Here is a 144,179-nt window from a genome sequence, read left to right on the forward strand (position 1 = left end):
CTCTCTCTCTCTTTCTCTCTCTCTTTTTCTCTCTCTCTCTCTCTCTCTCTCTCTCTCTCTCTCTCTCTCTCTCTCTCTCTCTCTCTCTCTCTCTTTTTCTGAGGCAATTAGGGTTAAGTGTCTTGCTTAGGGTCACATAGCTAGAAAGTGTTAAGTGTCTGAAGTCAGATTTGAACTCAGTTCTCCTGACTTCAGGGCTAGTGTTCTAACCACTGCACAATCTATCTGCTCTTCTATCAATATTTCTAATAGGAGTTTAACCACTGTAAAGAAATTATTAAAGCAAGCAAGTCAGTAAGTCAAGTTGTTCCATAGTGAGAAGACTGCTTGGAAAGCTGCAAAGCAGCATGGCAAAAATGATATATAAACCAATAACTTACATTATATACCAAGATAAGCTACAGAAAAATACATAATTTGGACATAAAGGATGCAATCATTTAAAATATAGAAAAAAGGTAGAAATTATATTTTCAATTTACAGATTGAGGAGGGGGAACAAGCATTTATTAAGCACCTACTATTGTGCCTACTTTTAACTTAGTTCTTTACAGATATTTCAATGGATCCTCATAAGAACCTGGGAGAGAGAATGCTATTATGATCCCCAGAGAAAAGAAAAGGAACTTTCCCTTTCCCATGTCATCCAACTATTCACTGTTTGAGGTTGGATTCCTTCAGACCCCTCACTGTACCATCTAAGCCGCTGGATGGCACAATAGATGGGATAAAGAAAAAAAAAAAGAATCACATAAGAGAAAAGTAATAAATGGACATAAGGTTTATAAGTTTTGCCCAAATAAAACCAGTAAAATTAGAATTGGAAATGAAATAGAATATTGAAGGAGAAAAATTTTTGCTATAAGTTTCTCTGATAAAATCTGATTTCAGAGCTATAAAAGGTATTGATTCAGATTTATAAGAATTTAGAGCCATTCTCCAGAGAATGTAGGCAAAGTCCAAAGAATGTAAAGAAGCAATTTTCTAAGGAAAAATATATTATCAATAACTAATTTACAGAATGCTCCAAATCAGTAATATTTAGAAAAAAATGCAAATTAAAACACCTCCAAAATTTTACCTCATATTCTTTAGATTTTGGAAGGATGAAAAAAAGGGAAAATACCAAATGCTGGAGAGGCTTTTAAGATACTATTGATGAAACAGCAAATTGGCGCAGCCATTCTGGGAAGCAATTTGATACCAGACCCCCATAGTTACTAAACTACTAGGTTTTATCCAAAAGAGAAAAAAAAAGGAAAAAAAAAGAATCCATATATACAAAAATATTCATAGGAGCTTTTTTGTGATGGTAGAGAACAGAAAACTTATGGAGTATCTATCAGTTGGGAAATGGCTGAACAAATTATTGTAAATTAATATAATGAAATGTTATTTTTCTGTATGAAATGATGAAAGATATGGTTTTAGCGAAACCTAGGAAGATTTGTATGCACTGATGCAGAATGAAGTGAATGGGATGAGAAGAACAATTCATATAATAACAACATTGGAAGACTTATAGCATAGGACTAAAATGAAGCATGCTTCCTACCTCCTGACACATAGGTGATATATTCAAGATGTAGAATGATAATCTATATCTATATCTATAAGTTGAGAGAGAGACAGAGACAGAGAGAGACAGAGAGAGAGATCTTTAAATATAGACAATTCAATAATTAATTTTTCTTTTGCACAATAGGGTAGTGAAAGGAAGGAAATAAAATAAATTTGTGTTAATTGAAAAAAATTAATTTTAATTGATAATTCATAAAATTAAGGTGTTGGGAGAAGTTTCTTTATATGATTTGTAAATAAATAATTTGAGTACGTAATAGTCAAAATTATCAGAATTTTCTCTGATTCCATTTGGGTACCTGATCTGTCCAAATTACTGCCATATCCATTCACAGTACTGGATTACCTTTTCATGTATACAAGCTTTCATTCACATTAGGCAGCCATACTCTTGTAGATGTGTATTCATACTACCAAACTATATACATAAAATAGTAATATCACATCTTTTTATACTCATGAGAATAACTATACACTCTATTAACCTACATGATACCTAAATTGTGATAGAAGTGAAAGAAAACTTTGGGGGCTTACTTGTAGACTAATATGTATAGAATAAATCTTTACAGAAAGATAAATTTTTACCCTTTCTTCTTGTCCCCTGCTCTTCAACCACATGCTTTTTTGTCTTGGGAAAGTTCATTTGTCCACTAAAATTTACTAAATAAGAGTATACAATGGTGCCTTAATAACATTTTCAGAAGTTATTTTTATATAGAGATAGTAAACATTTGTCAAAAACAATTTGATCACTTATTTTGAGTCCTGCCTCATAACAGTTAGCAACAAAAAACAAGTCTCAGATTTGTTTTAAGTCTCCACAGCAATTAGACTATCTTTCTTATCAGGTAAGAGGTTTTAGAGAGCTTTGTTATCAATTAGTTAACCATTAGTGTCAGCAAACACATATTAATAGCAACCCCATTCCATTTAAAGGAAAAGAACCACCTTGATATTCACTTAATGGGACAGTAGCCTATTAAAGGCTAGTGATTATTTATATTGATTGAGTTATCTGGAGAAGGTAAAAAGAATACTTTGAGGCTTTTAAGCCCTAACATTAAGAATTTAGAAATTTAGTTCAGTATATGACTCTTAGTTTGGTAGTATGGTATTTATTCAAACATGGAAGACATGTAGATTTTCAATGTCTTATGTGGGCTGGGGTGGGCAATTGCTTTGAATCATGCTTTTTTCATTGTCAGTATCTGATATTGATGTTTTTAGATTCCTCTTCAAGAGAATTGCCATGCAATTTATAAAAGTTGATGAATTGACTGACACTTTCTCCTTTCCATTATATACAAGTTGGATTCAGTCAATTCATTCCCAGGTTCTTTTATTCCACACTTTCCCCCCACTTACTATTCTTATTCACATAAAAGACTAGAGATTTGAACTATAACACTCACACTATAACAATATTTCATCCCTAAAATGGAGTAACATGGATTTATACAAGATTGCTCCTGAAACATTCAGGTCCTATCAGTTTGAATATTTGAAATTAGTCCCTATAGAAATAATTATAAATATATTTGAATGTGAACATTGAGGTTTTTAAATCAGAATAATAAGTGCATACACACTGTACCTTGTCAGAAACAAAAATTACTTGTAGTGAATTCTGAAATGGAATTTAGTTTATTAAGGCCAGTTTTTCTCCCTATGAGGAAGCATCTCCTGAAATGATGGTGGAAGTTGATGGGAAAATATGATTCAGGGCAGAAGGAAATTCTTTTTATGCAATTGTGTTTGTTTTTAGGGATGCTTATAATGTATAGAAGGAGATCAATCTATATAATCATCACAGCACAGTCTTGTCCTGAAATTGCAATCAAATCCTTTTCTGTTTTGACTAAAAAGTGGCTCAGTTAAGCAAGGGACAATTCCCCTGAGTTCACTGTTATAGCTAACATTATTTTTCTCTCCTAAATGTTCTTTTTTCCCTTCCCCCATTTTAAGACCATTTATGCTAATCGTGTCTATTTATTCCTTTGTGAGTTTATTCCACTTATTGCTCAATTCAGAATGAAGCTTGCTCTAAGGATTCTGGACTTCTGGTTTAATCCTTTGGAAATCAGGGCAAATAACAAAATGTCCTCTTGGGAACTCAACTGGGATAAACCATTTCTAACTCACCACCTGATCTGAGGCAAACTCAGGTCTCTGGGCTTACTTTTCCTCATCTGTAAAATGAGGAGATTGGACAGATTACCTTTTTACCTATAACATCCTGTAATGATGTGATTCTGACATCTTCCCACGAGATTGAAAAGAATTATAAAAAAAAGGAAAGGAGATGAAAAAGAACAAGAATAAGAAAAGCTTTCTTTGGCTCTCAGAGACAAAAGAGAAGATGAATAATAAAGAAACAGTGGTAAGCTTTGTTTTCAATGGACAGTATACACAATGAGCCAGAGCTGGCTGAGTACATGGTTGTGATAGCTTTTTAGAAAAAGAAAACCCTTTTCTCAGGAATAGAACATCTTTCCTTAGTAGAATAAGCACTTGGAACTGGGACCCTCTTTAAAGAAGCTTCAGAGCTCTTTCAATTGGATAATCTTCTTCATGAAATCAACTTTCTCTAAAGTGCATAAAACAAAATATAATTAAGAAATTCTTGAAAGTTATGGACTGGGATGACATGGACAAGAGTTGAGCAGGATGAAAAGGCTTGGAGGAATTGTGATTTATACTCATATACATAGTTCCCTAATTGATGAGATCTCAGATCTATTAGATACTGAGGTATATCTAATTCAGTTAGATCCTGATTAGTTTGAATAATGATTCACATGAAGTGTGTATTCAAATTTGCACTATTCAAAGTTATAATTATAAAAATATCCACTGAAAACTTGAATAATGCTATCACTTTATAGGATTCATTATTCAAACTAATCTGGATGTAGTTCTATATGATCTAGGGTCTGGCAGGAGAAAAACATGATTTTTAAAATTAATAAATACAAACATACTCTAGACTCATCCCTGGAAGACATCAGAGTAGTCCCTAGCCTTAGAAATGTAGGAACAAATCCTTCCCTCCCTCTACATTTCATATAGCCATAAGAAGATTAGATTACAAAGATAATAAGGGATTAACAAAGTGTTAATACCTAGTGATCCCTTTAATAAATATAGACATCTTTTTCTAGTGAATCATAAAGAACAATATGATTTGATGAACAAAAAACCAAAATAAAATAAAACACCTAGCCACCTGGTTTTTTGTCAAGTCACTGTATTATTTGCCAAAGTTTCTGGGTTTATAATACTTGTCCTGGAGTTGGGGGAGAGAAGCAAACAGATACTTCTCTAATGTTGTTTTTTTTAAAAAAAAAAAAAGGAAAAAAAAACCTGAGGCTCAATAAAAACCCTCATAGGTTTATAGATTTTGTTCTGTCAAGAACTTTAGAGATTGATTATAAACCTTATGACAAGACAGTGATGATAATATAGGTTGGCCTCTTTCTAATCTAAATCTACAGATATGGAAACTGAGCTTTAATGAGGTTAAGTGAATTTTCCAGGGTTACAAAGGCTTTGAGCCCAAGTCATCCATCTAACTCCAAATACAGTACTCTTTCCATTATCTCTTTTCTTTATCCTTTTCTTCTATATTTTATCAAGAGAGGTTCGTACTTTGCCCTTATACACATTTATTTTTTAGGTTTCATGTTGTCCTTTTGGCATTATATTCTCCCTCTAAGGCTTCCATCAAATATTTGATTTAACTTGATTTCCTTTGGGTAAACATAACAGGAATTTACCTTTAGCTGAAGAAAGTTTCTCATTGTACTTTGCTCTAAAAAGAAAGGATGTGCTCTGATATAACATGATGCAGGATTGATTCTGGTTCTCTAGATTGATGGAGGGTTTGACTTCTGCTTTTCTTCCTCATTTAATCAATTTCTTCAGTCTTAAATGATCTAGCCTTTATTGGTCTTATGCCTGGAAATCCTCAGAGATACTCTGTGCTTAGTTTAGGGTCATCAAGTACTCCACAGCTATTGCAAGAACTTGAATGAACTCAGAAGTATTTGTGTGCTTCAGAATACCTCGCAGAGTGTTGAACACAGAATAGATTATTTATCATTTCAATGATCAATGTAAGATAGGAATGGCTCCACATTGTGGGCAATAAAATATCTGTATGATTTGTAAAGCCAAAACACCAATTTCCACGAAATATTGTACTAAAGAAGACTGATACTAAAAATCTAAAAGAGCTGGGTCTGAATCCCACCTGATAAATTCTAGACAAGTCACAAGTTCTCTTCGTCTGTACAATGAAGGGGATGAATTAAATTACCTCATATCCCTTCTATGATCTAAAAACAAATCTAGAAACTTCTATGATCCTGTGAGCTTCTTCACAGCTTGACTTGATACATAAAACTACCAGCATGAAAGATATTCCTTTTCTAAGACAGAGTCTCTTGAAGGGAAACTTTAAATGCCATCTAACTTATTAATATTTACCTATTTGTTACAGTCTCATTGTATTAGTTTAACTGGCTAGCAGTCAAAATCACAGCATATAGCTTGGAACATCATAGGCATTAAATGTTTGTTATATTGATTTAAATGAAAAGAACTTCCTACATAAGAGTTGCTCAAAAAATAGAAAGAGAAAGAGAATGAGATGGGTTGGGCAATGCTGGTCAGAGGTGGCAAAATTCAAATGGAAAATTGATAACCCAGAGTGAGACTACAAAAAAAAAAGTCAGAAAAGATCAAGACAAACTTTCTGCCCATTTCACAATTTTGTTGCAATCTTGATGGATTGTGGAATTTTGGGAAGTAAAGGGGAAGGGGAAGACTCAGGTACTGGTGTGACAAATTATATAGGGAAAAGAAGCAATGAATGTTTACCATCCTCTGATTCTTGTTAAAATTCAGTTTTAGCCTCAATTCATTATGACTTTGGCAGATCCTTGGAATTTCTTTTTGGAATAGTCCAGTTGCAAAGGGAAGGATAATTGATGATGTTTACTCAGTTTTTCACAGGGTTATGGTTCAACTTCCTTTGAGAGCATCTGATTAGCCTTCTGAGCTCTTTGATTAAAAAGGACATTATCAACTCTGGCAGACCTGGGGTTACTTATGCTAATCCTGGTGCATTCCAATAGGAGCAAAACATCTTAAGTGATTTTATAAAAACTATCAGTGTGATCAGCAATTTATCATGCCTCATTATCAGTTAGGGACTTTATTATGTCCCCTCTGTTCCAAAATAATAATATACCAGAGGATATGTAATAAACCCAGAGAATAGAGTAATAGTTTTTTATCATCATCCTTCTTTCCCACGCCTCCATTTTCTTTCTCTCCACCCCCAAATAAATCCTCAACTCTAACTTCTGTCCTAAGAAGATATTAAGAAAGACATATAGTTCATTTAGTAATATTTTCAGGAATTTTGATAAATGATAGTAGTTTTGTGAAAACTTACACATATAGTCAACATTAAACTATTAATTAGGAGGTAATAAATCTTCAGTTAATGCAAAAAATCCTTTCTAGAAAATCTGACTTTCCTCACATATTTCTGAATTAATAATCATCTGGACATGAAGATGCCATGTCTTTAGTTGAGGGACAGTGGGGTTTGTGGAATGGGAGTGTTATGGGAGTGTTGAGTGCAAACAACAACAATAGAGAGAACCCCATAACAACAAAACATCTATTAAGAATGATTCCTGCAGAAGGGAAGTGATTTATCAAATCTAGTTGTTTGTACTAAATTTCAGTTTGAATTCTGCCTCAGATATTATTTAATATTCCAGTTTTAGGCAAGTCACTTGATTTCTCTAAGCCTAAATTTCCTTATCTATAAAATTAGGGGAAGGGGAACATTGGATTGAATGAGCTCTAACATCCGTTCCATATTTAAACTCTATGATACCATAATCTATGATCCCAATTATCAGGCAAGTTTTGAATTCATTTTCCTGACCCTATGTTCAGGGCTCTCCTACTTTGGGGTACTCAAAATATTAATTCTCACTCCAGCAGTGGATCTTAAGGATTCTTTCAGGCACTCAAATATCTCAGCAGTTGGAAGGGTGTTGATTCTGTTTTCAACAAAGATTGGATCATTTTGGGAGTTAAGACAGAATGCCACTCTGGAGTAGCACAGATTTGTCTTCCCTGAGAAATGTTTCCCAAGAGCCTTAATCCATATATTCACGTATGTTTTTCCCACCTCCTCCCAATATGCCCAGATAATCTTCAGGAAAAATCATCCTAACTAAAGGAGAAAAATAGTAATAAGAGTAGTTAAGATTTTTGCAATATTTGACTGTGATTTGTAAAGCCCTTTCCTCAGAACACTGCTATAACAGTTCTATTATTCCATTTTATAAATGGAGAAATTGAGGATCAAAGAGGTGAACTTGATTCCTCTTGCTTATACAGTGATGTAACCAACCTCTTAAGGGTAGAAATTTTATACCAGGTCTTCTACTACAAATTCAGAAAAAAAAATCATGATTTTCAGAAATCAATAAAACTGGGTACTCCTTTTTGTATGAGATACATTATGATAGAAAGAATATTGGGCAGAAGATCAGAAGATAGAGGTTCAAGTCTCAGCTCTATTATTAACTAGTTATCTAGTCTTTGTCAAGAAATTTAACATATCTGGACATCAGTTTCCTCATCTATAAAATATAAGTGAAGTGATAAGTGACTTCTAAGTTCCAATTTAGAACTAAAATTTTATGATTAAATCCTAAATTCTGTTGAATCAATCCGTAACATTACAGAGTATCCCTTTAAGAATGCCCAAGGAGAGAGCAATGCTAGATAAAACATGTTATTTCATTCAAATTAGTTGAAGTTAATTTTTAAAAATTTCTATTTGTTCTGGTTTATCATTATCTGTACTTTTTCATGATAGGTCATATATCTGCTTTTAAATCAGGTCAAGGGTTTTAAAATATAAGCATAATGAAATTTTCTGAATTTCTAGGGCAGATTTTTGGGGTTAGGGAGATTTTCCTCTGCTTACTGCCCTCTGCTAACTTACACCTGCAATACTGAATTTTTGATATCTATTTCTAGTAGCTCAGGTCTATGTCAGGTGAACAGAACAGGGACTCTTAACTTTTCCTTGCCTGAAGAAAAAGCAGTAGAAAATGGAAAGTTATTAGAAACAAGGGAAAAAGAAAATTATGGAATTAAGGGAGGGAAAGAAGGAAAATTGATACTAATTCTAAGAGGTAGTATGCACTACAGTAGAAGGAGCTCTAACTTAGAAGAGTCAGATCATGGATTTTAATGACTGCTCTTACTACTTTCCATTTGTATGAATCTAAATATCCTTGCCAGATTTCAGTGTTTATTTATAATTTTACTGGTGGGTTTAAATAATCTTTTTTTTTTCAGTGTAAGACTTTAAGTAATTAATCATGACATAAACCACTTCTAAATCAAATCAGGTTTACAAATAGTATAAACTATAAGTGCTCCTGATTTTTAGAGGTGGAAAGAGAGAAATGTGATTTGATGTCTCAAGAAGCTTTGGAGAAAGAGAATTTAAAAAAAAAAGCATTTATTAAACATATACTATGTGCCAAACACTATCTCAAACTCTGGAGATAAAAATAAAAATAGTAAAGACAATCCTTCAAAGAGCTTACATTATAAAAGGGGAGAATAACACATATGGGAAGTGATAACTAGGAAGGGGTATTTTTATGTTGGAAAAGGTATAGGAATGGTGAGTGGGGCCAAAAGGAAGAATATTGAAACACTTTTCCCAATAGCAATGATTGTCAATGATTTGGTTATGGTCTTAGAATGGAAAAAGGAGCATAGAGACAGTTGAGTGTATATATGTTGGCAAGGCTTGGGAATAAAGTGAAATGCTGTTCAGAGATATTCTTTAAGGTCATTTGTAGGTACTTAGTCTTTTGCTGTGAGCTCTTTACAATCTCTCTGATACACTAAATTATGGTACCATACAAATGTTCTTTTTATTCATACAGAAGTTATATGAGACTGGACCTTGTAATGAATGACCTTGGGAACTATTGGAAGTTCCTTGCTTTAATCCATTTCTTCACAAAGCTGTATGTTTGAATTAATTTGCTACAGTTGGTTTCTTCCCCTAGCCATGAGAAATATTTGTTTTGAGACTGAAATTCAAAGAGAAAAATATATTAATTTGCTTTCTTTTCAGAGCCCCCAGTTTTGTAAAATTATCTTTTCTTATACACATGGATAGTTGAAGTTTTTGGGGAAACCAATAAATATTTATATTTATATACTACTAATATATGTAGTTAAATTATATGCATAGTTTACATTTAAAAATTTTATTATTTTTTTTAAATTGCCTTAATATGCATTTATCTATATTTATCTAACTGTAATTCTCTGTAGCTACATCCTACTCAATCAGTGAGGCAATAGACTAATCAATGAAGGTAAACTTAGCTTTACTTTGTATGTTTGTGACCTCCACATCATCAAACTCAGAAGTTCCATGCTTTTATCTGAGTAGGACACATACTTATAGCATCTTTATAGAAAATCATTATAGCAAATGATAAAAAAGAAAGAGAAAAATATTTCAGCAAAACCCATCAATCAAGTTTAACAGTATACAAATTGTCTCACATCAACAGTCCTCTATCCCCATAAAGAAAGGAATGAATGAACATTTTTCTATCTCTTCTTCAGATCCAAATTACGTCTTTATAATTACACAGCATTCATTCTTTTTTATTTTTTGATTTACATTGTAGGCAACTTGCTTTTCTCTTTGTGCTTACAATTCACTCTGCATCAGCTGATATATTTTCCTATGCTTCTATGAATTCTTTACACTTCTGTCACATTCATTCATCATGACATATTTAGCTCTTTCCTGTAATGATGGGCATCTAATTAATTTCAAGTTCTTTGCTACCAAAGAGTAGTGTCATTAACATATATATATATATATATATATATATATATATATATATATATGAATGAGATGAATGAGACCTTTCTATTTATGACCTTGTTGTAGAATAAGTCTAGCAATGGTATCTCTAAGTCAAAGGATTTGGATATTTGAATCAGTTTTTAGAATAAGTCTAATTGCTTTCCAGAATTTTTGGACCTATTCACAGCTCCAGCAATAGCATAACAATATGCCTGTATTTCCATAGCCCATCCAATATTTATTATTCTCATCTTTAAACAATTGTCAAAAGGAAAAATACACTTTCATCGAAATATGATAACCACACCACTTATAGGAAAAGTGTTTATTAAAATAATTATGTAATTTCATCTTTAAGTAATAAAATTAGCAAAAACAATAAAAGATAGAAATGAACAATGGAGAGACTGTGAGAACATGAATAAACAATTATATTGGTGGCTATGGTCCAGTAATTATAGAAAGATTTCAGGATTATGCAAGAAAAGTCACTACACTGTTTATAACCTGTGATCCCTCTCCATGAAGATGGTTTGTTGTTGAGGTGTTTTAGTCATATCTGATTCTCCATAAACCCATTTAGGCTTTTCTTGGCAAAGATACTAGAGTGGTTTTGTCATTTCCTTCTTCAGCTCACTTTACAGATGAGGAACAGAAACAAAACAATATTAAGTAACTTGGTCAGAGTCACACAGCTTATAAGTATTTGAAGTTAGAGCCGAATTCAGGTCCTCTTGACTCTAGGGTTGGCTCATTATTTACTGTGCTACCTAACTTCCCTCACTTATGAATGTAGATGGGATTAAATATCTATTTCTATACCAACATAATATTATATGCATGTGTATACATTTATACATTCAGAACAGCATTTTTAGAAGCAAAAAAATGGGGACAAGTCTTTTTTGCTTTTGAAAAAAGGATTAGGTGCCCATCAATTGGATATGGTCCAACAAATTGTGGTACGTGAATATGATGAAATATTGTTGCCAGGAAAGAAAGTATGGATATGAGCAATTGCAAGGAATATGTCAAAATAAGATCTGATAGCAAGCAAAGAAATTAGAGCCAAGAGAACTATGTACATAATGACTGCAACAACAAAAATGAAAACAACATTAATGAGCATACAAATTCAGATTAACTCCAATCACCAATCTTAGTTCCATATAACTTGAGACAGAACATGCTTATTTTATCTTGGGGTAGTAAGCTATTCACTATGTTTGCTTGACAGGTTGACTGTTTTCACTGGAACCTGAGAGGTTCTAGGTGGGAAACAAAGTTTATTTTGAAGTGACAATAGATTTAGAAAAAAAGTTTCAACAAAACAAAAATAAAAGATAATGTGTTCCTAAAGGGTGCTGTTAGTTCACAGCCAGTCATGGTTTCATACCCTGCAAGTAATTTCCAAACTCCATTTCTGCACTGCAGTGAGCTACTTTCATCTCCTTCCTTCCTTTTTCTCTTTGGGGGTGTTCAGACTGACAGCTATGCTTCTGTGAATAAATATCTCATTTTTTATTCTGACTCTGAGGCAGAAAATAGGTATTTGAGTATCCCACAAGGATTTAAGCAATGCTCTTCTAGTGCTTTATTTTTGCAGCTTCTCCATTAATGCTAGTTTCTTTGGACAACATGAAATAAGGTTTTATGAAAATGCCTATGCCTATAAAGCATGTCTGTCTAGCATGATACTCAGATAGAATGAGGATTTATTTATATAGAACTTAATTAATTGTCCCTGTTATATGTTCCTCCAGGAAAAAAAAAACAAATTATTAATTTATCATTAATGCCTAATATAATAATAGCCCAAAGTGTAACTAGGATAGGGAAACTAGAACTTTACTCAAGGTTTCTGAATTTAGAGGGTACTGAATTTAGTAGGCCTTGAGAACAGAATTGAGCTTAATACCTAGTTAACAAGAACAAGTACTTTTTTTTTTCTTGAGGATGGGGTTAAGTGACTTGCCCAGGGTCACACAGCTAGGAAGTATTACGTTCTGAGACCAGATATGAACTCGGGTGCTCCTGAATTGAAGGCTGGTGCTCTATTCACTGCACCATCTAGCTGCCCCAAGAACAAGTACTTGATACAAGAAGCAGATGGATGACAAATTGGAGTGAGCTGTATTTTTCCCTTCTCTACCACTCTTCCTCCAATTCCTTAGCATATGCTTTACCATTTATTGGCTCCAGACACAAAAATTCCTAGCTACTGCTCTGATGATAAGCTGTATTCTGATTATGTAGCTGTACTATTGTCAAATAATATTTCACAGAAGATTATAACTCACAGAATTTGTGATTGAAATAACTTGTTATAATACCCTCATTTTTAAGGTATGGAAACAGACAATCAGAGGGGCAAAAACTTTCTAAAATTGTTCAATTTGTGATTAGGAGAGGTATGACTTAAATTAGGTCTTCTGATTCCAAACATAGTGAAGAAAATTTATGGAATCAAAATATAGAGTTGAGGAAAATATTATAAATTAACTATGAAAATAACTACAAAAAACTTCCCATAACAATTAGCCTTCTTTTGAATTCTTATTTAATTGGTGAACATTTTTATAATCTTCAAAAAAAGTCAGCCTAGTGAGTTTGAGGTATGTTATAATACTATTATAGGAAGTTATTGATATTTATCTGTATATATCTCTATGGGAAGTATATTTCAATATTATCTACAACTAAATCGTAATCTAAAATACTTTAATATAAGAAGAAAAGAAACTCCAATAATTCTGTGCTTCAACTGGCTTAAGAAAACTGCATTCTCAAATAGATGTACTTAATTAGTTGTAACACCTCTTAAAAGATTAAGGCATTCTTTATGTTAAGACTTTGCAACCACAGACTAGCTTTTCAATCCTGCTCCATCCATAGTTAGAATAGTAATATCATAACTAACATTAATATATGTGGCAATTTCTCTACCTTGTACTCATTGTTTAGCCACACCACATGAATAGCCCAATTTATTGTTCCTAAAATATATCTATCATATAAAATTTCCTGTTTAATCCCTAAGTTTGAGAAAGTCAAGGTATCCAGCTATGGAACTGAGTTAGAATCATGACAATCCTTCAAAAAATATCATTGCAGGATAAAATAACCACATATTCTTCCTTATACTCTTTATTGTGATCACATCATTACCCTAATTCTTTAGGGATAGCTTTGATTATAAATGGTCATCCAGAGACCCCAGTGATAATAAACTATATATATATATATAGTTTGTATTTCGTGCTTCAGAGATTAGTCTCTCAAAGTTAATAACATGACACAAATTAATGTGTTTCCCATTCTTTTATTTAATCTTCAGCATTTCAATATCTAGTTAGTGTTCTTGCTTTCTCCATTAATCTCCCATTTTCACTTCCCACTATCCCACTTGACATATGTAAAGAACTGAACATCCTAAAAATAGCCCCAGCTTGATTAATATCTTCTGGGTACATAAAAGGGAAAGCACTGAATCAAATGGTGCCACAGATTAATAAATCTTTGTCCTGACATCAGATCTAATCAATGTCTATCACTGGCAGGTAACTGAAGATGGTACTAGTGTTTTTCTATTAACAGTGAATATTATAAATGATACCATCTTGTGTCCAAACATACATTTGATTTGTAGTAGATTTCTTCCTGAAAATTAATGGTGTTAGATGAAATGATAGGTTGTGAACGGTTTCACTTTTGATTATTTCTTAATGGTTTCTTTGTCAATAAAATGAGAATATTTCCAGCTCTGGAGTCCTATGTTCCTGTCATTATTTAACTATGTTCTTCTGTTGTGCACAGAATTCTGCTAGCCAGAGATGTTGAAAACACTTCAGTCTTTATATTATTTCTTATAAAATTAGCCTTATACATATTATATACTATCCCCATTGTTGCACATTGGTAATACAAAGCTCTTGACCTGTGCAAATAGCTAAGTGGTTTTTTCCAAGCTTGGATGAATTAATTTCTAAAACAAAATATTCAATGTTACATGACATTAATTGTCCTAGAAGTTGGGAGACATAAAGATAAGCAAAACTTGGTTTCTGTGCTCAAGGAACATATAATCTAATAGGAGAGATCATATATGTACATAAATAGATATAACGTCAATGAGGATATAATGAATATATAGTGATTGTAGATCAGCTGAGAGAGGGATCACTATCCTCACTCAGACAGTTTACCTATCTTTTTTGTTAAAGTTTTAAATTTTCAAAACATATGCATAGAGAATTGTCAGCTTTCATTCTTACAAAACCTAGTGTTCCAAAATTTTCCCTTCCTTCTCCCTATCCCCACCCTAGATGTCAAGTAATCCAATATATGTTAAACATAAGCAATTCTTCTACACATATTTCCACAATTATCATGCTGTACAAGAAAAATCAGATCAAAAAGGGAAAAAATGAGAAAGAAAACAAAATGCAAGCAAACAACAAAAATGTTGTGATCACACTCAGTGACCACAGTCCTCTCTCTAGATGCATATGGCTCTCTTTATCACAAGATCATTGGAACTGGTTTAAATGGCCTCATTGTTGAAAAAAGCCTTGTTTATAAGAAATGATCATCACATAATCTTCTTGTTGCTGTGTACAATGTTCTCTTGGTTCTATTACATCACTTAGCATCAGTTCATGTAAGTCTCTCCAGACCTCTCTGAAATCATCCTGCTGATCCATTCTTACAGAACAATAATATTCCATATAATTCATGTACCATAATTTATTCAACCATTCCCCAACTTGTGGGTATTCACCCAGTTTCCAATTTCTTGGCACTACAAAAAGGGCTGCTAAAATTTTTTTTGCACGCATTGGTTCTTTTCCCTTTTTTATGATCTCTTTGGGATAGAGGTCCAGTAGAGACACTGCTAGATCAAAAAGTATGCACAATTTGATAGCCCTTTGGACATAATTCCAAATTGCCTTTCAGAATGGTTGGATCAGTTCACAATTCCACCAACAAGGTATTAGTGTCCCAATTTTCCCCCATCCCCTCCAACATTTAGCATTATCTTTTCCTTTCATTTTAGCCAATCTGAAAAGTGTGTAATGGTATCTGAGTTGTCTTAATTTTCATTTCCTAGATCAGTAATGATTTAGAACATTTTTTTCATATAACTATAAATGGCTTTAATTTCTTCAATTAAAATTATTCATATTCTTTGACCACTTTTCAGTTGGAGGATGGCTTAAACTCTTATAAATTTAAGTCATTTCTTGATATATTTCAGAAATAAAGCCTTTAACCAAACCCTTGAATTCAAATTTTCCCCTCAGTTTATTACTTCCCTTCTAATCTTGTCTGCATTGAGTCTGATTATGCTATATTTTAACTTAATATAATCAAAATTATCCATTTTGCATTCCATAATTTACTCTAGTTATCCTTTGGTCACAAATTCCTTCTTTCTCCACAGATCTGAGAGGTAGACTATCCTTTCTTCTTCTAATTTGCTTATAGTATCACTTTTTATGTTAAAATCATGAATCATGAATTTATCTTGGTATAGAGTGTGTAGGTCAATGCCTAGTTTCTGCTATAGTAATTTCTAATTTCCCCAACATTTTTTGTCACATAATGAGTTCTTATCCCAGAAGCTGGGGTCTTTGGGTTTATCAAACACTAGGTTACTATAATCATTGACTATTGTGTCTGATGAACCTAACCTATTTCATTGATCTACTAGCCAATAACAAATGTTTTTGATGACCACTGGTTTATAATATAGTTTTAGGTCTGAGTATACATAGGTACCCTCATTTGCATTTTTTTTCATTCATTCCCTTGAAATTCTTGACCCTTTGTTCTTCCAGATGAACTTTATTATTATTTTTTCTAGCATTATAAAATAATTTCTTGGGAAATGAATTGGTTTGCCACTGAATAAGTAAAATAATCTAGATAGTATTGTCATTTTTATTATATTAGCTTGGTCTAACCATGAGCACTTGATATTCTTCCAATTAATTAGATTTGACTTTATTTGTGTGGAAAGTATTTTGTAATTGTGATCATATAGTTACTGACTTTACCTTCACAGATATATTCAAAAATATTTTATATTATCTACAATTATTGTAAATGGAATTTCTCTTTGTATGACTTGCTGTTGGACTTTGTTGGTAACATATACAAATGCTGATGATTTATGTGGATTTATTTTGCATTCTGCAACTTTGTTAAAGTTGTGAATTGTTTCTAATAGTTTTTTAGTTGATTCTCTAAGTATATTATCATATCATCTGCAAAGAGTAATAATTTGGTTTCCTCCTTACATATTCTAATTTTCTTAATTTCTTGTTCTTCTCTTGTTAATTTGGTTATTGATATAGTCAAATTATTCTAATAGTTTTCTTAATGCTGAACAGCCTTGTATTTCTGGTATAAATCCTACTTGGTCATAGTGTATTATTCTGGGGATGATTTTCTGTAATCTCTTTGCTAATATTTTATTTAAGATTTTTTCCATCAATATTCATTAGGGAAAATTAATCTATAATTTTCTTTCTCTTTTTTAACTCTACTTGGTTTAGGTATCAGTACCATGTCTGTGTCATAAAAGGAATTTGGTAGAACTACTTATTTCTCTATTTTCCAAAATAGTTTACATAATATTGGAATTAATTGTTCTTTAAGTATTTAGTAGAATTCACATGTAAATCCATCTGGCCCTGGGTATTTTTTGTTAGGGAGTTAATTAATAGCTTGTTCAATTTCTTTTTCTAAAATGAGACTATGGGCAATCTATAGTTTTGTAAGTGTTCATCCATTTCACTTAGATCATCAGATTTACTGGCATATAGTTGAGCAAATAGCTCCTAATCATTGCTCTAATTTTGTTGTCATTGGTGGAGAGTTCACCCTTTTCATTTTTGACACTAATAATTTGATTTTCTTTTTTTCCTTTTTCTAATCAATTTAAAGGTTTATCTATTTTGTTGGTTTTTTTCATAAAGCTAGCTCTTAGTTTTATTAATTCAATAGTTTTCTTACTTTCAATTGTATTAATCCCCCCACTTTTATTTTAAGAATTTCAAACTTGGTATTTAACTGGGGGTTTTTAATTTGTTCTTTTTTCTATTTTTTTAAAGTGCATGCCCAATTCATTGATCTTCTTTTTTCTATTTTATGCAAGTAAGTATGTAGAGTTATAAAATTTCCTCTAAGAACTTCTTTGGCTGCATTCCATAAATTTTGGTATATTGTCTCATTATTGTCATCTCTTGGATGAAATTATTGATTATGTCTATGATTTGTTGTTTCACTCACTCGTTCTTTAACATGAGATTATTCAGTTTCCAATTAATTTTTGATCTATTTTCCCCCTGGCTCTTATTACATGTAATTTTTATTGTTTCATGATCTGAAAATGATATATTCACTATTTCTGCCTTTTTGTGTTTAATTTTGAGGGTTTAACCCCCTGATACATGGTCAGATTTTGTGTAGGTTTCATGTGCCACCAAGAAAAATGTGTATTACTTTATGTCTCCATTCACTATTCTCCAAAGGCCTACCATACCTAATTTTTCTAAAATTCTATTTACTTTCTTAACTTCTTTCTTATTTATGTGGTTTGATTTATCTTGTTCTGAGAGAGCAGGTTGAGATCCCCCACTAGTAGAGTTTTGCTGTGTAATTCTTCTTACAGAGTTCTTAACTTCTCTTCTAGGAATTTGGATACTGTACCATTCATTGCATAAATATTTAGTACTGCTATAACTTCATTATCTATGGCACCTTTTAGCAAAATGCAATTTCCTTCCTTATATCTTTTAATTAGATCTATTGTTGTATCTGCTTGATCTGATATTTGGCTCACTACCCTTGCTTTTATTTATTTATTTAGTTAGTTAGTTATTTTTTACTTCAGTTGAAGCATAATAGATTGTGCTCCAGCTTTTTACCTTCACTCTGCTTTAATTTTTTTTTTTGTTTGTTTTTGTTTTGGTAGAGAATATATATTGTAGGCTTTTAATCCACTCTGCTATCTGCTTGTTTTATGGGAGAATTCATTCCATTCACAATCACAGTTAAAATTACTCTTTGTATTTCCCTTCATTTTATTTTCCCTATATTATACTTTTCTCTTTCCTTTCTCCCTTTACCTCCTCTCCAGTATTTTGCTTCTGACAACCAACTTTCTCAAACCGGCCTCCTCCCCTTTTACAATCCTTCCCCTTTTCTTATCCCTTTCTCCTTCTCCTTCTCTTCTCCTTTCTAATAGCCTGCCTTTTTCCTTTCCCTTTTCCTCTCCTACCTCCTTTTGGGTGAGACAAGTTTCTCTGTGAGCTAAATAGTACTACAGAATTTAAGTCTTAAAATATAGACACAGATTAGAAACATGGACCAAAGCTGAAAATGAAAAAAATGTAAAATAATATATTTGATTCCGAAAAACCCAACTGTACTGGGGGTGGGATGGGGCAGGGGAGTGGAGAATGCCTGATAAGCAAATAGTTCATATGACAAAATAAGGGAGTTTTAACAAATTGGAAGATGAATGTAAATCAAAAATTATGACATGGCAGCCAAAATAGCTAAAATAGTCTCTGTGTTCAATAATATAAGCCCTGTCCAGAATGTAGGGCCTGATAGTGTTCTATAATTAAGCCTGTTCAGACAAAACCCCATATCTAGAATTCTGTGTACACTCCTGAGTGTCATATTTTAAGAAGCAGAACTTGGACAAACCAGTACTCATCTGGAAGAAGGTAATAAACAGTGGCGAGAAGATTCTAAACTGTTCAAAATTATTATAAATTGAAAGAATTTTAGTCTAGAGCAGATATAAGTATGAGTGGACATGATTACTATTTTTGAGTATTTGAATAAAACTTTGAATACTTTCAAGTATTTTGTCTAGGATTTGGAATCCCCCTGAGGGAGGGTGTATTTCCCAGACTCTGTGTATCCCCAATTATTGCATCACTTATAGCCACTACTCTTTTTTGGTTTTCTATCTCCCACTTTTCTTACCCCCTAGCACTTCTATATAGCTCTGGTATGGGAAGATAAAGTTTGTATAGTGACTTGGCAGTTAAGTGGCCAAGTGAATAGAGCAATGGCTCTGGAATCAGAAAGATCTAACTATAAACCCAGTCTCAGACACTAGCTATATGATCCTGGGCAAATCATTTAAGCAATGTTTGCTTCAGTTTGCTCAATGGGTATAGGAACACAACTCTCAGGATTGTAAGGAACAAAATGGTGTATTTGCAAAGCATTTGGTTTAGTGTTATATAGAAGCTTATTTCATTCATCCCACAATTCAACACTCGCTCCAACCCTTTTCTAAAGTTTTCCCCAATACTGTCTTGCTGGTTTTGAAATCATTTCTTCTTGATATCATATCAAATCCTTTCCAAGCCAGTTATATTTTTTGCCAACTTTATTCCTGCCAATAGAAGAGGTGCCTACTTCTTCCCAAGGATTCCAGTGCACTGAAACCTAGCCAACAAAGTTCTCTTTTTTCCTTTTTCTTTCCCTTTGCTTCCTGCCATTGCACTACTCTGGATATTTTGCTTTCCATGTTCACAACGCCTATTTGGTATAACAAGACAATTGAAATTTAAAATTTTAGTAGGTTTCACCACTGGTCACTATTTCTTAAATTCTATTAGTAGTCCTTCTTGGCAATTTAGAGCTAGAGGAACAGGGTGTAACTGGAAAAATAATTTTTAATTCAGAAGAGAAGCCTGGAAAAAGCTCTATATTTTAGGGTAAAGGAGATGATTTGATTAAAAAATAACCCTTTGTAAAATTTATGTTTTAAAATAAAGTTTAGTTGTTGATTAAAAATAGAATTTCATTAAGTTTTAATTTCTTTAGTTTATTTGGGACAGTGGCTAGAGTGCTGGACTTTGAAGACCTTCAGGGGCTATTTGATGCTTGACTGACATCACAATGGGTAACTCAGGCCAAGGAGCTTTGCTCAGCTGAATCAATTCATGTCCTCAATGCCCATCCTTGTGGAATATCCTCCAGCTAGAGCTAAAAAGATCTCTCTTTTGTTAACTGTTGACTGACCTTTGAGTGTTTCATTTTGTTCCTATATCAAACATATCTATCAAAAAACTGGATTGATCCAGGTCCAACGCAGATTATCTTCATTTATGAATGTAGGTAGCATATATCACGGGCAGCTAGATGATTCAGTGGATAATCGAGTGCTGACCCTGAAGTAAGGAAAACTCATCTTCCTGAGTTAAAATCCAGCCTCAGACACGTCTTAGCTCTGTGATCCTGGGCAAATCACTTAACACTGTTTGCCTCAGTTCCTCATGTATAAAATGAGTTGGAGAAGAAAATGACAAACTACTCCAGTATCTGTGCCAAGAAAATCCCAGATGGGGTCACAAAAATTTTGAAATGACTGAACAAAAACAAATAACAGAGCAAATATTATTCTGAGAAGGTATCCATAAGCTACATAAAACTACTGAATAGGTTCATGATAATCTTTCTACACACAAACACGTGAAATATTAAGAATTCTCTATTTGGGACAATTGACTAGACCAACTTACTATTTGTCAAATGATTCAATCTCTGTCATCCTCAGTTTCTTAATTTGTAAAATGAATTTAATTATAAACACATTTTATTTTACACATAAGATTATCCTGAGGATCAATTGAGATAATAGATATAAAAGTATTTTTTACATTGTAAAGTGCTATATACGTATTAGTCATTATCATTTAATGAATAGTTCTTTATGACTTAGTATTTGATAAATATTCATATTTTTCAAGAATGAAAAATAAATTTTCAGGGTTCATATGCTAGTATTGATGTGCTGCATATATCTGTGAAAAAGAAAAAGAAATAGAAGCTTCAGAGTATAATATTAATATTAATAATATTACAACCTAAGGGGAAGTCTCCCCTCCCCACAAACTTTCCAACAATCAGAAAATTCCTAACGGATATGAGCTACATTATCTCAGACCATAATGAGCCCCTTAATCATTGGGGGTCTTCAAATAGAAGTTGAATGGCCACTTGGATGTGTCACAGAAAATATTTTTTTAATTAAACAGCCTGGACAAGTTCACATCTGAATTTTATTTATATTCTAAGTTTATATGATTTTATGATCATGAGAGATTCACAGATTTCCTTTAAGAATTCTTCAAAAGAAGCCCACAGAATACATTTGCTTAAAAAAAAAGCCTGCATAGCATAATAGATTGTGTACCAGCCCTGGTATCAAGAGGGTCTGAGTGCAAATGTGACCTTTTACATGTAGTATATGTATTGATCATGGGCAAGTCACTTAACTCTGGTTGCTTTCCTTCTCCCCCACCTCCAAAACCTACATGTATTAGAAATTATTTTTAATGGTAGGAAGAGGAGTTTGATAATCACTAAAATCACTCAAGATTTTTTTTTCTGGAAATAGAGGATTCATAAAATCACATTTCAGAACTATAAGATGACTTAGATAAAATCTCCATTAGTCCTTTCATTTTACAGAGCTAGAAAATAAGGCTGATAGGAGAAAAATGACTTCCCTATTATCAATGAACTAAGTGTTGGACAAATTAGAACTAGAACTGATATCTCCTTACCCTTTTATTTATGCTCTTTCTGACCCATCAAAAATTAATTTTATCTACTTCTCTTTTAGTCTTGGCTGTTGGGCTTGTGACCTCTGATTAATAGTTAAAATTAGCTTCTTTTCTTATTCATATCTATAGTTCATCTTACAATTGGCTGTGTTGATTAGATTCACTTTAAATTTATATCAAATAATCTGAACTGGGCCTAAACTTTTACTTCCCTAATTGACTCACTAACTTGCCTAGTACAACTTCTTTGACAGAACTTTTTATCCCTGCTCAAACCTCTCACAATTTTCTTTTCCCATCCTCTTGGCTATCAATCTTGCCACATGGTTCACTGAAAAATATGAGACAATTTGTAAGAGTTCCCACTTTTTCTTCTTCCTTCCTTCATATCCCCGCAAATGAAAATCCAGCCAGGACTGTCCATCTATGACACTTTTGTTCATGTCTTCCTCCAACATTGCCAGATCACATTTTACAATGAAGTCTCACTCTACCTATCTACCTCAGTTACCTCAATAGTAAAATGGGAATAATAATAGAGCCCCCCCTGTCAGGGTTGTTCCGAGTATCACATATGATAATATTTGCAAAATGCTTCACACAGTGCCTGGCATGAATTAGGCACTTAATAAATATTTGTTCTCTCCCTTATCTTTATTCCCTTTCCTAAAGTATAGAAAATGCCAGTGTAAAATATGCACTGTCCACCAGCTATCTCTAACTCTCACCACATGATAAATTCATATTTTTGGTCATTGTTTCTTTAATGACATTTCTTATTTTCATTTTTTTTCATAGTTAATGGTTTGTTATATTTCAAGGATGTTCACATATGTTTCTCCATCATCTGTCAGTGACACTAATTTTTAAATCTCAATGATTGAAGTTTTCCATGACTCACATAGAACACATATCATATAACCCATGAAACAAAGAAAAAGAATAAAGTAAGTTACAAAAGTAAAATTATATATATATATATATATATATATATATATATATATATATATATATATATATACCGTGTTTCCCCGATAATAAGACCTATCCTGAAAATAAGACACCCACATACTCTTTAATATTCCGCTAAAATAAGCCCTCCCCCGAAAATAAGCCCCATCGAACTTACTATGAAAACGGTCATCATGGTGATCCCCTGCGCTATATGCTGTGTAGCGGTACCTTCAGTAAGCAGCGCCGCCCTCCCCTCCCGGGTGAAACGCACGTCGCGCTCCGAGCTGCATCCAATCAGAGCTGCAGCAGTGAGCGCGTCATCCTCTTCTTCCCTGGTGATTTGCTTGCTGGCGCTACTGAGAGCAGCGCCGCGGAGTAGAGCTGAGACAGGACCATCTAAAAACTCGGTAAGTTCAGTAAGCGATGGAGAATAAAATAAGCACTCAGGGGGCATGATGGAGGCTAAAAGGGGCATGATGGAGGCTAAAATGGGCATGATGGAGGATAAAAGGGGCATGATGGAGGATAAAATAAGCCCTCCCCTGAAAATAAGCCCTCTGGTGTTTTTTAGTCCCAAAAAAATAATAAGACAGTGTCTTATTATCGGGGAAACACGGTATATATATATATATATATATATATATATATATATATATATATATATATATATATATATATATATATATATATATATATATATATATATATATATATATATATATGTATGTATGTATAAAATTAAGTTAGCATATGAATAGGGGGCAGAGCCAAGATGGTGGAGAATAGACTTTATCTGAGTTCCTCTTGGTATCTCTCAGATCAACATCCAATCAAGCCTCTGAATTTGTTTCAGAGTGACAGAATCCACAAATATTTGGAGAATAACAAATTTCCAGCAGAAGATATTTTGGAAGAACTTCAGAAAAGGTCTTTTTAATTGGGGACCAGAGAAACAGCCAAGTGCAGGCTTAGCCCAGGGACCCACAGGAGTGTGGTGTCCATGCCCTGGAATGGCATGGGGATTTACCAGGAGGCTCTTATCCAAAATATAGCATGTTGGCTACTCCCATGGTTTAGAAGCCAGTGGATCAGCAGATTAGTTGTGAGGCATTCAACAGAAATACAATGGGCAAGTAGTGAGCCTCTGAACACATGACAGCACCAGAAATCAGTCAGCAGCACCAGACCAAATCAACTGCTGTTGCCCATATAGGAAGCTTGTGAGAATCTCCCTTTTGCCCTAAGTGGAAATCTCAACCTTTAAAAATGAGCAAAAAAGCAAAAAGAAGTCTGAAGTATGTCAGAAATTAAGCATTGTCTCACACCTAACATTGTACAACAACATATGGTTGAAATGGATTCAGATTTAGACATAAAGAGTGATACTATAAGCAAATTAGCTTTTATGGAGAAAGAGAAGAACAGACCTCAAACCCTGAGGACACTGAAAGTTAATCATCTCCAAATGAAGTGCCATAAGATGATATGATATTTGGGAAAATAGGGAAAGAAGGAAGGCTACCAAATTCTTTTTATGACATAGACATGGTGCTGATACCTAAACCAGATGGGATTAAAACAGAGAAATAAAACTATAGATCAATTTCCTTAATGAATATTGATGCAAAAATCTTAAATGAAATATTAGGCAAAGATTACAGCAAATTATCTTCAGGATCATATGCCATGACCAATAGGGTTTATACCAGGAATGCAGGGCTGGTTCAATATTAGGAAAATTATTAGAATAATTGAGTATATTAATAACCAATCTAACAAAAATCATGTGATTATTTCAATAGATGCAAAAAAGCATTTGAAAAAAAAAAAACATCCAATACCTATTCCTGTTAAAAACACTAAAAAATATTTATTCCATTAGGAATAAATGGAGTTTTCCTGAAAATGATCAATAGCATCTATTTAAAACCATCAGTAATCATTATATAGAATGAGGATTTTCAATAAGATCAGGAGTGAAACAAGGTTGTTCACTTATCACCATTTCTGTTCAATATTGTTTTTAGATATCTCAGCTTTAGAAAAAGAGAAGAAAAAGTGATTAAAGGAATTGGGGTAGGTAATGAGGAAATCAAATTCTCACTCTTTGCAACTGACATGATGGTATACTTAGAGAATCAGTTTAAAAAACTACTAGAAACAATTCACAACTTTAGCAAAGTTGCGTGATAAAAAATAAATCCACATAAATCATTAGCATTTTTATATATTACCAACAAAGTCCAACAGCAGGAGATACAAAGAGAAATTCCTCATTTACAATAACTGTAGATAATATAAAATATTTGTGAATATATCTGCTAAGGTAAAGTCAGTAACTACATGAACACAATTACAAAATACTTTCTACATAAGCAAAGTCAGATCTAATCCATTGGAAGAATATCAAGTGCTCATAGGTAGGCCAAACTAATATAATAAAAATGATAATACTACCTAATTAATCTACTTATTCAGTGACATATCAATCCATTTCCCAAGAAAATATTTTACAAAGCTAGAAAAAATAATAACAAAGTTTATCTGGAAGAACAAAAAGTCAAGGATTTCAAGGGAATTAATGAAACAAAATGCAAATGAGGGTGACCTAAAACTATATTATAAATCAGTGGTTATCAAAACTATTTGGTACTGGTCAAGAAATAAAATAGTTGATCAGTAGAATAGGTAAGGTTCATAGGAAAAAATAGTCAATGACTATAATAATGTAGTGTTTGACAAACCCAGAGACCTCAATTTTGGGGATAAGAATCCATTATTTGACAAAAACTGATGGTATAATTGAAAATTAGTATGTCAGAAATTAAGCATTGTCTCACACCTAACATTGTACAACAACATATGGTTGAAATGGATTCAGATTTAGACATAAAGAGTGAGACTATAAGCAAATTAGAAGAACAAAGGATACTTTACCTCTTAGAACTGTGAAGGAGGAAGGAATTTGTGGCTAAAGAAGAACTGGAGTACATTATTGAATACAAAATAGATAATTTTGATTATATTAAAATTATATTAAAATATTTTGTGCAAACAAAACCAATGCATACAAGATTAGAATGGAAGCAATAAACTAAGAAAAATGTACATTTAAGGGCTCTGATAAAAGTCTTGTTTCTAAATATATGGAGAATTAACTCAAATTTATAAAAATTCAATTCAATTTTCCAGTTGTTAAATGGTCAAAGAATATGAATAGGCAATTTTCAGATTAAGAAATTAAAAACATTTCTAGTTATATAAAAAGTGCTCTAAATCACTATTGATCAGATAAATGGCAATTAAGGCAATTCTGAGGTACCACTACACAACTCTCATATTGACTAAAATGACAGAAATGATAATAACAAATATTGGAGAGGATGTGGGAAAATTGGGATACTAATACATTGTTGGTGGAGTTCACAAACTGATTCAATTATTTTATAATTATGCCCAAAAGGCTATCAAACTGCACATACACTTTGATTCAGCAGTGTTTCTTTTAGGCTTATATCTCAAATATATCATCAAAGGGATCAATATATACAAAAATGTTTGTGGCAGCCCTTTTTGTAGTGGCAAGAAACTGAAAACTGAGTGGATGTCCATCAGTTGGAGATGGCTGAATAAGTTATGGTATATGAATGTTATGAAATATTATTGTTCTAAAAGAATGATCAGCAAGATGATTTCAGAGAGGCCTGGAGAGACTTACCATGAACTGATGCTAAGTTAAATGAGAAGAAGCAGGTGATGACTGTACATGGCAACAAGAAGATTATAAAATAATCTATTCCCTAGACTTGTTTTTCCCCGACAATGAGATGATTCACAGTTTCTTTATTTTTAACATGCATGTTTTTATTTCATCTTTATGAAAACTAACTTTTCCTTTCTTGTTTTGTTTTGTTTATTTTATGCTGGATCTCTCTATTTTTCCAATCTGGAAGTGCAGAGATTACTTACTGGCTGATTCCATTAATGACTAACACGTTTCTGACCTGACTCAGTTTCATTCTTCCTTAGGCAAACCAGGGGAAGAAGGCAGTGTTCTTCTTTACTTCAAGACTCTCCATATTGATGTTGGACTTATCTTAAACATCAATTGAAATGGGCCAAAGAAGAGCAGAACTGAACTCCAGAGATCCATTTGCCCTCAGCCCCCTCAGTAACTGAAACTACAGAAGTGAGCCACTATTCTCAGCAATTACTTAAGATTTTAAAGGTAGTTATGTTTTTTTCAAATAAGGATTTCTCATCTATCAGGAACATTTTACTAAAGTGTATTCACACATTCTTTGCATTTAATGCTTAATTACAACCCCCTTTTAGTGTTTAGTAGAGGGTTAATTGTTTCAAAATAGAGGTCTGAGGTTTATGCCTCAGGTATATGGTAAAATTAGCTATCAATTGCATTGTGGATTACATAAAATTAAAGTTCAAAGAAACAGGTGGGTTAGAGGGCTTAAGATGAGAAGAGGATGAATTTAAGGGCCCATCAATTCTTTGGTTAAGAGGCAGGATCTTTAATAGACTTTTTGTAGCCATAGCAGAATAAAGGTAGAGAAGCTGAAATAAACAGAATGATAACTGAGAGAGATAGTCTTGTAAGGAAGCAATAAATGTTTCATAGAATGGATATATGAGTAATAATATTCATATTGTGGTTTGTATTAGGAGGGGAAACAAGATGCTGAGTTTACAACCAGAAGTCTAAGGGCATTGCTATTTATTACCTCTGTGATTTTGGTCAAGAGTAATTGTACTCTTCTTAGTTTAAAGAGGCCACACCCAAATTTTCTGTCCCAGATGCTTTCAACCTTCACCTCTCACAACTGACTCATTCTAATGGAATTATTTGCCTCTGCTCTTCTCTCCAATTCCTAAATTTAAAAATAAATAAACACATAACATATCTAGTCTATCTTTAGCACAGTACCTGTAACATAATAGACACTTACTAAATATTTATAAATTGATTGATTAATCCCATTATCTACAAGATGTTACCATTAGTTACTGAATAGTATGACTACCTCCTAACCCAAAACAATGCAATCCATTTTCACCAGAAGTGAATGGTTTCTACTCTGCCCTACTTCATTTAAGAAAAATATGAACTAAGGACTAGGTGAAAAAGCCATGAAGGGCACATGTAGCTAAAATAGTAAAGGGAAAAACACAGAAAAAGCCATCCTGATGCTTTGAGCACAGTAGCATCTCTCCTTACTTCAAAACTTCACTCTCTCTATAGTCATTTAATATGGTTGCTTACATTGTCATGCTAATAAGGGCAAGTATATCTATCATTTCTTGGTGATTGATTTGCTCATTTGAGGCCACCAATTGCCTTCCCTAATATACTGTTAGTAAATGCTTGTAAGAGGAGTATGTGATATGCATCCATGCTGCTAGGAAAAATAATAAGGACAATAACCAGCCCAGTGGAGCAGCTTTGAACACAAATGTTAGTGTTAACATTTTTATGTTTATCAACACTATGTGGACCTGATAAGAGATGCATATACTTGTGGAAATGTTTCAAGCCTTACATTATTTTCATTCATGCTTACATATTTGGAGCCTGTCCTTTGAGGTATGATTATTAACCCAGACGTTGCCTTAGCTCACAAGGGCACATTTCAGAGCAGACCACTTCAGAGGACCTGACATTTTCTATTATTCCAAATTCCATTATAGGCATTCCAGAATTCAAAAAGACAGTAAGGAATAAATTATCTCCTCAAAGTAGGAGAGATTTCAATTTGGTTCAATTTAAAAAGCATTATACAAAAAGCATTATACAGAAGCAAGAGATTAACATATTTTTGTACATTAGGCACTGATGGTGTGGGATGGGGAGGAAAAGTAAATTCCTCTTTGTAGACTGTTGACCCATAATACCACCCCAAAGTTCCATTAACATGCAGAGTTGATCATCCATTCAAATTTTCTGTGGGGTCATTATGAAGGATTGGCCACCCCTATTTGAGGGACCAGTCATCTTCCTCTTCCAGAATGACTCTGCCCATGATTACACTGTCTTTATGTCCTTGCTACTGGTACTTCATATTACCCTATTCCCCAACAACATGCAAAAATTCTTAGATATAGTCCCTTTTATTCAATTTTTGTGTCCTTGTCTTTTTGATTTGTCATTCAGATGAATGATAGCTGCTGGAAAGAGATGATAATTATACTATAGGAGAATCTTATCTTAGTCATGTGCTAGAATCTAAATATGAAGTACATGGAAAGAACAAATGTCACTGAGCAGAGGGTAGTAACTGAAAGGTTGAAAAAGATTAACATTGAAAGTTGAGTGAGAGTTCCACCTGAGCAAACAATTGTGAACTCAAGATCTCTCTGTTCTTTGGGGCCCAATTAGTAAAGTCCAGAGAGTGATATATTGATGCTAGGGAGATTATTGCTATGGGGAGATTAAAAGTCTAACTACTCTTTCTTTTTTTAAAGGCAATTTAGGCATTGAAATGAGATGTTCCGTTTCAGTGGATGTTCAAAAAATGTCATTTACCAACAGGGAAAATTTCAATTCAGCTTCTACTGCTTGTTGCCAAAATATGTTACAGACTTCTAAAGATTCTTAGCATTTCTAAGTTGGATTTCCAGAGAAAACACAAAAAAAAAACATAAAAAAATAGTTCCTTCTTTTTTATTCTCTTTGTTCTTTTTAGAACTTGGGGCAAACCATAGTGAGTTTGTAAGTATTTGTGAAAGATAAAGCAACAAAATTTAATGCTTCAGGAAATACTCCTATGGATGTGAGAGCTTCTGTTAAAAACTTAACAAGATTATTAAACTTTATTATTTACCCATTATAAGAAAGATATAATCTGGTCAACTGAAAGAGAAACAAGCAAGAGTATTTATTAGTGATGTGGTAAAAATTCAGAGATTTCATCACTAATTATAAACCTATTGTTAAATACATTTTGAAAGTTGACATCAAAAATCATAGCTGCCATTTTGAATTATATCCAACTGAGCTTTGGACTGATCAGATCGATTTTGCTGGAAGTCCTTTGACAATGTTTGAAACACATCAAATCAATGGGAAAAGGAGTCTGACATGCTGGGCAAGGTTCTCTTTGGGGGAAAGCATCTTTTCCTGGTCATTTACTATAGAAAGAACATTCAAAGGCTATTTTCAATCATTTGTATAGATAAAGCAAATATCAAAATGCAATAAACAAACCCATTTATATAATGATAATAATAATAGCTAACATTTATGTAATAAATGCCACATATGAAAAAGATATATCTAAATGAATGCTGAATTCCAGAGAGTAACAAGGAGAGATAAGAAGCTTTTTTTAAGTGAACAATTCAAAGAAATAGAAGACAACAAAAGAAGAAGAAAGGTTAGAGATATCTTCAAAAAAATTAGAGATATCAAGAATGTTTCCTGTAAAAATGGGCATGATAAAAGACAAAAATGGTAAGGACTTAATAGAATTTGTAAAGATTAAGAAAAGGCAATACATGTAGAACTATATAAGAAAGATCTTTATATCACCGGTAACTATGATAATGGTGGCTCCTGAGGTAGAGTCAAAAATCTTGGAAAATAAAGTTAAATGGGGCTTAGGAATTATTGCTAGCAATAAGGAGATGAAAATGATAAAATTCTATACTCAGTATACAAGCAAAAATACCAAAAGTATATTGGAAAAGGCCATTTTATGTCACAATCCTAAAGAAGGACAATCCCAAAGAAAGTTCAAGTTACCAGACAATTGCAACTATTTTGCATTCCAGCAAGGTTGTGCCTAAAATTCTGCAAACTAGATTTTAGCAATCTGTGACCTGAAAAATAACAAAGAAGTAAGAGAACTAGAGACCAGATTGCCAACATTTGCTAGATTTTGGTAAAAAGAGAGTTTCAAAAAAACAAAACAAAAAATCTACTTCTGCTTTATTGGCTGCACTTAGTGCCTTTGTTTGGATCACAACAAAATGTACTAAGACATTGTGCTAAGTACTGAGAATACAAATACAGGCAAAAATATAATAGCCCTTTTTCTCAAGAATCTTACATTGTAATAGGGAAAAACAATATGCAAAAAGAAGTTGGGGAGGAAGGGGAGGAAGAAGGTACCTGCTAAGGGGGCATTATGGAAGAGTACAGCTTGCAGCCTGGTCAGATGCAAAAATGACCTATCAGTGTATACATCTTGAATGGAGATTCAGGGAGGAGCTATCCAATCAGAGAGAAGACTACAGGGACTGAGAGCTCTTTTAAGGGATGAATTCCAGGATCTAAGCGAACTTTTGGATGTAATTTTATTGTACCATTTTTCACTTTCTAATGATCTTCCTTCCATTACTCTTCAGTACAATCCTCCCTTGAAGCAAAGAAGTTAAGTTAAGCAAAAGATGTTAATGCGTTGTATATGTCTGACAACATATAACTTATTTCACATCAATAGTTCATATTTCCATTAAGAGAAGGGAAATTTCCTTCACTAATGGTTGACTGAAATCACTGAAATTTTTCAGGGTTTCAAAAGAAAAAAAACTTTTAGGAGAATATAGATCCCCTCAGCAGAAATTGAAACTGGTATCTTTAAGATTATTTCTAAACTGGACAATTGGTAGTGACCAGACTTCTTTCCTACTGTAGTCATGGATTAGGATCCTGATTTGGAGTTAGAGATGGGCTAGCAGGCTATCTAGTCCAATCCTTCATTTTTCAGATGATGAAATAAAACCAGCAAACTTGAGGGCCCTATCTAAGGTTACAGAGGTACCAAAGGACAAAGCTCTTTTGTTTCCCAATCCAGGACACTTTCTACTCAATCTCTAAAAAATCATTAATCATCATCTAATTGGAGGTAAAAGAAATTCTTAGAGGCCATTTCATACATGAGAAAACTGAGGGCCAGAGGTGCTAAGAGACTTGGTTAGGGTTTGAAGCAGAACTCAGATTCAGGGCATTCTAACTATGCCCAAGGCTAACATTTAGCTTTCTAAATATAGTTGGAAGAGAAAAAAAAATGAAGAAGGAAATTCATTTCACTGATCACCTACCTTTTAGAGTTATTGATATGTAAAAGCACTTTGTGAGCCTTGAGATATAACATAAATGCAAACACTATTATTGATGATTAATAATATTTCAGGAGAAGATAGGGAACATGGTGGATAGAGAGCTGGGCTTGAGTCAGGAAGACTTGAGTACAGAATATCCTCATTAGTCGTGAGATCCAAGGCAAGTCCTTTGACCTTGTTTGTCTCAGTTTCTTCATCTATAAAACAGCTGGAAAAGGAAATGGCAAACTACTGCATAATCTCTGCCAAGAAAATCCTGAATAAGGTTACAAACAGTTGGATGTGAATGAAAAGTAACAAAACAATAACAATAATACCATTATTAATTATCACTAACATCTTTAATAATAAAAGTAAACTAATATTTGTGAGAAAACAGGGGCTACTCACAATAAATTTCACTTATTTGAGGTTTTCTCTCAAAATTTTTCTTTGTATGAAGATTTTTATAAACCAGGTGAAAGAGGAAAACTAATATAATTACATATCCAAACATCAACTTTATCTTTGTTATATATTTTTGTTTTTTCTGTTGTCACACTAAGTCATTCAAGTCAAATTGTCACAAAGTACTTTTTCATTATACAAGCAATTCTGTTCTCACAAAAATTGTAGGGACAAAATAGCCATTTGCCCTTTTGCAGGGGGTTAAAGATACAATTAGTCAGACCTCCCCATAATTAGCTGGGTGCAATCATACCCTGTGCCATGGCAGGTGCAAAAACAAAAATATAGCGCCTAATGAAGAGTCTTTGAAAATGTTGGCCTCAGTTATTTCACTGGCTTTTAAAAAATCAATTTCTAAAAAACCTGGTTTAAATGAGGAACCTTATGAATAAAAGAACTCTTGGACACTTTCACACAGCAGATGGAGAGAAAACTACTAGTGTTCATAATTAGAAGACCAGAATTACTTGAAGTGAATATAGCTCCCTATTTACCCAAAGCATTGAGCAATGCTGATTTCCAGAAATACCAGTAAAGTTCTTTAATAATTTAAATAATACTTCTCTGGTTTTATTTGTTAGAGAAAATAATTTTCAATTCTCCATCAGGGAACAATATGGCATCAGTAAAAAGGTGGGGCATGTCTGAAGCTAATTTTGGCCCTTTAGCATAATTCATATGAGTAATGAGGAAAGTACCTTGTCATCTCCTATGATGGTTATATTCAAAAAAAATGACCAGGGAAAAAATGATCGGCTTTTCAGGTCCATCAAAAATAAGCCCTCTTTTTCTTAGCCCAGTTCAAATGCTAGACCCTCCATGAAAACATTCTAAATCCTTCCAATTAGGAATTTCTCCTTTTTCTTTCAAACTTAATGAGTTATCTTATTTTGCACACCTATGATATATCTACATTGTATTCATTTGTATTATGATGATTTGTGTATATATTGTCAATCCACAAATATTCATTAAATGCCTTCATCATGCTAGACACTGTGCCAGGCACTTGGGAGACAGAGACAAAAACAAAACTACCCCAGTCTTCAGGAAGCTTACAATTTATCAAAGGCATCTGCATTCTTATGGATATAGTCACAAACACTATAAGAGAATAAGGTTCTTGAGAGCCTGTTTCTTATTCAAAAAATCCAGTGTCTTATAGAACAGCATCTTAAATTGTGTTGAATTGACTTCTATGTCATCAAGTACTTAGCACAATGCTTTGCTCATAGTATCATCAAACTTTATGTTTACTGAATTGCCTTTAAATTATTATAATTTATTGATGTAAAATGGCCACCAAAATAGAGAAACCAAAATAAGCTATTATTTGTTTTATCAAGAAAACATTTGCCATGGCAACTCAGGAGAAATGGTAGCCAAGGGCAATGCTGATGTAAAATACAAACAAAATTTTAAATACTTTTGAAGAAGGCTGATGGAAGATTACAAGGGGGAAAAGAATGAAAAGCACGCAAGGCAAAAATAACTTATGAGAAGTTGGGTGGAAGACTTAACCACAAAATTATTCCAAGAGCATTCAGAGATAATGTTATAGGAAGACAAGAAGATAGAAAATAGAACAGATTTGTCAGTCTTTCTATTATGCTCTATTTTCATCTTCAGTGGACTTTAAAATTTTAGGCCACCATATACTATATGAGAAAAAATGGCATTTCAGCAAATAAAAGCAAGAAGGATAGCAAGACGAAACCAAATACATTCTGAGGAAATATATGTGAAAGATATTGCTTCTTCTTTTTTCCCCTTGAGGCAATTGGGGTTAAGTGACTTGCCCAGGATCAGATAGCTAAGAAGTGTTAAGTGTCTGAGACCACATTTGAACTCAAATCCTCCTGAATTCAAGGCTGGTGCTCTGTCCACTGTGCTACCTAGAATCATATTGTTTTATAGTCATCTCTGATTCTCAGCCAAATGTTTTATCATAGTCTTGTTATTTATTGCAAGATATATATGTATATAGTTTTTGGCAGGGTAGGCAGGGCAACATGTTGTTAATTGATCACAATAAATTGTTTATCTTTACGTATTAACATCTCTAAGTTGTCCTAATCCATATTATGCCCCTGTACCAGATGATTTAGGAGGAAAAAGTGAAGCTGGGAATTTTCTATCAACTTGCCTCACTTAAATCCAATTCATTTGCAAGTCATGAAATCATCTGTCTTATATCAGGGTCCTTTTCTTTTTTTTTAATTTTATTTATACATTTTTTGACAGTATATATGCATGAGTAATTTTTTTTATAACATTATCCCTTGTATTCATTTTTTCCAAATTATCCCCTCCCTCCCTCTACTGCCTCCCCTTGATGACAGGCAATCCCATACATTTTACATGTGTTACAATATAACCTAGATACAATACATGTGTGTAAATACCATTTTCTTGTCGCACATTAAGTATTAGATTCCGAAGGTATAAGTAGCCTGGGTAGATAGACAGTAGTGCTAACAATTTACATTCACTTCCCAGTGTTCCTTCTCTGGGTGTAGTTGTTTCTGTGCATCATTGATCAACTGGAAGTGAGTTGGATCTTCTTTATGTTGAAGATATCCACTTCCATCAGAATACATCTTTATACAACATTGAAGTGTACAGCAATCTTCTGGTTCTATTCATTTCACTAGCATCAGTTGATGTAAGTCTCTCCAAGTCTCTCTATATTCCTCCTGCTGGTCATTTCTTACAGAGCAATAATATTCCATAACCTTCATATACCATAATTTACCCAACCATTCTCCAATTGATGGACATCCATTCATCTTCCAGTTTCTAGCCACTATGAAAAGAGCTGCCACAAACATTTTGGCACATACAGGTCCCTTTCCCCTTCTCAGTATTTCTTTGGGATATAAGCCCAATAGCAGCAATGCTGGATCAAAGGTTATGCACAGTTTGGTAACTTTTTGGGCATAGTTCCAAATTGCTCTCCAGAATGGTTGGATTCTTTCACAACTCCACCAACAATGTATTAGTGTCCCAGTTTTCCCACATCCCCTCCAACATTCATCATTATTTTTTCCTGTCATCTTAGTCAATCTGACAGGTGTTTAGTGGTATCTCAGAGTTGTCTTAATTTACATTTCTCTGATCAATAGTGATTTGGAACACTCTTTTATATGAGTGGATATAATTTCAATTTCATCATCTGAGAATTGTCTGTTCATATCCTTTGACCATTTATCAATTGGAGAATGGTTTGGTTCCTATAAATTAGGGTCAGTTCTCTTTATATTTTGGAAATGAGACCTTTATCAGAACCTTTAAGTTTAAAACTATTTTCCCAGTTTGTTACTGCCCTTCTAATCTTGTTTGCATTAGTATTGTTTGTACAGAAACTTTTTAGTTTGATGTAATCAAAATCTTCTATTTTGTGATCAATAATGATCTCTAGTTCTCCTCTGGTCATAAATTCCTTCCTCCTCCACAGGTTTGAGTGGTAGACTATTCTCTGTTCCTCTAATCTATTTATGATTATAAATCATGGACCCATTTTGATCTTATCTTGGTATATGGTGTTAAGTGTGGATCCATATCTAATTTCTGCCATACTAATTTCCAGTTTTCCCAACAGTTTTTTTCCAAATAATGAATTTTTATCCCTATTGTTGGTATCTTTGGGTTTGTCAAAGACTAGATTGCTATAGATGTATCCTTTTTTGTCCTTTGTACCTAATCTGTTCCACTGATCGACTGGTTTATTTCTTAGCTAATACCAAATGGTTTTGGTGACTGCTGCTATATTAGATCAGGTACACCTAGACCACCTTCATCTGATTTTTTTTTCATTAGTTCCCTTGCAATTCTCGACCTTTTATTCTTCCATATGAATTTTGTTGTTATTTTTTTTCTAGGTCATTAAAATAGTTTCTTGGGAGTCTGATTGGTATAGCACTAAATAAATAAATTAGTTTGGGGAGTATTGTCATCTTTATTATATTCGCTCGGCCTATCCAAGAGCACTGAATGTCTTTCCAATTATTTAAATCTGAGTTTATTGTTGTGGCAAGTGTTTCATAATTTTTCTCATATAATTCCTGACTTTTTTTTGGTAGATGGATTCCCAAATATTTTATACTCTCAACATTTGTTTGGAATGGGATTTCTCTTTGTATCTCTTGCTGTTGCATTTTGTTGGTGATATATAAAAATGCTAAGGATTTATGTGGATTTATTTTGTATACTGCAACTTTGCTAAAATTCTGAATTATTTCTAATAGCTTTTTAGCAGAGTCTTTGGGGTTCTCTAAGTATACCATCATGTCATCTGCAAAGAGTGATAGTTTGATTTCCTCATTTCCTACTCTAATTCCTTGAATCTCTTTCTTGGCTCTTATTGCCGAGGCTAGCATTTCTAGTACTATATTGAATAGTAATGGTGATAGTGGGCAACCTTGTTTCACTCCTGATCTTACTGGGAAAGGTTGCAGTTTATTTCTATTGCATATTATGCTTACTGACAGTCTTAAATATATGCTCCTGATTATTCTAAGAAATAGTCCATTTATTCCTATACTCAAGAGTTTTTAGTAGGAATGGATGTTGGATTTTGTCAAATGCTTTTTCTGCATCTATTGAGATGATCATATGGTTCTTATTAATTTGATTATTAATATGGTCAATTATATTAATAGTTTTCCTAATATTAAACCAGCCCTGTATTCCTGGAATAAATCCTACTTGTTCATAGTGTCAAAACTATTAAATTAATAAATAGAACTAAGAGTTGGTTTTATTTTTTTTTTATTTTTTTTTAATATTTTATTATATATATATATATATATTTTATAATATTATCCCTTGTATTCATTTTTCCAAATTACCCCCCCTCCCTCTATTCCCTCCCCCCGACGACAGGCAATACCATACATGTGTTACAATATAATCTAGGTACAATACATGTGTGCGAATATCATTTTCTTGTTGCACAATAAACATTAGAATCCGAAGGTACATGCAACCTGGGCAGACAGATATTAGTGCTAACAATTTTCATTCCCCTCCCAGTGTTTCTTCTCTGGGTGTAGCTACCTCTGTCCATCATTGATCAACTGGAAGTGAGTTGGTTTTTCTTTATGTTGAAGATTTCCACTTCCATCAGAATACATCCTCATACAGTATTGTTGTTGAAGTGTACAGTGATCTTCTGGTTCTGCTCATTTCACTCAGCATCAGTTGATTTAAGTCTCTCCAGGCCTCTCTATATTCCTCCTGCTGGTCATTTCTTACAGAGCAATAATATTCCATAACCTTCATATACCACAATTTACCCAACCATTCTCCAACTGATGGACATCCATTCATCTTCCAGTTTCTAGCCACTATGAAAAGAGCTGCCACAAACATTTTGGCCCTTTCCCTTCTTTAGTATTTCTTTGGGATATAATCCCAGTAGTAGTGCTGCTGGGTCAAAGGGTATGCACAGTTTGATAACTTTTTGGGCATAATTCCAGATTGCTCTCCAGAATGGCTGGATTCTTTCACAACTCCACCAGCAATGTATTAGTGTCCCAATTTCCCCACATCCCCTCCAACATTTGTCATTATTTGTTCCTGTCATCTTAGCCAATCTGACAGGTGTGTAGTGGTATCTCAGAGTGGTCTTAATTTGCATTTCTAAGAGTTGGTTTTATGAAAAAAAAACTAATAAAATAGATAAGCCTTTGGTAAAATTGATCAGAAAAAAAGAAAGAGGAAAATCAAATTGTTAGTCTTAAAAATGAAAAGGGGGAACTTTCTACCAATGAAGAATAAATTAGAGCAATAATAAGGAATTACTTTGCCCAACTTTATGCCAATAAATTTAATAACCTAAGTGTAATTGATGACTACCTCCAAAAATATAGGCTTCACAGTTTAACAGAGGAGGAAGTAAACTGCTTACATAGTCCATTTCAGAAAAAGAAATAGAACAAGCTATTAATCAACTCCCCAAGAAAAAATCCACAGGACCAGATGGATTTACATGTGAATTCTACCAAACATTTAAAGAATAATTAGCCCCAATGTTATATAAACTATTTCAAAAAATAGGGAATGAAAGAGTCCTACCAAATTCCTTTTATGACACAGACATGGTACTGATACCTAAACCATGTAGGTTGAAAACTGAGAAAGACAACTATAGATCAATCTCCTTAAGGAATATTGATGCTAAAATCTTAAATAAGATATTAGCAAAAAGACTCCAGAAAATCATCACTAGTATAATACACCATGATCAAGTAGGACTTATACCAGGAATGCAGGCCTGGCTTAATATCAGGAAAAAATTTAGTAAAATTGACCATATTAATAATCAAATTAACAAAAACCATATGATCATCTCAATAGATGCAGAAAAAGCATTTGATAAAATCCAACATCCATTCCTCCTAAAAACACTTGAGAGTATAGGAATAAATGGACTATTCCTTAAAATAGTCAGGAGCATATATTTAAAACCATCAGTAAGAATCATATGTAATTGAGATAAATTGGAACCTTTCCCAGTAAGATCAGGAGTGAAATAAGGTTGCCCACTATCACCATTACTATTCAATATTTTATTAGAAACGCTAGCCTTTGCAATAAGAGTCAAGAAAGAGATTAAAGTTATTAGAGTACAAGAATGGTTTGCCATTTCCTTCTCTAGTTCATTTTATAGATGAGGAAACTGAGGCTATCAGGATGAAGGAACTTGCCCAAGGTAATTCAGCTAGTGTTGAGGCAACACATCAAAAAAGTATGACTTTATATGTAATAGAGAGTCCCTACTTCTTTAGGCTTGAAAAAAGAAATCTTCTCATATGTCTTCTTTAGATTGCCCTTTGATGTTAATGTGAAGTGGACATTTCTAATAAATCTAGAGATTTATTAGACTTGAAATCCTTTGTGCTCCATGAAATTAGAAGATGTGAAGTGTTTATTATATAGTTTTACCATATAATCATATTAGCTTCAATAAGACAATTCCTCTTTTCTCTAAGACCATTTATCTTCAAATAAAAAATTTGTGCTCATCTGCTTTGTTTTGTTTTGTTTTGTTTTGTTTTCAAGTGTTTCAGTAGCCAACTTAAGCTTTACTCTAGAATCTACTAATATTGTAGAAGAAAGAATTCTGGTCAGCTCCTTCAAGTGTTTTCTGGTGTTGTAGGGAGAGGTTAAAGAAAGGATTTAACCAATTAGATTAATGATGTAGCATGCCCCTACTCTTGTTATCTTTGGAACAAAGTACTGAATGGTGGGACATAAAAATGATTATTTTTTTAAATGATTACTAGTTTTTGCTAAATCACTCATTTTGGTGTCCTTCAATAGCTCTTCAATTAGCCCATGAACAATGAGTCCTAGATTTGAAGGTGGTATTCATTTAGCTTAGTCATTGTTTATTTTAATCCTCTGTCTTGCTTCTAGAATGGATCTCTATTTGGAGAGTGCTGGGTTTCCTATAATGACAGTTTCTGTTTCCTTATCAAGAAGGTCACTAATCCAGCCACAATAAATAATTTGGGGATGAGTATTTGACCAGCAAAATCTTATGCATGTGCACACACACTTATACATTTATATGATATACATACATATATATGAATGCATGTATATGGATATATGCAGAGATACAAATATATACATAATATAATCTGTAATATATATGAATATCTATAATTATAGGCATGTACATCTAAGTATGTTTTGCATACATATATTTCATAAGTATGTGTGTGTACATATTATGAATATATACACACATATGCACATATACTCCCCAAAATTTTGGTATAATTTTAAGAATTTATAGCTTAAAACTTCACTAAGAGTTTTAGAACACACTGTATAACACAGTTAAGGCTCATTTAATGATTATAAAAAAGTACCCAAGATATCATTTGCACAATTATCATTTATATTCTTTTAAAGCAGTAATAATAGCAAAACAAACAAAAAAAAGTTTTCTTCTATTAGTCTCAGGAATGATATAGGTCATTTCTATTTCATTGAAATTGTTTGCCTAGAGGCATCAGTGGCAGAGTAGAAGGATTGTTGGATAGTATTAAGAGATTTTGGTTCAAATGAGAATTCTAATACTTGCAACTACCATACAAGCTAAGCAAGTTGGTTAACGATAAGGGTCTCACTTTTTTTTTTTTTTTTTTTTTTTTTTTTGTAAAATGAAGATTATTTCTAAGTTCTTTTCTAGTTCCTATGAAATGAAAATTGACAAAATACCAGACCATTAGACCTTGGGTTCCCTCTGTTGAGATAGTCCTCCAGAATAGTATTTTTTATTGATTATTATTATGGCCTGAACTCTTAAAATTATTATTATTAATAATAATATATAGTTATACTGTTACTATTAATATAATTATATATAACTCTCCTAAGACTAGAACTAGAAATATTTCATTTCCTATAAATAATTTAAATATTCAAAAGAGGACCTATTCCTCTAAATAGCTAGAGGAAAACAATTTCAACACCATTGCCACACTTCATTAATTTATATATATACATATGTATATATATATACATATATGTGTGTATATATACATATATATTTATATTTATATATACAAACACACATATTAACCCAATTATACCAAACCCAGAAAGATTATTTTAATCCAAATTATCTTACTTTGCCAGCTGTCAGAGATGTCAGGAATGTTCTGTAAACATCTCTGACATCCTTTTGGCAGACTCCCCATCTGAGAGGTGTCTAAAATTGCATAGTTAGGATGCAAATTAATCCAGTAAGGTGTCAGAGAGGATAATTAATCTTTCCTGTTTTGTGACTATTGTGAAGTTGTGTAAAGGGCTTTTGCCATGGTGGAGGAAAAGCACTAAGAGAATGGGAAAAAAGCCCAAACACCTGTATTTTAGTGGGCTTAAAAATATCCCATTTGGGAAGCTTTAGGGAGATTTATTGTACCCCCTCTATAGGATTATTCAAAAACAAATAAGGGTTGCAATCATATGCCTCCATAGGAAGGCTTTTATGATGAATGACTTTTTAATAGGAAATTTCCCTTGGATAAATTCAGATTTGCTGAAACTACAATTTATACATCATGAGATAGTTAAAGAAAATAAAAACTTTTCCCCTAGAAATGGAAGTTTATTATTTCAGTTTTTAAAAATTGAATGTTCTTGACATAGGCTTCTTTTAAGAAGGATTTCTATATTGGTCAAACATCATTATCATCTTAGCTCTAAAGATATAATCCTACCATTCTATTCTAAAGATAAAATTTTACATTTTTAAAAAATAATTTCCATTTATTTTATATTTGCATAAATTTATTATTTACTTTTATTATTTATTATAATATATATTTTATAAAAACATAATGAGAACTCATTCCTTCCATCAAAGAATACACATTCTGATGAAGAGAGTGGTATTTACATAGAAGAAGAAACTGAAGGAAGCTTCTCCTAAAGCCAATAATAATGATATAATTATTGGTTTGCCCAGTCCACTCCTGAGATCCACAGTTTATTCCAAGTCCATGAGTTATATGTTTCTCTAACCATATTGTTGACACTCTTTTAGAATTCATTCTGAAACCATCTTTTATATCTCCCAAAGAAAGTTTCTGAAGTCATAAATGTGTGAGTTCAGAGTTTCTATGTAAACTGGGTTATTATATTCAAACTTCAAGAGATCCATAATTTTATTGATAGGTTTACCATTACTAATCAATTAATCAACAAAACATTTATAAGTGACTACAACACACCAGCCATTGTATTATATATATGAGCACAAGTGAATTCATTCCTTCCCTCAAGAAGCTTACATTATAAGGGGGCAGGGTAAAACAACTTTTGTATATCTAGGTAATTATAAAATATAGAGAAAATGAAGACAAACTAGTTTTAGGATAAAGGATACTAGCAGCTGAGGGGAATGGAGGCTCCATAAAGATTTTTTTGAGAAGAAAGTACATTCAGTAAGATTGGAAGGAAACTGATTCCAAAAAGAGGTGAGTAAGGAGTAAATTAAAGGGATGAGGAACAGATAGTACAAAGGCTCAGAAAAAAAATACTGCTAGATTTAAAGAGTACATGGAGGTTAATAATGTATAAGGAAAATATTAGAATAAAAATTAAGTCAGGGTATAAAATTCTTTAAATACCTGACAAAATTTTTATATTTGGTCCTAGGGGTAATAGGGATTCACTCTATTCCTAAATACATGATTTTCAAGATTTGATGACAATGAAAAAATTATTACTTAACCAACTTTCTGATGACTAATCATTCCAAATTTAGCTAGGCTTTTTCTTAGACAACTGAAAATACTAGACTCAGTCAATGTTTCTCATTTGGTAGGACCAACAAAGGGCCGCTAGGTAGGGTAGATAGAGTAGTGGGTCTGGAGTCAGGAAGATTTATCTTGATTTCAAATCTTGCCTCAGATACTAACTGCATTATCCTGAGCAAGTCACTTTGTTTGCCTCAGTTTTCTCATTTATAAAATAAGCTGGAGAAAATAATGGCAAATTACTCCAGTATCTCTGCCACATTAACCCCAAAAGGGATCACAAAAAGTTAGATATGACTGAAACCTCTGATGAATAACAATAACAAAAGAGGACTTATAAAGAGTTTGTACTACCTTGGAATAGCCTTTCAGAGCTTGAAGTTTTATTTTATTTTATTTTATTTATGAAAATTGGACTTTTGCAGGAAGTAATTATTTAAATAGAAGAAACAACTAAAATAAAATAAAACAACTAAAAAAAGATTATTGTAATAAATATAAATATTCATATTTTATATTTATTAAATAATAAAATAACTAAACAAGCAGTAGGAAAGAAGTGTTTATACTATATGATGATCAATTCTGATGAAAGTAGCTTCTTCAACAATGAGATGAACCAAATTAGTTCCAATAGAGCAGTAATGAATTGAACCAACTACACCCAGGGAAAGAACTCTGGGAGATGACTATGAACTGCTACATAGAATTCCTAGTCCCTCTATTTTTGTCCGCCTGCATTTCTGATTTGCTTCACAGGCTAATTGTACACTATTTCAAAGTCTGATTCTTTTTAAACAGCAAAATAACTGTATGGACATGTATACATATATTGTATTTAACTATACTTTTGAAATGGACTGACAGGAGATAGACAGCTCGGACCAGATTATTCAATTTAAAGCATCATTTATTAGCTGGCCAGCAATTGACCCCATTAGCAGGCTGGTAGAGATCAGCCCTGAACTTTTAGCAAGGTACACTTTTAAGGGCATTTGCTGTATCCTGGTAGAGCCTTGCATTTATAAATTTCGGGAATCACTGACACAGTTTCTTATTTACAATGGGGAAATATCTGGATGTGAGTGAGCACACAACGGAACCTGTCAACATGTTTTGCAATGTTGTCCTGTCTCTGTTAGGCACACACTTCTCAGAAAGTCTAGGGTCTCATGAACCGTGGGATGGGGCCCAGTCTGAATATAACACTTTTTCTAATTTAGTTTAAGCAACATTTTCCTATAAGCCTGAGGCCCCTTGACCCAAGGATGAGGGAGCCAGTCTTTTGTCCATTTCACTTTAATATATTTAACATGTATTGGTTAACTTGCCATCAGGGGGAAAGAGGAGAAAAGTTGGAACAAAAGGTTTTGCATTTGTCAATGCTGAAAAATTATGCATATACCTTGTTAATAAAAAGCTATAATAAAAAAAGAAAAAAAAAGGAAAGAAAAGTTTGTTATTTGTTTTCTCTTCCAAATCTGTGTTGGGTTCATTGATAAGAGATAGTCAGAGAGAATTTAAAATGTTAAATAATTTGAATTATCCAATGTACTTATTTTGAAGAATTCCAAAATTCTCCTTTACATATTGTGAATGTCATTTCAAATTGTCACTAAGCATTTGTATGCCAGGAACTGTGCTAATCACTGGAGCTTCAAAGAAAGACAAAAACAGTTTCTGCATTCAAGGAGTTCACAACCAAATGGGGAGAGAAACATGAGAAAAATAAAAAAAAAATATGAGATAATCTCAGAGTTAATGCAAAGTGAACTTCTTGTAGAAGAATTTTAGCTACGTCTATCATCTACCATGACCAGAGATAATCACAAAGACTATGAATCAGGCAAGTTATTATCCTTTTGTTTACATTTCTATTTTAAAAGCTAATTTTTGGTTTGTATTTGGTAATTATTTACAGTATACAAGTAGGTTTTTTCATATAAATATTGACTGATCTTGATAAAGCACATTGATAAATGTGCTATAAAATCATACTTATGAAATATATCCACATTTTAATCTGTCAAAGACCACTGACATAAATTAAAGGCATAGTCTTTTGTCTAATTATCCAAATAGCGGGAAAAATGAAAGATAGTATTGTCTAAGTATTTATTCTCTGTTTTTTTTTATTAATTTTATTATTATAATTTTTTGACAGTAAATATTGCATAGGTAATTTTTTTTACAACATTATTCCTTGTATTCACTTTTCCAAATTTTCCCTTCTCTCCCTCTACTCCCTCCCTAGATAACAGGCAATCCTTTATATAATAAATGTGTTACAGTATATCCTAGATACAATATATGTGTGTAAAACCAAATTTCTTGTTGCACAATAAGAATTGGATTCCGAAGGTATAAGTAACCTGGGTAGATAGACAGTAGTGCAAACATTTTACACTCCTTTCCCAGTGTTCCTTCTCTGGGTGTAGCTGTTTCTGTCCATCATTGATCAACTGGAACTGAATTGGATCTTCTCTATGTTGAAGATATCCACTTCAATTAGAATGTATCTTCATACAATATCGTTGAAGTGTATAGTTGAAGTGTATATCTCCTGGTTCTGCTCATTTCATTCAGTACCAGATCATGTAAGTCTCTCCAAGTCTCTCTGTATTCATCCTGCTGGTCATTTCTTACAGAGCAATAATATTCCATAACATCCATATACCATAATTTACCCAACCATTCTCCAATTGATGGGCATCCATTCATTTTCCAGTTTCTAGCCACTACAAAAAGAGCTGCCACAAACATTTTGGCACATACAGGTCCCTTTCCTTTCTTTATTATTTCTTTGGGAGATAAGTCCAGTACTTAGTAGCACTACTGGATCAAAGAGCATGCAAAATTTGATAACTTTTTGGGCATACTTCCAAATTGCCCTCCAGAATGGCTGGATTCTTTCACAACTCCACCAACAATGCATCAGTGTCCCAGTTTTCCCACATCCCCTCCAACATTCATCATTATTTTTTCCTGTCATCTTAGCCAATCTGACAGGTATGTACTGGTATCTCAGAGTTGTCTTAATTTGCATTTCTCTGATCAAAGTGATTTGGAACACTTTCATATGAGTAGAAATAATTTCAATTTCATCATCTGAGAATTGTCTGTTCATATCCTTTGACCATTTATCAATTGGAGAATGGTTTGATTTCTTATAAATTAGAGTCATTTCTCTATATATTTTGGAAATGAAGCCTTTATCAGAAACTTTAACTGTAAAAATATTTTCCCAATTTGTTATTTCCCTTCTAATCTTGTTTGCATTAGTTTTGTTTGTACAAAAGCTTTTTCATTTAATGTAATCAAAATCTTCTATTTTGTGATCAATAATCATCTTTAGTTCTCCTTTAGTCATAAATTCCTTCCTCCTCCACAAAATCTTCTATTTTGTGATCAATAATCATCTTTAGTTCTCCTTTAGTCATAAATTCCTTCCTCCTCCACAAGTCTGAGAGGTAGACTATCCTCTGTTCCTGTAATCTATTTATGATCTCATTCTTTATGTCTAAATCATGGACTCATTTTGATCTTATCTTGATATATGGTGTTAAGTGTGGGTCAGTATTTTGTTTCTGCCATACTAATTTCTAGTTTTCCCAACAGTTTTTTTTTTCAAATAATGAATTCTTTTCCTAAAAATTGGTATCTTTGGGTTTGTCAAACACTAGATTGCTATAGTTGTACCCTATTTTGGCCTGTGTACCTAATCAGTTCCACTGATCAACTATTCTATTTCTTACCCCATACAAAATTTTTTGGTGACTGATGCTCTATAATATAACGTTAGATCAGGTACAGCTAGACCACCTTCATTAATTCCCTTGAAATTCTCGAACTTTTGTTCTTCCATATGAATTTTGTTGTTATTTTTTCTAGGTCATTAAAATAGTTTCTTGGGAGTCTGATTGGTATAGCACTAAATAAATAAATTAGTTTGGGGAGTATTGTCATCTTTATTATATTCACTCGGCCTATCCAAGAGCACTTAATGTCTTTCCAATTATTTAAATCTGACTTTATTTTTGTGGCAAGTGTTTGGTAATTTTGCTCATATAATTCCTGAATTTTCTTTGGTAGATGGATTCCCAAATATTTTATATTCTCAACAGTTGTTTTGAATGGAATTTCTCTTTGTATCTCTTGCTGTTGAATTTTGTTGGTGATGTATAAAAATGCTAAGGGTTTATGTTGATTTATTTTGTATCTAGTAACTTTGCTAAAGTTGTGAATCATTTCTAATAACTTTTTATTAGAGTCTCTGGGGTTCTCTAAGTATACCATCATATCATCTGCAAAGAGTGATAGTTTGATTTCCTTGTTACCTACTCTTATTCCTTTAATCTCTTTCTCAACTCTTATTGCAGAGGCTAGCATTTCTAATACAATATTAAATAGTAATGGTGATAGTGGGCAACCTTGTTTCACTCCTGATCTTACTGGGAAAGCTTCCAGTTTATCTCCATCACATATTATGCTTACCGACAGTCTTAAATATATGCTCCTGACTATTTTAAGGAATAGTCCATTTATTCCTATACTCTCAAGTGTTTTTAGTAGGAATGGATGTTGGATTTTATCAAATGCTTTGTCTGCATCTATTGAGATGATCATATGGTTTTTATTAATTTGATTATTAATATGGTCAATTATACTACTAGTTTTCCCAATATTAAACCAGCCCTGCATTTCTGGTATAAATCCTACTTGATCACAGTGTCTTATCCTTTGGATGATTTTATGTAGTCTTTTTGCTAATGTCTTATTTAAGATTTTAGCATCAATATTCCTTAAGGAGATTGGTCTATAGTTTTCTTTCTCAGTTTTCAATCGACCTGGTTTAGGTATCAGTACCATGTCGGTGTCATAAAAGGAGTTTGGTAGGACTCCTTCATCCCCTATTTTTTCAAATAGTTTATAAAACACTGGGGCTAATTGTTCTTTAAATGTTTGGTAGAATTCACATGTGAATCCTTCTGGTCCTGTGGATTTTTTTCTTGGGCAGTTGATTAATAGCTTGTTCTATTTATTTTTTCTGAAATGGGACTATTTAAGCAGTTTAATTCCTCCTCTGTTAATCTGGGAAGCCTATATTTTTTGAAGGTAGTCATCCATTTAACTTAAATTATCAAATTTATTGGCATAAAATTGGGCAAAGTAATTCCTTATTATTGCTCTAATTTCCTTTTCATTGGTGGAAAGATCCCCCTTTTCATTTTGAAGACTAACAATTTGATTTTCCTCTTTCCTTTTTCTGATCAGATTTACCAAATGTTTATCTATTTTATTGGCTTTTTCATAAAACCAACTCTTAGTTTTATTTATTAATTCAATAGTTTTTTTTTTACTTTCAATATTATTGATTTCTCCTTTTAATTTTAGAATTTCAAGTTTAGTTTTTGGTTGGGGGTCTCTAGTCTTTCTACAGACAATACAGAATCTTAGGTGTAAGAAGAGTAACTGCTGTAAAGAATGCTACCAAAACAGAGTGTTCCCATTTTTAAGAATGTCTTAACTATTTCATATGAAAAAACCTGGGGATATTTGGAGGAAAGAAGACTTTGGAAAGGCAATATCTTTAAAGAGCATGAAGATATTTCTGTAAAGGGAGGATTAAACTTTGTCTTTGGAAGGCATGCTAGGACAGAAGTGGTGGAATCAAAGGGAGTCATGTTTTTGATTAAATGTTATTTCAAAATTCTAATAATTAGAACTGTTTGAAAATAGAAATAGACTATTTTTGGAAGTGGTGAGCTCTCTCTTATATCATCGAATAGAGCCTGGATGGTCATTTTTCCCCCTGAGGCAATTGGGGTTAAGTGACTTGCCCAGGGTCACACAGCTAGGAAATATTAAATGTCTGAGATCAAATTTGAACTCAGTTCCTCCAGCTGGTGTTCTATCCACTGCACCCTCTAGCTGCTCCTATAGTCACTTTTTTATGATGTTGATATAAACAACATACCTGTCTCATGAAGGCAGATATGGGAAGATTTGGTTTCTGAAATATTTCCAGTTCTCTGATTTCTTGATTTCAGTACATTGATAAGCAAAAGGGAAAGAAGATATAGTTGACCACCAAGAAAAGTGTCATCTCATCTATTATGTAAAAAAGGATGTTTAAAGGAAAGTTTATAAGTTGGATGTTTCAAGGATTGGCTTACAAGGTTCATCCCCAGGGAAGAAATCATTCTTCTTAATTCCAAACATATCTTCAATGCCTAACAAAAAGGAAATAACAATATTAATTAATTGTACATTTAAAAAAAATTCTTTAAAATGAAAGGCGATCAGGAGTTTGTTTCTTTGAAGCTACCTTTTTGAAAGCTTGTTCACATAGTAAACTGCTCCTACCCAGCTGTAATTTTTGAAATCAAGGAAGACACAAATAACACAGCCCTATTTTAATTCTAAGACCTGTCACATATGGCTTTTTTTCCCTTCTCATTCCTTGAGATTGGCAGTAATAGAAATGAACTTTTTAGAAAGCCCTTTACATTCTACATACTCATAGGTGCAGCTTTCTGATCATTTTGAAGGACACATATAAGCTATATGAAGATGCTATAGTAAGGTGAGCATATCACACTGATTGATAATAAGCTGGAAGATTGCCAGTGGAAGGTAAGGTTGTATTTGAGATTTCACTTGGGGACAATTATATAAATAACTCATATTCATATAATGTTTTATAAGCATTTAGAAGATATTTATATACATTGTTTTACCCCACCCTCATAACAATACCATAAGGTTGTTGCTATTATTAATCCCATTTGAAGGACTGATAAAATATACTGAAGAAAAGAAAAAAAGGCACAGTGGAAGTGTGTAGAAGGAGTGAGCCAAACAAGACTGGGGAAGTGAATAAATCAATTAAACTGCAGGAGAAAGGGTTTATGTTGGGGATTGTTATTGATACAGTTATTAGCTAGTCATTGACAGTCTCTCCCACTTAAAATCAATTTGTACATGCTTTGCACTTACTTATATGTTTTACATCTATCTTTTTTCCTCCTTTATCCCCCAATAAAGCTCCTTGAGGAAGGGAACTACTGTTATTTATTTAGTCTTTTTATCCTGGGTTGCTAACAGAGTTGCTTAAATATAGTAGGCACTTGATAAATGTTTGCTAAAATGAATTTGTTGAATTAGCTATCTCGTTTTGTTAAGAAAGAATCATTTAGGACACTAGGGGTCTAGAGTTCCACCTGGGAAGAGGTAACACAGATGGAGACAATTAAGCCTGATGGACTAAATCAGCAATTTTGTTGATTGTGAGAGGAGGCAGCAATTTTTGTATTGGTCTCATGGAGAACAATGATTTCAGGGGCTGATTCTTGAGAAAATTCAATGGTATTTGAAAATCTGCTTTTTAGTTTTAATAGCATCAAACTACCAGTTAACTCTTGAACATATCCATGAAATTTTTGAGTTACCTCAGGCAAATTTTTTCATTTCAAGTCACCATACACTCTTATTCTGCCCATCTTCTATTATTCATATTATTTTAGAATTGGAATTCCCTCAATTTATAGATAAGGAAATCAAATCTCAAAGTTGAATAGGTAATTAGCATCAGAGAAGATATTTGAACTACAGTTCTCTTACTCCAGGACCCATGTGTTTTGTTAATTTACAAAGGAGTATAGGAATGTGATCTGGTATGGTAAAAATTCCTATAGAATCACAGATCTAGAGGACCTGGTTTCAAATCCTGATTTCTCCCCCTTGAACAGGTCACAACCTTTGGGCTGTTTCCTCATCTATATAATGAGGATATTGGAAAAGTTGAACTTTCAGATTCTTTTCAGCTCTAAAACTCTGATCCCAAGGTCCTATCAATAGAGGACCTTTACAATCCATCCCATTTATAAATATGCATCTTTTTTTTTAATTGTAAAGGACTCCCATTAAGTTAGTTAATTAACACATATGTCATATATATATTTTGGTAATTGACAGTGAGCTTAGACCACAACTGGGTAGAGGAAAAAGGTGGATTAAGGGTATTTTGGTAAATGGCTCTCCAAAAAAAAAATTAAAAGTCATATACATGACATAATTTTAAGCTAAATCTTCATTAATATTTTATTCATCTCTTTATTAATACTAGATGATCATAAGTGCCCTCATTTTTGGCATTTGATGATTTCTGAGTATAAATTGTCACACTGAAATTTGGCAAGATTTCACCTGATGTTAAAGCTGACTCCAGCATATCCTAATGGATTATATTTGGGAAACTGCTCAGTACTCTCAAATGATCCTAAACTGTTCTCTGCTTTATTCTTCCAGAGATATAGTAATTAATTTAACACAATCATCACAGAATTAAAACTATAGTTTACTCAAAGAACATGGTGATTGTAATCACATTGCAACATGTAACTCATGAAGACAATAAAATATAAATATTGAAGAAGGGTATCAAGAAGCATTCTCAATTGACAGGGCTCTTAGAGAAGAAAGCCCCTCTTTGTTATATTACTTCCTCAGGAAGAGTGTGAAATATATACAGCACATGCATGCTCTCAGATATGCAGATATTTAATAAAAGCAAGCTCAGATCCTTCACAGATGCATCTGGTTTTTCAGACATATGCACATGTGCATGCCTTCTATTAGAAAGACCCCCATAATATTTTGAACCAGGTTTCATTCCTACTACCTCAAAGAATCTTCCTGGTAGAAGATTTTCATATATTTGATTGAGTTATTCCATTGATTGCTTAACTTAAACTCTAGTAAGAAGACAAGAAGCTATGGTTCTTGGCAATAGCAACCCTAGTACTACTACGTAAATGATAATACATGCATGAAACTGCCATATGTCATCAGAGGAGCCAGGGATTACCTATTTTTATTTTTTATTTTTGGATTACCTATTTTTAGGAAAACACATAGACAAATTATTAGTTCTGATAGCATTGGAACTCTGAAAAGAAGATGTATACTTAGTGGGCTTAGGAACTATATGTGATGAGGCATGAATGTGTTGCCATATCAGAGAGATTATATATCCATGGTAAACTAGGTCAATTTTCCAAGGTGACACACTTATTTAATGGCAGATATAAAGCTATGTCTTCTGTCTCCTAGATCACAAGTTCACTATATTATGCAGTCTAATAATGAAGATATGTTGGGGTGATACTCTGATTGAAATTAGGATTATTTCCCATTGCCAGAATTTGTTTTTATCATGAAAGAAAAAAAAAACAGTTTCTTAGCTACTTTTTATTTTTATGGTATTATTCCATGTAAATGGGACAAGTAAGGATTAATAGGGTTAAAAAAATAAAAGCTAACAAATAGATCTTGAAGGTTTGAAAAATTCCACGTACATTTTTATCTTTATAATAGTCTTGTGAGGTAGGCAGTATTGTTATCTCCATTTTACAGATGGAAACATTGGGGCTAAGAAAAATGAAGTGACTTTCTCAGGGTCACATAGGAAGAATGTGTTTGAGGCAGATTTTGAATCCAAGTCTTCCTGACTCCAAGCCCAGTGTTATAGTCCACAAGTTACATTCTTTTCAACAATGGACATGCCTATCTACTTTTACTTTTCCTGCCCTATTTGCCCTAATAATTCTGAGTTAGGTTTTGCAATTTCTTTGGGGATAAAAAAAATATACCAAAAAACTCAGTATCAGTAATGGAGAACAAGAAAATTGATTGCTTTCATTCTTGTCATTTTGCTTATTCAAGAGATGTAATTTAAGTAGCATTCTCTTGATTATTTATATTGGATCAAAAGCAATTACATCATTAATAACTACACCAAAGCTGGCCCCAGGCAAAATTGTATAATTCACCAAGCTGAGAAATAATGATATGTAATGTTCTGAACTATGAACTGGAAGTCAAGAGACGTGACTTTTGGTCCTTGCTCTGCTACAAATGAGGCAAAGTATTTGGGCCAAGAAATTAGATTGTTTTGAGGCCTTAGTTTATTCACTTTCTACTCCTAGAATATAAACTTCATGAAAGCAAGTACTTCATATACTAAGTTCATCATTCAAGTATTTCTTCATCTAAGTTCATCACTTAGCAGGATTATTGACATACATGTTCACTAAGTAGATTTTGAAATTATTAATTAAATGTGGAAAGTAAAAGACTTTAACTAATGTTCTCTAAGGTCTCTTCCAGCTCAAAAATTCCTATCTTCACCACTGCCTTCATTTCTTTTCTGGTTACCTTTTTCTTTATTTTATTTCCTTTTACCCAGTACCTATGGATCTCATGATCCAGTACTACAATTTATTGAATACAAGATTCATCTTTCCCCATCAGTATTATGTATCATGCTTAGAGATACCTCTGAATATCTGATGACATTCATGTATTGTCTCCCATCAGAGACAACAAACTAATAATGTAAAATGTAACTATGATGATAGTGGGTATATTCCTCAGATAGTTTTTTTTTGTATTTTAATATATATTTTCTGAAGACAAACTGTAAAGATCCTGTGGCAGACCACCTAATGCACCTACATATTTTAATAGAAATAGAACTTTTGGTCTTCCTTGAATCACATCACATAAATACAGTTCAGTCAGTCATTTTTCCAGTCCTGACTTGTGACCACATTTGGGGATTTTCTTGGCAAAGGTATTGGACTGGTTTGCCATTTCCTTCTCCTTCTTTTACATTTTACTAATGAGGAAACAGAGGCAAATAGGGGTAAGTATTTTTCCCAGAGCTACACAGATAGTATGTGTATGAGGTGCTCTAAAACCTGAACTACCTAGTTGCTCTATGTACGTAGACCTTCCTTATAAATTTCTTATTTATGATTTACCACATTGAGATACAACATGGCATAGGGGAAAGATTTGGGAGAAGCATGACAGTGTGAAGAAAGAACTCCATATCTAGAGAGATGGGATTATGATTCAGTCTCCATGCTGTATGATCCTGGGCAAATCATTTCATTTCCCCAGATCTCAGTTTTCTCATCTGAACAATAAGGTAGATTAGATGGTCTCTGAGGTCTAGATCTATAGTCCTATGATTCAGGATATTTGGGTTTTAACTCTTCCATTCTCTCTATTTATCTTTGTGAACCCTTGAGATATCCCTTAATATATGTTGTAAAGGGCTAAGGTTTGACAACCAAGCACTTAAGGCTAATTACCGATTGGACAATACTCTATTAGAATATGCTTGGATAATGGTGTTTCCCACTATTCTGTGCTGACCCAATCATTTGGTGTATATAGAGAATTATGGGAAGGATTAGGGGGTGGAATAAGACATGCCAGATTCACTTCAGTGATAGAAGAGGAGAGGAGAGGTCGCAGAGATCCTGTGTCCATTCCCTTCACTTCTACTCCTAAAGACCAAGAACAAAGACCAAGGACTTTTGCTTATCCTGACTCCAGATGATTCTAAGGTATCCAGGGTGCTAACTCGGTCCTCACAGTATGTCACCTTCAATAATCTCATCTAGAAAATGAAGGGTTGGATTAGTTGAATTCTAAGGTCTCTGTAAAGATGAAATGTGACAATATATGTAAAACACTTAGTAGGCATATTATATGATTTAGAAAATGTTGAATGCATAATTTCTGGAAGGATGCTATATCTAATAATCACCAAGAAATTAAAAATAAAAGTACTGCATGATAGCATTATTGTTACCTTTTCGAATATTTTTATTTACAAGAATTGTAGCTGAAAGGACTTAGGATGCCAAAATTTCAGCTCAGTCAAATGATTATACTGATGGTGCTAAGTCTTGGTATAGAACTATTTTGATATTAGTTTGTGAGGGTATTAGAGCAGCTGTCAGGGTAAAATTTGATTTCACATTGCCAACAAATTCTAAAAACCAATCCATTTAAACCCAAGGCTAAAGCCAGCTCTTTACAATCCCCAAAATATATATATGTACATTAATATAAATATCTATTTATATTACTGATCCAAAGCCAATATGAATTCTCTCATTAATTGGAATCACCATTATCCAAAGATTTGCACATTACTTAAGCATTTCTCTCTCTTTAACATAGTTTTGTTTCTTAATTTGCTTTGTGTGTTGATATTTGGATGAAAGCAAAATCTTCTGGATAAGTAGTGTCAAACTTGAGTAGGATTGAAGGCCAATAACTATACAGGAGGATCTCAGTGGGCCCCATGTTGATTTAGAAAATCACACATTAATATTATTTATATATGCATATATACACATACATGTATGATTTCAGTCCAATTTTGTTGAATATTTCCCAATTACATTTTAATTTGATTAAGGCTGTATTGTGTGTCCTATGTAGTGCATAAATCACCAATAGTATTAAGATATATTTATTCTAAATGTGATATAGAAGAAAAAAGCAGTATTAGACTATTTATCAGGTAGAAAAAAAGGTAAAAAAGAAATATGCTTGACTAATTTTGGATCTATATCTGTCTAAGCATACCACTTGAATTTTGATTCTATTTTGGGGAGGAGATCATAACTTCTATTTGCCAAGCCATTGATTGCATATGTTCAATATCTAATTCAAGATGATTTTTGTCATTTTCATGACAAATCATGTGATCAGTTATTTGAAATCTGATTGGTCACTTTTGATTATGGCCTAATCCTTTATGGACAATTGGACTAGGTTTCCTGAAAATCTTTTAAAATATGCTGGCATTTTTAAGGCCAGGTAGGCCTTAAAATGTTTTTCCTGTCTTTTTGTCCATAGTAAACTGCTCTTGGTTGCTGGGAGACCAGGAATTGATGTGAATCACATATTACTTTAGGGTAGTTCTCAAGCAGATTAGTTTTTTGTTTGAAGAAATTTAGGTCCTTTTTTGCACTAACCTCTGTCTCTTCTTTGTCTATGTGTGTCTTGAGTAGAGGAGGGGAGTATTACAGTGACCTAGTCTACTAAAAGATCAGAGTTTGATGGAAAGAAATGATTCAAAATACACATTTAGCAACTTTTTTGAGCCTCTCCCTTTCCCTCTCCCTCTCCCTCTCCCTCTCCCTCTCCTTTTCTTTCTCCCCCACTCTTTCTCTCTCTCTCTAATACCAAGACTGAACACAATACCATTATCAGCCCTGTCCTTCAGAAGGTGCTTGGACTTAGTAACTAAATGAAGAAACAGAAAAGGGAAAAAAAAATCTGGGATTATCCCATATTAGCGATTGATAATTAATCATCATTTTTCTCAAGGTACAGTGAAAGATCTACCTTTAATATGAAACTTTCTCTAATATCCCTGTTAATGTTTCCCCTCACCTGAAATTACCCATGTCATATGCATGTATATATGTGTTTATTTATCCATGTGCATTTTAATAAAACTCTTAATAAACACCTATTGACTGACTGAATAAATGTAAACTGAGGACAAGGATTGTTTCATTTTTATATTTGTATTACAAGAACCTAACCTGGTGCCTTACACATAGTAATAATATAATAAAAGATTATTGAATTAAATTGATACAAAATTACTTCTCAAATCTAAGAGGTATTAAAATACTTTTACATGATAGCAGCTTAATGGCAAAATGAATAAAAAGAAAAACTGGTTTGGATCAATTTCTGTCACATCAGTCCAATGAAGACGTATTCAATAGGTTCAGGACAGAAATAATCAATGTCATATTGTTGTTTATGATAAACTAAAGCTCTGAAGCAAAATATAGAAGCATATAGTTAGTGAGTACACAATGGAAAGAATGATTATGGGTGTTTTCTATGATATCACATTAAAAAAAAAAAAGATTGGCTTTGTAGAAGGCTGGTGTGTGTAGCTGATAGTTTGTTTTGCCAAAAAGATGTGGGAGAGATTATGCAGCAAGATACTGGACAACATACAGACTATCCAGTTAATAGACTATATCACACAGGACTACAGAAAGCAGACCAGGAGGCCTACAGTTTAGTAGAATAAGGAAAAGAGTTTCATATATTAGAACAAAAAAGAAAAGTGAAGTCAAAACTTTCTGTGTTATCCTCTTCATATCCATTTTATCCAAAGTGAGAAATTTACAATTTATGGACCAATTTACCATTTATGGTGTAGACTAAAGAAGAACATCAAAAGTTCATAGGGCTGCTTTTATAGAACATGTGTATTGTTCATTTAGGTTCTGTGTTGTCCACATGAATCTGTCTAAATGTAACAGCAAGGAGACATCAGTAAATATCTCTAGAATATTCTCTACCTCTCTTTCTAAAAAAAAACACAAAACTTTAATTATTTCTAGGAGGGGAGTAGGAAATTTATACCATGAGGCTGGCCATTCTGCTCGTTTTAGAGTGAGAGTATTGAACTATAATTATATCTATCATTTGTCCATGAGAAATACTTTTTAGGGTCAAACTGTACTCTTGATCACTTTCCCTTAAATGGGAAAAAAGTGCCCAAGGTGATATTCAAAGCTTGATTTCTTTCTCATTGAATTCCACTAATATAAAGACCACAGGTAGTCAATAACATATAAACACATTTATCTAAGCCAAAAACAAACAGAATCACAAAAGTTATACAGATAACACACAGAGTGAATGAACTCTCCTCCTGGCATTGAGTTATCTTAGGTAAACCAAAAGAGAGTCCTAGATCTCACACAAATTCATGAAATCTCTCTAATGTTGGGGCTAAGGATATGTGAGGTTGCTGTATGTTGCATTTTGGCTTTTTCTGAGAGTCTTTCTATCCCTCCATGACCCTACTCCAAAGAGAATCTGAAATCATATTTTCTCTCTCAAAGTTGAGATCCAGGAAGCAAAGGAATTTTATTTTTCCAAGTTTTTGCCAATTTTATCCTTCATGCAAATGCAAATCATCAAGTGTTGTTCTCTAATTACAAAAGAGAATCTCATGAAAATGACCTTGAGCTCTGCATTAAATGTGATTTTCCCCCCAATTGATAAGCATTTCATCATGCATATGGGAAAAACAAGTTCTATGGTGTTAAGATACTTGAGTATGTCAAGTTTTTATTGATCTCTGGATGTGTTAGTACTACAAAATCAGACAATCATCAAACATTTATTGAATACTAACTATGTGTCATACTCATATTAAGTACTAAGGGTACAAAGAAAAAAAACAGCCCCTTACATCAAGGAGATTATATTCTTTTAGGGAAACAATGTATGCAAACCAATATATACAAGATTACTAGAGAAAAAAGAAATCAATGCTAGATCCATAGTCACATGAGAAAAATTATTGAAATCATATTAATTACAGGAATACAAATTATAAACTATCTCATAGCCATAACATTTACTATCAAGTTTAAACAAAATGTTTCAAATGATTAGAGAGTATGTGGGAAAATTGAAACAAATACTAATGCACTCTTTAGTGGGGTTGAGAATTAGTCCAACCATTCTGGAGAACAATTTATTCAGAACCGTGCCCAAAGGGCTATGACACTGTGCATACCTTTCACCAAGCAACAGCACTAGGTCTGTATACCAAAGAGGTGAAAGAAAAGGAAAAGGGCCTATATGTACAAAAATATTTATAGCAGCTCTTTTTGTGGTGTAAAAATTGGAAACTAGATATCCATCAACTAGGGAATGGCTGAATAAGTTGTGATACATGATTGTGATGGAAGACTATTATACTTCAAGAAATAATGATAAGGATGAAATGATGCAAAGATTAATGATCAGAACCAGAAGAAGGTTATACCCAGCAATATTGCAAGAATGATCAAATGTGAAAGATTTAGCTAGTCTGTTAAAGACAGTGATTCAAAACAATTTCAAAGGATTCATGATTAAAAATGCTGTCTACTTCTAGAGAAAGAATTGTTGAATTCTGAGCACAAATTGAAGTATACTTTTTAATCTTTATTTTTCTTGTTTTTTTTCAACATGGCCAACATGAATAATTGATATCATATTACTTGCCTTCTCAGTGATTGGTAGGAGTGACTGAATGAAAGAAGAGAATTTGAAACTAAAAACATAAATAAAATAAAATAAAATAAAAAGTTAAAAAGAAAGAAAACAAAATGTTAAAATTATTATGGGATTCAATTTCAGAAACTCTACTGTCACTTTAATTCCAGCATCAAAGTCAATTGGTGTGAAACTTTCTCTGTATTGATGAATATGGAATATTGATGTCTTGCTCCTTTTTCAGAGCTGGGACAGAGTTACTATGCACAGGAGAAATGGCAATTCTTCTATTCTTTAATATGGGTTGAGCTCTTCAGCCACAGTATTTCTGGCCCTACTAGCTTTTACCTTTGAGAGAAAAAATAGAAAATGATAACCTTACTTCAGGTTCTTGAAGGAAAAGACTCTTGGAAGAAGGTGATATGAAAAGAATTGGAAGTCAACTTCATATCCTGTCCCCAGCTTACTATTCGCTCTCACTGAATTACCTTGATTTCAATGGGAAACCTTCATTCTATATTATGTGCATATATTTTCATATGTATACTTTCTTTGATTTCTGTTTGGAAATTAAAATGGATAAATGGGTTTCTTAGCTAAGTGTTAGGTGTATTCATTGTGGAACTGATATTTGATGGAAAAGAAGTCAGAAAAGTCAGAAAAGCAATCAGAAACTAGCTTGAACCTTAAAATCAGACCTCCTATACTAACAATATTTAAGGGAGCAAGACAGATATAATTCTGGCTCAGTACTCCCTCCCTCTGAGGAAAGCAGAGTAATTAAGTTTTCATTGGTCCCTTTGAGGAACAGCCCTTTGCAAGTCTTTGCAGTTTATATTGATTACAACACCCTCTGGGGATTCTTTTCTCAAGATAAACCTATGATTTTCATTCTATCCCTATATAATAAACAGGATTTTTTTTCTGTCTTTATCTTATACTTGTTAACAAATCTGGAAGAGTTATATCAAATGCTATTGAATGTCCTGAACTACCTGCTACTACAAACTCCAAATAATATTGTAACATATACACAGGAAATTTTGATGGCCTAAAGCTTCCTTGATCCACATTTTCTAGTTGTGGGGAATTGTGCAGAAACACAGGATTGCATGAGACTTAAATTGGATATTAAGGTTATTCAGTAGAGAAAACACAAGTTGTTTTTTTCTATCTCACAAGCTTTTGACGAGTTATAAAGATATATTTTTGTTGCATATTATTATTAAAGATAGTTATTACATTCTGTCTGATGAAAAAAACAATTATGTATCTATTATAAAACTATGAATACTTAAGTTTGATGATGACTATATGTTTTATTTATTGGAAAACTGATCCAGCATATCTTCATATTGACCTTTTGCTTGAAGGAAATATGATTATTCATAAGGACGTTGTCAGGTCATCAGTTGAAGACTGAAAATAAAATATTCAGCAGGGATTTTTTTCTCCCTACATTTGAATACTAAGTACACACATTTTATTTTTCAGTCATTTTTTTCAGTCATGTCCAACTCTTCATAACTTTATTTGGGGTTTTTTTGGAAAAAATACTAGTGTTTTGCCATTTTTTTTCTCCAGCTCAATTTATAGATGAGGAAATGGAAACAAATAGAGTTAAATGTTATTTTCCAGAGTCACACATCTGGTAAGTATCTGAGTCCAGATTTGAACTCACAAAGATGAGTCTTTCTAGCTCCAGACCTGGAACTCTATCCATGGAACTACTTAGCTGCCTAAGAACACCCATAATACTGATCAAATACATAATACCTAAAACCTTGTCAAGCACAAGTCCATGATTTCTCTTTCTCTTTTCCCTCCTTCCTTCCTTCCCTCTTCCCCTGCCTTTCTTTGCTTTCTTCCTTTGTTTACTTCCTCAATGTGAAATAGTTGCTATGACTGAGTTCTGGTACTGGTTTTACAGATTTTTTTGATAACATATTAAATATTAACATATTAAATAACATTAAAATTGGAGGAAATTATCTTCTATTTTTTGGTAAAGCCATAAAGTTCTTTCACAGATGCAACTTTCAATGAGAACTAAGAATATTATTAATAGTAGTAGTAAGCATTTGAATGTTTATTGATGATGGTGGTCATAATAATAATTCAACTTTTAGCTTTTAGTCTGATTTTTCTTTAAGTTTTAGCTAAGATATATTGGCACTTAATTCAATTAAACACATATTATTTGGAAACTTGTGAAATGAAGGCATTGTACAAGAGCTAAATCACTTTTGCAATACAGAAGTATAACAGATAGTCCCTGCCTTCAATAACCTTGAATTTTATTAGAAGAGAGAAAATTGGCATAAAAATAGATGGAAAGTTGTATTTACTATAAAGGGCTGAAACTGAGTTGATGCACTGAGGTCAGATAACTTAGCACTTAAAGCTAATTACCAATTGGACAATACTCTATTAGCATATGCTTGGAGAATGGCCCAGCCTACTATTCTGTGCTGGCTCAATCTGTTGGTGTATACAGAGAATTTTAAGAGGAAATTAGAGAATGCAGTAAAACAAGTGAGAGTTACATTTTGGTGGTGGGAGAGAGAAGGAAGATGTGGAGATTCCTGTGCCCATTTTCCTTGACTACTACTCCAAAAGACCAAGAATAAAGATCAAGGACTTTTTCCTATTCTGACTCTAGCTGATTCTAAGGTAGCCAGGGTGCTAACTCGGTCTTCATAATTGGCACCCAATGTGTGGATCAAGGACCCTACTTTCATCAAAGAAGTCCCCGGTGACCAGGAAATTTGGTGAGTATTTTAAGAGACAAACAAGGAACTTACTTTAAGGGTTAAACTAGTAAACTTTTCTAGCTTAAATGGGGCAGATATTAGGAAAAGATTCTCCCCCACCCACAACCCCAACTCCATCCCAAAGGAGATCTACAGGAAGCATACTCAAACTGATAAAGAGACAGGATTTAATTATTACTTGGGAGCAGAATGATGGATTCCTGAAAACATTAGAACATACGTCCCCTTGGTTCTTCCAATGCAGATAATTGGAAACTAGTAGGAGATCAACTATGTGAATATGCTAATGATAATGGTTCTGATTCAATTTCCAAAGAAACATTCTATATATACAACGTAATACGATTGGCCTTAAAGAATCCTGCAAGTTATAGAAAAAAATAAAGTTTTCAGAACAGCCAGATGAGGAAGTAAGAGGAAAAAGATGAAGACAAAGAAGAGTTTAATGACCATATCACCAGAGGGCATAGGGACTTAAAATGAGGTTCAAGGATGTGGTGATTCTTGATCTCACAAGGCAGTTTCAACCCTGCCTACTGAGCAGATTATTGACATACCCCCATCAATTCCACCTTTTGGGATAGAGGGAGGAGGAGTAGTGGGAGGGGCAGTGACACCACCAGCACCTCTCCCCATCCTATGACTAGATTGCAAAGGCAGTACTTAAAGCCACAGAGGAAGGGAAGTATATAGGTGATTTGAAACTGCAAATATATATCCTGATTCAACAGTTTAACTCTTCTGGTCAAGAAAATAGAAGATACACTCCTTTTGATATAGAAATCCTCAAAGACCTGAAAAAGGCTTGCACTCTTTATGGGGCTACATCAGCTTATGTTAAGATGTTATTACAGAATTTGGCTTATGAAATCTTAATCCTTAGTGACTGGAAATCTATAGCAAGGATGTGCTTAGAACCTGGACAAAACATAGTGAGCTCTGTAGGATACAAGCCCAACAAAATAGTCCTAGTGGAGTTAATGCTCCAATCACCTGTGACCAACTAACAGATGTAGGTTCTTAGGCAGAAAATTTCAATACAGATTAATTACTCCATAGCAGCTTATGGGCAAATTTCTGCTGCTGCTATCAAAGCATAGGCTTCTCTCTCCAACAAAAACAAAAACAAAAACAAAAACAAAAACAAAAACAAACAAACAACAAAAAAAAAACCAAAAAAAAACAAAACAAGGGTGAGGCCTTCACAAACATTGCACAAGATCCAAATAAACTCTTTGGTGATTTTGTGGGATGTCTGCAGACAGCTATCATATGGACTATCATATGGTGAAAATGCAATAAGACATTATGATAAGGCAACTTGCTAAAGAAAATGCTAATGAAGTTTGCAGAAGAATTATACTAGGACTACGCAAGGATGCTCCTTTAGAGGAGATCATAAGACACTGTGCCACAGTGGGCACAAATGCCTTTTATAGCCAGGCTATGATTCAGACTTCCCAAGATCGCAACATGGGAAGATAGGGTCCCTTTTGGCAAGGGACTTCCAGAGAGACTTGTCAATGTTTTCAATGTGGTAAAGTAGGGCATCTGAAAGCTCAATGTTGGCATAGAGACAGAATGAGGAAACAGGGTGGGAGAACAAGACCCAATCCCCCATGTCTAAAATGCAACAGAGGCTTCCATTGGGCATCAGAATGTAGACTAATTCAGGGACAAAGGATGAGGTTCCCAGCCCCAGGGCCCAAGGCAAAAAACACTTGGGGCATGATGGCAGCCATTGCTACACCCAGAGAGTGCCTAGAAGTCCAGTACCCAGACATGACCAATAAGCCAGGAAGCCATCTGATGGGAGAAAGAGATTACACAATCAATCAGCCAGGAAGCAACCTGATGGGAGAAAGGGATTACAATAGAGTTGGATGCAGCTGGGACAACTGGAGAGGTAAAATCTGTTTCTCTCCAGGCTATGGATCCCTTGCCTCCAGGCACAGGAGCTTGACTATTTCATCTCCTGAAAGTACTTACAAAACAGTGTCCATCCATACACTGATGTAGGAAACTGGGGAATGTATAAATAATATCCTAGTCACTAATACACCTGTATTAGTACAATGTGTGACTTATCAACCAGGAGAAGTAATAGCATTAGGTTTATTGATACAGACTCCTAATAAGCAATCTGGTGATAGTCGCCAAGATTCTGACTCCAAGCAATAAAATCCAGGAATATACTGGACATCAGCTGTGACAGCTGATAAATCTATAATCACTATCTATATAAATGGCATACCATTAGAAGGATTGGTAGACACTGTTGCAGATTGTACAGTCATTAGAGGAGCCAACTGGCCCAGTCACTGGCAAGACTAAGGCAGACACCTACATGTCTGGTGTAGAAGGAGCAATAGCAGCTGAAATAGTGCTACCCCTTTAAGATGGACTTTTGAAGGCGAAACAGAAGTTTTTACTCCTTTTATAGTTGAAAGAATACCCATCAATCTGTGGGGAAGAGACATTTTACAACAATTAGGATTAAAAATAAGTACTTCAGTTTTTTAGGCAGGGCTGCTGTTGAAGGCCTGCCAACACTTTCACCTGTTCCTATCCAATGGAAAACTGATTCACCAGTGTGGATCAAATAGTGGCCCTTAGGTAGCGATGAAATTCAGGCCTTATTAGATATACTACAGGAGCAACTTGACCAAGGATACTTACAACCTTCTCTAAGTCCTTGGAATTCCCCAGTATTTGTTGTAAAAAAGAAGTCTGGAAAATGGAGGATGTTGACTGATTTAAGAAAGGTAAATGAACAGATGGAAACTATGGGAACTCTTCAACCTGGACTTCCATCTCCTACTCAATTGCCTAGAGAATGGCCTCTGTGGGTTATAGACATTAAGGATTGTTTCTATTCTATCCCTCTAGATAAGGAGGATATAAAAAGATTTGTTTTTTCAGTGTCCAGTATTAACTTAGCTGAGCCCTGTAAAAGATAAGAATGGACAGTTTTGCCACAGGAATGAAAAACAGCCCTACTATGTGTCAAATGTATGCTGCTGTTCTTAGTCCAGTAAGTAAAGCATTTCCAAAAGTAATGCTATTACATCACATGGATGATATATTGGGATGTGTACCTGAGGAGCAAATGTTAGAAATAGGTCTAGAAAAGACCATGGAAACACTAAAGAATTACAAATTATGCATAGCTCCAGAAAAAATTCAAAGGCATGCTCCTTTTCAATATTTAGGATATGAAGTATACCCTAAGGTGCTTACAGTACAAAAACTTTCATTAAAAACAGAGAAGCTAAAGACCTTAAATGACTTCCAGAAATTGATAAGAGATATCCAATGGATGTATTCAGTGTTAGGCTTGACTACCTATCAATTGCAACCATTATATGCCATTTTAAGAGGAGACAGTGCTTTAAAGTCACCACATCACCTTACAAAAGAAGCTCAAGAGGCTTTGAGACATGTTGAACTGGCTTTATCCAATGTGGTTGAAAGAGTCACTCAAAAACCCTTGAAAATATCATTTTTTACTACGCAAGAGGCACCCACAGCAGTCATCAAGGAGTGGGTGAACCTCCCAACACAATCAGAACTAAGCCTTACTTCTTACAAGTGCTTGTGGCTAGACTTTTATTAAAGACCATTAAGCGAGCAGTATAATTATCTGGGACAAGACCTGACAAGATATACACTTTTTATACTAATGCACAAGTTAATGTGTACTGTGAAACCATCCCAGAGAGGCAAATTTTATTGGCCACAGCTCCACATTTTACACACGGGTCTCCATTAAAGACAACCACACTATTACATAATTGGTGATGGATTCTTGAAGAAAAGGTTTCTAAAGTTCCTCTTAAAGACCAACCATCTTTACAGATGCATCCAAACATAATATTTGTGATTTATATTCTCTTGACTTAACTATAAAGAGAGTAATCAGAACTCCTTTTCAGTCCACTCAGCAGAATGAATTGTATGCAATCATTCTAGCTCTTGTTTATTATCCGGGAGACATAAATATGATATCTGATTTGGCCTATTCAGTAGGTGTGGTACAAAAAATTGCCACAGCCCAATAAAGTCTGTAGCCTCTAATATATATATCAGCTCTTTAAGGAACTTCAAGAGCAAGTGAGAAAGCAATCAGGTAAGATTTATATCTTGCATGTCCATTGTCATAGGACTTGGAAGTCCAGGTCCTATTTTTAAATAGAAATTCAAAAACAGATAGCCTTCTCACCATGTTAGCCAACATTCCTCTATTTAACGCAATACAAGAATCTCATTCTAAATATCATCAGGCTGCTTGAGCTTTATATTTACATTTTGGAATAACAAGAGAGGAATCTAGGAGAATAGCAAAAGCCGTCCAGTTTGCCTTCCTTTCCATGCTCCTACACTTACTCCAGGGAAGAGCCCTCATGTTTTGAGACCTATTGAAATTTGGCAAATGGATATGACCCATTATAAATATTTTGGTAGTCTGTCTTTTATCCATGTTGTGGTAGACATCTTTTCAGGATTCACTTTTGCAATGCCAGCAGCAAAAGAGACAGATCAAGTGGTCACTGAATTCCTTATACAAGCATTTGCAATTATGGGTGTGCCACCCTGATTTAGAACTATATTATAAAGCAACCATTTGGTATTGGCTAAGAAATAGACTAGTCGATCAGTAGCATAGGTAAGGTTCACAGGGCAAAACTAATGCAAACAAGATTAGAAGGGAAGTAACAAATTGGGAAAACATTTTTATAGTTAAAGGTTCTGATAAATGCCTCATCTCCAAAATATACAGAGAATGGACTTTAATTTATAAGAAATCAAGCCATTCTCTAATTGATAAATGGTCAAAGGATATGATCAGACAATTTTCAGATGAAGAAATTGAAACTATTTCCACTCATATGAAAGTGTTCCAAATCACTATTGATCAGAGAAATGTAAATTAAAGACAACTCTGAGATATCATTACACACCTGTCAGATTGGCTAAGATGACAGGAACAAATAATGATGAATGTTGGAGGGGCTATGGGAAAACTGGGACACTGATGCATTGTTGGTGGAGTTGTGAAAGAATCCAACCATTCTGGAGAGCAATCTGGAATTATGCCCAAAAAGTTATCAAAATGTGCATACCCTTTGATCCAGCAGTGCTACTACTGGGCTTATATCCCAAGGAAATACTAAAGAAGGGAAAGGGACCTGTATGTGCCAAAATGTTTGTGGCAGCCCTTTTCATAGTGGCTAGAAACTGGAAAATGAATGGATTCCCATCAATTGGAGAATGGTTGGGTAAATTATGGTATATGAATGTTATGGAATATTATTGTTCTGTAAGAAATGACCAGCAGGAGGAATACAGAGAGGCTTGGAGAGACTAACATCAACTGATGCTAAGTGAAATGAGCAGAATCAGAAGATCATTATACACTTCAACAATGATACTGTATGAGGATGTATTCTGATGGAAGTGGTTATCTTCAACATAGAGAAAAGCTAATCCAATTCCAATTGATCAATGATGGACAGAATCAGCTACATCCAGAAAAGGAACACCGGGAAATGAGTGTAAACTGTGAGCATTGTTTTTTTTTTGTTTTGTTTTGTTTTGTTTTGTTTTGTTTTGTTTCTCTTCTCAGATTATTTTTACCTTGCGAATACAATTCTTCCTTTGCAACAACAACAACAAAATTCGGTTCTGCAAATATATATTGTATCTACGATATACTAAAAGATATTTAATATGTATGGGAATGCCTGCCATCTAGGGGAGGGGGTGGAGGGAAGGAGGGGAAAATCTTTAAACAGAAGGGAATACAAGGGATAATGTAAAAAAAATTACCTATGCATATGTACTGTCAAAGAAAATGTTATAATTATAAAAATTAATAAAAAACAAAATAAAATTTAAAAAAATTATGGGTTTGCCACAAGCAATAAAAACAGATAATGAATTTGGCACACTTTTGTGCACAGTATAAGATTTTACATGCCACTGGCATACCCTTTAATCCTCAAGGACAGGCAATAGTAGAGAGGAGAAACAGAGACATTAAAATGCTCCTCCAAAAACAAAAGAAAGGGGGAGCCATAGGTAACCATAGAGAACTTCTAAATTTAGTTCTCTATACCATTAATTTTCTAATTTTTGACAAAGATGCACTGGCTCCGGAAGATAGGTTTTATAACCCACCAGAAGGGCAGTGTCCAGTACAAGCAGCTCCACTATCTTTAGATAATCTCCAAATGATGTGGAGAGACCCAATGGTGAATAGAAAGGACCAGATAGGTTAACCGCTTGGGGGAGAGGATTTGCTTGTGTCTCTACAGATGGAGAAGGAATCAGATGGGTGCCAAGAGCTATATTCGCTTTGTCCATTGGAGAGAGATGGAGCAGATCCTTGAAATGAAGGAGAAGACCCAAGAAACATCAGGTAGTTCCATCGCTGATTGCTCCCACCACAGAAAGAGCCTGGCAGTTAAGATGTTTGACTCATGGACATCAAAAATTGTAGGACTTCAAAACCCTCAGGAATCACTGGATTCTCTGAGACATGATAAGACTGGTGTAGGACTTAGAAACCCTCAGGAATCAATGGATTCTCTGAGACATGATAAGACTGTTGCAGGACTTCAAAATCTGCAGGAATCATTGGATTCTCTAACATATAAAAAGACTGTTCAAAAACTTCCAGGGATCATTGGATTCCCTAACACAAGAAGCAATGGACAATAGATTGGTTTTGGACTATCTCTTGGCTGCTGAAGGAGGCATGTGTGTGTGATTGTTATTTACATACCTTCCTTCTAGGACTTCTGGAAATCTTTTACAACACCATGTTGATTCATATTGTTTGTTATATCACTATTTGTATGTACAATTCATGTTTGTTACACCACATTGAGCCTGCACTGGCTGTGGGGAGAGTCATCAGTAATAGCCTATGCATTATTGCTACTTCTTGTGTAATACCTCCCATGCTGATGGGTTTGTGCTTACCTGTTTCTAATAAGACCCTTCAGCCCAGAAACCCACTAGCAATCCCCATTTCCCTGTCATGCTTTTCATCTCCCTTCTTGAGATGTCAGGGAGGGCATAATAACCTCCTTTTGGGGGTCTCACCTTCCTGAGAAGTCAGAAATGCCATGACCACCTGTGTTCTAAAACAAAAGAAAGTGGGAAAAGTAAAGAGCTGAAACTGAGGTCAGATAACCAAGCACTTAAGGCTAATTACCAATTGGGCAATATTCTATTAGCATATGCTTGGAGAATGGCCTGGCCCACTACTCTATGCTGGCTTGATCTGTTGGTGTATAGAGAGAATTGTAAGAAACCTTAGAGGATGGATTAAGATGAGTAAGAGTTACTTTTTGAGGAAGAAGAGGAGAAAGAAATTGTGGAGATTCCTGTGTTCATTCCTCTCATTTTGACCAAGAATAAAGTCCAAGGACTTTTGCTTATCCTGACTCTGGCTGATACTAGAAAAGATCAAAAAGTGGAAAATGAGTTAATATAAAAACAATTATTGCATTTTTTTTGTAATGGCAAAGAAGTAGAAAAGCCTATCGTTTTGAGAATGGCTGAAGGACTGTGGTATATGATTATAATGAAATTCTATTGTACTTTATGAAATGAGTAGGCTGATCTCAAAAAAAAAAAACAAAACCAAAAACAACTTTATATGAACTTATGTGAAATGAAATGAGCAACACCAGGAGAATACTATACATAGTAAGAGTAATATTGGACAATGGTCAACTGTGAATAACTTAGTTATTATGAACAAAACCATTATCCAAGACATCCCAAATGACTTATGATGAAAAAAATGCTACCTCTCTCCAGAGAAATAACTGATTAGGTATTAATGTATATCAAATCATACTATTTTTCATTTTCTATATTTTTATGTTTTTTCCCCTTTGGTTCTGTGTCTTCTTTTACTATATGATTACTATGGTAGTATGTTTTATATAAATGAACATATCTAACCTAAATCATTTTTTATTGTTTCAGAGAAGGGGCAGATAAAGGAGGAAGGGAGAAAAATTTGCTCTGAAAAATCTACAAATTGATTTTGAATACATGAGTTAAGAAAGGATTCTACTACATAAGCAAATTCTACTGCTTAATGTATCCTCACATTAATACAAAAGAATGAGAGATGTGTCAATGTATGAAAAACTATCAACTACACATATGGGCTTAAAATATGTTATATATTAAATTAACTTATCTTATCCTAAGAATATTAATTGCCAATTGCCAACTACCCAGAAGTCATGTTACTTACTTGGAGAATATAGATACTAACTAAACTTTGGAACTTATCTTCAGTGAAATCCTATCTCAGATAAGATAGAAAAAAATTTAACTATATATTAGTATTGACAGACCACTTGACTAAATATGGTCAGTCATACCTTAAAAAAAGGAACTAGGGGCAGCTAGTTGGTATAGTAGATAGAGCACCAGCCCTGAAGTCAAAAGGACCAGAGTTCAAATCTGACCTCAGACACTTAACTGTGAGACTATGGGCAAATCACTTAACTCCAATTTCCTCACAAAAACCCCCCTCAAAATTCTGCTTTGTGCCAAAAGAATTTTAAAGAAAATTTTTAATTGTACCTACTTTCTGCTAGATCCCTTTAAAGCAAGGTAGGGATGAAGACCAAAGACATTTAGATGCTAATTGCCTTGAAGAATTCTATTTTAACAGTTTTGCATTCTCACAGGGACCCATAATCTAAATATTTCAACTGCATTCTGATGAACATATTGGAAACTCTGAGAACAGAGCAAACCACTGAATGGAATTAGTATGTGCCTTTTCTAGTGATATAGTCGTACAACTCCATCAGCATTATCTTTATGATTTTACCCATCTGCTGTTTGCATCTGAAAACCTCCTATTGCCCCCAAATATATGGTTTGACATCTATGAAAAGAAACAGAAGATACTCATCATAATTCATATCTCATAGATGAAAATTTTGATTGAGAGAGATATTGAAAGAAGCTTACTATCTGGATATAGCATCAATCAGGAAGAATGCTGAAAGAAAAAATGGAGATATGTAATTCATGTTCATCCTCAGGACATTTGACCAGGAGATGAAATTCGATGAAGAAATATTAGTAGTTATGGAATATAGAAATAAGAAGATTAATAGAAGTTACTGTATATCCAAGTGGAGAATAGCTAGGCACCTTTGTTTACAAAGCAGCTCCTTGGACTTTTGAATACTCAAGAAGAAAATTCATCAAAATCACATTGTTAAATATTGAGTGAGTTGACCCGTTAGATCAGCATGCTAAAGATGGAAGTCACTCATCTCAGCAGACTCAACAAAGAGGTTGCCTTTGCATCATAGAAAGTATATCTGGTTCAGGCAAGGAATTAAAAAAGTAGATATTTCAAACATATAATGCCATATGTTTTCTGTACACTGCATGATGTTTGCTCTTCAGCTAAATAGTAAAAGTAAAAATAGGTGTTCATTCATTCAACAATAGTCTGGCTATTAAAAACTAATATTCCCTACTTATCCATGACTAATATACATATTTTGTTATCCTTTAAGCATCCTTTATAGTCACCAGCTCCCCAGAATTAGTCAACAACATGACCACCTAATAATTAGGGCCCTACTAATGAAGACTTAATAGATTCTACTGCTACCAATAGGCCTAATATGCTATTCATAACCCAATGTGTTGCCTACAGATGTTACTTAAGTTTTTGATTTGAGTAAATAGGAAAAACCCTGTAGTTTTTACTTTCTCTCATGGTTTTCCCATGGTCACACAATCACTATACTTACATCAGAATCACATACCACAACTTGTTGAGATATTCCTGAATTAATAGGCATCCACTTACTTTCCAGTTCTTAACCACAACAAAGAGTTGCTATAAGTATTTTGGAGCATAGGGGTTCCTTTTCTTTTTCCCTTGACTACATTAGAAAACCCATATAACAATGGTATTGCTGGATAAAAGGTTATACACACTTTTATAACCCTTTGTGTATAATTTCAGATTACTCCCAAAATAGTTGGATCACATCAGACATCCACAAAAGGTACATTAGGATTCTAATTTTTTCACATCTCCTTCAATGTTTTCCTATCCATTTTAGCTAATCTGGTAGTTCTGAGGACTACATTAAAGTTTTCTTTTTATTTGAAATTTTCTAATCAGTTATGATTTATAACATTTTTAAATTAATAATTTTATTATATACATATTTTATAATATTATCCCTTGTATTTATTTTTCCAAATTATTCTCCCTCCCTCTATTCCCTCCCCCCGATGACAGGAAATCCCATACATTTTACATGTGTTACAATATAACCTAGATACAATACATGTGTGTGAATATAATTTTCTTGTTGCACAATAATCATTAGATTCCGAAGGTACATGTAACCTGGGCAGACAGATATTAGTGCTAACAATTTACATTCACTTCCCAGTGTTTCTTCTCTGGGTGTAGCTACCTCTGTCCATCATTGATCAACTGGAAGTGAGTTGGCTTTTCTTTATGTTGAAGATTTCCACTTCCACCAGAATACATCCTCATACAGTATTGTTGTTGAAGTGTATAGTGATCTTCTGGTTCTGCTCATTTCACTCAGCATCAGTTGATGTAAGTCTCTCCAGGCCTCTCTGTATTCCTCCTGCTGGTCATTTCTTACAGAGCAATAATATTCCATAACCTTCATATACCATAATTTACCCAACCATTCTCCAACTGATGGACATCCATTCATCTTCCAGTTTCTAGCTACAACAAAAAGAGCTGCCACAAACATTTTGGCACATATATGTCTCTTTCCGCTCTTTAGTATTTCTTTGGGATATAAGCCCAGTAGTAGCACTCCTGGGTCAAAGGGTATGCACAGTTTAATAACTTTTTGGGCATAAATCCAGATTGCTCTCAAGAATGGCTGGATTCTTTCGCAACTCCACCAGCAATGTATTAGTGTCCTAGTTTTCCCACATCCCCTCCAACATTCATCATTATTTGTTCCTGTCATCTTAGCCAATCTGACAGGTGTGTAGTGGTATCTCAGAGTTGTCTTAATTTGCATTTCTCTGATCAGTAGTGATTTGGAACACTCTTTCATGTGAGTGGATATAGTTTCAATTTCTTCATCTGAGAATTGTCTGTTCATATCCTTTGACCATTTATCAATTGGAGAATGGTTCGGTTTCTTATAAATTAGGGTCAGTTCTCTATATATTTTGGAAATGATACCTTTGTCAGAACCTTTGTTTTTAAAAATATTTTCCCAATTTGTTACTTCCCTTCTAATCTTGTTTGCATTAGTATTATTTGTACAGAAACTTTTTAGTTTGATGTAATCAAAATCTTCTATTTTGTGATCAATAATGATCTCTAGTTCTCCTCTGGTCATAAATTCCTTCCTCCTCCACAAGTCTGAGAGGTAGACTATCCTCTGTTCCTCTAATCTAGTTATTATCTCCCTCTTTATGGACCCATTTTGATCTTATCTTGGTATATGGTGTTAAGTGTGGATCCATATCTAATTTCTGCCATATTAATTTCCAGTTTTCCCAACAGTTTTTTCCAAATAATGAATTTTTATCCCTAATGTTGGTATCTTTGGGTTTGTCAAAGATTATATTGCTATAGATGTCCCCTTTTTTGTCCTTTGTATCTAATCTGTTCCACTGATCTACTGGTCTATTTCTTAGCCAATACCAAATGGTTTTGGTGACTGCTGCTATATAATATAGCTTTAGATCAGGTACACTTAGACCACCTTCCTCTGAGTTTTTTTTCATTAGTTCCCTTGCAATTCTCGACCTTTTATTCTTCCATATGAATTTTGTTGTTATTTTTGCTAGGTCATTAAAATAGTTTCTTGGGATTCTGATTGGCATAGCACTAAATAAATAGATTAGTTTGTGGAGTATTGTCATCTTTATTATATTCACTCGGCCTATCCAAGAGCACTGAATGTCTTTCCAATTATTTAAATCTGACTTTATTTTTGTGGCAAGTGTTTTGTAATTTTGCTCATATAATTCCTGAATTTTCTTTGGTAGATGGATTCCCAAATACTTTATACTCTCAACATTTGTTTGGAATGGGATTTCTCTTTGTATCTCTTGCTGTTGCATTTTTGTGGGTGATATATAAAAATGTTGAGGATTTATGTGGATTTATTTTGTATCTTGCCACTTTGCTGAAATTTTGAATTATTTCTAGTAGCTTTTTAGCAGAGTCTTTGGGGTTCTCTAAGTATACCATCATGTCATCTGCAAAAAGTGATAGTTTGATTTCCTCATTTCCTACTCTAATTCCTTGAATCTCTTTTTCGGCTCTTATTGCCGAGGCTAGAGTTTCTAGTACTATATTGAATAGTAATGGTGATAGTGGGCAAACTTGTTTCACTCCTGATCTTACTGGGAAAGGTTGTAGTTTATTTCTACTGCATATTATGCTTACTGACGGTCTTAAATATATGCTCCTGATTATTCTAAGGAATAGTCCATTTATTCCTATACTCTCAAGAGTTTTTAGTAGGAATGGATGTTGGATTTTGTCAAATGCTTTTTCTGCATCTATTGAGATGATCATATGGTTCTTATTGATTTGATTATTAATATGGTCAATTATATTAACAGTTTTCCTAATATTAAACCAGCCCTGCATTCCTGGAATAAATCTACGTGATCATAGTGTATTACCCTGGAGATGATTTTCTGAAGTCTTTTTGCTAATATCTTATTTAAGATTTTAGCATCAATATTCATTAAGGAGATTGGTCTATAATTTTCTTTCTCAGTTTTCGATCGACCTGGTTTAGGTATCAGTACCATGTCTGTGTCATAAAAGGAGTTTGGTAGGACTCCTTCATCCCCTATTTTCAAATAATTTATATAACATTGGGGCTAATTGTTTTTTAAATGTTTGGTAGAATTCACATGTGAATCCATCTGGCCCAGGGGATTTTTTCCTGGGGAATTGATTAATAGCTTGTTCTATTCCTTTTTCTGAAGTGGGACTATTTAAGCAATTTATCTCCTCCTCTGTTAATCTAGGGAGCCTATATTTTTGGAGGAAGTCATCCATTTCACTTAAGTTATCAAATTTATTGGCATAAAGTTGGGCAAAGTAACTCCTTATTATTTCTCTAATTTCCTCTTCATTGTTGGAAAGATCCCCCTTTTCATTTGTAAGACTAACAATTTGATTTTCCTCTTTCTTTTTTCTGATCAAATTTCCCAAAGGTTTATCTATTTTATTGGCTTTTTCATAAAACCAACTCTTGGCTTTATTTATTAATTCAATAGTTTTTTTACTTTCAATATTATTGATTTCTCCTATTAAATTTTGTATTTCAAGTTTAATTTTTGGTTGGGGTTTATAATTTGGTCTTTTTCTAGCTCTTTAAGTTGTAAGCCCAATTCGTTAATCTTCTCTTTCTCTATTTTCTTCAAATAAGCCTCTAAAGATATAAAATTTCCCCTTATTACTGCTTTAGCTGCATCCCAAAGATTTTGGTATGATGTCTCATCATTGTCATTATCTTGGCTGAAATTATTAATTGTTTCTATAATTTGCTCTTTCACCCAATCATTCTTTAAGATGAGATTATTCAGTTTCCAATTACTTTTTGGTCTATTTACCCCTAACTTTTTACTGAATGTAGCTTAGATGCTATACCACTTGGTGCATATATGTTTACTATTGATATGGCTTCATTATCTATGCTACCTTTCAGCAGGATATAGTTTCCTTCCTTATCTTTTTTAACTAGATCTACTTCTGCTTTTGCTTGATCTGAGATAAGGATAGCTACCCCTGCTTTTTTGGCTTGACCTGAAGCATAATAGATTCTGCTCCAACCTTTTACCTTTACTCTGTATGTATCTCCCTGCTTTAAGTGTGTTTCCTGCAGACAACATATTGTAGGGTTCTGATTTTTGATCCAATCTGCTATCCGTCTCCGTTTGATGGAATCGTTCATCCCATTCACATTTACTGTTAAAATTACTAATTCTGTATTTCCTGCCATCATATTATCCCCAGATTATGCTTTTTCCCTTGACCCCCCTAACCCCCTCCCTGATATTTAATTTACAGACCCCCCTTGTGATGCGCAACCCTCCCTTTTTTTTAGTATCCCTCCCCCCTCCCTCCAAGTCCCTTCACTTATTCTCCTTTTCCCTTTTCCTCTCCCCCCTTTTAATGAGGTGAGAGAAAATTCTCTGAAAAACAAATATGTTAATTATTTACTCTTTGAGCCTCTCCTGATGAGAGTAAGATTCACACAATGATTCTCCCCCTCACTAAATTCCCTCAGATATGGTGTATTTTCTATGCCTCTTCCTGGGATGTAGTTTCCCTCTTTTTATCATTCCTTCCCCTTTTTCTGAAACGACCTCCTTCCCTTTACTACACCCCCCTTTTTTCTTTTATATCAGTAAAAAACTTCCTCGGGGTTGGATACCCGCTCTTTCTCTGTGTAGAAGGAATCTATAGTTTTTCTGGCTTTTTTGTTCATATTTAAAAAATCTTTTGGGGTCTGTCCCTGGGGTAGGAAATTATTTATTTACTTCTTTACCAGCTTCCTCCCAGACCGGATGGATGCAGCCGCTCTAGCGCCTGAGCTATGATAGAGCTCTGGGAGAGAGTTCCCCACCCCCTCCCTGGAAGTGCCTCAGAGGTGACTAGCACTGCTGGTGCCCTGAGGGCGCTGTGTTTTAGTGGCTTCCCTGAGGTTGAGATTGAACAGTAAATACGGCACAAAGCCTAGCCTATGCGTCCCGGTGGGGCATGGATGTCTGCAGCAGGTGATGTGAAAAGCCCCTGCGCTCAAACTTGAAGTGTCTGCCAGAAACCGTGGTCCCTAGTTCAAAGGTTCTGCTTCTCTGGGACTTCCGGATCTGAGTTCCACTCCCTCCAGCTAAGCTAGGCAGTGTGTGTTGCCTTGGGCATTATCCACCCACTTGTCAATCTCTTAACTATTCTCAGGTGGGAGCTGAGGCCATACCCCCTGGTGCCGAGATCTGCTGAGTCATCCCCAGGGTCCTGGAAAATCTAATCTATCTGAATTTTTAAAGTATTTTAGCTTTCTCTTCTGAAATGCTATATTATAAGCAGAGAAGAGCTAACAGCCTGTGCCAGATTCCTTTATCTCAGTGGCTTCTCTGATCCCAGAGCCCTTCCCAGCTCAATCGGCGCAGTATGCTAGCACCCAGCTGTCTGTGCTGGCCTCTCTTCTTCCTCCCCTGGGAACTGACCTTTTCTGTTGAAACTCCAGATTCTCTTCAGCTGGTAAGTCGTGCTTCCAGTCCTTGTGGTATCTATCATTCCAGGGCTATTTCTGAGGCTGATTTATCTAAATGGTTGTGAGGGAGTGAGGACGTTCACAGAGTTGTATGTTTCTTCTCTGCCATCTTGACTCCGCCCCAATTTATAACATTTTTAACATGACCACATGTAATTTCTATTTTTTTTTTTCATAAAAAAAAATGCCTGTTCATATCTTCAGCCATTTATCTATTGGGGTATGACTAATGTTCTTATACAATGTTATCTGAATCATTCAGCTTAGAAACTGACTTGAAACTTACATTGTAATATAAGACAGTATAGCAAAGTGGGATGAACACTGATCTTGATATCAGAAGAACTGGGTTCAAATCCAAAATTCATTGAATTCTCCCTTTGGTTTAGTCAAATTCATTAAAATCCCTGGATCTATTTCATCATCTTTAAAAATTACATAGAACTGAAAGGTTTCTAAGCACTCTTCTAGATATTCTAAAACTCTGATCACAGGGCATTCTGTCTATTTTTGTTACAAAGGTACTTAACCCAAATCCCAATTTTGGTACTATGTACCTTTAACTTTGGCATTTTGTTCTGCCCTTTTGCCATGTCAAACAAGTATCATTCCTCTTCTTTGTGATCTTTCAAACATCTATGGCAGATATTATATTATCCCCCTTGAATCTAATGACTATGACTTGTACTTGTCTACAATCATATTGTTTCCTGCTGGTAGAATATAAGTAATTCAAAGAGAGGTCCTGTTTTTTCCCCCTTTATATCTGCAACATCTAGGACTCTTCCAGGTATGTGAGATACTTATTGAACATTTGTTGAGTTGCATTTATTTTTCCAATTATGTCAAAACAATTTTTAGCATTTATTTTTACAAAATTTTAAGTTCCAAATTTGTCTTCCTTTCTCCTTCCTTCTCCTCCCCTCTTGTTTAAATGATGGGTGATTTGACATAAGCTATATATGTGCTAAAATCTTTAAAAAATGAAAGTAAAACTGTATCATTTAATATAATTGAAAAATATACTAAAAATAAAATGGAAAAAATTGGAAGTTTTATGAGAAAACAATAAAGATTTCAGGAGTGAGAGTTCAAAATGTCCTAAAGGAAGGGAAACAAAGTTCAGAATAAAAAGCAATGCAGATAGACTCAATGTAAAGTTTTTTCAAACTTTAAAGTTCAATTCAAATGCTCAAAATGATCATAAATGTCATCATTAAAACCCCTTCTAGTTAATAAGCTGCAAAATTCTAATGTTTGTTATCTGTTCTTATCAGCTACTTTTAGTAGCTGATTTTGCAGTCTTTTGTAAAGGTGCAAATAGAATGGGCAGTGGAACATGTAGGGAAGAGAGCGACTTTGGATCTTTTATTTTTGCCAGAATGTGTGATGACCACATTAGCATCCTGGATACCTTAGAATCAGCCAGAGTCAGTTTAAGCAAAAGTCTTTATTCTTGTTCTTTAGCGGTAGAAGTCAAGAGAATGGACCTGTAGGATTTCAGTGACTTCTCCTCTTAGTCTCTAGTCCAGAAGTGACCCTGGGTAGTCTCACTCCATCTCCTAATCCCTCCCGCAATTCTCTTTATACGTCAAACATTGGGCCAGCACAGGATAGTGGAAAGGGCCATTTTCAAAGCATATTCTTATAGAGTATTGTCTAATCAGTAATTAGCATCAATAACTCCATTGTCCAACCTCAGTGCATAAACTCAAGAGTTTCAGCCCTTTATAAGAATGAATAATAGAAAGGGAGAATTTGGGAATCAGAGCTAATAAGCACAAATGGAATGATGGCTTGGTAACAGGCATTCAAGAAAGCTCTGGTGGGCATCAACCACTGATAATGTTTATTGGGCTTACAACTAAAAATGCTAGAAAAGGAACAATATTAAATACTCCCAGACAAAAATGAAACTTGAAATCCTAAAATTAAAATAGAGATTAATAAAATTGAAAGTTAAAAAAATATTGAATTAATTAATAAAACTAGGAGTTGGTTCTAGGAAAAAAACAACAAAATAGACAAACCCATAGTTAATCTGATTTAAAAAAGGAAAGAGGAAAATCAAATTGTCAGCCTTAAAAATGAAAAGAGAGAACTAATGAAGAGGAAATTAGAGCAATAATTGGAGTTATTTTGCCTAACTTTATGCCAATAAATTTGAATGAATTGAAATTAAATGAAATGGAAGAATAACTTCAAAAATATAGCTTGCCAAGATTAACAGAGGAAGAAGTAAATTGCTTAAATAGTCTTATTTCAGAAAAAGAAATAGAACAAGCTATTAACCAACTCCCTAAGGAAAAAAAAAACTCAGGACCAGATGGATTTAAATGTGAATTCTACCAGACATTTAAAAAAAACAATTATATTATACAAACTATTTGAAATAATAGGGATTGAAGGAGTCCTACCAAATTCCTTTTGTGACACAGACATGGTGCTGATATCTAAACCAGGTAGGTTGAAAACAGAGAAAGAAAATTATTGACCAATCTCCCTAATGAATATTGATGCTAAAATCTGAAATAAAATATTAGTAAAAAAATTACAGAAAATCATCTCCAGGATAATACACTATGACCAAGTGGAATTTATACCAGGAATGCAGGGCTGGTTCAATCTTAAGACAAATATTAGCATAATCGACTATATTAATAAGCAAATTAACAAAAAATATGATAATCTCAATAGATGCAGAAGAAACATTTGATAAAATCCAACATCCATTCCTACTAAAAAAAAAAAAAATTTGAGAGTATAGGAATAAATTGACTATTCCTTAAAATAATCAGGAGCATATATTTAAAACCCTCAGTAAGCCTCATATGTAATGGGGACAAACTGGAACCTTTCCCAGAAAGATCAGGAGTAAAACAAGGTTGCCCACTATCACCATTACTATTCAATATTGTATCAGAAACTCTAGCCTCGGCAATAAGAATCGAGAAAGAGATGAAAGGAATTAGAGTAGGTAATGAGGAAATCAAACTATCACTCTTTGCAGATGACATGATGGTATACTTAGAGAACCCCTAAGATTCTACTAAAAAAGCTATTAGAAATAATTCAGAACTTTAGCAAAGTTGCAGGATACGAAATAAATCCACATAAATTCTCAGCATTTTAATACATCACCAACAAAATCCAACATCAAGAGATACAAAGAGAAATTCCATTCAAAATAACTGTCAATAATATGAAATATTTGGGAATCTATCTACCAAAGGAAAGTCAGAAATTATATGAGCAAAATTACAAAACACTTGCCACAAAAATAAAGTCAGATTTAAATAATTGGAAAGACATTAAGTGTTCTTGGATAGGCTGAGCGAATATAATAAAAATGACAATACTCCCTAAACTAATCTATTTATTTAGTGCTATACCAATCAGACTCCCAAGAAATTATTTTAATGACCTAGAAAAAATAACAACAAAATTCATATGGAAGAACAAAAGGTCGAGAATTTGAAGGAAATTAATGGAAAAAAAATAAAATGAATGTGGCTTAGCTGTACCTGATCTAAAACTATATTATAAAGTAGCAATCACCAAAAGCATTTGGTATTGGCTAAGAAATAGACTAGTTGATCAGTGGAATAGGTTAGGTTCACAGGAGAAAATAGTGTTCACCTATAGCAATCTAGGTTTTGACAAACACAAAGATCCCAACTTTTGGGATAAGAATTCATTATTTGAAAAAAACTGTTGGGACAACTGGAAATTAGTATGGCAGAAATAAGGCATGGACCCACCCTTAACACCACATGCCAAGATAAGATCAAAATGGGTCCATGATTTAGGCATAAAGAACAAGATCATAAATAAATTAGAGGAACATAGGATAATTTACCTCCCAGACTTGTGGAGGAGGAAGGAATTTGTGACCAAAGACTGGAGATCATTATTGATCACAAAATAAAAAATGTTGATTACACCAAATTAAAAAGCTTTTCTACAAACAAAACTAATGCAAACAAGATTAGAAGGGAAGTAATAAACTGAGAAAACATTTTTACACTTAAAGGTTCTAATGAAGGCCTCATTTCCAAAATATATAGAGAACTGACTCTAATTTATCAATAATCAAGCCATTCTCCAATTGATAAATGGTCAAAGGATATGAACAGACAATTTTTAGATGATGAAATTGAAACTATATCCACTCATATGAAAGAATGTTCCAAATCACTACTGATCAGAGAAATGCAAATTAAGACAACTCTGAGATACCACTACACACCTGTCAGATTGGGTAAGATGACAGGAACAAATAATGATGAATGTTGGGGGGATGTGCGAAAACTGGGACGCTAATGCATTGTTGGTGGAGTTGTGAAAGAATCCAACCATTCTTGAGAGCAATCTGGAATTATGTCCAAAAAAGTTATCAAATTATGCATACCCTTTGACCCATCAGTGCTACTACTGGGCTTATATCCCAAAGAAATACTAAAGAAAGGAAAGGGATCTGTATGTGCCAAAATGTTAGTGGCAGTTCTTTTTGTAGTGGCTAGAAACTGGAAAATGAATGGATTCCCATCAATTGGAGAATAGTTGGGTAAATTATGGTATGTGAATGTTATGGAATATTATTGTTCTGTAAGAAATGACCAACAGGAGGAATACAGAGAGTGTTGGAGAGACTTACATGAACTGATGCTAAGTGAAATGAGCAGAAGCAGGAGATCATTATACACTTCAACAACTATACTATATGAGGATATATTCTGATGGAAGTAGATATCTTCAACAAAGAAAGGATCTAATTCAGTTCCAATTGATCAATGATGGACAGAATCAGCTACATCCTGAGAAGGAACACTGGGAAATGAGTGTAAACTGTTTGCATTTTGGTTTTTCTTCCAAGGTTATTTTTCCCTTCTGAATACAATTATTCCCATGTAACAAGAAATTCGGTTCTGCACATATATATTGTATGTAGGATATAGTATAACATATTTAACATGTAATGGGGATGCTTGCCATCTAGGGGAGGGGTGGAGGGAAGGAGGGGAAATAATTTGGAACAGAAGTGAGTGCAAGGGATAATGTTGTAAAAAATTACCCATGCATATGTACTGTCAAAAAGTTATAATTATAAGATTAATTTAATATATATATATATATATACATATGTATATATATGTACATATGTATATGTACATATATATATCAAAAAGTACTATGTAAATATAGGTTATTATTGATTTATTCTTTTTATCTTTATGTTTGATGTAATTCAGTCAGAAACAGCCCTAAGATACTACTAAAAGCATTATTCAGACAATTCAGACATGGTAACTGGGATAATATATAATTTGTGCTGTTTTTGAATGGCTTTGATTTCTAAGTCTTTATTTTTTTTAAAGCTTTTCATTCCATGTACTTGAGATTTAGGAGGACTTGACATGGTAACCTCAACTTAATATATTCCTCCTAAGTTTTGGGGAGTCAATATTCAGTTTTGGGGGGCCAGTGTTCAATGTTCAGTGCTGATGAGTTTTGTATTTAGTAATCTATCAATTTTAATACATTTAAATCCTTGGATTTTCAAGGTGCTTTAGAATGTTTTCATTTGTAATAGGGGGACTTTCCAGTATATGATTCTGGTCACCTAATAATAATTATCTATATATTCAGTAGGTATTAAGGGCAGGTAGGTGGCACAGTGAATAAAGTATTGGCCCTGGACTGGAGGCAGGAAGGTTTTTAGTTTAAAAACTGGTTTCAGTCACTTATTTGTTGTGTGACTTTGAATAAGTCATTTGACCTCTCTCTTCCTGAGTTTCTAACCAAGATGGGGATAATAATAGGTTTCTGCCATTTCCTTACAAACTGTGAATCTGTTCATTAATCCAGATACTTAAGAATGAGTGAATAAATGAAAAAAAAGTTTTTATGGCTATAAACAGTAAAGTAAAAATATATCCCCTCAAAGACTTAACATACTAATGAAGAAGAAAATATTCATAGAAAGTTTCAGCTATAAGTCCAAGGGGAAATCCCCATGTTCCTTAGATACAGTGGCAAAATAGCTGGTAATGGAGCTTCTTTAATTTTATGTCCATTGATAAAACCAGATGCATTTCTGTTGCTGAATGTTTAACTGAGTTAAGGGCTTGAGGTGGCAAGAACTTTCTTTTCCAGGTCTTCAGTAGCAGTGGTTGCTCATGAAGCAAGGATTATAGCACAAGTAGAAAAAAAAATCAGTTCTCTTTATAAGAGTTGCTTCCCTGGATGGTGACTACAGGATTGGATTGGAAGTAAAGCTGATGATTTTGGACTCAGGTCCTAGGTTTTCTCTTTGGTGTCTGAAGGGGAGGTTGTGGTTGAGGTGATAGTGATGAACTTTGACTAGTTTAGCACAAGATGTCTTTTGGACTTTCTGAAATTTCTAATAGCAACAATTTCTAATCTGTACTACTCCTATATTTGTATCGCTGTAACTTGTATCTTTGTTTTATGCTACTTTGTTGACATATTGTTACTTTAGTTCACGTACATGTTGGTTATGAAATCCTAGGCCTGAATTTTAGTTATTTCAATGATAAGTTGAGTGGCACGTGTCTATTGTTAGTGCTGTTATTGTTCTTTGAGTGAGCATTTATTAGGACCAAAATTTCAGGAAATATTTCTATAGATTTAAAATGTTTAGCACTTCAGTCTTTTTTCTCATTTTTCATAAGGAAATGTCAATTTTTGTGGTTACCTTAGAATTATGTCTTTATATTTTGTTAACATTGTTTGTGTTTTTATTAGTATACTTTTGTATTTATCCATTGTGGGTCATTTAACTGACATAAATTTTAATATTACCCTTGAGAAGATGTGAATTGCTCTAAACATACTCTTCCTACCCTTGAGAAGGTGTTAATTGCTCTAAACATACTCTTCCCTATGAGACTTGGCTTCAGGATGCCAATGAGTCCTTTGACAAGGCCACAAATTTCTCATTTATCACTTTGTGCTCAATGTAGCCTCTCTAGGAAGAGTAAATACTATAACAAGCTGCACTTTAATGCATCAATTCTATTTGACTTACTAATTCTGATCCAAAGTCTGTCATCATCATCTCCACCTCCTCTACTACCTTCTATTCCTCCTACTCTTCTTTCTTCTACTTCCTTAGTGCTGAAGTGATGATATTTTATCAAGAGTTGAATGAAATTTATGGTATTTAGCAAAATTTAAATATTTGATATTCAAAATTGTGCCATTGGTAAATAAGATAATATCACTTTTAATGTATGTAGCTTAATTATCCTGTGCTATAAATAAGTTCATCACAAGTCTTGTTGTTTGAATCATAAGTGTAAAGAAGAACAGTGGCATATCAAAACCTTATCCATTATACTCAAGTACTTGAAAACTAGTAAGTTCCCTCATCAGATTCCCTTTTTCTAAATAAATTATTCCAATTTCTTTAACTATTCTTTAAAGCTTTCATCTCTAAACCTTAAGTAATTGTTATTGCAGTTTTCTGAGTCTTTGCCATGTTCTTCATGACCCTAAGTCATTGCAATATCCCAAATTACCAATAAAGTCCTGACCAGTACTAAATACAATAGGTCCTCAATTTCTCTGGCTGTATACATGTATCAGTATCACAGTTTTTTTAAAATCACTTTCCTCCTATGCCCAAAAAGTTATCAAACTGTGCATACCCTTTGATCCAGCAGTGCTACTATTGGGCTTATATCCCAAAGAAATACTAAAGAGGGGAAAAGGGACCTGTATGTGCCAAAATGTTTGTGGCAGCTCTTTTCGTAGCGGCAAGAAACTGGAAGGTGAATGGATGCCCATCAATTGGAGAATGGTTGGGTAAATTATGGTATATGAAGGTTATGGAATATTATTGCTCTGTAAGAAATGACCAGCAGGATGAATTCAGAAAGGTTTGGAGAGACTTACATGAACTGATGCTAAGTGAAATGAGCAGAAGTAGGAGATCATTATACACTTCAACAACAATACTGTATGAAGATATATTCTGATGGAGTGGATATCTTCAACATAAAGAAGATCCAATTCACTTCCAGTTGATCAATGATGGACAGAAACAACTACACCCAGAGAAAGAACACTGGGAATTGAATGTAAACTGTTGGCACTACTGTCTATCTACTCAGATTACTTATACCTTCAGAATCCAATACTTAATGTGCAACAAGAAAATTGGATTTACACACATATATTGTATCTAGGTTATACTGTAACACATGTAAAATGTATGGGATTGCCTGTCATCTAGGGGAGGTAGTAGAGGGAGGGAGGGGAAAATTTGGAAAAATGAATACAAGGGATAATGTTATAAAAAATTACTCATGCATATATACTGTCAAAAATTTTTATAATTATAAAATCAATAAAAAATCACTTTTCCTCTGAAAATTCTATTAGGGGTGTTTTTCATTTTAATAGTACTATCCACTTAGCTTCATGTTATTATAATACTTATATTATAGTTCTTTCTTTACATTCTTGGTGACGATAGAGTTCACATGATTGATGATAAAGTTTAAGATAGCAAAAAACTAACTAGAATAGGAGATTTGATCATTGTAATTTTTGAGCATAAATCTTTGAGTATCTCTACAATGGTCTTTGAGCACAAATGTTTTCCAAGTCTATCTCATGCCAGTTTGATTTAACCTTTACCTCTATTTTAAGTTTGTTATAAACAAAGTCATATAGAAAAAAGCTTAAAAGTATTATTAAAGTCAAGAATGTTTTGACTTCCCTGGTTTTGGAAATAACAGCAAACATTATTGGAAAGAAAACTACATCTGTCATTTCCTCTCTCTGGGTCTCAATTTATTCATCTGTCATTAAAAATTTGTACCAGATCATCTCTGAAGTTTCTTTTATCTGTAAAAATATGTGCATTCCTCTAATTTAATAATAATTATATGCATTTTATATATGTACATTCATTATGTATATATATATATATTTATATTCCTAAAAGACCCTGTGATATATTATGTTCTTAGATATTTGGTGGGAGATAAGGTTTCTTTTGAAAGATGGCTATGACAGCTATGCAGGGAGTCAACCTCAGGGTCAAGAAGATTTGGGTTTATGTTCTGCCTCTGAGACCACATATTGTCCATATGATCTTGGGCAAATACATTTATCTTTGTGCCTTAATTGATTCCTCTAGACTATATATTATAAAGAAATTGAGAATGATTCTACCTGGAAGTTTCTTATCTGATTAAATCACAGGTCCACAGTTCTCAAAAAAAAGTTCCTTCTCCTCTCCTCATCCAATGTTTTTCTGTGTATAAGAGGTTATACTTATTATAACCTCTGGGTTTGAAATATATGGGTCTGACTTTTTCATTTTCTTCTTGAAGATATTCATTATTATATTCATTGCTTTTGACCAATTTCAAGTACTATCAAATGAAGATGTCTGAACTACTGATTTAAACCCTTCTATCTTATTTGAAACATTTTCAATGATTATTCCTGTATTACAGTCTTTCCCTGCTTCCTTATTATTCCAGGTGCAGCCTGCTTTTTAAAAATCTCTGATGACTTTTTTTTTTCCTTTTGGGAATACAAAAGTGAGGGCAAAAAGAGATACCAGAAGTCTGTATCTGTTACTGTTTCCTATTCATAACTTTGCTTCCTATTGTTTTTACTAAATGTTTATTGTCATAAAATCTTTCTTCATGATAATACACATAAACCTCATTTATGTAATGCTTTAAGAATTTTGTAGATCTCTTTCCTTTGAGCAAACCTTTGAGATATAGGTGGTACAAATACGATTATTACATTTCACAGAAAATGAAATGAAGATATAAATAAGCCATTGACCTTGCCTAGAATTTTAGTTTACTGATAGCTAGCCTAGCACTGGAACTTAGATACTTGAGTACCTTTCAAACCAATGCTTATGTACTATTTGATGAAAATGTAAACAAAAACTAGTTTTCATCAATTGGCTAAATGTTTCACAATACCAAAATGATGAAACAGGGTTAGTTAATTCACTAAAGAATATAAAGTTAAGTAGATTTAGTTTTTCTCATGAAGATCCAATAATCATTTAATTACTGACTGTAAAGACATAGTATCTTAAAATTCACAGAAAAAACACCATCTTCAGGGACAAGGTAGAAATTCTGAAATACATATTTTCAAGTTTCAGATAGTGCTCCACTGGAGGCAAAATACTTGCTAACTCAGTTATTTTTCACGAGATTATACTTTTTTTTTGTCTTGAACAATTCTTGCTTAGTCAAGATACATTAAATCCTTCACTGGCAGTTAATGAGAGATCAGTTGCTAACAATTTTTGCGATGTCTTCAGTGAAATGATATATTATAGTACCTAAATTAAAACTTTCCCTTATTTTATTAGTGGTCATGGAAGAACCATCAAATAACTTTCAATCATGTCTACGAGGTTTATTAAATAAAATATATAGAAATATTAATCTAAATTTCAAATGTTTTTCTCCTTCTTTAATCCTAATTGGAACTTTCCATGGGAATCATACCAAAAAAGACTCTGCATCATGACATGAGATCAAGCAATTCCAACACCTTTCAGGCACCCTCTTTATTAGAACCAAACCCTGTTTGACTTGAGTGCCATAATTGAGTCTGTGCACAATTTTCACTGTCATCATTTAGAGTATGAAGTGATAATATCATATATGTAAAAGGAAGTAAAGGTAACTCAAGATTTCAAAATGGAGATTTTTTTAAAGGAAAAGGAGTGGTGACATTAAAGATTTGTCCTTGAAAATCTGGCATATTGATAATTATAAATATTTTACTTGGAAAAAAATTAAAATGTTTCAGTGAACAAAAAGGAATAAAAAGCTGCAAAGAGATATTTTGAAACAATAAGAAGATTAAAAAGTATAAGACAAAAATAATCTCAGTTTTATAGATAAGGGTCTGAGCTATTTTAAAGTTTGAGAATAGATAAGGAGGTTTTAGCACAGTGAAAGGAACTTAATATCCTATAGATTAACCTGGCTAGGGGAAGTTAATGAGGATTAGATCCTAAAGGTTAGTTTTTCTGCTATTCAAAATTGAAACTTAGAGAATGGTCCAAAAATGCATCAGATTGTTTTTTTTTCCCACTAGCAAATGTTGTAATTTTTAAAAATTTACCTTTATTTCATTAAAATCTAGTGAGTTTGTCAATAGATTATCTCCCAATGCATGTTATCTTTGAAGGAAATATTCTTACAATTGAAGGAGATGTCTACAGAGTACCAGTCCTACAAAATAGGGCTCTCTCCTTAAGTATCACAATCAGTATTGGAGGTAGCTTCTGACATAAGATAGAAAGAAAGTAGAATTAAAGAATCTAGTCTTACTCTAGTTCGAAGTAACAAGGAAGATTTGCTACATTCAATGACTGGCTGCCTGTCTGGTGCTATTGATTTGGATACCATGATATAAAACTTATAATAATATATAATCATTGACATTTTCTGACTTACCAGAAAGTATAATTTAAGTATTCTTGGGGTGTTAGCACATCCACTACTTGACTTATGTTAGTACAGAACACTTCTGTCCTTTCCTTTGGAACCATAAGCATACCCTCAATATCTGATGTCAATCCCTAAATGTTGTGGGCCAGAACTCTGAACTTGAAACAAGGAGCTAAGTCAGTAGAATTGATAAAGACAATGGTTTAGCATGGTTCAGTACGATTGATTTAATCTTATAATAAATAATGGTTTCCTAGTGATATAATGATTGATTTATACTCAGTGTAGAGAATATAAGTTAGGAGCCTTAGCCAGGATTCATTTGGAGAGATTCAGAGGGCAGAGAAGACAGGCGGGAGTTCAAGGAGCCAAGGAGAGATATAGGCCTCTAAGAAAGCTAAGTGGGCCTCAGGAAAGGAGACAAGACTTTGACAGAGATAATAAAGGATTTGAACTTTATCCCCTAGCTACTCTTGCAGTGATTACTCTGAACTGAAATGAAGGCTGCTCTCAAGACCCCCAAAGACCCCAAGAAAAATGAACCAGAGAACATTACACCTAAATCCTTGAATTCATGCTGGTACACTAGGAATTTTTCCATGAATTAATCCATTTTGGACACAAATTTCTGGAGCTAAAATTGACTGTGTTATTTGTAGATTGGTTTCTGTAAGGCTGATATTTATAAGTGTAATAACCAGAAATACTAACCTTAGAGATCCAGGACCACCTATTTGATTATTGTTTGTTCAAGGCCACTTTTATCTCATTGTCCCCGGATATACTTGTGTATATAAATGTGAGAGTACAAGGAATAGATAGAAATGCTATACCTGTTAGGTTCAAGACATCTCTCTCTCTCTCTCTCTCTCTCTCTCTCTCTCTCTCTCTCTCTCTCTCTCTCTCTCTGTCTATCTATGTCTCTGTCTCTGTCTCTCTCTCTCTGGCATTATTCTATAGAGATCTATAGCTTATTCTATAAATCTAAAGGCATTATAAAGAAACTTCTGTACTTTGTAACTCTTATCAGAAAGTTTCTTATTGAAATCAAGCTATTCTCCAATTGATAAATGGTCAAAGGATATTAACAGACAATTCTCAGATAAAGAAATTGAAACTATTTCTAGTCATGTGAAAAGATGCTCCAAATCATTATTAATCGGAGAAATGCAAATTAAGACAACTCTGAGATACCACTACACACCTGTCAGATTGGCTAGAATAATAGGGAGAGGTAATGCAGAATATTTGAGAGAATGTGAGAAAACAGGTACACTGATACATTGTTGGTGGGACTATGAATACATCCAGCCATTCTGGAGAGCAATTTGGAACTATGCTCAAAAAGTTATCAAACTGTGCATACCCTTTGACCCAGCAGTGTTGCTAATGGGTTTGTATCCCAAAGAGATCTTAAAGAAGGGAAAGGGACCTGTATGTACAAGAATGTTTGTGGCAGCCCTTTTTGTGCTGGCCAGAAACTGGAAACTACATGGACCCATCAATTGGAGATTGGCTGAATAAACTGTGGTCTATGAATAGTATGAAGTATTATTGTTCTGTAAAATTGACCAACAGGATGATTTCAGAAAGGCCTGGAGAGACTTACATGAACTGATGCTGAGTGAAAGGAGCAGGACCAGGAGATTATTATATACTTCAACAACAATACTATATGATGATCAATTCTGATGGACATGGCCCTCTCCAACAATGAGATGAACCAAATCAGTTCCAATAGAGCAGTAATGAACTGAACCAGCTACACCCAGTGAAAGAACTCTGGGAGATAACTGTGAACTACTACATAAAATTTCCAATCCCTCTAATTTTGTCTGCCTGCGTTTTGGATTTCCTTCACAGGCTAAATGTACACTGTTTCAAAGTCCGATTCTTTTTGTTCAGCAAAACAACTGTTTGGTCATGTGTACATATATTGTATTTAATTTATACTCTAACATATTTAAGATGTATTGGTCATCCTGACCTCTGGGGGGGGGAGAGGAGGGGAAAAATTTGGAAAAAAAAAGTTTTGGCAATTGTCAACGTTGTAAAATTACGCATGTAAATATCTGGTAAATAAAAACTATTATTATTAAAAATAATAAAGAAAGTGTCTTATTTTTATAGTCTGTTAGTTGACTTTTCTGGTTCAGCCATTTCAATCCTCTTACTCCTTTCTACCACCTCTTCCCCCATGAACTATCTTTTTATGATTGTTTTAAGTCTATCATAATTACTTCCTACATTATGATAACAATAGCCTTTTACATGGCTTCCTAGTGTCTTTGAAAAGTGTCTTCTACCTAGATTAATGTGATTGCTCACCTTCTATTTTCTGAACAGAACAGCTTTCCTGTCTTGGTATTATCACTCCTCTTCATATGATTGGCCCAGAACGGCTGATTGACAAGGACTGTACTATACTGCCATTACTGTCTTTCAATTTAATGGAAAGCAAAATATATTTAGTGTTCACAATTAATCCTGTCTTGGAATTGAATAACATTTCAGTGTTAGTTTTGGGTTCTTCCTACCACAGGGGGCTATAAAGATCATCATCCATAAGAAGTCATTTATTTACTTTAAAGTCATATTGTGGAAAGGCTCTATTTGTCTTACTGATTTGGGTTCTAATTGAAGGGGAAAAGTAGTCTTACTATGGGAAAAGTCAGGTCATCAAAAACCCATTTTGAGCACCTATTGTTTGCAGAGATATCATACAAAATAGTATAGCTTTGTCAGAATCAAAACAAATGGATTCAGTTTTCTTAATGAAGATCTTGGGAGCTTATAGAAGAGTACATACAATATTCTGTGTTTATATAGTATCTTTCTGTAGAGAGTCACAGTCAGTGGGGAAACTGGGTAAGGCATAAGACCCTTCAGCCCAGAGGGAACCTGCTAACAATGTCTGGTTGGGCTCCCCATCTCCCCTAAAGGCTCTCTTCCTTCCTGAGAAGTCAGAGGGCCTTGACAACCTGGGTTGAGATTGAAGCAGAGTGATACCAGGTGAAAGAGTGATATCAGGTGGCAAACTACGTAAAACAGCAAGTTGTTTATGTGGTCCCACATGCACAGTGTTGTTTTTATTACATTATATAAATGGGAAAATCCTTGAAATAAACAGACTCAATTTTTCCACCATCCTCAGGAGTCCTGCCTCATCACTTCTCCACTAAGAAGGTATATTTTAATCACTCCAGTGTGGTGGCTCTAGAAAGCAACAGTACATTTTGTCAACCCAACTTGGGGACTCTAGAAAGTAGACACAACATCTTTTCAGCAAGAAACTCAAAATTTTGTAGGTGGTTGATATCAATGCTTAAGAAACTTGATATGAAATGTTTCTAGGTCCTACTGCCTATGACAGATACATGGAGGATGAAGGGCTAATCACATGTTGCTAAGGATAGAACAATTACTAATCTGTGAAATAACCACTCAGTCCTTTGGTGTTCTGTGTGCCTAATACCTCCGGCAATTTCAAGCATGGCCTTGAAATGAAATATGAGAAAAGAGAGAAGAAAAAGAAAGAGGGAGAGAGTCAAACAGACAGACAGACAAACAGATTTTCAGATAGAGACAGAGAAAGAGAAAAATCAATCTATGGCCACACTGCATACTGTTCTGTCAAGAAGGAATTTTGATTTTTTGATTTCTTCTTTTAGGGCAATTAGTACTCTGGCTACAATATGAAGGCCAGTTTAGGAATAGCAGTGTAGAAGTACTAATTATCTTTGATTTTATCTGTTTATTTGTAGTCTTAGATTGGGTTCAAAGCCTTTAGGGCTATTGACAGCAGTTATCATCTTTCTGTGGTTACAGCAAAACTTCCCTGCAGTTTTGATAAAATATGAATGCATTAAAGTTTGTATAAACATTATGAGGAATTCATAGAATTTTTGAGAAAAGGGAAATGCATTTGAAATGTTGGGCAAATAATAATAAAATAAATAAAAAATAATAAAAATAATAAAATAAATATAAATTTATTTTTATAAAAAATAAATATAAATAAAATAAAATAAAAAATAATAAAAAAATAATAAGTGGAAGAGAGAAGCAGTTGTTGCAAGGGAAATAGCTCCATGTATAATCAACAAGTAACCATCTAGAGATGTGCAGATTCTCCATTGTATGTTTGGGAGAATAATGAGTATATCTTTTCAAGTATTTTTGCCTTGGTGTCCCAGAATTCAATTGTTTTATTATCAACTTTTGGTTGTCCCCTCCCCAGTTGAGGGGAACAAGAATATGAGTAATCCAAGTGAATAAGTTCAGTTCTTAGTCTAACAAGGAAGACAGAATATCAGGGTACCGAAGCAGGTTGTCACAAATGGGGCTGTGAATCAAAGAATTCCCTAGTTACTTGTACCAATACAGCCAATTAAAGGAAAGCTGCTAACTCATCATATCTAAATATCTGCATAGGCAGGAAGTAGCTGGATACTACAGTAAATGAAGCAAAGTAAATAATTTGATGTGTTTGGAAGAACATGGTTAACATAGGCCTTCTTTTTGCAGAAAGATTAGACTGGATGGAGAACAATAAAAGGAAAATTAAGTAATGTTTCTGAGCATGATTAGGCTAAAGAAGGCCCTTTGTGGTAAATAGACTTTGTCCTCAAGGCCACATGCATGGTTCATTTCATTTTTCTCTTTATAATGGGTCCTTTTGTAATTTTGTTCAATCCCATAACTTCAGGTGTTGACTCTAGGTAAATGATCTCTGTATCAAATATAGCCTCCCAAGTTCCACATACACATTTCTAAATACCTATTTCGCATTTCTGCTTAAGTCAGGAGTTCTTCAATTTTGTGTGTGTGTTGGGGGAGAAGGGGAGAGTTATGTTTGTTATGGATACCTTTGGATATCTAATAAAGCCTCCCAATACCACAGATAATGTTTTTAAAATGCATAAAATAAAATATATAGAATTATAAAGGAAACAAATTATATTGAAAACAATTATTAAACTATTTTAAAGAAGTTCATAAAGGTACCTGGATCCATAAAGGTGGATAGAGCACCAGTCCTGAATACAGAAAAACCTGAATTCAAATCTGGTTTCAGATACTTAATATTTCCTAACTATGAACCCTGGACAAGTCACTTTACCCTAACTGTCTCACAAAAAATGGTTCACAGACACTGGGTTAAATGATCCATTAATATATTTAATCAACATGAACTCACTATCTTTACTCCCACATCTTCTGACATTAACTTTTGAATTTTCATGAATATTAATATTCTCTTAAGTGTGTGTGTATGTGTGTACATGTATGTATGACCTATAATGACTTCATCTCACCTTTGTCCTTCACATACAAGGTATTGCTAGTCTGAGAATGGACTTATTTTTTTTTTAGGTTTAAGTTATGAATGACAACTACCAAAATCTACTATAAAATACCCTTAGCAACCCTATTAAAGACAAGGAATGTCTGGTTGTTGTTCTTCCCCTCATTTCCCACCCTCCACCAGATGTTGGGTTCTGATCATTTGAGTAATGTCAATGGTTTTTGCATAGATAGATAGAAACTTGTAAATGTGATTAAATCAGAAATCAAAGACTTGAAGCTATCCTAACCACTTGTCATTTTTAGATATGTACCCCGCACATTTGTAAAAATATATGCTCTTCATTATATTTTTGTCTTTCCTTGTAAAAATAATTCTCTATATGGTAGCAGAGGTCATGATTCTACCATGATGTTGCATTATCTGTCTAATACTTTATAGCAAAGTTTTTGAAAAGCACAACTTTTTCCCCTGAGGCAATTGGGGTTAAGTGACTTGCCCAGGGTCACACAGCTAGGAAGTATTAAGTGTGTGAGGCCAAATTTGAACTCAGGTCTTCCTGACTTCAGAGGTGTGCTCTATCCACTATGCCATCTAGCTGCCCTAAAATGCACTTTTTATAAAACTATCTTATAAAACAAGAAGGTGACAAAATGAATGTTGGTTTTTAGAAATGTTCTATGTAATACCTCTGTATCCATCAAAATTTGCTTATTTATTTTGAATCTGATTTGATGGGCAGACAACACTTTAATTGATGTTATTATTAGTTCTGCCCAAATTAAGCCATTTTAATTAAAGAGGAGTTATAATATTTATGGCAATTCCATTTTTCATACCAATAATTTATGACTGATAGCTATAGGCTAATAAGTTTTACTTTTTTCATGTTCAGAAGTTGTACCATAATATAAAAATGTTTTATTGATCTTTTTTTCTCTCATGTTTCTAAATAATTCTGTTACATAATTTTTTGAACATGGCCGATATAGAAATTTGTTTTGCTTGACTATGTATATTTGTTACCAGGGTTTTATTTTTCACTTAGCTGGGGGAAGGGAAGTGGAAGGAGAGAAGGTACATTTTTATCAATCAAAAAACTAAGAAAAAAAAAACCTGTCATTTCCTGATTATTCCTACCACCACCACCTTCTATCAACTACTTTCTTCAGAAACAAAAATAAATCAATCCCTTTGTCACGTCTAAAAATGTATGCTTTGTTCCACCTCTATAATCTACTGCTCTGAAATTATAATTAATCAAACTTCTGAAATATTTTATTGTTATTTTCCTGTATATCACTGTGGTCATCATGTAAATTATTCTTCTGATTCTGCTTATTTTATATAGCATAAGTTCAAATATATTGCCCAAATTTCTATGAATTCTTCATATTTGTCATTTCTTAGAATTAGTAATAGTCAGCATATTCTTGTTACAATATTGTTAGACCTTTACCTACATGGGTTCTTACTTATTTCCAATTCTTTCATGCTACCAAAAAAAAGTGCTGTTAAATTTTTTATTGCATAAATAGGGCATTTCTTCTTGCCTTTGACTTCCTGTGGGTTATAACTAGCAGATGTTTTGTTGGGTCAAAGGATACGCATCTCTCCTCCCCGCCAATTAGTTCTCCTGTAAATTCATGGCATTGGTAAAAATAAGGATGCTATGAGAATGATTCAGATCATGTAATGGAAAAAAAATTCAAAGCACATGGTATTTTAGTGGTGATGTAGAAGCAGTCTAATTCAAAGGGGAAAACACTAGGTTATGCATCAGAAAATTTAAGGTTAAGTCCCGATTTTATCATTTACTAACTGTGTGACTGTGGACAAAATGCTTAATTATTACAAGCAGAGCTTCTATTTGTAGAATGAGGTAAATAACTCTTGCTCTACTGCACAGGATTGTGAGGATCACTAGGAGTAGTAATATTATAGTGAAATGTTTTCAGGCAACCTGCTAGTAATGAAATGTTTAACAACCCAGCCTTTAGAAAAGAAAAAAAGAAGAACCCAGGACACATTTTTTGAGTTTGATGTGCTTCACTACATTTTCTAATGTCTAGACAATGAATAGAACAATAAATCAAGTCCCAATTTGTAGCATTTACTGATTTCAAAAGTGTAAATGCTCAAACTAAAAATTTAGCTATTGAATCTCTCTCAGAACCATTTAGATTGAGCTTTAATATACCTAGGGTGCTTTGTATCTTTAAAGTACTACATAGAAAGAGGTATGATCACTATGTTAGTCTATGAAGGAAATATCTATTTATCTGTCTGTCTATACATCTGCCTATCTGCCTATCTATGCAACTATCATCTACCTATCCATCTTTAACCTATCTATCTACTATCTGACTCTGGCCATCTATTTATCTATTTATAGATATAGATATATAGCTATACCTAGATTATAAATAGAGTACCTATGAATAGAAAAAACTAGTATGGTTCATGTTTGATAGGAGCAGAGAATAATAAAGAAGGGAATTGGTCCATTTGCTTTATTTTTCACTTTTAGCTCTAAATTCAAATGTCACAAATTTTTTGAGGAAGATATCTCTAGTTATTAGGATCCCTTCATTCTTTCTCCTTAGGCACTTATAGCCTAAATTTCTACTATAATTATAGTTCCAGGTCTTCTCTAGTCATATTCTTCTTGTTCTTTCTAATAAAAATATACTATAAAGTATATCTCACCTATGAGAGGGGAACACAACTGGTCACCTGAGACCATCAACATCTGGATATCTATCACTGTCAAGTCAGGGCCAAGTATTTTTTTATTGCTGGAAAAGTCTCACCTTTATGGGTATATTATTACTCTTTAAAATAATTCTGATTATGAAGCATGAAAATGTTATTATTGTTGTTGTTCAATCATACTGACTCTTCCTAACCCCATATGGTGATAAGAAGAGAATGGCATTTTGGATGGAGAACTCACTTAAGACTACTTTCAAGGAATAATACTCAAGGGGAATTGAATTCAAAGCCTGTCACTCTTTCATACTGAGTAATCTTGGACAAATCACTTTAACTCTCTGTGTTCTAAAACTATAAATGGAAGAACATTTGCTATTCAGCAATGGTAGAAGGAATTTCTAAAACCAATGAAATCAGAGGCCTTGATGAAAAGAAAAATTAGGAAAATGGATATATTTGGGGATTAAAAAAAACCTACATGACTTTTCTAATTGTTGACTATTGTGCAAAGACCAAAACATAATCTTCTTTTATATTCTTGTATAATATAATATTTCTTCCACATAAACAATTGTCAGAGGCTTTAACCTTCTAATTTAGTTGCATTAATGTTTCTAGTTTCTTTTTCTTCAAGCTAAATGTAATTTGTGCCATAAATGTTTTAAATAACCCCAGAAGTATCTATTGTTGAATGCTTAAGATTTCAGAAAGCCTGAATTGTAAAGGTTAAAAAAAATCACATTATCAGCGTGGCTATAGAAGGGAGGAGATATATTGTTTAATAAAAAAAAAAAAAAAAAAAAAAAAAAAACTAGTGGAGAAATCAGTTATTTAACCAATTTGTTTATAGCAAAAAGTTCTATGTTTCATCTAAAGATGAAATATAAATATGGTTATAAAATTCTGAAAATTACAGTTAAATTCACTTGCTTCCATAAATCCATTGAATCTCCCCTTTCTGCGCATGTGACTATCATTTCTGAAAAAACAAACCAAAAAAAAAAAAACCTAAGGGGAAAAGAAATATAGGGAAACTGACTTCAAAAGACAAATTTACCATAGTTAGGTTGTAGAATTCAGCAATAATGTCATTAGAAGAGACAGTAGGGCATAGTAGATAAAACACTGACTAAAGAGCCAGAAAGAGTTGGATTTAAATTTGATCTCTGCCATATACTCTTTAGGCTGAGAGCAAGGCTTAAAATCAGAAAGACCTGAGTTCATATCTAACGCTACAAGATTTTGGCACTAAGCAAGACACTTAACTTTCATTGACCCTTTCAGCTCTTTAACACTATACATTTTTTTTGTCATAGAGAAAGTATAAATATTTGTGTGGAGGAGAGAAGAGAAAGCCCTTAGTAGGGGACTTCAACACCCTTAAAATGACAAACAATGTCGTGATTGGTTTATAGCCAAAGATCTCAGCATATCAATAATGTCAAGATAAATATAAGTAGTTTTGGTACTCATATTTCTGGTAACTAATGACAGTTGTGGTGGAGATGGAATTTTACATCTTGTTAAGGGAAAACTCCTAGAGATTTGGCCCAAATCAGAAGACAGTCAAATATTTTCTTGGGGCATGCCTGGAGTAGCGTTATACTTAAACAATTTTCCAGCATCAGGAGGGATTTGGATTTACCTGAGCATATAGAAAGATCATCTGAGGATGGGAATCAGTGGAATTTGCTCCTAAGTGCTATTTGAAAATAATTTGGTTTTTTGCAAAACCCAATCTTGGCTTTTGTCTTACCTTGCCTTAAACTACCCAGGCTTCTTAGTTTTGTGTTAATAATTTCTTTGTGTTAGCAGTTTTATAAATTTTAAACTACTCTATGAGCATTTTCTTTTACTTTAAACTTAGATATCAACATTTTTCATCCACCACCCCCACTGTAGGGTTACATATAATTCATCAAGTTTGTTAAAAGCAGAATTAGTCAGAAAAAAAATAATTATATAATTCTACTTCTGTCACAAAGGGACAGCTAGATGTTACATTGAATAAAGCACTATGTGACCCTGGTCAAATCACTTAACCCTCTTTGCCTCAGTTTCCTTATCTGCAAAATGAGTTGGAGAATGAAATGATAAACCACTTTAGTACTTTTGCCTAGAACCCCCCCCCCCCCGCAACCATGGGTCCTGTAGAATCAGATACAATTGATGATTGAAAAACAGGAGCTGGAAAGCACCCTAGAATTCATCTGGTACCCCTACTCTTTATATATAAAAAATTAAATAGGAAGAGAAAACAAGAAATTATTTTGATCATAGCATGGATGATTTATTTAAGGTCATATATCTAGTTTCAAAACTGAGAATAAAATAGGTCCACAGTGTTTTTTCCCAGAATTCTATTAAATATCTCCAACTTCCATAAATGTGTCCATGTATTATTTTATGTTTGTGTATCTTATACAAAGACAAAATATTTATGCAGATGAAGAGATAAATATTAATCCCAATATTTTTCTAGTTTTATTATATGGCCCCAAACAATATAATATAATACTGTCAGGATAATCATAATTGAAAGTGATACCATAAGACATGGAAAGATATATGACAGGTATAAGTAGCAACAATATATTATTGATAAAGTATACTAGAAGACACATAAGATACATTACTAGGGGAAAATGTGGGTGGAAAAGGAGGTGTACAAATCAAGTGTCAAGAGGGATAACATACGTTGATCTGAAGTACTAGACTTGTCATTATGTCCAAGATATATAATGTTGGTATAGCTTTCATCCCAACAACAACTACAACAATTACTGATAATATTAGAATTGCTTGAGATTTAGAAAAGTAAAATGACTAGTCAGAGAGTTAGTAAAAGAGGAATAATTGGGATTTGGACCAATAACTTTTTAAGCCCAACTCCAATATTATATTATTTTATTTGTCCCCTAACTGTACATATAAGAAAACTGAGGGACAGAGTAGTGGCAATTTGTCCAAGGTCATAAAGAAATATGTGGCAATTAACAGAGCAAGATTTTTCTCCTTTAAATCCACTGTTATTTTTCTTCTACAGTGATTAATCCAGAGGGAAAATCTACCTCAGCAGATCTAGGAAAATCAGACTAGAAGAACTATGCTCCTATAACACATCAAGTAATCCAGTGTAACTAATCTCCATGCAATGAAAACCTGTATTAAAACATCTAAAGAGCCGGACAAGAAAAGATCTGCATTAGGCATGTTCACAAAATTCCATAATATATAACAAGACCTAGGTCTACATAATGATCTCATACTTATATGGGACAAGAGCTGATTCTTACTGTTTCTGATTGCCTTTTCTATGTCCTAATCTAATCCAACAAGAATTTATTAAGTCGATGCTACTGAGCTAAGAGCTTGGGATACAATTAATAAAAAGAAAGACAATTTCTTCTCTCAAGAAGTTTACAATCTAATAGGAGGAGACAATACACAAAAGGAGGCAGAAAAGGAAGGATGGAAGGAAGGGGACACTAGGGGGTACCACATATGAGAGTATCTTGTTTCATGGATTTAGAACCAGACAAAGAGCAGCAGTTGCAGAAGCCATTGTATGTTTATGCCAAGCAGTTCAAATTGAATTATGTGAGGTGCCTTCTTTTATGTATTAATTTTATCAACATATTTAAAACTACACACACATCTATGTCATCTCTTTGTGTCCTCTTATCTATTTATAAGAAGTAAAATTAGATAATTACATAAGTAGGGATAACAGCTCCCAGGGATTAAATCATAAAAGAAAATCAAAGCAGAGTCACTGATGGAAAATGGAAAGTTACTAAGGGAGTTCTGAACTCTCTATAAAGAAAGATTTTGGGAAGAATACAATGTTCTGCCCTCTAGCCTTTTCCAAAAGACAGGCAATTGAAATAGCTGATAGAAAATTGAAAACTTCCCATTGGAATTCAACCCTTGCTAATGACTTTCCTCTCTAAACTGCTATATGATAATAGTTAATGTCATTCATTCTGTATTTATACTTCCATATTAGTTACCTTTTTGTGAGTATATGTCTTATTTCTACAAATGAATTATAAAAGCCTTGAAGTCATATAATGTGCTTAATATTTCGTTTTTTTAATATGTAGAAATTGTGACATTCTCCATACTTGTTTTATAGTCTTAGATACATTATGATATTTTAAAATTTTAGCTTTTATTAAATATATTTAAATTAGAAGGGTTTTTTAAATGATGTAAATATATGACTCAAATGAAAAATCCCACCACATATTTGATTCTGTATGAGAGTTCTATAAGAGAGTAAATATGTAAAAAGATGTGGAAACCAGGTAGGTTTTTAAAACTCAAAACAGCAGAACAGAAAGACATTAAGCCATATGTGTTTTTGTCCCTCTGTTCCTGCCCCCACCATCTCCCTGAAGATAAATGTGTTTTCCAGAAGTATATCCAGTTGTGTATAGACTTTATATCCAGCCTACTTTTGTGCCTGGGTGTGGGTAGATCTGAACATAGTCCAGTGTAGTTCTTCATAGACTTATGTAGCTCACAGGTGTTACTTGGAAAAGAAAAAAAGCTCATCTGATCATTTTAGAGTCATTTTCACCATAAAGGAAATTTTATACAATAATGTTTCAATGAATAGATTTAAATCATCTCTTCTGATAAACATTATTATTTAAAACAATAAAATTTACCATTGCAAATAATAGGCAGAGTTAGGCAAGTGTCACATTCTTTTGCAGTGTCCTATGGATTTCATATACTTAGTTCCTTTAAGCCCACATGAGTCAACTTAAATCTTACTAGCATGTGAATTAGAGATCTAGTACACTGTGGCTATTTTAAACAAGATATTCCTATGGATAATAAATCTTCCTGCAGACTTAAAGATTCCTTTGAAAATGCAAGGTTCAATTAAATCTATATTGTACTATTCTTTACTAAACCCAGAAAAATTGGGAACCAACATTTCTCATAGCCTCCAGAAAAATCTTCATTCTTGAAATAACAATCATGTCCTAGCTCATTGTACTCATGTAGGTGGATTACTTTGAGGTTAGCCTTTTGTTATTTTCTAATCCTATTTATATATATATATATATATATATATAATATATATATATATATATATATGTATATATATACTATATATATATATTTAATCCCATGAAGTATGTAGCATTGTGATATAATGAAAAGAACAGCAACTAGAACTCAACCTGAGTTCAAGCCCAATTCAACCAAGTTTTTTTTCCTTTCTTTCTTCCTTCCTTTCTTTCTAATTAAACATATCCAATTCTACTTAGGGTCTAGCAGACCAAGATTATTTCCATCATTGTATGTGACTGTCCTTTATTTTGTGAATCTTCTCTCACTAAATCTTCCTAATTCTTTGTTAAGAAATGAAGTCAATTCATTTCAAGAAATATTTATTAAACATTTACTATGTGAATGGCAGTGAGGATATAATAATAAATAAATAAATAAATAGTTCCGATTTCTCCTCTTCCCCCATCTGAGAATGTAGGAATGTGATATATATCATATAAGTAAGTATAGGGGGCAGGGCCAAGATGGTGGAGAGGACACATGCTTCTTTCTGATCTTCTCTCAGTATCCTCAACTAATTAGCAAATTCAGCCTCTGAATTAATTCTAGACTGGCAGAATTCATGAATATTGGGAGTACAGCTCAGGTGGTATGGTCTCCACAGAGTGGTGCAGACTCCATGGAGTGGAGAATCTTTGGGGAGGACTCTACCACAGTGTTGGCTACTTTGACCTGGTTGCAAGCCAGTAGATGAGCAGAAAAGTTATAAAACATCAACACAAACACAAAAGGTAAAGAGTGAACCCCAAAGCAATGAAGTCTCATGTTACCTGGCCATGGCCACTCAGCACCAGGAGTGACTCAGCTCTATCCCAGTATAGCTGCTTCCACTCTGCTGCTATTTCTTGCTGCCTGTAGAAGAGGCTTGGGAAACCTCCCTTCTCCTAAAAGCAGATCCCAACTTAAAAAAAATGAGTGAAAAGGCAAAGAGACTCTAACTATCAATAGTGTCTATGATAAAAGAGAAGAACAGATTTCAAACCCTGAGGAGACTAAAAGCAGATTGTCTTCAGATGAAACCCCAAAATGTGATATAACCTGGTCCCCACCATACAAAGTGCTCCTAGAAGAAATTAAAAAAGGATCTCAAAAGAGAGCTAGAAGAAAATGGGGAAAAGAAAGGAAAACTTTGCAAGAGAGTTTGGAAAAGGCATATAACTGGAAGGGCACTGATGAGATCTGCTCAGCCTTTAGGGAGTCTTTTTTTCTTAAGTAGATCTTTTATTCAAGTAGACTTTCATATACAGATTCATTCCAAAGGGAGGCCTTTCAAAACCCCACCTTGACTATCTCCAATAAGAAAGCCAAGTTACAATTTCAAACCCCTCAGATTACATTTGCCTGTAAAAAATTGCTCATGGTATAGATCTCTACTACTTTAGCATTAACCTACCACTTAATGGTGTTATCCCCTTTTCCTACTAACTCCTTTTTGGGTTGGTCTTCCAAAATTATTTTAAATTTACCACTCCTGATTTCCATTTTATCTTTTTATAGAAAGGTTATAGTAATTGTCCAGGATAGTCATAGGGTTTTCAGTGTCCTGGATGGGACTTGGCTTCAAGTCTGCTGACTACTAGTCAGTGCTCTTTCCATTATAACACAAGGCTGAATCAGTGAAAAGGACTATGGGTGAATGCATGGAAAGAAACGTGACTACTAATAGTGCTTTATAAATAAAGATATATGACCAATTGGTTTAAACTCAGTGAGAATGATTAGAATCTTAAGTCAACTACTAATACAAACTATCTATATATATTGTGAGAAAACACTTTCTAAAATTTAAATATTATGAAAATATGAACTACAATTATTATTACTGTTAGATTTCATTCTGTTGCTCCTTAGGCCCATATAGGGCAGTCTATCTCTTCTACAAATTAGAAAAGATGATCTGAAAAGAATTAAATATTATCTCCATCCTATAGACACTGAAGGTCCATGGATTGCTCAAAATTATGAAGAACAATGATATATTCATATATCCTCATGGAATCCCAGCACCATGCCCTAGACTGAGCTGTCTAACAGACTAGTGGGACAGAGTTATGGACTTTTGCCATACAATCAAATTAGCTTTGAGAAATTTACAGCTTTGGAGTTGGAGAGGTTATGTAGAGCACTGATGGTTCTCATAGGATTTAGTCTCTTAGCTGGAAATTCCTTCAAAAATGCATTGACTCTTACTGCTCTTGTCTTTTTTGAGACTTTTTGTTTCACCCAAATATTTTATTTTTTTCTGATATGCCCCTCCTACCACCAACCTTCTTATTTCCACACTGTTTCTAATAGCAATGGATTAAACTATACTCTGATTTTGATTCATTTTCCACAATATAACTTATGTTGTGTGGCGCTATAATTTTAGTGGAAAGTGTATAGAGAAAGAAACTAGAATAAATATGCTATATCCTACAGAACTCCAAATGTATTTCATTATATTACTTTCCCACATGAGAAGAGGAAACTTTTAGATAATAAATTACAAAGGGTAAAAGGAGCTATGAACTCATTAGGGCAGGGTGTTAATAAATAGTTGTATATTGCATGTATTTTTCCTCATTAGGGAAAAACAAGAGTTCTCATTACTTTAATATAGTTAATTTATTATTTTTAGGCTGGTGTCTGGACTTCTGGAACATAAAATTAATGGGATGTTGGCAAATCTCTCTGAATTACACAAAGTCAATACTGGTTAGTCCATCTGTCATCTTAATTTGTGGTATATCTCCCAGATGCATTAAAACAAAGATACACAACATCTTTCCATTCTTATTGGCAAAGAGCAAGAAAATAAGAATTTTGTCATAATTGAAGCCTTTGAAAGGTAATTCAGAAAATGAATCCCTCCTGAAGATAAATGTGGACAAGTTGCTTAGCTTTGTCAACCAATCTCTAACCCAAAAAATGACACACTTCAATTATAGAGTTGTTTAGATAGTGATTTGGCAAATGAGCTTGAGAGATTCCCCCCTCCCCAAATTAGAAGAATAGAAGGATAGCAAAGATCAATGAAATGATTGAGAAGAATCCTTTTTAATAGCTATTTTCCTTTTTTTGGTTATGTTTAATAGTATCTTATTCCCCCTCCCATTATATGCTTAGACAATTTTTAGCATTCATTTTTACAATAGTTTGAATTTCAATTTTCCCCTCCCCTCTTCTGAAAATGGCAGGCAATTTGATACAAATGATGCATGTGCTATCATTTTCATCCAAAATTCTTTTCTCTCCCACTCTTTCCATCTTCTAGCAATCACATGACACAGCTTTCTTGGTTGAACTTTCCAGTACAATTAGTACCTTCACTCATTTCCCTCAAAAAATCACTGGTTAAATTGGAAAACATGGGTCTATTCTTCATTGTCATTTCCAGACGGTTTCCTTATCTCCATCACTCAGTAACCTCTCCTTCTTTAAGGTTCATTCTATTTATATCTAATCCTCAATCAAAATTATGATAGCTCTTAAGCCTACCTCCTCCTCCTCCTCCTCCTTCTCCTTCTTCTCCTCTTCCTTCTCCACTTCCTTCTCTTTCTCCTTCTCCTCCTCCTCCTCTTCCTCCTTCTTCTTCCTTCTTCTTCTTCACCTTCTTCAATTAATTGGTACATGGCTCATATTTTTTCTCTCTTCCTCAAGCTCCACCTTCATATTATTTGGCTTCAATAAACTTATTGATTCTCCCTGTATCCTCACTCCTGAACTCGCACTGTAACTACTCAGTTCATTTACCTATTTACTTTCCTTGACCTACTCTTCTACCCCCACCTGAGCTACATAAAAAATGATGATATCCTTGATCTTCCCATCACCCACAAATTTACCACTTCCACATTCAAGAATTCTGAAATTTCCTTATCCAACCACAAGCTACTGGCATTTTACTTTGCCATTTGCCTTCCCTCATGAGACCCTACTCTTTGTTCATAATGTGATTTCCAATTTCTTCACCCTTCAATTCTTTCTAAGACAATTTCCCTAGTCACTCTTTCCTCTTTTCCACATCTTGACTCCTTGATAGACCAATTCAACTCTACGTATCCTCCTCTTCTAAACTTTCTAGCCCCTTTATCATTTCTCTCATTACACTTTACTAAACATCAACATTGAATCATTCCCACTCTTAAGGTAGAGACCTCATACTACCACACACATTTTGCTTAACAAAGGTGGAGAAAATTATACAACTATTCTGAATGGATCTACTCAAATTTATGCTACACAATTCTTTTAAACTTTCCTTATTAATTTTCTGTCCCACTATTTGCAAGGGTTCTTCCAAACCTTTATATCCTTCTCCTCACACTCTCAGCTGAACTCATTTTTTTCTCTTCTTCCTCATTCCTCCAACTCATATGCCTTCCACTAATAGGTTCTCCTTCAGTCCAATCTCAAATTATGAGCTGTCTTTACTCCTTACCAAAGTTAACCCTTTTATTTAAGCAAATTCATTCATTCCCATTTCCTCCAGCAGACTTTCTTCTCTATCATTTCCATTCTATCACTTATTTTTAATCTTTTCGTAGTGGTTTATTCTCTACTGCTCCAAACATGCTTGTGTTTCCCCTATCCTAAAAAAAACCTCCATTATTTCATTTCTATTAACTATTGTCCTACATTATTTCTCCTTCCCTTTATAGCACATACATGCACACACACAATATTATGTATAATTATGTGAATTTATTTTATGTAAGGAAATTTATTTTGTATAAATACACACACACATATATATGTACATATACATATATATATATATATGCACACACACACATACATACATATATATATGATAACAAGCTATACTATAAAGGCATAGGGCAGAGTTATATGCTTTTATGTTTTGAATGCATTAATCTGGGGACATTTAGTTTCTAAGTGGAACACAGGTCATAACAAATTTTATTAATTCTACCTCTAAGATATCTTTCACTTCCTTTTTTCCTCTTTGATCACACAGTCACCCTCTTAGTTCTGGCCCTCACTTACTCTTACTTGGAGTATTACAATAGCCTCTTAATGGTCTCCCTCCCTCTAGTCTCTAATATTCTCTCTATATAATTCCAAAAGTGATTTTCTGAAAGTATAGAATTGACTATGTCACTACTCTTATCAAAAAAAGTTAGAGCAACTCTCTATTGCCTTCAGGATAAAATACAAAATCTTCTGGTCAGCATTCAAAGCCCTTTGGTTCCAAAATACTTTCCCAGATCCGTTAAATGTTACTCTTCTTCACACTGTCTTTGTTCCAGCCAAAGTGACCTACTTTCTGTTCCTCACATAGAATATTTAATCTTTTATCTCTGTGACTCAGTGCAAGCTGTCCTCTATCTCTGGCACAAATCCCCTTCCTGCCCTCTGCTACTCTCAAATCTCAAGCTACCCTCAAAGGTCAGCTCACGTGTCAACTCTTACAGAAAGCATTAAAAATATCTTCACTTACTAGAGTGTTGATGAAATCACTTGTGTATACTTTTTTATTTACTTACAGGTATACTGTGTTCTTTCCATTCAGGATATAAGCTCCTTGAGAGCAGGAACACCATTGTTACTTTCTTTGTATCCCCAGAGCCCACCATTGTGCCTGACAAATTTTAGACACTTTATTAATGCTTGTTAATCGAACAATTAAACAGAAGTTGGTAAAAATAAATAGGTTGGGTCATAATGCTAAATTTACAACTTGCTTCTTCCAATGAAAGCCAAGCAAAGAAAAAGCAAGCAAGCAAGCAAGAAATCTCCAGCTTGAAAGATGAATGGGAAAAAATGAAGAAGACATTTAAGAAGAACAATGAAACAGAGGGATGGAATGACAGTCCCTTTGATATGGATATCACCCAATTCAGTGGTCTACCTGAAACCATCCCTCATCTAACCTAAGACACTCATTTCTTTTTTTTTTTTTTAAACATTTAGTACCTACAAAATATTTATTTATTTATTTATTTATTTATTTATTTTTATTCATTTTTCCAAATTATCCCCTCCCTCCCTCCACTCCCTCCCCCCGATGGCAGTTAATCCCATAAATTTTACATGTGTTACAATATGACCTAGATACAATATATGTGTGTAAATACCATTTTCTTGTTGCACATTAATTATTAGCTTCTGAAGGTATAAGTAACCTGGGTAGATAGACAGTAGTGCTAACAATTTACATTCGCTTCCCAGTGTTCCTTCTCTGGGTAGTTATTTCTGTCCATCATTGATCAACTGGAAGTGAGTTGGATCTTCTTTATGTTGAAGATTTCCACTTCCATCAGAATACATCCTCATACAGTATTGTTGTTGAAGTGTATAGTGATCTTCTGGTTCTGCTCATTTCACTTAGCAACAGTTGATGTAAGTCTCTCCAAGCATCTCTGTATTCCTCCTGCTGGTCATTTCTTACAGAGCAATAATATTCCATAACCTTCATATACCACAATTTACTCAACCATTCTCCAATTGATGGACATCCATTCAAATTCCAGTTTCTAGCTACAACAAAAAGAGCTGCCACAAACATTTTGGCACATACAGGTCCCTTTCCACCCTTTAGTATTTCTTTGGGATATAATCCCAATAACAGCAATGCTGGGTCAAAGGGTATGCACAGTTTGACAACTTTTTGGGCAAAGTTCCAAATTGCTCTCCAGAATGGCTGGATTCTTTCACAACTCCACCAACAATGTATCAGTGTCCCAGTTGTCCCACATCCCCTCCAACATTCATCATTATTTGTTCCTGTCATCTTAGCCAATCTGACAGGTGTGTAGTGGTATCTCAGAGTTGTCTTATTGATCAGTAGTGATTTGGAACACTCTTTCATGTGAGTGGATATAGTTTCAATTTCTTCATCTGAGAATTGTCTGTTCATATCCCTTGACCATTTATCAATTGGAGAATGGCTTGGTTTCCTATAAATTAGGGTCAGTTCTCTATATATTTTGGAAATGAGACCTTTGTCAAAACCTTTACTTTGAAAAATATTTTCCCAATTTGTTACTTCCCTTCTAATCTTGTTTGCATTAGTATTGTTTGTACAGAAACTTTTTAGTTTGATGTAATCAAAATCTTCTATTTTATGGTCAAAAATTCCTTCCTCCTCCACAGGTCTGATAGGTTAGACTATTCCCTGTTCCTCTAATCTATTTATGATCTCATTTTTTATGCCTAAATCATGGACCCATTTTGATCTTATCTTGGTATATGGTGTTAAGTGTGGATCCATATCTAATTTCTGCCATACTAATTTCCAGTTTTCCCAACAGTTTCATCCGAATAATGAATTTTTGTCCCTAATGTTGGTATCTTTGGGTTTGTCAAAGATTAGATTGCTATAGATGTACCCTTTTTTGTCCTTTGTATCTAATCTGTTCCACTGATCTACCGTTCTTAACCAGTACCAAATGGTTTTGGTGACTGCTGCTATATAATATAGCTTTAGATCAGGTACACTTAGACCACCTTCCTCTGAGTTTTTTTTCATTAGTTCCCTTGCAATTCTTGACCTTTTATTCTTCCATATGAATTTTGTTGTTACTTTTGCTAGGTCATTAAAATAGTTTCTTGGGAGTCTGATTGGTATAACACTAAATAAATAGATTAGTTTGGGGAGTATTGTCATCTTTTTTATATTCGCTCGGCCTATCCAAGAGCACTGAATGTCTTTCCAATTATTTAAATCTGACTTTATTTTTGTGGCAAGTGTTTTGTAATTTTTCTCATATAATTCCTGACTATTCTTTGGTAGATAGATTCCCAAATACTTTATACTCTCAACATTTGTTTGGAATGATCTTACTGGGAAAGGTTGCAGTTTATTTCTATTGCATATTATGCTTACTGACGGTCTTAAATATATGCTCCTCATTATTCTAAGGAATAGTCCATTTATTCCTATACTCTCAAGCGTTTTTAGTAGGAATGGATGTTGGATTTTGTCAAATGCTTTTTCTGCATCTATTGAGATGATCATATGGTTTTTATTAATTTGATTATTATTATAGTCAATTATACTAATAGTTCTCCTAATATTAAACCAGCCCTGCATTCCTGGTATGAATCCTACTTGATCATAGTGTATTATCCTGGGGATGATTTTCTGAAGTCTTTTTGCTAATATCTTATTTAAGATTTTAGCATCAATATTCATTAAGGAAATTGGTCTATAATTTTCTTTCTCAGTTTTCGCTCGACCTGGTTTAGGTATCAGTACCATGTTTGTGTCATAAAAGGAGTTTGGTAGGACTCCTTCATCCCCTATTTTTTCAAATAGTTTATATAGCATTGGGGCTAATTGTTCTTTAAATGTTTGGTAGAATTCACATGTAAATCCATCTGGTCCAGGGGATTTTTTCCTGGGGAGTTGATTAATAGCTTGTTCTATTTCTTTTTCTGAAATGGGACTATTTAAGGAATTTATTTCCTCCTCTGTTAATCTAGGAAGCCTATATTTTTGGAGGAAGTCATCCATTTCACTTAAGTTATCAAATTTATTGGCATAAAGTTGGGCAAAGTAACTCCTTATTATTTCTCTAATTTCCTCTTCATTGGTGGAAAGATCCCCCTTTTCATTTGTAAGACTAACAATTTGATTTTCCTCTTTCTTTTTTCTGATCAGATTTCAATATTATTGATTTCTCCTTTTAATTTTTGTATTTCAAGTTTCATTTTTGCTTGGGGGTTTTTAATTTGGTCTTTTTCTAGCCTTTTAAGTTGCAAGCCCAATTCATTAATCTTCTCTTTCTCTATTTTCTTCAACTAAGCCTCTAAAGATATAAAATTTCCCCTTATTACTGCTTTAGCAGCATTCCACAGATTTTGGTATGATGTCTCATCATTGTCATTATCTTGTTTGAAATTATTAATTGTTTCTATAATTTGCTCTTTCACCCAGTCATTCTTTAAGATGAGATTATTCAGTTTCCAATTACTTTTTGGTCTATTTACCCCTAATTTTTTACTGAATGTAGCTTTTATTGCATTGTGGTCTGAGAAGAAGGCATTTGTTATTTCTGCCTTCCTACATTTAATTTTGAGATCTTTATGTCCTAATATATGGTCAATTTTTGTATAGGATCCATGAACTGCTGAGAAGAAAGTATATTCCTTTCTATAGCCATTCAGTTTTCTCCAAAGGTCTATAATACCTAGTTTTTCTAATGTTCTATTTACTTTTTAAATTTCTTTCTTGTTTGTTTTGTTGTTTGATTTGTCTAAATCTGAGAGTGCAAGGTTGAGATCTCCCACTATTATAGTTTTACTGTCTATTTCTTCTTGCAACTCTCTTAACTTTTCCTTTAGAAAGTTAGATGCTATACCACTTGGTGCATATATGTTTAGTATTGATATGGCTTCATTATTTATGCTACCTTTCAGCAGGATATAGTTCCCTTCCTTATCTCTTTTAATTAGATCAACTTCTGCTTTTGCTTGATCTGAGATAAGGATAGCTACCCCTGCTTTTTTGGCTTGACCTGAAGCATAATAGATTCTGCTCCAACCTTTTACCTTTACTCTACATGTATCTCCCTGCTTTAAGTGTGTTTCTGTAGACAACATATTGTAGGGTTCTGATTTTTGATCCAGTCTGCTATCCGTCTCTGTTTGATGGGAGCGTTCATCCCATTCACATTTACAGTTAAAATTACTAATTCTGTATTTCCTGTCATCATATTATCCCCAGATTATGCTTTTTCCCTTGACCCCCCCTGAACCCCTTCCCCAATATTCAATTTATAGACCCCCCTTGTGATGTGCAGCCCTCCCTTTTTTTTTTTTAGTATCCCTCCCCGCTCCCTCCACGTCCCTTCCCTTATTCTCCTTTTCCTTTTCCTTTTTCCTCTCCCCCCTTTTAATGAGGTGAGAGAGAATTCTCTGAAAAACAAATATGTCAATTATTTACTCTTTGAGCCTCTTCTGATGAGAGTAAGATTTACACAATGATTCTCCCCCTCTCTAAATTCCCTCAGATATGGTGTATTTTCTATGCCTCTTCCTGAGATGTAGTTTCCCTCTTTTTATCACTCCCTCCCCTTTTTCTGATACTACCCTCTTCCCTTTACTACACCCCCTTTTTTCTTTTATATCAGTAAAATCAAATTATCCTTGAGTACTTTCTATATACCCACAACAGAGTCACAGTTCTCAAGGGTTCTGTGTACCTTTTTCTGTTTCTCTTCAGTCTTGTGGATGTAGATCAAAATTTTTGTTTAAGTCTGGTTTTTTTCTTAGAAACATATATAATTCCTCTATTTCATTGAATGACCATCTTCTTCCATGGAAAAAGATGCTAAACTTAGCTGGGTAGTTTATTCTTGGTTGCCCTCCTTGATCTTTTGCCTTATGGAATATCAGGTTCCAGGCCCTTCTATCTTTTAATGTGGAGGCCACTACCCCACCGTCTGCGCTGGCCTCTCTTCTTCCTCCCCTGGGAGCTGACCTTTCCTGCTGAAACTCCAGATTCTCTTCAGCTGGTAAGTCGTGCTTCCAGTCCTTGTGGATTCTATCATTCCAACGCTATTTCTGATTAAATCTAGTTGGTTGTGAGGGAAGAAAGGATCTTACACAGTCGCGTGTATCTTCTCTGCCATCTTGGCTCCGCCCCCCAACACTCATTTCTTAGTGTAGGATTGCATCATCTTTCCCATTTGAATCTTTTTAGACACAGGAAATCCCATCTTTTAGTTCAGGGTCCAATAAATTCATAGTTTTATACAATAGTCCCATGAGCAAATTATAAATTATAAATAGATTGTTTTCTCTGACATCTATATAATACATTTCCATCTTTTTTTTTTGATCAGGAAAACAAAAACAATAAAACACGTGGAAATTATATAGGATTCAATGTCACATTTGGGTAGGATTTACTTTAGTTAGTATGTAAGCTATTTCAAGTACTATTTCATTTTTATCTTTGTTAATCCCTAGTGCCTGACACAGCACCTGGAACACAATAAATATAATCCTTGGCAACTGATTATAACCCATGATACCATATAGTGATGGTCATAAAAGTATGTGAATGTGATATATTATAGTAAAACTGAAATTGGCATTTTTAACATTAAATATGATATGGTTTGAATCAGTAGAAGATAAGCATGGTATCTAAGTTAACACTAAAATTCTTTTAGAATCCAAGTAATAGACATTATTCAAGGGATAAAGATAAAAAGTTAGAACAATATAGTTACTTTTCAGATAAAATTTGTGGAAGAGAAGTCCCAATCTATTTCAAAAAGCATCTTTTATATTTAATAATAGAATATGAAATGTGTAAAGAAATACCTACTTTGTCACTTCACTTTTTATTCTTTTACTGTATATTGAATACACATTCCAGGAGATATCAAATTCTTTCTCAACATGTAAGGGCTCCAACACTAATAGCATATTAGTATTATCTGATCATCTCAGTATTCAGATAAACATTTTATATGGTTCAATGTAATAATTTCTGTAATTAGAAAATGAGAGGAATATTTAGCAAGTGGAATTAATATATACCAGGAATATACAATTGATTAGCATTTTTTCTACAAGAAGAGTGCTTAAATGTTACATTGAGCACTTGATTCCTAACTAAATATATTTGTTAATAATTTGGAGAATAAAATGAAAAATATACTAGCAAAACCTCTGATAAATATAAACCTTGGAATATACACACCAAAAATAGTAGAATGAAACTACAAGACAATCTCTATTCCATTGATTTCTATTTAGTTCTTCTATTTGAGAACTTGATTGGTTATTGCATATAATAATGGAAATCAAAATAGATAAGCAAATAAAGATCATAAGAATGATTTTCATCTTCTACTTAGATATAAAATCATTTACTATTTAATCTGAAAGGGAAATTTGATCTACTACATTCCCCTCAGATCAAAAATCTGGGTATTAAAAAGCTACTAGGTACTGAGAAAGGAACTTTCTCAAAATCACACAGTTAGTTGGTAAATCTGTATTATATCATTATGCCTTGTATTCATTTTTCCAAATTTTCCCCTCCCTCCCTCTACCCAGTGTTCTTTTCACTGCATTTTACAAATAGTTAATGTTTTTACTGTCCATAAAGTTACCAAAGCACTTAACATACTTTATCTTATTTGATCCCCTCAGTAACTCCATGAGGCAACTTATTTTTACAGAATAGGAAATGGAGGCTAAGAAAGGTTAAATAATTTGTTCAGTATCATACAGCTAGTAAATGTCAGAGGCAAAATCCAAGACCAGATCCTTGTGAGTCCTTTTTACTATACTCCATTGTCTCTTTCTTCCTGAGTCCCAAATGGCTAAGACTGAAATGATAATAAAGAAAAGAATAAATTCTAATAAAATTAAGATGAATTTTAATTAAATCATCAATACTTTAACCTCAAAAGAGAGTAAGATAGTTGCTGGCTGAACTGAAAAGCAGTTAATCTTTACATTATGTGATAGGTGCCAATCCCTTTTAGTCTGTTTGCTTTTGCTTCTATCAAGTTTTGGCACCACAGTCAGTCACTTTTATGATTCTTTAGCTATAACCTTAAAAGCCTTCACTATATTGACATTGTACCATTTTCACTCTGCTAATCAGTAATCATTTTTAATACTTTTTAAAAATTTGTACATAAAACTGAAAATCTACTATGCAACTTAGCTATTTATTTCAAATGGCCAATAAAATTATCATGTAAATTTTTTTCTTCCCTACTTGTCCATTCCAGAGATGGCTACCATTAGACACAAATAGGTAGGTAGGTGGGTAGGTAGATAAATAGATAGATATAGTATAGATAGTATATATATATATATATATATATATATATATATATATATATATATATATATATATATATATATATACTTCTATTTGTCAGTTCTTTCTATGGATACAGATAGTTTCTTTCTCCATATGGCCTATATGATTAATTTGGATATTTATAATAGACAATTTATTCATTCAAAGTCATTCTTAAAATGGTGTTACTATTACTATATACAGTAAAAACACTAGTTTCTAATTTTTCTATTATTGCTTTTGGATAATCATAAAGTTGAGCTGATTTTTTCCATGAAATTTTTATGTTATATAATCTTAGATGGTGTATAGGCACAATAAACCCTGAAACCATGAAGGTTGAGGAAAAGATAGAATGATAGACTGATCAACATATAAACAGAATATTCATTAACCACTTATTATATGGTAGGCATATAGTATTCCTCTCCAAAACTCTCTATGTTCAATCTTCAAGCATTATCAAGTCTATTTTCATAATACCTCTCAAATCTATCGTCATCTCTCTATCGTCATCTCTCTATTCATACCACAATAACTGTAAACTCTTATTGGCTCTTACTTGGGATTACTAAAATAGTCATGCAGCTAATCTCCTTGCCTCTTTACTACTCTCTGCAATGATTATCTAAATTACTGTGAAGTGTTTTTTCTTTTAAGAATAAAATTAAAACCTTCTCTTTCCCATTATATTTATTTTTGAATATATCCTTGTTCCCATGTCATATGCTGAATCTTCCTTTGTAGCAAAAAATTTTCAGCAAAATCAATATATATATATATATATATTGCATATATTATACATTCATACTTCCCTTTGTCACCAATCAATTCTTAATGCATTAGTTTGATCATGTACCCCATGCTCAAAAAACCTTTAGTGATCCTCTATTGTCAATGAAATAAAATATAAACATTTACATTTGGCATTTAAAACCAAAAGTTTGAATCCAACTTTTCTTTCACTCTATCACCCTTCTTTCATTTTATGACCCAGCCAAATTGAATTATTACCTAAAATTTTATTCTACTCTTTTTTTGTGTTTATATATTTCAAAGGTTCTTCATCATGTCATTATCCTTCCCTGTTGAAATCTTTTTCTACCTAAAAAATTGATTCATATGTCATAAAATCTTCCTAAATCTTGTCATTTGAACTTGGCTTCTAGAATTTTATATTTGTCTCTCCTTTGCCTTTAATTCATTCCACTTCATATCATGAATGTGTACCTATGTGTGTATGTGTGTGTATGTGTGTTTATGTGCATGAATATGTCATTGATTTATTCTATTATAAACTCCTTGAGTTATGGACTATGCATATTTTTAATACGTTTTTTGCACATTCTGAATATAGGAGAAGCTAAACAATTATTTGTTGAATTGCACTGAATTAAATCAAATTTATAGCACCAAAGAATTTAGAACTCGAAGTGACCTTTTTATGTCATAGAATCTTTTGACAATCTAAGAAATCTGTTTGATTCCTTCTTAGATTAATGTTTTTAAATGCATAAAACAAAATGCATAGTTACAAACAAAATCATTTATTTTGAAATATACTTTAAAATCAACTATATTGAAATATACTTAAAAATTTTTTAGAAGTATATAGATACCATGTTAAGGATCCTTGATCTAGCCTCACTCACTTACTTCAAAAATTTGTTGTGATTAACTGAATTGAGACTTTGCTAGTAGCAGGAAGTTTGTTGAATTGAATTCAGTCTTTCAGGTAGACTTGGCTGTCTAATTATATACCTTGGATGTTTGAATGAATGAATGAATGAATAAGTGATGAAGAAACATTTATAAAGCACTTAATTTGTGCAAAGCATTGCAGTAAGAATACAAATACAGAAGGAAACAGTCCTTGCTCTCAAAAGCTCCCATTCAATTGGGAGAGAACATAGTAAAGCTGCAGAAACCTTTTAAAATTTCATTAATTCTTTTGAATCATAAAATTATAAAAAGGGAGAATTAGAAATCACTTCTAGAAGTGATTCACTCAAGTGCCTTATTTTAGATATTAGGAAATGAGCCTTGAGGAGGGAAAATGACTGTATCACAGCCTCGTCATGGCAAATATGGCTTTAAAATTCATAATCCACTGACTCTTATTTCCTGTTTTTTTTTTCTCTTTACACTAGGCAATGGAATAGAGACAGAAAGACCAGACATTATTTTACTCACTTCACTGAGAAAAAAGCAGGGGGACAAAATGTTTGCTCATTGACAATCCAGTTCTTTAAGGTTGAGTATGGTCAGTTAAGCCATTTGGAAGGAGTGACCCAGCAGCTGGTCCCCCACACAACTCCCACTGGTGTCAATCAGAGCTTTGTATGAAGAAAAGTTCTACATCAGGTTTTCTAAGCAACTGAAAGGAAACTCTGAATATGCAAAATTGTAAGTAAGCCAAAAATGAATGCATCTAAAGAAAACTTTTGTCTGCATTACTTTTTTTTACACCATGAGTCTTATTGACGGTATAAGGTGGGATGATGGGGTTAGAAAGGGAAAAAAAATGACTATTCATTAAAAGCAGGGGTGTTGGATTTTTTTTTATCTCTCCCCCACCCCCATCCAGAAGACGTTATTATATTTATTTCAAAGTCAGCCACCTAAAACCTTGTTTCTTATTTGAAATAAGCTTCTGCCTCTCCTACTATGAAGAAAGTGATGGTAGAGGTTGCTTCTAGAAATGGTGGCAGAAAATAGAAAAGAAAGATGCTTGGTGTAAATTAAATTATAAGGTTTCTGAAAAATACTAAATAGTAGTAACCAAAAACTATCAAGGAAATTCTGAAGTTTTTGCTTTTTTCCTTCGATAAGTCAAATGTCTTTAATTGAAATTGTCATAGGTCACAGCCTGAAATGAGTAGGAGAGATTTTGATAATTTGCAATATGCTGATATAAAAGGATATAAATACTAATACCTCTCATTTTCCTTAGGTAATATTTCTCTAGGTTGTTGCTACTGCTTATTTTTTTAATGGCCTGGCCAAAGGCTGAGATCTAGGGTTTCAAATGAAGCAATTTCCAGGAGGCTCTGAAGCCAGACTCAGATCTGGAGCATAGAATAAATGCAAGGCTTTTCACTTCAGCTGCTGATATCCACGCACCACAGGACGCATTGGCTGGGCTTTGTGTTGCTTTTACTGTTCAGTCTTAAACCTCAGGGCAGGCACTAGGACACACAGCGGGGTCCTTCACTGGGCAACCCTCACAGCGCAGCCTTACTAATGACCTCTGAGGGAGGGGGAGAGGAACTCTCTCCCAGAGCTCTCTCTTAGCTCAAGCACAGGAGCCACTACATCCATCTGGTCTGGGAGGAATCTGGTAAAGAAATAAATAAATAAAATTCTTACCCCAAGGGCAGACCCCAACAGATTTTTAACAATGAGTAAAAAGCTGAAGAGAAGGATTGATTCCTTCTACACAGAGAAAGAGTGGGTATCCAACCCCAAGGAAGTTAACAGCAGAGAGTCAGCAGATAACAGCCTAAAGGGGAACAATACCTTCCTCCAATCACGTAACTCTCTCCTAGAAGAGACTATTAAAAAGTTAAGAGAGTTTGAAGAAAAAATGGGGAAAGGAAAGAGAAGCTATGATAGAGAATAACAACATTCTGAAATTGGAGTTGGAAAAAATAAAGAATTCACAGGAGATACAGGGAAACAAAATTAGTGGATTAGAAAAGGTTAAAAAATCACAGGAAAGTAGGATTTCTGAATAGGAAAAGATAAAAATTCTCAAGAAAGTAGGATTTCTGAATTGGAAAAGATAAAGACTCGAGAAAGTAGGATTTCTAAATTGGAAAAAGAAAATAACTCTCTAAAAATAATTAGGGAAATGGAAAAAATTCAATAGAGCAAAATAATTCATTTAAAAACTCAATTGGGTATATACAAAAAGAACTAAAAAATGTGAATGAAGAAAATAACTCATTAAAAATCAGGATGGAACAAATAGAAATGAATGATTCATTGAGAACCCAAGAATCAGTCAAACAAAACAAAACAACAACAAAAAAAATGAAAAGCTGGAGAATAACGTCAAATACTTACTGGGAAAATCTATAGATCTGGAAAATAGATCTAGGAGACATAATCTGAGGATCATTGTACTTCCCAAAAACTATGATCAAAAAAAGAGCCTAGATTCAATTTTACAGGAAATCATTAAAGAGAACTGTCCAGAGATAATAGAAACAGAAGGGAAAATAGGCGTTGAAAGAATTCATTGAACACCTTCTGAAAAAGACCCTAAAAAAAGAACTCCATAGAACATTGTGGCTAAGCTGCAGAACTACCAAACAAAGGAAAAAATATTGCAAGCAGCTAGGAAAAAAAAAATTCATATATCAAGGTGCCACAATAAGGGTCACTCAAGATTTGGTTTTCTCCATATTAAAAGATAGAAGGGCCTGGAACCTGATATTCCCAAAGGCAAAAGATCAAGGATTGCAACCAAGAATAAACTACCCAGATAAGTTTAGCATTTTCTTCCATGGAAGAGGATGGTCATTTAATGAAACAGAGGAATTCCATTTGTTTCTAAGAAAAAAACCAGACTTAAACAAAAAATTTGATCTACATGCACAAGACTGAAGAGAAACAGAAAAAAAGTAAAAAGAACTGTTGAGAACTGTATCTCTGTTGTGGATATATAGAAAGTCTGCATGGATAATTTGATTTTACTGTTATAAAAAAGGGGGGAGTAGGAAAGGGGGGGTAGTATCAGAAAAAGGGGAGTGATAAAAAGAGGAAAACTACATCCCAGGAAGAGGCATAGAAAAATATACCACATCTGAGGGAATTTAGAGAGGGGGAGAAACATCGTGTGAACCTTACTCTCATGAGAGTAGGCTCCAAGAGTAAATAATTGACATATTTGTTTCTCAGAGAATTCTCTCTCACCTTTTTAAAAGGAAGAGGAAAAGGGAAAAGGAAAAGGGGCATAAGGGAAGGGTACAAGAAGAGGGAAGGGATTTGGAAGGAGGGGGAAAGGAAAATAAAAAGGGAGGGCTGTGTGTCACAAGTGGGGACTATAAATTAAATATTGGGGAAGGAGTTCAGGGGAGTCAAGGGAAAAAACATAATCTGGGGATAATATGATGGCAGGAAATACAGAATTAGTAATTTTAACTGTAAATGTGAATGGGATGAACGCTCCCATCAAACAGAGACGGATAGCAGACTGGATCAAAAGTCAGAATCCTACACTATGTTGTTTACAGGAAACATACTTAAAGCAGGGAAATACATACAGAGTATAGGTAAAAGGTTGGAACAGAATCTATTATGCTTCAGATCAAGCCAAAAAAGCAGGGGTAGCCATCCTTATCTCAGATCAAGCAAAAGCAGAAATTGATCAAATTAAAAGAGATAAGGAAGGAAACTATATCCTGTTAAAAGGTAGCATAAACAATGAAACCATATCAATACTAAACATAAATGCACCAAGTGGTATAGCATATAACTTTCTAAAGGAAAAGTTAAGAGAGTTACAAGAAGAAATAGACAGTAAAACTATAATAGTGGGAGATCTCAAACTTGTACTCTCAGATTTAGACAAATCAAACCACAAAACAAATAAGAAAGAAATTAAAACAGTAAATAGAACATTATAAAAACTAGGTATGATAGACCTTTGGAGAAAACTGAATGGTGATAGAAATGAATATAATTTCTTCTCAGCAGTTCATGGAATCTATACAAAAATTGACCATATATTAGGACATAGAGATCTCAAAATTAAATGCAGGAAGACAGAAATAATAAATGCCTTCTTCTCAGATCACAATGCAATAAAAACTACATTCAGTAAGAAGTTAGGGGTAAATAGACCAAAAAGTAATTGGAAAATGAATAATCTCATCTTAAAGAATGACTGCGTGAAACAGCAAATTATAGAAACAATTAATAATTTCAGCCAAGATAATGAAAATGATGAGACATCATACCAAAATCTGTGGGATGCGCTAAAGTGGTAATAAGGGGAAATTTTATATCTTTAGAGGCTTATTTGAACAAAATAGAGAAAGAGAAGATTAACGAGTTGGGCCTACAACTTAAAAAGCTAGAAAAAGACCAAATTAAAAACCCCCAACCAAAAATCAAACTAGAAATACAAAAATTAAAAGGAGAAATCAATAGTACTGAAAGTAAAAAAAAAAAAAAAAACTATTGAATTAATAAATAAAACCAACAGTTGGTTTCATGAAAAAGCCAATAAAATAGATAAAGCTTTGGTAAATCTGATAAGAAAAAGGAAAGAGTAAAATCAAATTGTTAGTGTTACAAATGAAAAGGGGTATCTTTCCACCAATGAAGAGGAAATTAGAGAAATAATAAGGAGTTACTTTGCCCAACTTTATGCCAATAAATTTGATAACTTCAGTGAAATGGATGATTTCCTCCAAAAATATAGGCTTCCTAGATTAACAGAGCAGGAGATAAATTGCTTCAATAATCCCATTTCAGAAAAAGATGTATTTACATGTGAATTCTTCCAAACATTTAAAGAACAACTAACTCCAATGCTATATAAAGTATTTGAAAAAATAAGGATTGAAGGAGTCCTACCAAACTCCTTTTATTAGTATAATTGACCATGTTAATAATCAAATTAATAAAACCATATGATCATCTCAATAGATGCAGAAAAAGCATTTGATAAAATCCAAATCCATTCCTACTAAAAACGCTTAAGAGTATAGGAATAAATGGACTATTCCTTAGAATAATCAGGAGCATATATTTACAACCGTCAGTAAGCATAATATGCAATAGAAATAAACTGGAACCTTTCCCAGTAAGATCAGGAGTGAAACAAGGTTGCCCACTATCACCATTACTATTCAATATAGTATTAGAAACGCTAGCCTCTGCAATAAGAGCCGAGAAAGAGATCCAAGGAATTAGAATAGGAAATGAGGAAATCAAACTATCACTCTTTGCAGATGACATGATGGTATACTTAGAGAACCCCAAAGACTCTGCTAAAAAGCTATTAGAAATAATTCAGAATTTTAGCAAAGTGGCAGGATACAAAATAAATCCACATAAATCCTCAGCACTTTTATATATCACCAACAAAATGCAACAGCAAGAAATACAAAGAGAAATTCCATTCCAAACAAATGTTGAGAGTATAAAGTATTTGGGAATCCATCTACCAAAGAATAGTCAGGAATTATATGAGAAAAATTACAGAACACTTGCCACAAAAATAAAGTCAGATTTAAATAATTGGAAAGACATTCAGTGCTCTTGGATAGGCCGAGCGAATATAATAAAGATGACAATACTCCCCAAACTAATCTATTTATTTAGTGCTATACCAATCAGACTCCCAAGAAACTATTTTAATGACCTAGAAAAAATAACAACAAAATTCATATGGAAGAATAAAAGGTCGAGAATTGCAAGGGAACTAATGAAAAAAAACTCAGAGGAAGGTGGTCTAAGTGTACCTGATCTAAAGCTATATTATATAGCAGCAGTCACCAAAACCATTTGGTATTGGCTAAGAAATAGACCGGTCAATTAGTGGAACAGATTAGATACAATGGACAAAAAAGGGTACATCTATAGCAATCTAATCTTTGACAAACTCAAAGATACCAACATTAGGGATAAAAATTCATTATTTGGAAAAAAACTGTTGGGAAAACTGGAAATTAGTATGGCAGAAATTAGATATGGATCTACACTTAACACCATATACAAAGATAAGATCAAAATGGGTCCATGATTTAGGCATAAAGAATGAGATCATAAATAGATTAGAGGAACAGAGAATAGTCTACCTCTCAGCTCTGTGGAGGAGGAAGGAGTTTATGACCAGAGGAGAACTAGAGATCATTATTGATGACAAAATAGAAGATTTTGATTACATCAAACTAAAAAGTTTCTGTACAAACAATACTAATTCAAACAAGATTAGAAGGGAGGTAACAAATTGGGAAAATATTTTTACAGTTAAAGGTTCCGATAAAGGTCTCATTTCCAAAATATATAGAGAACTGACCCTAATTTATAAGAAATCAAACCATTCTCCAATTGATAAATGGTCAAAGGATATGAATAGACAATTCTCAGATGATGATATTGAAATTATATCCACTCATATGAAAGAGTGTTCCAAATCACTACTGATCAGAGAAATGCAAATAAGACAACTCTGAGATACCACTAAACACCTGTCAGATTGGCTAAGATGACAGGAAAAGAATGATGAATGTTGGAGGGGATGTGGGAAAACTGGGACACTAATACATTGTTGGTGGAGTTGTGAAAGAATCCAACCATTCTGGAGAGCAATTTGGAACTATGCCCCAAAAGTTATCAAACTGTGCATACCCTTTGATCCACCATTACTGCTATTGGGCTTATATCCCAAAGAAATACTCTTTTCGTAGTGGCTAGAAACTGGAAGATGAATGAATATCCATCAATTGGAGAATGGTTGGTTAAATTATGGTATATGAAGGTTATGGAATATTATTGCTCTGTAAGAAATGATTAGCAGGAGGAATACAGAGAGGCTTGGAGAGACTTACATCTACTGATGCTGTGTGAAATGAATAGAACCAGAAGACTGCTGTACACTTCAATGTTGTATGAAGGTGTATTCTGATGGAAGTGGATATCTTCAACATAAAGAAGATCCAATTCACTTCCAGTTGATCAATGATTTACAGAAACAACCACACCCAGAGAAGGAACACTGGGAAGTGAATGTAAATTGTTAGCACTACTGTCTATCTACCCAGGTTACTTATACCTTCAGAATATAATACTTAACATGCAACAAGAAAATTGGATTTACACATATATATTGTATCTAGGTTATACTGTAACACATGTAAAACCTATGGGATTGCTGCGTCATCTAGGGAAGGGAGTAAAGGGAGGGAGGTTAAAATTTGGAAAAAATGAATACAAGGGATAATGTTATATAAAGTTACTCATGCATATATACTCAACAAAATTTTATAATGATAATAATAAAAAATAAAAAAGAGAATTGTAAACCGTCATCACATGGATTTTTATTGTTTTTTTCTTTTTTTATTAATTTTTAAAATTTTTACATTTTCTTTGACAGTACAAGTTCATAGGTAATTTTTTTAAAAAACATTATCCCTTGTACTGCCCTCTGTTCCAATTTTTTCCCCTCCTTCCCTCCACCCCCTCCCCTAGATGGCAGGCATTCCCATACATATTAAATATCTTATAGTATATCCTACGTACAATATATATGTGCAGAACTGAATTTTGTTGTTGTTGTTGTTGCAAAGGAAGGATATATTCAGAAGATATAAATAATCTGGGAAGAAAAACAAAACAAAACAAAACAAAACAGTGCTCACAGTTTATATTCATTTACCAGGGATCCTTTTCTGGATGTAGCAGATTCTGTCCATCATTGATCAATTGGAATTGTATTAACTCTTCTCTATGTTGAAGATATCCACTTCCATTAGAATACATCCTCATACAGTATCATTGCTGAAGTATATAATGATCCCCTAGTTCTGCTCGTTTCAGTCAGCATCAGTTGATGTAAGTCTCTCCAAGCCTCTCTGTATTCCTCCTGTTTGTCATTTCTTACAGAACAATAATATTCCATAACATTCATATACCATAATTTACCCAACCATTCTCCAATGATGGACATCCATTCTTTTTCCAGTTTCTAGCCATTATGAAAAGGGCTGTCACAAACATTTTGGCACAAACAGGTCCCTTTCCCTTCTTTAGGATTTCCTTGGGATATAAGCCCAGGAATAGCAATGCTGGGTCAAAGGGTATGCACATTTTGATAACATTTTGGGCATAGTTCCAAATTGCTCTCCAGAATGGCTGGATTCTTTCACAACTCCACCAACAATGTATTAGTGTCCCAGTTTTCCCACATCCCTCCAACATTCATCATTATTTGTTCCTGTCATCTTAGCCAATCTGACAGGTGTGTAATGATATCGCATTTCTCTGATCAATAGTGATTTGGAACACTCTTTCATATGAGTGGAAATAGTTTCAATTTCATCATCTGAAAATTGTCTGTTCATATCCTTTGACCATTTATCAATTGGAGAACGGCTTGATTTCTTATAAATTAAAGTTAATTCTCTGTATGTTTTGGAGATGAGGCCTTTATCAGAACCTTTAACTGTAAAAATATTTTCCCAATTTGTTACTTCCCTTCTAAACTTGTTTGCCTTAGTTTTGTTTGTGCAGAAACTTTTTAATTTGGTGTAATCAAAATTTTCTATTTTGTGATCAATAATGTTCTCCCTTGGACACAAACTCCTTCCTCCTCCACAAGTCCGAGAGGTAAACCATTCCATGTTCCTCCATTTTATTTATGATTTCCTTCTTTATGCCTAAATCTTGGACCCATTTTCATCTTATCTTAGTATGTGGTGTTAAATGTTTCTGCCATACTAATTTCCAGTTTTCCCAGCAGATTTTGTCAAATAATTAATTCTTATCCCAAAAGTTGGGGTCTTTGGGTTTGTCAAACACTATATGCTTGTTATTATTTTAAGGAATAGTCCATTTATTCCTATACTCTCAAGCGTTTTTAGTAAGAATGGATGTTGGGTTTTATCAAATGCTTTTTCTGCATCTATTGAGATGATCATATGGTTTTTATTAATTTGATTATTAATATGGCCAATTATACTCCTTTCTGTCTCCATTTAACTTTCGCCAAAGATCTATCATATCAAACTTTTCTAGTATTCTATTTACCTCTTTGACTTCTTTCTTATTTATTTTGTGGTTTGATTTATCTAATTCTGAGAGTGCAAGGTTGAGATCTCCCACTATTATAATTTTGCTGTCTATTTCTTCTTGTAGCTCTCTTAATTTCTCTTTTAAGAATGTAGATGCTGGCCGACTTAGGCTGTCCTAGCTTTCACCTGTGAGTAGTTAAGAGATTGAGAAGTGGGCGGATATGGCCCAAGGAAACACACACTGCCTTGTTTGGCTGGAGGCTGTGGAACTCAGCCCTGGGAAGCCCCAGAGAAGCGTAACCTTTGAACTAGGCACCGAGGTTTCAGGTCAGACACTTCCAGTTTGAGCACAGGGGCTTTTCAGATTAACTGCTGCTGACATCCACGCCCCACAGGAGGCATAGGCTGGGCTTTGTGTTGCCTTTACTGTTCAATCTCAAACTTCAGGGAAGCCGCTAGGACAAATAGTGCTGCCCTCAAAGCACAGCAGTGCTAGTCACCTGTGAAGCACTTCCAGGGAGGGGGTGGGGAACTCTCTCCCAGAGCTCTCTCTTAGATCAGGTGCAGGGGCCGCTGCATCCATCTGGTCTGGGAGGAAGCTGATAAATAAATAAATAAATAATTTCCTACCCCAGGGACAGACCCCAAAAGATGGAACACTGGGAAGTGAATGTAAATTGTTAGCACTACTGTCTATCTACCTAGCTTACTTATACGTTCGGAATCTAATACTTAATGTGCAACAAGAAAATGGTATTTACACACCTATATTGTATCTAGGTTTTACTGTAACATGTAATATGTATGGGATTGCCTGTCATCGGGGGGAGGGAATGGAGGGAGGGGGGGTATTTTGGAAAAATGAATACAAGGGATAATATTATTTAAAAAAAATTACTCATGCATATATACTGGGAAAAAATTCCAAATTAAAAAAAAAAAGAATTTAGATGCTGCACCACTTGGTGTGTATATATTTAATATTGATACTGCTTCATTATTGATGCTACCCTTTAGCAGGATCTTTTAATTAGATCAATTTTTGTTTTTCCTTGATCTGAGATGAGGATGGCTACCCCTGCTTTTTTGGCTTTGCCTGAAGCATAGTAGATTCTGCTCCACCCTTTTACTTTTAGTTTGAATGTATCACCATACTTCAGGTGTGTTTGCTCTAAACAATATATCTTAGGATTCTGACTTTTAATTCAATCTGCTAACTGCTTTTTCTTTATGAGGCAGTTTACCCCATTCACATTTATGGTTAAAATGACTAATTCTATATTGCTTGCCATCCTGTTAACCCCTGCTTATGTTTTTCTCCTTTCCTTCCCTCTTACCTTTCTACCCAGTATTAAACTTGTGAACACCACTTGCTTTTCACAGCCCTCCCTTTTTAGTATCCCTCCCCCACCTTAAAGTTCCTCCCCTTATTTTACCCCTTTTCCTCACAATTTCTGTATTCCCTTCCCCTTAGCTTACTCCTTCCCTCTCACTTTTCAATGAAGTGGAAGAAGTTTCACCATAAATTGAATATGTCTATTGATATACACTATGTTCATCTCCCTCCTTTCTTTCTCTCAGATATAATAGGTTATCTTTGCCTCTTCATGAGATGTAGTACCATCACTTTTCCCTTTTTTATGATATAATTTCCTTTCCACCTCTAGTTTCCAGGACAAATTATACATATGTTCTTTACATATTTTTATGGCAGAAGTATAGTTCTCAAGATTTCTTTTTACCTTTTTAGAAATCTCTTGAGTTCTGTATTTGAAGATCAAACATTTTATGTAGGTCTGGTTTTTTCATCAAGAATAGATGGAATTCATTTATTTTGTTAAATGTCCATCTTCTTCCCTGGAAAATGATGCTCATTTTTGCTGGTTAAGTTGTTCTTGGCTGTATATTAAAAACCTTAGCCTTTCGGAATATCATACTCCAGGCCCTTTGTTCTTTTAATGTGGACACTGCTAGATCCCTGGGTTATCCTTATTGTGGCTCCTCCATATCTGAATTGCTTTTTTCTGGCAGCTTCCATTATTTTTTCCTTTGTCTGATGGTCCTTGAACTTGGCCACTATATTTCTTGGCATTTTGATTTTAGGGTCCCTTTCAGTAGGTGATCAATGAATTTTTTCAATGTCTATTTTACCTTCTGTTTCCAAAACGTCTGGGCAGTTCTCTTTGATAATTTCCTTGAAAATAGTGTCCAAGCTCTTTTTTTTCCTCACATTTTTCAGGGAGTCCGATTATTCTCAAATTGTCTCTCCTGCATCTGTTTTTTCAGGTCTGTTGTCTTTCTCATTCTTTTCAATTGTTTCATTTCTCTGGTTTTGCTTGACTACTTCTTGGTTTCTCCTTGATTCATTCATTTTTACTTGTTCGAGTTGAATTTTCAATGATGTATTTTCTTCACTCACTTTTTTTTATATCTTTTTGTAATTGTCCAATTGAGTTTTTATCTTCTATGGAATTTTTTTCCATTTTATCCATATTATTTTTTAGAGAACTGTTTTCTTTTTCCAGCTCACTAATCCTGTTTTCCTTAGAGCTGTTTACCTTTTCCAATTCACTAATTTTGTTTCTCAATGATTTGATTTCTTTATCCACTCTGTCTTTAAATGTGTGGGATGACTTCTCCAGGCTCTCTTGCCAAGCTTCCCTTTCCTTTTCCCATTTTTCTTCTAGCTCTCTTGTGAGAGCCTTTTTTGATTTCCTCTATGAGATTCTTTTGTATTGAGGAGCAGCTCATATCCCCCTTAGGGGATTCCTCTGGGGACAGTCTGTTTTTAGTCTCCTCAGTATTTGAAGTCTACTCTCTCTCCATACAGAAGCTGTCAATGGTTAGAGCCCTTTTGAATTTTTTGTTCATTTTGTCAGAGCAGGAATTGAAGAAAACAAATTGACAAGAGAAACAATTGGTCTGTTTTATGGGGGATGGGGCTGGATGGTATTAATGGACTTCCTCTACAGACTGGGGGGAGGGTAGCAGTGAGGCATTAACAGCACAGCGATGGCTACGCTGAGTCTGCACTCTGAGGCTCTGAGAACCTGCTGAGTCACTCCAGGTGGGGGTTGGGGGTGGCCAGGTTCCAAGAGAAGCTAGCTTTCTGGGGTTTTATTCTTCACCTCCGGTGTTTACACCCTCTCCTCTGCTCCTGGCTTTCTACCAAGACGGAGTATCCACAATGGGGTAAAAGGCTTTTCACAGAAATGGCAGAGATCGTACCCATCCCCCTCAGGTCTGAGCTGTGTGAGCTGTCTGTCTAGCTCTGGCTTGCCTGCCCTCAGTCTGCGCCCAGTCTGATTGCCCCTCCCCGAGCAAACACAGACCTTTTCTGGAGAATTTCAAGGATGTCTTCTCTTGGTGATTATTTGTGGGTTTCTTTCTCGGTCAAGCATTAACTCTGAGGCTTGTCATGAAGTAAGTCCTGAGAGAAAACACGGAGCTCAAGCAGCTGTCTGCCTCCACGCTGCCATCTTGGCAGGAAGTCAATGAATCAATGTTTTTAAAATGGTTTAAAGCTTTTAAAATGATCATTTAATTTCCTCTTCTTTGAATACTTACTATTAATGATATTTTTCTTATTTGAAACTCTATATCCTAAAAGTATCATCTCTTTTTGCTTTGTTATTTATATCCCTGGGACTTTGCCAACTCATCATTTTATTTGATTTAAGTAGAAATGTTTAAGTGTGGGTGCCAGACAGAAAAATTCTTGATATGAATGTCTCAGCCCAAATCATGCTATAGACACAATATTCAATTGTGTATTAACCTCAAATGTGAATTAATTATGCTCTTACATAAATTTTTAGGCATAGCCCAAGCAGGCACAAGATAGGAATCAGGCTGGGGGAGAATTCTCATCTTAGGCAAAGTTGTAAAATGATCCAAGTTTTGTTTTTGCCTTCCCACATTTGTTTTTTATGCCACACTCATTTTCTTGAGTACTTATTGTCTTAACCATCTAAATCACCCTTCCTACTACAATTATTTTACTTGTCTTCTGAAATATCTCATGCTATAAAATCATGCCTGTCTTTTTCCCCAAGAGAAATTCAATTTTCTTACTGTTTAATTAATTGTCAGCTAAGAAAATTCTTTGATTAAAAAAAAATTCTACATGAAGTTATTTATGATTCCTACCAGTCCAATAAGTGAGGTGGCATAACACTGGGATTAGAGTCAAGAAGACCAAGAAGAGCCAAGTTTCAATTCCTGCTCCTGAGAAAAACTGACTGTAACTCTGAGTAAGTCACTTAAAGTTTCAGGGCCCTGAACACTAAGAATATATCTTGCAGAGAAGATGCTGACCAATGTGTCCCATCCCTACCATAACAACAATTAATACACCACTATTCCCAAAGATATTTACATTTTAAAGTAAGATATTTAAACTACCCTTGAGATCTTAACACCCTTTGTGACTCCATGGACCACAGTATGCTATCTTCTACTTCTCCTGAAGTACTTTATTTTCTACTATTTCCTTAAATCTAACCAAGTTCAAGTTTTTTTTTTATTTTATGATACTACCTATCCATCTCATCTTCTACTGTTCCTTTTTACTTTTGCCTTCAATTTCCTCCAACATTAGGGTCCTTTTCATCTCATTATATTTCTAAAGCATTTAAGCTTCAGTTTCAATATTTGACCTTCCAGTGAATTGCCAGAATTAATTTCTTTGAGTATTGACTAATTTATTTCCTTACTGTCCAAGATACTCTCAAAAGTCTTCTCCAGGACCACAATTAGAAAGTAGCAATTCTGCAGCTCAACTTTCTTTATAGTCCAACTCTCATTGACATACATTGACACTGGAAAATCTATGGCTTTGTCATCAAGAAGATGTCTCTGCTTTTTTGTACAGTGTCCAGATTTGCTGAAGCTTTCCTTCAAAGAATCAAATGTCTTTTGATTTCTTATTGGCAGTTGCTGTATGCAATTTTGAGCCTAAGAATATAAAATGTGACACTGCTTTCATTTCTTCTCCCTCTATTGGCCAAGAAATGATGAAACAAGTTGTCAAGATCTTAAGGGGTTTGGGTTTTGTTTTGTTTGTTTTTTGTTTTATGGTGCACTTCAAGCCAGCTTTTATACATGCCTCTTTCACCCCCTATTGAAACTTCTTAATTCCTCTTCACTTTCTGTCATCACAGTGCTAATTCATGTATTTTGAAAAATAGTAGGATTATTATGAAAATACTGAAAATCTTATTTCTACCTTTTGATTCATCCAGTCTTGCATTTCATGTAATACACTTTGCATATAATTTAAACAATTAATGTAAAAACATGCAATCTTGTCATGTATTTTTCCAATTTTAAATGAATTAGTTATTCTATGTTTGGTTCTAACTGTTGTTTCTTGGTCTGCATACAGGTTCCTTAGGAGATTAGTAAAACAATCTGGTATTCCCATCTTTTTGAGGATTTGCCACATTTTGTTGTGATCTACACAAAAGCTTTATTTTAATTAATGAAGAAGTTAATTTTTTTTCCTAGAATTCCTTGCTTTCCTTATAATATAATGCATATTAGCAAGCAATTTGGTCTCTAATTCCTCGGCCTCTTTGAAAATCTCTGTTCTTCTGGTAATTCACAATTCACATATTACTGGAAGCTTCATATGAAGAATATTGAGCATAATCTTACTGGTATGTGAAATGAGCACTTGTTGAGTGACTGAACATTCTTTAGCATTGTCTTTCTTTAAAACATTACCTCACCTTTTTCTAATCCATTGGCCACTGTTTTGTTTTTCCAAATTTGCTGACATATTAAGTGTAGCCCTTTAATACCATTATCTTTAAGAGTTTTAAATAACTCAGCTGGAATTTCAACACTTCCAAGGTCTTATTATTAGCTATACTTCTTAAGTCCTATTTAACTTCACTCTCCAGAATATCTGGCTCTAGCTTAGTAACCATACCATTATGGTTATTAATAACAATAAGATCTTTCTTATATAATTCTTTTAAATATTCTTGCCACCTCTTCTTGATCTCTTTTACTTCTATTAAATCCCTACTATTTTTGTCTTTTATCACTTCCATTTTGGTGCATACATCTTTTCTTTGATATCTATATTTTTTATTCAAGTTCTTTATTTTCAAAAACATATGCATGGATAATTTTCAACATCCATCCTTGCAAAACCAAAATTTTTCTCTCCCTCTCACCTAGAACATATAATTATCTTTCTTTTTTTTTTTTTACTAATTTTATAATTATAATATTTTTGACAGTACATATGTATAGGTAATTTTTTACAATATTATCCCTTGTACTCCTTCTATTCGGAATTTTTCCCCTCATTCCCTCCACCCCCGCCCCTAGATGGCAGACATTCCCATACATATTAAATATGTTATAGTATACCCTAGGTACAGTATATATGTGTAGAACCGAATTTTGTTGTTGTTGTTGTTGTTGTTCTTGTTCTTGTTCTTGCAAAGCAAGAATTGGATTTGGAAGGTAAAAATAACCTGCGGAGAAAAACAAAAAAAAAAATGCTGAGTTTATATTATTTCCCAGTGTTCCTTCTCTGGGTGTAGCTGATTCTGTCCATCATTGATCAATTGGAAGTGTATTAGATCTTCTCTATGTTGAAGATATCCACTTCCATCAGAATATATCCTCATATAGTATTTTTGTTGAAGTGTATAATGATCTCCTAGTTCTGCTCATTTCACTCAGCATCAATTGATGTAAGTCTCTCCAACCCTCTCTGTATTCATCCTGTTGGTCATTTCTTACACAACAATAATATTCCATATCATTCATATAGCATAATTTACCCAACCATTCTTCAATTGATGGGCATCCATTCATTTTCCAGTTTCTAGCCATTACCAAAAGGGCTGCCACAAACATTTTGGCACATACAGGTCCCTTTCCCTTCTTTAGTATTTCCTTGGGATATAAACCCAGTAGTAGCACTGCTGGATCAAAGGGTATGCACAGTTTGATAACTTTTTGGTCATAATTCCAGATTGCTCTCCAGAATGGTTGGATTCTTTCACAACTCCACCACAAATGGAGATGAGGCCTTTATGAGAAACTTTAACTGTAAAAATTTTTCCCAATTTGTTACTTCCCTTCTAATCTTGTTTGCATTAGTGTTGTTTGTACAAAAGCTTCTTAATTTGATGTAATCAAAATTTTCTATTTTGTGATAAATAATAATCTCTAGTTCTCCTTTGGTCACAAATTCTTTCCTTCTCTACAAGTCTGAGAGGTAAACTATCCTATGTTCCTCTAATATATTTATGATCTTCTTTATGCCTAAATCATAGATCCATTTTGATCTTATCTTTGTATGAGGTGTTAAGTGTGGGTTTATGCCTAGTTTCTGCCATACTAATTTCCAGTTTTCCCAGCAGTTTTTGTCAAATAATGAATTCTTATCCCAAAAGTGGGGATCTTTGGGTTTGTCAAACACTAGATTAATGTTTTTATTCACTATCTTGTCCTGTGAACCTAACCTATTCCACTGATCAACTAGTCTATTTCTTAGCCAATACCAAATTGTTTTGGTGACTGTTGCTTTATAATATAGTTCTAGATCAGGTACAGCTAGGCCATTTTACTGAAGGTCATAAATATATGCTAGTGATTATTCTAAGGAATAGTGCATTTATTCCTATACTCTCAAGCATTTTTAGTAGGAATGGATGTTGGATTTTATCAAATGCTTTTTCTGCATCTATTGAGAGAAATTTGGTAGGACTCCTTCAATCCCTATTTTTTCAAATAGTTTACATAGCATTGGAATTAGTTGTTCTTTAAATGTTTGGTAGAATTCACATGTAAATCCATCAGGTCCTGGGGAGTTTTTCCTGGCGAGTTGATTAATAGCTTGTTCTATTTCTTTTTCTGAAATGGGACGATTTAAGCAATTTATCTCCTCATCTGTTAATCTAGGAAGCCTATATTTTTGGAGGAAATCACCCATTTCACTGAAGTTATCAAACTTATTGGGATAAAGTTGGGCAAAGTAACTCATTATTTCTCTAATTTCCTTTTCATTGGTGGGAAGATCCCCCTTTTCATTTGTAAGACTAACAATTTGATTTTACTCTTTCCTTTTTCTGATCAGATTTACCAAAGGTTTATCTATTTTATTGGCTTTTTCATAAAACCAACTCTTGGTTTTATTTATTAATTCAATAGTTTTTTTTTTTAATTTCAATATTATTGATTTTTCCTTTTAATTTTTGTATTTCGAGTTTGATTTTTGGTTGGGGGGTTTTAATTTGGTCTTTTTCTAGCTTTTTAAGTTGCAGGCCCAATTCGTTAATCTTCTCTTTCTCTATTTTGTTCAAATAATCCTCTAAAGACATAAAATTTCCCCTTATTACTCCTTTAGCTGCATCCCACAGATTTTGGTATGATGTCTCATCATTGTCATTACCTTGGGTGAAATTATTAATTGTTTCTATAATTTGCTGTTTCACGCAGTCATTCTTTAAGATGAGATTATTCATTTTCCAATTACTTTTTGGTCTATTTACCCCTAACTTCTTACTGAATGTAGCTTTTATTGCATTGTGATCTGAGAAGAAGGCATTTATTATTTCTGCCTTCCTGCATTTAATTTTGAGATCTTTATATCCTAATATATGGTCAGGTTTTGTATAGGATCCATGAACTGCTGAGAAGAAAGTATATTCCTTTCTATTGCCATTCAGTTTTCTCCAAAGGTCTATCATACCAAGTTTTTCTAATGTTCTATTGACTTTTTAAATTTCTTTCTTATTTGTTTTGTGGTTTGATTTGTTTAAATCTGAGAGTGCAAGGTTGAGATCTCCCACAATTATAGTTTTACTGTCTATTTCTTCTTGCAATTCTCCTAACTTTTCCTTTAGAAAGTTAGATGCTATACCATTTGATGCATATATGTTTAGTATTGATATGGCTTCATTATTTATGCTACCTTTCAGCAGGATATAGTTTCCTTCCTTATCTCTTTTAACTAGATCAACTTCTGCTCTTGCTTGATCTGAGATAAGGATAGCTACTTCTGCTTTTTTGGCTTTACCTGAAGCATAATAGATTCTCTCCAACCTTTTACTTTTACTCTGTATGTATCTCCCTGCCTTAAGTGTGTTTCCTGTAAACATATTATAGGGTTCTGACCATTGATCCAGTCTGCTATCCGTCTCCATTTGATGGGAGCATTCATCCCATTCACATTTACAGTTAAAATTATTAATTCTGTATTTCCTGCCATCATATTATCCCCAGATTATGCTTTTTCCCTTGACCCCCTGAACCCTTTCCCCGATATTTAATTTATAGACCCTACTTGTGATGCACAGCCCTCCCTTTTTTTAGTATCCCTCCCCCCTCCCTCCAAGTCCCTTCCCTTATTCTCCTTTTCCTTTTCCCTTTTCCTCTGCCCCCTTTTAATAAGGTGAGAGAGAATTCTCTGAAAAACAAATATGTCAATTATTTACTCTTTAAGCCTCTTCCAATGAGAGTAAGATTCACACAATGTTTCTGCCCCTCTCTAAATTCCCTAAGATATGGTGTATTTTCTATTCCTATTCCTGGGATGTAGTTTCCCTCTTTTTTTCACTCCTTCCCTTTTTCTGATACTACCCCCTTCCTTTTACTACACCCCCCTTTTTAATATCAGTAAAATCAAATTATCCATGTGGACTTTTTTATATATCCATAACAGAGATACAGTTCTCAACAGTTCTGTTTACCTTTTTCTGTTTCTCTTCGGTCTTGTGGATGTAGATCAAATTTTTTGTTTAAATCTGTTTTTTTTCTTAGAAACAAATGGAATTCCTCTGTTTCATTGAATAACCATCTTCTTCCATGGAAGAAAATGCTAAATTTTGCTGTGTAGTTTATTCTTGGTTGCAATCCTTGATCTTTTGCCTTTTGGAATATCAGGTTCCAGGCCCTTCGATCTTTTAATGTGGAGGCAGCCAGATCTTGATTGACCCTTATTTTGGCACCTTGGCATTTAAATTGTTTTTTTTTCTAGCTTCTTGCAAGATTTTCTCTTTTGTGTGGTAATTCTGCAGCTTAGCCACAATATTCCGTGGTGTACTTTTTTTTAGGGTCTTTTTCAGAAGGAGTTCGCTGAATTATCTCAATGCCTATTTTCCCTTCTCTTTCTATTATCTCTGGACAGTTCTCTTTAATGATTTCCTGTAAAATTGAATCTAGGCTCTTTTTTTGATCATAGTTTTTGGGAAGTCCAATGATCCTCAGATTATCTCTCCTAGATCTATTTTCCAGGTATATAGATTTTCCCAGTAAGTATTTGACGTTATTCTCCAGCTTTTTTTTTTTTTGTTTTGTTTTGTTTTGTTTTGTTTTACTGTTTCTTGGGTTCTCAATGAATCATTCATTTCTATTTTTTCTGTCATGATTTTTAATGAGTTATTTTCTTCATTCACATTTTTAGTTCTTTTTGTATATGCCCAATTGAGTTTTTAAATGAATTATTTTGCCCTATTGAATTTTTTTTCCATTCCCTAATTTTTTTAGAGAATTATTTTCTTTTTCCAATTCAGAAATCCTATTTTCTTGAGATTTTTTTATCTTTTCCAAATCAGAAATCCTACTTTCTTGTGATTTTTTAACCTTTTCTAATTCACAAATTTTTTCCCTGAATCTTCTGTGAATTTTTTAGTTTTTCCAACTCAAATTTCAGAACATTGTTATTCTCTATCATAGCTTCTCTTTCCTTTCCCCATTTTTTTCAAACTCTCTTAATTTTTAATAGTCTCTTCTAGGAGAGAGTTATGTGATGGGAGGCAGGTATCATTCCCCTTTAGGCTGTTATCTGCTGACTCTCTGCTATTAACTTCCTCGGGGTTGGATACCCGCTCTTTCTCTGTGTAGAAAGAATCAATAGTTCTTTTTGGCTTTTTACTCATGGTTAAAAATCTTTTAGGTCTGTCCCTGGGGTAAGAAGTTTATTTATTCATTTCTTTACCAGCTTCCTCCCAGACCTAGATGGATGCAGCGGCTCCTGTGCCTGAGCTAAGAGAAAGCTCTGGGAGAGAGTTCCCCTCCCCCTCCCTGGAAGTGCCTCAGAGGTGATTAGTATGGCTGCACTTTGAGGGCACTGTGTGTCCTAGCAACTTCCCTGAAGTTTAAGACTGAACAGTAAAGGTGACACAAAGCCCAGCTTATTAGTCCCATGGGGCGTGGATGTCAGCAGCTGAAGTGAAAAGCCCCTGCGCTCAAACTGGAAGTTTCTGCCCAGAAACTGCGGTCCCTATTTCAAAGATTCTGCTTCTCTGGGACTTCTGCTGGGCTATGTGAATTATATGTTGCCTTGGGCTGTGTCCCCGCTTTTCAAGCTCTTAACTACCCCCAGGTGAAGCCCCAGGCAGCAGAAGCCGGGCACACTGCCATGCAGAGATCTGTTAGGTCACTTCTGGATTGGAGTGGTTCTAGTATCTGGCTTTATATTTTAAAGTAGCTTGATTTCTCTTCTGATCTGCTGTTTTATAAGCAGAGAAGAGCTAACAGCCTGTGCCAGATTCCTCTATCTCAGTGGCTTCTCTGATCCCAGAGTTCTCCCCAGCCCAATTGGTGCAATGTGCTAGCACCTCACCCTGTCTTTGCTGGCCTTTTTTCTTCCTCCCCTGGAAACCGACTTTTTCTGTTGAAACTCCAGATTCTCTTTAGCTGGTAAGTTGTGCTTCCAGATCTTGTGGTTTCTATCAGTCCAGCGTTATTTTTGAGGCTGATTTAACTAATTGGTAATGACTGAAGAAAGGAGCTCACAAAATCGCGTGTATCTTCTCCGCCATCTTGGTTCTGTCCCTGAATTTTTTCAATGTCTATTTTACCCTCTGTTTCCAAAACGTCTGAACAGTTCTCTTTGATAATTTCCTGGAAAATAGTGTCCAAGCTCTTTTTTTCCTCACATTTTTTTAAGTGAGTTTTTTTTCTTCTTATGGAATTTTTTTTCCATTTCATCCATTTTATTTTTTAGAGAGCTGTTTTCTTTTCCCAAATCACTAATTTTATTTCTCAATGATTTGATCTCTTTATCCACTCTGGATGACTTCTCCAGACTCTCTTGCCAAGCTTCCCTTTCCTTTTCCCATTTCTCTTCTAGCTCTCTTGTGAGAGCCTTTTTGATTTCCTCTATGAGAGTCTTATGTATTGAGGAGCAGATCATATCCCCCTTAGGGGATTCCTCTGGGGACAGTCTGTTTTTAGTCTCCTCAGTATTTGAAGTCTACTCTCTCTCCATATAGAAGCTGTCAATGTTTAGAACCTTTTTAAATTTTTTGTTCATTTTGTCAGAGCGGGAATCAAACAAAACAAATTGACAAGAGAAACAATTGGTCTGTTTTGGGGCTGGGGTGGGGTGGGGTGGGGTGGGGTTGGACAGTGTTACCGGATTTTCTCTACAGACTGTGGGAGACAGCAGTGAGGCACTAGCTGGACAGGGATTGCTGTGCTGTGTCTGCACTCTGAGGCTCTAAGAAAGTTCTGAGTCACTCCGGGTGGGAGTGGGGGTGGCCAGATCCAGAGAGACGCTAGCTTTTCAGGGTTTTATTATTTACCTCTGGTGTTTACACCTTCTCTGTTGCTCCTGGCTTGCTGCCAAGACAGTATATCCACACTGAGGTAAAAGTTGTTTTGCAGAAACGGAAGAGATCGCACCCCTCCTCCCTCTGGTCTGAGCTGTATGAGCTGCTTGCCTTGCTCTCACTGCTTGCCCTCCATCTGTGCCCAGTCTGTTTGTCCCCTCCCCCGAGCAAACACAGACCTTTTCTGGTGAATTTCATGGATGTCTTCTGTTGGTGATTATTTGTGGGTTTGTTTTCCGGTCAAGCATTAATTCTGACGCTTGTCATGAAGTAAATTCTGAGAGAAAATGCAGAGCTCAAGCAGCTGTTTGCCTCCTCTCTGCCATCTTGGGCGGAGTCCCCCTAATTTTCTTGAAGAGATCTCTTGTCTTTCTCATTTTGTTGTTTTCTTCTACTTCTCTGCACTGCCCATTTAACAAAATCACTTTCAAATCACTTAAATATAATCATCACCTTCACTTATTTGTGGTTTACAAAGTGTCCAACAAGTGTTTTCTCATCAGTCTTGTGAAACTGGTATTATAAACATTATCATCTTCTTTGTTCAGAAGAGGAAACGAAGTCTAGGAAAGATAAAGAGGTTTGTCTGTGGTTGAAAAGTTTGTAAATAATCAGCATTTATTAAATGCCCAGTTCTGGGACTTTATCTCCAGTTCTGGTACCACAGAGACATAGATAAACAAATTGTTGCCTTCAAAGACAGTAAATTCTTATTGGGGAGACAACATATACACATAGTAAGTGTCAGAGGTCAGATTGGAACCAAGTTCTTTACTGTTTAACTTCTGTTTAACATCACATTTTCTTCCTTATTTACCTTGGCTATCAGCATAAGAAACATCTCTAAAGTTGTTAAAGACTGTTAACATCCTGCATAGAAATCCTTCTCTATGGGACTATTGCACTGAAACACCTCTAAATAAAAACCTAAGCAATAGTATCAATGGAAGAGTCAGTTTAATTGAACAAATGAAATAATTTTTATTTAAAATGAGAAATACTTTATGAGCAAAACTGGATATTTGATAGATATGAAAAAATACAAATTATAGAATATCTAAATAGTAATGATGAACAAAATAATTAATATAACTTTTTATTTTACTTGAAATTTCAAGTCTTTAAAAATAGTTTTATTTAGGGAAGAAATAATATATATTTGAACTGGGAATTCTTTCTTACACTTCTTACCTAGTTATTTATAAAATTCCCTTAGGTATACAGTGTCTTTTTTGTTGTTGTTGTTGCAAAAATCATATTTGAACTGACAAAATGTTATTTTTTTCTTTCATTCTGACCTGATGCACCTGATTTTGCTCATTGCCCTTGTTAAAATTTTAACTCCATTAGTAGTCTGCTTCTGGTGACAAATAGGTCTAACTAGAAGGAAGGCAGACAGATAAGATTTATTTGTTAGCGTTCAATGGCTTTTATTATTACTCAGGGTTACAGTTTATGTGTTCAGAGGTGTATGTTTCCACTTTCTTAGAAGGAGTGTGCAGTGCCTAATGAAAACCTAATCAAAACAGTAGAAAGTCAGATTTGAGCAAAACAAGTAACAAAGTTGTTTACAAAAACCTCAACTTTGAGTCCTGTTAATATTTGAATGATTCTTGAAAAATAAGTTTTTCAAGCACCACTGCAATAATTCAACAGGAATTACTTAATGCCCCTATTCAGGTTAAAAGAAACTGAAGATCAGTGATATTCCTGGTATGGAGAGACATACAATTAAGTGGAGTGAACATAAGGAAATGCCTAGCACCTTATTACTCACCAATATATTGAAATGTGTAAAGGATAAATGTATGTTTTAAAGGATTCATCTTAAGATAGCTAGTTTCTTTCAAAGGACTTAAAACAGGCATACTGAAAGCACTTATCAGAATTGTCCTTCCTTTTTGTTTTTTGCCCTAATTTAGGCAAAAGAAGCTAACCAAGACACACCTTATAGACAGGTTTTCATTTTTATAAGTAGGTACTATTTCATCTGTCTGAATAAGATTTATTCTGCTCATCTATCAAAAGCACTGGTTGTCTTTGGATAATTCAGCTTTCATAACTAGTTTATATTGCACACATCAAAAAACAGGACAATGTCTGAATCTTCTAAAAGAAGAAAAATGGCTTAAGTCATTTGTGGTACATTAGGTAGAGGGTATAATGGAGAAGGCCATTTTCAGCAAAGGAAAAATGGGGAAAAACTCCAGAAATAAGGTGGAATAATTCAGAGACTTGTTTACAAGAAAAAAATATATAGATCTTAAATGGGAATTATTCAAATTATTCGGGCATAATTATTAGTCATACATTTCATGCTTTCTAATCTTAAATTCGTCCTAACATTGTCCTGTCACTTTGTGTTAGCGATGGAAAGGGCTGAGCATTTTGGCATTTTAAGCTAAAGTGTAATAGAAAAGGATAGTACTTTCTTTGACGTCCTGTTTTTGTAGACTATAAAGAAAATCTATCAGAAATAAATTTAAAAAGAATCAAAATCCAGATAGAGAATTGTTAGAATGCACTAAATGCTAGGATATTAAATTTCTTAAGACCTTCAAATGTATTCTCTTTTTTTTTATTCATTTTTCCAAATTATCCCCTCCCTCCCTCCACTCCCTCCCCCCAATGACAGGTAATCCCATACATTTTACATGTGTTAGAATATAACCTAGATACAATATATGTGTGTAAATACCATTTTCTTGTTGCATATTAATTATTAGCTTCCAAAGGTATAAGTAACCTGGGTAGATAGACAGTAGTGCTAACAATTTACATTCATTTCCCAGTGTTCCTTCTCTGGGTGTAGTTGTTTCTGTCCATCACTGATCAACTGGAAGTGAGTTGGATCTTCTTTATGTTGAAGATTTCCATTTCCATCAGAATACATCCTCATACAGTATTGTTGTTGAAGTGTATAGTGATCTTCTGGTTCTGATCATTTCACTCAGCAACAGTTGATGTAAGTCTCTCCAAGCCTCTCTGTATTCCTCCTGCTGGTCATTTCTTACAGAGCAATAATATTCCATAACCTTCATATACCATAATTTACCCAACCATTCTCCAACTGATGGACATCCATTCAACTTCCAGTTTCTAGCTACAACAAAAAGAGCTGCCACAAACATTTTGGCACATACACGTCCCTTTCCGCTCTTTAGTATTTCTTTGGGATATAATCCTAATAACAGCCATACTGGGTCAAAGGGTATGCACAGTTTGATTACTTTTTGGGCATAGTTTCAAATTGCTCTCCAGAATGGCTGGATTCTTTCACAACTCCACCAACAATGTATCAGTGTCCCAGTTTTCCCACATCCCCTCCAACATTCATCATTATTTCTTCCTGTCATCTTAGCCAATCCGACAGGTGTGTAGTGGTATCTCAGAGTTGTCTTAATTTGCATTTCTCTGATCAGTAGTGATTTGGAACACTCTTTCATATGAGTGGAAATAGTTTCAATTTCATCATCTGAGAATTGTCTGTTCATATTCCTTGACCATTTATCAATTGGAGAATGGTTTGGTTTCCTATAAATTAGGGTCAGTTCTCTATATATTTTGGAAATGTCAGAACCTTTAACTTTAAAAATATTTTCCCAAATTGTTACTTCGCTTCTAATCTTGTTTGCATTAGTATTGTTTGTACAGAAACTTTTTAGTTTGATGTAATCAAAATCTTCTATTTTGTGATCAATAATGATATCTAGTTCTCCTCTGCTCATAAATTCCTTCTTCCTCCACAGGTCTGAGAGGTAGACTATTCTCTGTTTCTCTAATCTATTTATGATCTCATCCTTTATGCCTAAATCATGGACCCATTTTGATCTTATCTTGGTATATGGTGTTAAGTGTGGATCCATATCTAATTTCTGCCATACTAATTTCCAGTTTTCCCAACAGTTTCTTCCGAATAATGAATTTTTGTCCCTAATGTTGGTATCTTTGGGTTTGTCAAAGATTAGATTGCTATAGATGTACCCTTTTTTGTCCTTTGTATCTAATCTGTTCCATTGATCTACTGTTCTATTTCTTAACCAGTACCAAATGGTTTTGGTGACTGCTGCTATATAATATAGCTTTAGATCAGGTACACTTAGACCACCTTCCTCTGACTTTTTTTTCATTAGTTGCCTTGCAATTCTCGACCTTTTATTCTTCCATATGAATTTTGTTGTTATTTTTTCTAGGTCATTAAAATAGTTTCTTGGGAGTCTGATTGGCATAGCACTAAATAAATAGATTAGTTTGGGGAGTATTGTCATCTTTATTATATTTGCTTGGCCTATCCAAGAGCACTGAATGTCTTTCCAATTATTTAAATATGATTTTATTTTTGTGGCAAGTGTTTTTTTTTAATTTTTCTCATATAATTCCTGACTGTTCTTTGGTAGATGGATTCCCAAATACTTTATACTCTCAATATTTGTTTGGAATGGAATTTCTCTTTGTATCTCTTGCTGTTGCGTTTTGTTGGTGATATATAAGAATGCTGAAGATTTATGTGGATTTGTTTTGTATCCTTCCACTTTGCTAAAATTCTGAATTATTTCTAATAGCTTTTTAGCAGAGTCTTTGGGGTTCTCTAAGTATACCATCATGTCATCTGAAAAGAGTGATAGTTTGATTTCCTCATTTCCTATTCTAATTCCTTGGATCTCTTTCTCGGCTCTTATTGCCGACGCTAGCGTTTCTAGTACTATATTGAATAGTAATGGTGATAGTGGGCAAACTTGTTTTACTCCTGATCTTACTGGGAAAGGTTGCAGTTGATTTCTATTGCATATTATGCTTACTGATGGTCTTAAATATATGCTCCTGATTATTCTAAGTAATAGTCCATTTATTCCTATACTCTCAAGCGTTTTTAGTAGGAATGGATGTTGGATTTTGTCAAATGCTTTTTCTGCATCTATTGAGATAATCATATGGTTTTTATTAATTTGATTATTAATATGGTCAATTATACTAATAATTTTCCTAATATTAAACCAGCCCTGCATTCCTGGTATGAATCCTACTTGATCATAGTGTATTATCCTGGGGATGATTTTCTGAAGTCTTTTTGCTAATATCTTATTTAAGATTTTAGCATCAATATTCATTAAGGAAATTGGTCTATAATTTTCTTTCTCAGTTTTCGCTCGACCTGGTTTAAGTATCAGTACCATGTTTGTGTCATAAAAGGAGTTTGGTAGGACTCCTTCATCCCCTATTTTTTCAAATAGTTTATATAGCATTGGGGCTAATTGTTCTTTAAATGTTTGGTAGAATTCACATGTGAATCCATCTGGTCCTGGGGATTTTTTCCTGGGGAGTTGATTAATAGCTTGTTTATTTCTTTTTCTGAAATGGGACTATTTAAGCAATTTATTTCCTCCTCTGTTAATCTAGGAAGCCTATATTTTTGGAGGAAGTCATCCATTTCACTTAAGTTATCAAATTTATTGGGATAAAGAGGGCAAAGTAACTCCTTATTATTTCTCTAATTTCCTCTTCATTGGTGGAAAGATCCCCCTTTTCATTTGTAAGACTAACAATTTGATTTTCCTCTTTCTTTCTTCTGATCAGATTTAACAAAGGTTTATCTATTTTATTGGCTTTTTCATAAAACCAACTCTTGGTTTTATTTATTAATTCAGTAGTTTTTTTTACTTTCAATATTATTGATTTCTCCTTTTAATTTTTGTATTTCAAGTTTGATTTTTGGTTGGGGGTTTTTAATTTGGTCTTTTTCTAGCCTTTTAAGTTGCAAGCCCAATTCGTTAATCTTCTCTTTCTCTATTTTCTTCAAACAAGCCTCTAAAGATATAAAATTTCCCCTTATTACTCCTTTAGCTACATCCCACAGATTTTTGTATGATGTCTCATCATTGTCATTATCTTTGCTGAAATTATTAATTGTTTCTATAATTTGCTCTTTCACCCAGTCATTCTTTAAGATGAGATTATTCAGTTTCCAATTACTTTTTGGTCTATTTACCCCTAATTTTTTACTGAATGTAGCTTTTATTGCATTGTGGTCTGAGAAGAAGGCATTTATTATTTCTGCCTTCCTACATTTAATTTTGAGATCTTTATGTCCTAATATATGGTCAATTTTTGTATAGGATCCATGAACTGCTGAGAAGAAAGTATATTCCTTTCTATTGCCATTCAGTTTTCTCCAAAGGTCTATCATACCTAGTTTTTCTAATGTTCTATTTACTTTTTTACTTTCTTTCTTGTTTGTTTTGTGGTTTGATTTGTCTAAATCTGAGAGTGCAAGGTTGAGATCTCCCACTATTATAGTTTTACTGTCTATTTCTTCTTGCAATTCTCCTAACTTTTCCTTTAGAAAGTTAGATGCTATACCACTTGGTGCATATATGTTTAATATCAATATGGCTTCATTATTTATGCTACCTTTCAGCAGGATATAGTTTCCTTCCTTATCTCTTTTAATTAGATCAACTTCTGCTCTTGCTTGATCTGAGATAAGGATAGCTACCCCTGCTTTTTTGGCTTTACCTGAAGCATAATAGATTCTCTCCAACCTTTTACCTTTACTCTATATGTATCTCCCTGCTTTAAGTGTGTTTC

The sequence above is a fragment of the Sminthopsis crassicaudata genome, chromosome 5, assembly GCF_048593235.1.
Source record: "Sminthopsis crassicaudata isolate SCR6 chromosome 5, ASM4859323v1, whole genome shotgun sequence".
NCBI classification, from domain to species: Eukaryota; Metazoa; Chordata; class Mammalia; order Dasyuromorphia; family Dasyuridae; genus Sminthopsis; species Sminthopsis crassicaudata.